General features: G+C 33.6%; 2 protein-coding genes across 2 annotated transcripts in view; one reads left to right on the forward strand and one right to left on the reverse strand.

Annotated features, from left to right (window-relative positions):
• Window positions 1-8,815: 8,815 nt before the first annotated feature.
• Window positions 8,816-79,878, reverse strand: LOC146996908 (LIM domain transcription factor LMO4-B-like). Its single transcript, XM_085819269.1, has 3 exons — window positions 79,777-79,878; window positions 52,975-53,211; window positions 8,816-13,911 (listed from the first exon to the last, which is right to left on the reverse strand). The coding sequence occupies exons 2-3, from the start codon at window positions 53,181-53,183 to the stop codon at window positions 13,641-13,643; spliced, it is 480 nt and encodes a 159-aa protein (XP_085675395.1). The 5' UTR covers window positions 53,184-53,211; window positions 79,777-79,878; the 3' UTR covers window positions 8,816-13,640.
• A 63,385-nt stretch (window positions 79,879-143,263) lies between these two features.
• The window catches only part of LOC118182368 (epithelial sodium channel subunit alpha-like), a 3,228-nt gene continuing 2,970 nt past the window's right edge, over window positions 143,264-143,521 (forward strand). Inside the window, exon 1 of the mRNA XM_035351705.2 lies at window positions 143,264-143,521. This exon is cut by the window's right edge and continues 2,970 nt beyond it. Within this exon, the coding sequence (XP_035207596.1) occupies window position 143,521 (1 nt within the window). The 5' untranslated portion in view covers window positions 143,264-143,520.

A 143,521-nucleotide genomic window follows, 5' to 3' on the forward strand; every position in this document is an offset into this window, starting at 1 on the left:
TCTTTCGGTTTCCAAAGCATTCCCAATTCGCAAGGTCATGTATAAAATGCATATCCATCTCTTTCTGATTACTGTACGTCGACACACCTTCTGAAATCCACAGTAGAAAGGACAATATGTATGAAAACTCGCGCTTTATGCTGTCCATTACAGCGCCGTCTAGCGGTTCACCGCTTGCGCTCCGCTATGTATTATATGGTGAAATTGCTTGATTAAATTGCTTTTCTATCCCCCCTTATATGGTGAAATTGTTTTTCTATCCCCCTTTAATTTTTGCCTATGAGTTTCGAAATACCCTGTATACATCATTAAAATATAATTTATTCTGCGTAGTGTCCTCTTAGTATGAATCGTGGTAGACCAGAATGGTTTAACACTAAAAAAAGGGACTTTTTTATATATGTATCTGTATTCAGTTGCCCATGAAATGCACAAATTGACATTAAATCTTAATAATCTCATTTCCAATGTAGTTTACAGAAATTTTTAGAAAGTATTCTTGGAGTCCTTCATCCCATCTGAGACGAAGGCATCTTTCTATAGACAAATAATCTTCGAGTTGTTTTGCCTTAATAAATTAACGTAATCTAAACTCATTCTAAGAGCGTTATAGAACTACTATGCTGAATTCCTTTTCAGTTATAAGAGATATTAGAACTGAGATCCTTTTCATGCCCTGTAGCTTAGCCATTTTTACCACAAATACTTCGAAGAGATCGTTAGCTATTTTTCATAGGTAAGTATGAAAAAAACTGTTATGGCTGGAATTCGAACCACTGATCTTCCAATTCCAGTAGACTTTAATGCCACACTTAGGGGGTTATGTGAAGATATTGAGAATGTGGATGAAGCCAAGTTGAATGAAAACAGTGATGGTTGCTTCTTTCAACAAGATAGATCTATCATCCTTTACTATACAGACCAGTTCTTAAAAATGTCTCACTCATGCAGAGACGATCTGCGACAGTATTTCAATCAAAGTTTCCCACTCAGGGAGAATACGACTTAAGGAGTGAAAAGGAAATGCATTACTGTAATGACAAACCCTATAAAGTATTTTCTCACTCCTTTCCACATGCTTTCGTGATGCAGTTTGAAGTATATTCGACGCGTATTCAAGATGTTCAGGGTTCGAGTCTCGGCTAGGGCGTTACCCATTTTTCACGCCTCCTTCTTTAAAAAAACCTAATGAATCTACAAGTGGCGCCCAAACAGGGACTGGAACCTTGGACCTCCCGAATTTGCGTCGAGTATGCTTCCAGTTACACCACAAAGGCAATGCCGAAAGCAGGAAGAAAATATCTTACAGCTCAATCTTTGAATTTAAACCCCATGTGATTGTTTCTTACTGAAATTTGTCAAGAATACTATCTTTGTCTTTTCACTGTTCCTAGTAATCTACAGGATTTTCACAACCAATGCTATAGGATTTGTCAATTATGATAGACTGATACGAGTGAGGGATAACGATTTAAAGCATAAATATCTATGATCCAAGGAAAGGTGGACTCATTTAGCATTCGTAGAACAACCGAACATGTTTCCCTAGCATAATAAAATTTTTGTCAGCTGCGTAATTTTCTTACTAAGAAGTTTTAAATAGCTTCAGGAAATTCTGAATAAAATTGTATTTACGACTGCGAAAATTTTGCAGAACAGATTTAATTTTGATTATGTGTTCGCAGTTCGTATTTCTGTCTGAAAATTATGTATTTTACGATAATTCTAAACTTAAACACTCCGCAGTGTAGTACAAGTGGCGAAGAAAGAAAGTTTCAAAGCGTTAGAGGCTTACATGTTTGTTTTTATACAAGCAAAAACACTATGCTCTTACATGGGAATGAAATTTTTACATGAAATATTTACACATATTTACTCCCATTCACAGTACGTCCTTTAATCCCCTTAAATATTAACACGAAATTTAAAGTCCTTTACATGTTAAATAGCTCTGTTGTATTATCTCCGCGGCTTTCATTCATACTTCTGGAGTTTTGCATGACAAAAGCTGAGCGGTTAAATGCTAATCAATAGGCAAGCACGGAATGAATGTTATACACCTTATGAATTATTAAATATCGCTGCCAAAGCACGACAGTTTTGAGCTCCCTTCACTCTGTATCTCTCAGATTGTTAATATTCTCCCTAGTTGCTCGGAAATGCAGTCCGTTTCTAGCATTGTTTCCCATGCTTTGGAGTTTGTTAAGCGTTTTCGTTTACTTTAGAACTTGTATCGAAGTATGCCGCGTCATTTTGAGCGGTAGTGTATTTGAAAGTATGAAATCCGCGCTTGTAGTTGGTCTTCCAGTTTATCAGATGTTTAATTTATTCCATTTCCTAACCAAAATGGCTTTGAATGAATCTTTTGTAGTTGAGAGAGTGTGTTTGCGAGATGAATTCCTGAAATAGGGTGAGTTTGCTTGGCCTGTCGCGACGGATATTGATTTTTCTCTGGGCTAAGCTCGTGCTGGCAAATTAAATTCATTCGACAGAAGAAAGTTTTGATGGATTTCTAATCAAAGTAATGGAAAATGTTGATTATTTCCAGTAAATGTCAAATATCTATGGCAGACTGAAAAATCTTTTTGGGAAATATTATACCTTCTTCACGAGAACTGCTATAGAATTATAAGATAAAAATTTAGAATTAAACCCAATTCTATTCTCCCCCCCCCCCGATAGATAGGTTTCCAGGAAAACCGTTATAAAAGAAAGAACGCGAAGCAAATTTCCGTATTTATGAAAGAACAGAAGGTTCTAGAAATAAAACTCAAATTCAAATTATTTGTTTCCAAATAAATCATACGAAGATCTTTAATTCAATATTGTTTTAATTTTCATTTATTTAAGCATATATCTGTTTCCTTTTATAATTTTACAAATATTCTCCAACTGCAAGACGATATATAAAATATGAAATTTGTTATCCAGGGATAAAAATTATTAACTTCATTTTTTTTTCTTTTTTTCTTTTTTTTTTTTTCAGTTTAACTATGTCAGGCTTGCAAAATCTATTTCAGCTGGGTTAATTTATCATATGATAAAAATTATTAATTGAGAATCTACAAAATTAAATAAAATTAAATAAAATTTCAATTAATCTTCAGTTGGGAATATAAAGCGATTGTAAGCGTCATTTGAGCATAATTGGCGACAAGTGTATCATTTCAGTAATGTACCAAACTACTATATTTTTGTGATTATAATTGTCGCCAAGCATAAATTTCGTCAAAAGCGTCCAACTTCTTACCCTCTACTGAAGATTATCATAACTTCTATTGAATTTTGTTATTAAATATCTAAATATTTTTAACTTTCATGATGAAATTAGAAATGAAGTCTAACATACATTATTAGGAAAGATATAATTAAAGAGATTTCAAAAGCTCAGCTTTGCTATTTTGTATTTTTCAGATTTAAAAATATTTCGAAAAACATAAAATTAAAATTGTGATGTCGATGTCTTACTGAAAATAACTCAAAGCTCGCGAAAGCGAGAAATTAGAAAATTTATTGGATTAATAACAAATAAACTATATAAGTGTAGGAGCTGATTATAGGAAGTTTCGATGGATATAGCTAGAAAATGTTAAACTTATTAAGGTCTAGGAATTAAAAGTTTGGAAATAGCACATTGAAGTAAGACCGGGTACTGTTGAACGATACGGAAAAATATTCTGCTGGCACAAATTGTCATTCCCTGTGCTAATTTCGAGCGTTATTCTTCTCTACACGAAAACGGAGCTCATCAACATACATTTTATATATATGGTTGCAAATAAAAAAGAGTTGTCACTCAAAGGAGATACAAGGAATGATTTCCAAATACTTCCTTTGGCCCACCAGCGGCTAAAAGGTAAGGTATTTGAACACTGGTTGTTCGGTCCGAGATTCGAATTCCACTAACGGGCTATCTGCATGGGCGCTTTCGTGGTTTTCCCCATGTGTAACCTGTTAATAAGAGCCAGTTTCCCTTAGAAAATACTCCTCTAAATAATAATAAATAGATACTTCCTTTAATCATCTGCACCGTTTCTTCCCACATTTCATTTATAAAAAGTATGTCGGCGAGCTTCGTCTTCGTGAATGATACATACTGCTTGGAATTCGTACAGACACTGATAATTTACGCAAGCAGGAAGCTTTTATCTTTTACTCTCCAGAGCCATATGGCAGAATTCGCCTGCTAGGTGGGCTGGAGGCCAGTGCTCAGAACTAACTAACTAACCCTCCAGAGCCAAGAATCTCCTCTGCATGCCATTTCGACACACACATTCTATTGCAAAATTTTTATTTCTGCCCCCTTTACCTGTCGTTCATTTTTGTGAAGTAAATTTGTATCACTCTAAATTTCTGAGTTCAGTTAAGTTCAGTATGTCATACAAACAAAACTGCTGCTTACAGCTTTCATTCAATGAATAGGCAGCATCTCGTTATAGTGAGAAACATTTATGTTATAAGCATTTATATTACAAAGATTTATAACTTCTAGAATGGTCAAAGCAGACAAAATGAAAATGTACATTGCTTAACACTGGCTTCTTGGCATCCTAGGGGGTATTAAATGTGTTGCTGGTCTCCTAAGTCTCCAGTGTTGAATATTTTGACTGTTTTCTTATATTGATGTTCGCCAAACTGAGATGTATGCCCCCCTCCCCCCGACATTTCGCCATCTCATTAAAAACTCATGAATGAATTATTGCAACTGTGCAACCTCATGCATATCAACGTACAGACCTGCAATCATATACAAGAAATAACAATTTTTATCTTTTCCTTGTCAGCGGAAATACTACATGTTTTAAGAAATAAATATGTTACAAAAGAAAGTAAAATTTACTTTTCTTTTTTGAAATATTCTCTAAATACAATTGGGTTTTAACCCTAGTAACCCAATATGCTTCTTCAGATAGCTACTAGATGTTTTGGAAAATTACCATCTTATGAAATGTGTTCATGTGTTTTATATTCGACAGTTTTCAGATATTTCCTAAATCTCGCGCCTCTACAAATTTATCCTTTTCTATCGGTTTGCAAATGTTTTTGTTAATTTTTGTCTCCTCTAAAGGTTTCTTGTTTCGTATGTGTTCACATCTATCCCAATATAAAACGAACTACTTAACAGAAAGAAATAGTGTTACACAGTTTTCCAACTATTTCGGTCATGTGATTGCATTTCGTTTGCTCAACACGATCAGTTAGTTATGAAAGAAATGTCATAAATCATAGATCAAGCATAATGTTTTAACAGGAAATTTTGTTTCAATCTACTAAAATTGATAAAGAAATATGTTAAATGTTAAAATTAATTTAAGGCGATGGAGACGGCTTACAAGTTATTCAGGAGATGCATACTGTTGCGTTCTACGGGTTCGTGGATTTGGAATAATTGATGACAATAGTTGATGGAGAATCAAAACACATTCGCCAGTATTACACAGGCAAGGTCCAAACACATGTTTACAAGCGTCGAAAAACTAGATAAACATACTGAAACAATCAGCAACACAATCTTCAATCTATAACGGGGAAGACAGCTTCATGGCAAAGCACTAAAGTACAGCTCCCGACTCGGTCGATTGCTGTCAAGCTAACTTCTGACCTCAAAACACTCCTCTCTCCCAAGACAGACAGGGTATATATAGCTTTAACCTACCTTCGAGAATATTCTTGAGAAAACCGCTAAAAATGTGTTCTAGAATGTTCTTGCTCCATCTATAACATATCATCAATTTTGTCGCCAAATAGCCAATTTATGGGCAGTTAGGCAATTTAAATATGACAACCCTGCCACCTTCTGGAAACCCTAAGCCGTAACCTTCGAGAGGGCCATGACACTCCTCGAACAAGTCAGAGATGAGTCATACTTTCCGTCCATCGTTTTTCCACCATTAGTTTTGTAACTACCACGAGGCGTGTGTACGTTCTTGTAAAGCTCTCTGTACGTTCTTCTAAAGCTCTTGTAAAATTCTTGCAAAGTTCTTGTAAAGCTCTGTCAATATAGTTTGTTGTTAAGTGCTGACTTTGTTAATATTGTAGCAATGCCTGACCATTGTTGTGTACCTAAGTGCAATTCTAATTATGCTGGAACTGAAAATTACGTGAGTGTGTAAAAATTTCGAACGGGTGAAGCAAAAAAGAAGCTTTGGTGCTGTAAGATTCCTCGCGCGAATTTCATACCATCTAAACGAAGTGTTGTTTGTGAAAAACATTTGCGCAAAGATATGATTGTGCGTGAAGATGTATTCACGGATAAAAATGGGGCGATTTTAAGAATTCCAAGAAAACGTTTAATGTTAAAAGACGATGCATATCCATGCATATTTAACGGCTGTGATGGAGAGTTAAATGTATCAACGAATGAACAACAAGCTTTAATATATAGCTGATTATTGTGTACATTCTTTGAAACTGCAGTGTGTAATCTGCAAAGAAAAAGTATTAAGTTTGGATAATTTATTGATTGAAGGGGGAGATTATAATAATCTTTCATTACCTCAAACAATAGAAACCAAAGATAAGTGCACGTATTTAGATATGGTAAGTAGATGTGGTCTTAAGAAACCGTTCATACTACGTAGTTTTTAATATTATAATCCATAGTTATTGCATATTTAGAAAACTCATATCAAAGAAATATGAGTAACAAATACTGTAAGAAAATTAATAAAACTGCATTTTACAATTAAGAAAATAAAAATACTTAATTCTTCTTAAATTTCTTTACTTTTCGTTCATTTGAAGCAGAAAACTTACTATCTTCTAATACTTTTGTATAATTGTTTAAACAAATGTTTGCAAATGTATTTAGCATTTTGATGACAATATTAAAGAAATCACAGTTGCAAGACTGACATATTTCATTACCAAGTAGCCCACAATTACTTATAAATATTTTATAACGAAATGGCATATTTAAAAGATAAGTTATATGTATTTGCTAAGATATACCCATAGTATAAATATGAATGTTTGAATTTAGAGTTTTTACCATTAAAGTATATTGATTTCATTGCTTAATTTTTATATATATTTGTGATAGCAGGAAAATTCATGATAAATGCGATAAAAAAAAGTTTCACTGTACGCTATTTCGTGAAGAGAGTCTTTAATGCATGTAGTATGCTACTGTGTATATTTAATTATTTTCTGTGCAGTGTATGCGAAAAAGTTTACTGATTTTAGAAAATGAATTTTTTTAATGAAATTATCATGATTATTTCAAAGAATAGAATATGTTAAGGTATGATAGAAAGAGCAGATGTTAAGAAACCACTATAAATAACAATAAATATGAACGTTTGATTATATGATTTTTGTTATTATATTTACGTATAACTTTAGCTTTGTTGCTTAATTTGATATATATGATAATACGGACGAAATAAATAAATAAATAAAAAAGATTTTGACATGCTGTTTAATGAAGAGCAGATTTTAACGCACATAGTAAATTTTTGTGTATATTATTGAAAGCTCTTCTATGTAATATTCGAAGAAAGATTAATTTAATTAAAAGAAAGATTAATTTAATTAAAAGAAAGATTAATTTAATTAAAAGAAAGACTAATTTAATTAAAAAAAGATTAATTTAAAAAAGTATATAAATGATAATCGTAATTCCTATTACCCTAAAATTTAGAAGCTAAAATATGCATATGCACCTGCATATGATTGAAAGAAATGGTGTTAAGAAACATCAGCATTACTACCAAATATTGTAATCCATAATTATTGCATTTTAATTATATAATATTTAAAAAACATTAAATTTTACATTAAGTGCAAATTGCAGTTCTGCTATTTTTCTCTTGGAATTTGTAAAATAGCTCTTTCAAATATGAATGTCGGAAGGCTTTTTTGTTATAAGATTTAGATATGTTTTTTTGTATGAAATATTTTTATCACATTTATTAGCTAATTTATATAGTATTTTATTTACATACGTTGGAGGTATAGAAGTTGATGGTTATAAATTTTGCTCTGAAACGCGAATAAATTAATACTTGAGCCTAGGTAAAATATTAATTATTATCTTAAGAACCCCTTTCCAATTTATCATGACAGTGACAATTTTCAATCAGCGTTTAAATTTTTGTAAAACGTTCGTTTGTTCTTCGGTTCTTTCAATTATATTTATGCACAAAGTTAATTGAAATACGTATCTGTAAAAGGCCTAAAAAGTGAAAATAATGTATATGAAGCCTCCTTTTTTTCAGCTATTTTAATTAACTAAACAACATGATAAAGTTATATTTCCGACGGAAATTTAAAAATCCAGATGACTTTCCGGCGATAACATCGGACGGAAAGCTCCGCCATGTTTATACAGTGTCATGGCCTTCTCCCTCTCGAAGGTCACGCCTCACTGCGTAACCGCTGGACAAAAAGCGTATCAGATCCAAAAATAGGGGATTTTAAATGCGTTTTTTAATCTTGAAAAAACCGTGTAAATTGAATTAGTATTATTTAGAACATCACGAAAAAATCTGAATCTTCAAGTAAAGACATTATGGCATGCTGTCATTCCCTTTATTCACATGACATGGAACTACTTGGCATAGAGTTTATTCCACGAAATTAAAATGAGTATATAAGGTAAACATTTTGAATCGATTTAGGAGATCTAGGCACCTATCACAGCACAGTAAAAGAGACTCAAGGTTTCAAGAACTTTCTGGTAAAGTTCTTGAAGCCTTGAGTCTCTTTTAAGTAGAAATGCTATTTCAAGTTCGGAATTTTTAATACGAATTATTTCACATTAAGAAAAAATTAAAAGAAAGTGATAATAAGCAGACCAACAACTTGGAAAGTTTACATTGTTTTATTTATAACACAAATTTATTTACATTATATACATATATAAAAATGCCCTTTCACAGAAATATTCAACATTTTGCAGTTTTCCGAATGGAATGTTCTTGTATTCAGGTTAAGTACTTTAGGGAAAAAAAAAAATGAGTTACTCAGTTTAGTACTCAAGTATTACGTCGTCGACCCTGAAACTGCTGCGAGGCAGGGCGATTTAGCATCAGTTGTTGATCAGCATGACGTCACAATACACTCATAACATCTGCCCTATGGCTTGATTTAATCTCGATTGATTTGCGATAAGCCAACGTTTGTTTTTGTAACCAGGATATAAATTAACTCTTATTGTTGTACCTTTTCTTTAATTAAAAAAATAGCGCTGTAGTATCATATTTCAGACTGAATTCCTGTTCATTGAGAGCTCGTTGTAGGGCCTAAAAAATAATAGAAATCGGCGAAAACTTTTTTTTTTTTTTTTTTTTTTTTTTACGAAGCAAAAAAACGAAGCAGGTGGATTACTTTCACAAACAGTGGCGATTTGGTAGACTGGGCAGCGAGACTGACGATGTTTTTTAATAAGAGTTAAAGACAGAAATGTGGTTCAGAATTCCGCATGAACGACTGGCGCGAATTTGGCGGGATCCCGCCAACTTTTATAGTTCGATTGTGGTCAGCTTTCACGGTTAACAGTCGAAGAGATAATATTTAACTATCAAAAATTCACTTTATATAGGATAAGAAATATAAATGTGAACTACATTTGCAGGAAAAGAAAAAGGGCTAAATTTTTTCTGGTTCATTCTTTTACATAGAAAACATATTTTACTTATATATTTAAAAAGGAATAGTTAAATCATCGATAAAATGTTAACAAGACAATGTTCTCCTTTTTAAGACGGTAGAGAGGTATAAAGAATTTTCGTCCTTTAACATAATATGAAATTATAATTTTATGAACATGATTAACTCTTTTAAGAAATGGAATTCTGACGAAATGTATAAATGAATTAGTATCACATGAATTGAATTTAATCTCATTCGTGGATATTGACACATTATGTTTCTTCTTCAGGCGAAACCAATAAATTACTTTTAAGACTTTTTTTATTTGAATTGTTACAATATACACGTAAAGTACCATTTTATATAGCAGTAGTCAAATAAAATATTTTTCATTCATACAGAGGCTATACATAAGACATAAAACTTTTGGTCAGCCATAAACTACATTTACAATATTCGTGTTCAATGGAAAGTGTATAATTTAATAAAAGTAATGCAGCCATATTAAAAACACATATTAGAAATGGTGAATTCTCTTTGATATTTCTAATAACAATAATTTTTTTATTACATTTTATATAAATAAAATAGTGAGAAGAAAGCATAATAACGTGTCCCTGCGCTTATCTGTAGTTAGAAATTGTGTTACCATAAACAAATATATTTTTTAATTCTCTGAATAGCTACTTTTCCTCCCACGTAGTTTTGAAAAAATATATATATACTGCAATCATAATGCATTGATGTAAAAATCTTAATCTTCAGACATTTTCTATATAACATCAAATGAAATTTGATGACAAAAGAATCAAAATTTGCATAAAAATTCTTTAGAAATTTAATATGTATATTTGGTAAAACTTCAAATGAGATAGTCAGAATCTGCGTAAAATTCATTCAGAAACTGAACACGTATGAAACAATAAAATATTAAAACTGAACATCTTCGATTATTGTTTCGGTTACTAGATACTCTTGGAGAAAGGCAGATACGAGTTTACTTTGATTGTCAGAAATAACTTTTTTTTATGATCAAAATACTAGCTGTGCTGATTATACTTTAAATAAAATCAACACCTTGCTTTAATCATTAAAGCAATTCTAATTTTGCTGTTAACAAAGAAAAATTAGAATTGTTTTAGCTTCAAATAAGGAAGACAAAAAATTTTTCGAATAAAATGAATAACAGCTCTTTTGGGCAATCTGGTTTTTGACTTGAATAAAAATCGATCTTTCCTTGTCTTCAAAATTGATATAAGTATCCTCATACTTACTGAAAGCATAGGAAGACCTGTAAATATTGAAATACACATTAGTTTGAAGAAAATACAGTTGCCATTAAAAATGAGCGATATTAGTTAAAATTATCTGCTAAATAACTATGCGTAATTCAAAAATAGTATAGAATATGAGTTTTCAACCACCTTCTGGCAAAATTTAGTAGCATTTTGAAGTTTCGGAAAGTAACCAAAAACGATGCTGCATGCCTATGTAACCAAAACGATGCTGCAGAGTTACTGGTTACGTGTATATATTTTCAGCCATGATATTAAAGTAATTTTGCTGCTTATTGTTTTGGCTGTGTGTGTCTCTGTATGAACAAAATCGTTTACAATTTTTTATGCAGTCCTTACGTATTGGTGCGTTTATAATTCTAACTGATGCAAATAATTCCGTTGCTTTATCGAAAGTTTCATCAAGTTTGTAATCTATGCTTCAAAATAAAGTCGTCAAATTATTAACGCTCTACTTATGTTAGTTGCTACTTATTGATTACGGTACTTACGTAACTTACGTACTTCGACCGTAAACGTTGCCTTCCATCGAACCCGAAAGTTGACTGGCCAAATTGCCCCAATCATTCCTAAGGAATTGCGATCTGCAGTTCTGTCTCCAACGCTTAGAACAAAATATTCACCAGTATCTCTGCACAGTCCATTAAATAGTCACTGCTGCGGAAGTATTCAATTCGCTTCGTTTCTGCGCTTCCTAGAAAGGCTTTTGTCGATTTCTACTGTTTTGTTACACGTCCCGACTTCACCGCAAGCTCTGTATAGAACGCTTTTTCCAGCAATCAACTACTGTTTCATCACCCATACCCAACTCATCTTTCCCCCCTTTAACAGATGTTAATTTTCTAGACTACTTGTAAAGGAATTTTCTAGACTACCTGTAAAGGTACGAGTGCATTCAAAAATGTGATACTTCAGCTCTCGAAGTCAATTTTTTCAAAATGCAATAAAGAAATGCTGCAACGACCGTTAGTTTATATTCTTGTTCACAAAAATAGAAAGCTGCTTATCGAAAATCAATCGATATTACATCAAAAGAAAGAATGTTACGAGTGTGTTGTGGCATTATTCTTATCCATAAATGGAGCTTAATAGCGCTGCTTGGTGAGAATTTCACAGTCGACGGGATAATACTTAAGTACCTTGATTAATTATATATATTTATGAAAGCACCCTGTTGCTGCAGTTAATTTGCAGCAACAGTTTGTATTTTTTTACAATTCTCAGTTGGATACTTTTATTCAATTCGGTATATATAATTGTTGTAAAATAGTATATTATTTGTTATTTATTCCTGTACTTCCTCTGTACTATATATTTGATTCATAATCAGTACACTTATTATCCCACGAAACATAACATCATTTTTCTAGAGCGAAACTAGAGTAAGAAGCTCTTTTCTATAAAAAAGGTGGTTTTAAGAACTTCGTTCAAGTCTGGTCATTTTCTTCAAAAAATAAATGTCGTTTTTCTTTTTTAGCTATATTAAATTGTTTTATATTGATAAAAAAGAGCATATATTTTGCAGGAACTTTTACAAAAGCGTGACAAAATACTGATTGAAAACAGACATTTCAAATATTCAAAAAATCTCAGTAATTTGTGGCTATGATCATAGGTATATGGGGTATTGAGTTTTAGTATATTCAAAATTCTTCCATTGAAATGAAAAATTAAATTTAATTTTCTAACGAGAAATTTAACTTCTAGGTACAACATATGCATTAAGTTATCGTAAATATCTGAAAAAAATAAGAGTGAATGCGAGGTAACTGCTAAACTGCTAAAAATGAAAAGTTTCCAATATCAATCGAAACATCTTTTATTTTTAATTGCAATAGCTAGACGTCGCAGTGTCTTTAGCATGTTTCTGTTTGAGAAAGTGATATCAGCTACTTATTGAAATTTTTAGACAAACTGATACTTATTTCATGCTTATCGGATTTAGAAATAAATTCAAATGTTAATTATATGTTAAAAATAAAACAGTTTTTTAAACCAAGAAATTTTATAATTTGTCACAAAAAAGTGAAACATACCTGTATAAGCCATATATAAGTCACAAAAAAGTGAAACATACCTGTTGTCCCAAGGTCCCATCTATTATGGCATTTTGAACTAATTTTTACGTTTATGCAATTCAATCTGACGTTCTTTTTCATAAAAGCACATTAAAAACAGCTGATATTTCACTTCAATTCAGTAATTTACCAGTTATGTTAGTTAGGTTTAACTAAAAGCATGTGATCTTAATAAGAAGCTGAAATTAAACATGTACGTAGAAACTTTATCTTTGCATATGTTCATATTCTAAAGGCTTTCAAAAGTTTGCAGTTCATTTTTATACCAATGCAACACGTCATTATTACTTTTCTATCTTTTAGAATAATTTCGCATTAGAGCAGATAAAAGTATTAATTATAAATGAGACTTAAAATAAAATTCAAGCGTAAAAATTTATTTCGAAATAATTAAGAATTATATATTAGAGTTTGCCATGACGCTGTACTCTGTCATAAACAATGGCAGAGTCACCTGATTAAGACAGCACACGCTAGCTTAATCAGATGAATTAATTTGCCATTTCAGCCAACAATGATATTCGCTTTTAAAACTCGGACATTTTTCTTTTGAATTAAGTAATTGGCAAAGTAAGTCCCACTTACATACAGTTGATGCGAAAAACATGTTCCGATAAATGTGCTTTGGTTTATAATCGGATGTTAACAAAAGTTAGCTGTAAAATGAAACTCGTCACGTCTTGACTGTTGATGACACTCTTGTGCTTTTTGGAGATCTTCGTTGAGTCAAAGGAACATTTCTTCTCAACAGTCGTAAACATTCTCTATCGCAAAGAATACGACCCTCCCAGAACTGGTATTTGTCTCCTAGAGAAAGAGGACCATGGCATCGGGAGCAAATGAAACACTTTAAGTGGTACGCCAAACCTTGGATCTTCATCACCATCTCATTTGCTGGTATTGTTTCTCGACAAGCATGACATTCACCATCTCTGCCAAAGAGTCTGAAATAAAAAAGTGTATACGAGTAAGTACTATATAGTATTGCACCCAAATGAGAGAAAAATGACACTTCGATATAGGGGTGGAAAAAGTAATGGTGGTGGTAGAGATGATGATATGTTGTTGCTTTTTTTTTGCAAGATTAGTTGTCATAATATGGGGACTTGGGCTAAACTTTTGAGGACTTGGGCTAAAGTAAATACAACCGATTTCAATCGAATTTACTGCTGTTCTTTGTTTAATTCCATCTCTCTGATATTTACAACCTGTTATTTATGACGCAATTGTTCCATATTCATACTAAAAAAAAAAAAAAAAAGCATAGCGTAGTTGCTAATGTAAAAAACCGATAAATTCTCACTCCCAAACGGAAGGTTTCTCCGCTGCGCGGCTATACCATTTTAAAAGAACGCTAAATTCACAATTTTATTTTGTAATGATTATAAATAATTCCATGTAAAATGTATTGCTGTTTAATTAGGTATTTTAAGTATTAGTTTCTTTGGCTGATTTCATTTTATAAATTTCTTACGCTTTTGTGGTGAGAAAATCCTGAGCAGGGAAGGAAAGCTTTCATCAAGTACTTTTAGATAAGATGAAAATGAAACTGATAATTAATAATATATATGCTATTGTGTGGATAGACATAGTAATGTATCATATATTGAGGTAAAATAAACTCAATCATTGGTTGAATCTTCATAAAATGTTTTTAAAATGTTTACAGTAGATTAAGACAATTCAGATCAAATAAAATTAAATAAGAAAACTTACACTGAAAATCACTAGATGTGCAGAAATAAAATTTGAACAGCGTAAGCATTGTTAATTCAGCGAATTAACATTTTACTTGGTATTTATCTCCAGTAAAGTTTAAAAATTAAAAACCGAGAGATTCAGTGATCTGCCGGGGTGAACGGAAGACGTGATGAAAAATTGTCATATCTCCCGGTCAAGTCTCCCGGTAAAACCGAGATAATATACGTATACGTGACTGAATTTCGCAAATTAAATTTCTTTCGGATAATATTATGCAGCAAATATATTTTTTTTAGAGCGGAACACAAATTCAATCCAAAAAATGCACTTTCACAATGAAATTCAATAATTTAATTTTTACTTTGATGAATAAATGAAATAAAGTAAAAATAATATTTACCAAGAAATAAGTTTAATCTGAGCTTACGAATCTCGGTGCTGCATTGATCTGGACATGCGCAAAACTACTTATATATGTTACGTTTTGTGTATTAATTTTATTTATTAAACTCGCATTTACGAATCACAAAATATTTTAAAAGAGCATATATCTAGAATTTTTGACAGATATTCTTTCATGCTGCAGATAAAAATGCTCTGTTCTGTACAATGCCAAGTGCACATGTTCGAGTAGAAGACTATATTATTAAAAATTCGATGACTCTACGTACCGTAAATTTTTCTCAACGCCAGAAACACACAAATTCATGCAGATTCTTTATTACTTAATTTCTTTAAAAATTACGCAGGGCGATAATATTTCGTGGCAACAATTTGAAAAATGTTACAGCCTTTTATAGTGATTCAATGCAAAATCCCGTTTCGTGATTAATAGCTCGTTTGGGCTACTCTGCTGAAATTTTCTTATTGTATCATTTTTCGCATTGTTTATTTTAAGACATTTTTTATTTGTAAAAAATATTTCTTGCCAAAGAAATTTATTACCATAGCAGAAGGATTTACACGCTCATGTATAGAACAGCATATTTTTCATTAAAAAAAAATTCATTTCGAATGAGTCACCGTACACTCAAGTAATGGCTTAACGAAAATAATATATTAGTTACTTAGAACATTAACGTTGCTTTCTGGTTTATACTATCTGTGTAAGCTAGATTTTTTGTATATGTATTACTTTTTAGTTTAACATAATTTACAGATTTCAATGAATATTTTTTGTTATCTTTGCTAAAGAAAAAGGCAGAAGGTTACCCTTTAAGATCAACATTTTGGAGGGAAGATAGTTACTCAAAATGGTGATCACCCGAAATGGCCACCCAAAATTATGTTTACCAAGGCTAAAGAAAGCTACTGTAAAGGCTACTTCTTTATTATAGAGGCTACTTCTTTATTATGGCGGCTTCCGCAATTTAATCGTTAATCAACCGAGATGTTATCAGGGTCAATGTTCCTTCTAACCTTCTTCGGGAACATGCAAGGACCTGACTCAGAACAGAGAGCTTACTAAAGCTATGTTCAAAACTGTGGGAAGTAAACAGGATACACAAGAAGGGTATACAAGACCCTTTATTCTTCTCTATTTACAATGACTTCCGTACTTCGGAATACACCGACCCGCTACTTGGGGTCAAAACGTAAAAGTATAAAAATAAAACTAAACTCTAATTTAACTTAGAATAATAATTAGAATAATAAACGTGGAAGATTGGCCTTATAATAACAGGAAGCGTATGTAGTACAGAGAACTGTGAACACTACAATACGTTTAAATTTATCAAGAGGATTAAAACCTCTGGCCTGGAAGGCAACAAGCAACTGCGTAACTTCTAAAGTAAGCGGCCTGCGTCGACTCACTGCTTCCTCTCTCTCGCTTGGCAAAAAGCCACAACTTAAATACTTGGCGTTCGCCAGACAAACTTTGCATAAAAACCTTAACGCTTATAATTCTGGCCGGAAGTAGAAATTAGAAGTGATAGTAAAGATTTAAAATAAAATAAACGTTAGTAAAACTTAAGATCCTTACATACTTCCCGCCAGAGTTAATTAGTTTGAAACTGAGGTCTAAAACGACCTTGTTGAAAACTTTTAGCTCTAGAATCTAACGCGAGGCCAATCTTTTACAAATATTTTTCGCTAGAAACTAGAAATTTAAAAGAAAGAAAATTTTTTTTTACAATAGCAGCTCCCAGGATACACACTTTTTTTTCATCTGTACTGCATCTAAACAGGAGCTTTTATTCAATTCTGGTTCCTTCCAGAGATCTGGAAGGAAAACTAGTTTAATGAAATGTTACACAATGAAATGGCAAGTAACATATATAATTATACTTCTCTTAACATTCTTATTTCATTCATGACTATTTTAATTATCTCTCCCCGTGCTCTCTGACATGTGTTGTAAAAGAACACCAAACACGAATGTGTTTCTGTCTACGTGTTCCACACTTCCTCCTACAATCAAAACACTAACGTGTTAAAATTCAACATAACAAGACCTCTTAACACACCCTAATTTCAACTCTAAACCCTGAGGTACTATTCTGAAAGTGTCTAACTCTAAAGTGTAGCGTCAGAGAGCCTAACTACATCATTCAACCTTTAACACATATTCGCCATGCTTTAGTCTTTTTACAGTCACACGAATAAAAAAAAAATTTAACATTCACTTTTACCATATCACGGTATTTCTTAACATTTAAAATAATAGTTCACATTGTATATAAGAACATATCAACATGCCGTTAATTTTACACATTTAAAAGCATACATTAGTAGTACATTGTTAACTTCTATTCTTTTCAAAGCAAGTGCCAATTTTTTCTACATTGAAATACTACATTTCAAAAAGTCTTTCAGACTAAAACTTCTTTCTTGCTAGCATGTTTTAAATAAAATTTATACAATAACTTTTTACAATATTTAAGTCTTTACACAACGCTATTATACATCAACTTTAGTTTTACGCGAGTAATTGAAAAACATAATACCCAAAATCGGTAACAACTCATTTCTCGCCCTTTTGGCGATAAAGGTAGACCTCGCATGAGGTAAAACTTCTTGAAATCTGCCACTTGCAGTAAGAATGAAAGATTAACTTAAGTTTGCAAAGTAACATAAATTTTTACTTATCTTTGTGATATTCGGACATCCTTTTCTGGGCCCAGTCTTTAAACGTATTGCAGACAGTTGTTTGATTTATCCTCCTTCTTGTACGGGTTCGCCCTTCAGTGCCTTCCTCTGGAAGCTTCCTTTTTTCACCAGTTCGGTCACCCTTGAATACCTTCTTTTTCTCCTCTGCTTGTGGTCTTGGCCGTTTGATGGCAGCGGGTCTTGGCGGAACCGGGAACCATCTTTCGTGTTCCTGCTTGGACATCGCTGCTGGCCGTTCAAATTTTCCTTGTAACTTTTCCTCCACCGCTGATGGCCCTTCCGCAGTTCGGTGACATTTGCTGCGGAGAGTCCTGTCGGATGAGTAGATCTTACGTTTTAGAGCCGGGTTATAGTTGCCGTCATTTCTCCTGGTTCTCTTCACATACGTCGTCCTTCTCCCTTCTTCATTCTGGGGGTGTTCGTGAACTCTCTTTTCTGGACGGTGGAACGGCTTCTTTTTCTTGCTCCCTTCAATTTTTCCGCGGGGAAATTTTCTTTTCACTTGCTCCTGCCTCTTACTGGCTTGCCCTTGTACTTGTCGTTTTTCCACCTCTGGAGCTTGTGCCTGCGGTGTCTGCCGTGCCGGATCCTGCAAAAGATCTGAAAATATTTGCATTTTATTACGATCGAAGTAGGGTTTGATTTGATCAATGTTTGCGGAGCAGGTTTCACCATTTCTGGCTTTTAACACTACTACAGCGTGAGTTATTTTTTCTATAACATATGGTCCTTCAAATCGTGGAAAAAATTTGGCAGTCTCATCTTCTGGTGCTGAAGAAAGTGAATGCTTAATTTTTAAAACTTCATCCCCTACTTTATAAGTTACTCCCCGTCGTTTCAAATCATAATAGAGTCTCTGTTTTCTATGTGCTACTTCCGTATTCTTCTTTGCTTCCTTAATTAGTTTTTCTATATCACCCATTTTATATTCTGGGGCTCTTTGTTGCACATAAAATAACTTATCTAACAACATTATAATCTTTCTGCTTACAAATAACTCAGCAGGAGTTTTGCCCGTTATATCATGTTTTGCGGTCCTAAGGGCGAAAGCAAAGTCATTGACATAGTTATCCCAGCTTTTATGAAAATTTTTAACATAACTACGGATAATTTTCACTATATTTCTATTGACCCGTTCCGCTATATTTGATTGCAGCCGATACGGAACCATTTTTAAATGACGTATGCCCAGTTTTTGGCACATGTCTTCAAATATATTACTTACAAATTGAGGACCATTATCCGATATAACTTTTAGGGGCGCCCCGTATTTTAAAATATACTTATTTAAAATAGAATCAGTAACTAATCTCGCGGAGGCTCGTTTTAAGGGAACAATTTCGGTCCATTTACTAAAATGATCAACCATAACAAGGAGATAGCGACTTTTATTTAACTGACTTTTTGGGAAAGGGCCCAATAAATCGATGCCAATTATTTCATTTGGAAATTCGGATTTAATACTATTTAGGAACCCGGCCGGGCGGAAATTAATATAATTAACGGCTTGACATGTTGGGCAGGACTGGACATACGCCCTTGTTAACTTTCGCAGTTCAGGAAAGTAGACTGCCTCGCGTACGCGTTGGATAGTTTTTCGAATACCAGCATGAGAAGCTAAAGGGCTGTCATGGAGCTCCTGCAGGATATTTAATCTAAGACTAGCTGGGATAACAGGTCGAAATTCGTTGTTGGAATTCGTAGTTTTTGTATAAAATAATAGACCATCTATTAGTTCGTAATGGGCCGCCCTATTTCTTATCGCCACAATACCTTGGTGGCTAAAATTTTCAGGATCCTTCAAATACTCATAAATGCTTCCAAACTCAGGATCCTTACCCAGTTCGGTTATTACAGTTTCTCGGGAATTTATTGTACATGCTGTAAGCATTGCCACCTTTACGGTATTACCTTGTTCGTCTATTTTAATTCTTGATAGGGGATCTGCTACGATATTTTCCTTTCCGGGGGCATGCTTGATTACAAGATTATATTCTTGCAGCTTGAGTGCCCCTCTTATTAACCTTGGGGATAAGTTTTTCCCTGAGTACAATCTAGTTACCGCCGCATGATCAGAGTACACTGTTATCGGCGCCTTTCCAAAATAGACTCGGAACTTTTGCACTGCTAACAGAACTGCAAGTGCCTCTCTCTCGGTCGCGGAATAGTTTCTTTGTGTTTGATTTAAAGTTCGGCTAAAACATGCCACGGGCTGCTGATTTTGCGAAAGTACCGCTCCTACCTCATAATCCGAAGCATCCGCTGAAATTTCTAAATTCTCATCCTTTTCAGGAAATTTCAACACAGGGGCTTGCGTTAATGCTTGTTTTAATTTTTCGAAAGCACTATTGGCTTCGGCCGTCCACGAGAATCTTGCCTTTTTCCTTTTTAATTTTAACAATGGTTCAGCAATAGCTGCAAAATTTTTTATAAAGGACCTATAATATGAACAAAGTCCTAGAAAAGAAGAGAGCTTCTTCGCCGTGGTTGGAGTCGGATACTTTTGTACAGCAATTATTTTTGATTCGTCTGTCTCGATTCTTTTTTGAGATATTTTGTAACCTAAATATTTTAATTCAGGGGCTGCAAATTTGCACTTTTCGACATTAACTTTTAGACCGGCGTCATTTAATAAAGAAAAGACCTGTCTTAAATCCTGTACATGTTGGTCGAGATTATCACTAGTAATAATGATATCGTCTAAATAGATAAATGTGGACTTTCCAAGAACAGGTCTTAACACAATGTCCATGCATCGCTGAAATGTTGCCGGGGACCCTGAAAGGCCAAACGGCATACGCAAAAATGCATAAGTGCCAGACTTGGTTATAAAAGCAGTCTTAGGCACGTCCTCAGGCCTAACCCCTATTTGAAAATAACCAGTCGTTAAGTCTAAAGTCGTCATAAATTTGGTTGATTTTATGTTCCTTAGAATTTCTTCAATGATCGGTAACGGATATACCGGATATTTAGTTATGGAGTTTAATTTACGGTAGTCAATTGCGAATCTCCACCTTTTTGGATGTGTCAAAGGATAGTCATTATTTTTCTTACATAAAACCACCGGTCTAACATAACTACTTGAGATGGGCGTTATGATCTTTTTACGTAGCATATCGGTGATATGCCATTCTATACTTTTTTTCCTTATTCTTATCATACCGGTATTGTTTTTGGCGAACTGGCATTGCATCTCCGGTGTCAATACTATGGTTAGTAACCTGAGTAAATCCTGGAATATCACTAAATAACGAAGCAAATTCACTTACCACTTGTCGGATTCTTCCTTGCTCGTCATTAGGGTGGTGGTCAAGTTTTTACATCGGCAGTTCAGCCTTTTCAGTACGAACTGGTTTCATTGTCAGCTTAAGGGACGCTTCATTAAAATCCAATGTTGCTTGTGGGTCTGAAAGAAAATCTATCCCTAAGATTATATGTGCTTGCAGATTCTTTACTATAAAAAACATCACCTTTACTTGTTCGTCCTTGATACGGACATATAGCGGTACTTTACCTATACACTTACATAGTTCTCCTTGCGCCGCTAACACTGTCGTATTATCCGAATTATATATGCGGTATTTACGAAAATACTTCCTAAAAAAATCTTCTGCCACACAGGAACACTGCGCGCCTGTATCCAGGAGTGCGGTGGCTGGGAAATTATTCACCAACACTTCAATCTTCGGAAGAGTCAAATTTTTCACCATTACTGTATTTAACTTGAAGGAAGAGAGGTTTTCGTGGCCTTCGGATTTCCGCACCCTCTCGTCAGCAGAAATCCGTTTTAGTTTAAATTATTTTTCATTTCCGTGCTTTCCTTCTTTTTCCACTGGCTTTGAGACTTTTTTCCTGGATTGCTATTGAACTGTCGACGTTCGCCGGCTGTTTTTGAATGCTCGGGTTTCCTTGCCCACTGATTCGCTTTGCTTCCGTAGCCGTGTGCTTGAGTTTGCAGTAGTCTTGGCGTACCAAATTGGTTTCGCTGTTGATATTGGCGTCTTCTTTCTATGTCCGCCGTTCTTCTACTTTCAAACTGGATTGCTAGCTCAAATAACGTTTCCAGTGTAGTCGGATTTCTTAATTCAATAAAGTCTTGCACTTAGGGCAGTAACCTCGGCAACATCACTTGAATTATTTCAGGATCCGGACGGTTTCCATACAAGAGTTTGAAGACGTGAATTTTTCTTAAAATAAAGCTTGAGAGGTTTTCGATTCTTTGTTGATATATACTAAAAAGTTCCGTTTCTAATTTCGCACGATCCCTTACAACAGGGAAGGCTTTTAGTAGGGCAGTCTTGAAATTTTCGTAAGTATAGGTGGGACTTCCTGCTTGACCCAAGAGACTTCTGCCTATACATTTGAGCCAGTTAAGCGCTTGGCCCCTCAAAGCGCTGGTAGCTAAGGTAACTTTTTGAAATTCGTGCACGGGGTAGAGCATGACGTGGTCATCCAATTTTTCCAAAAAACTGGTTACCGGTGAGTTTCCATTAAATGTTGCTTCTGGTTTCATCGAAGCGCGCATGGTCTGGACGATGTAACCAAATTCTTCCAGGGCGGCAGCTGGCATTTCTGGATTTTGAGCCGCTTCTGCAATAAGCACCGGTTCTTCTTGAAACTCGGCCATGGTTATTCTTCTTGTTTGGGCGCCACTATCAGGTTCAATGTTCCGTCTTACTTTCTTTGGGAACATGCAAGGACCTGACTCGGAACAGAGAGCTTACTAAAGCTCAATAACTGTGGGAAGTAGACAGGATACACAAGAAGGGTATACAAAACCCTTTATTTTTCTCTCTTTACAATAATTTCCGTACTTCGGAATACACCGACCCGCTACTTGGGGTCAAAACGTAAAAGTATAAAAATAAAACTAAAGTCTAATTTAAATTTAGAATAATAAACGTGGAAGATTGGCCTTATAATAACAGGAAGCGTATGTAGTACAGAGAACTGTGAACACTACAATACGTTTAAATTTATCAAGAGGATTAAAACCTCTGGCCTGGAAGGCAACAAGCAACTGCGTAACTTCTAAAGTAAGCGGCCTGCGTCGACTCACTGCTTCCTCTCTCTCGCTTGGCAAAAAGCCACAACTTAAATACTTGGCGTTCGCCAGACAAACTTTGCATAAAAACCTTAACGCTTATAATTCTGGCCGGAAGTAGAAAATAAGAAGTGATAGTAAAGATTTAAACTAAAATAAACGTTAGTAAAACTTAAGATCCTTACAATGTAACATGTAGCGAGGTATAAAAACACGTGGCGAGATTTCGATGAGATATCTTGGTTGATTAGCGATTCAATCTTGGAGGCTGCTATAGAAAGGAAGTATCCTATGAAGCTTCCTAAACGCCTCAACTTGAAAAATACTCTGACAGAAATACTTGTTTGAAAACAGACATTATCTTGTTATTAAAAGAGTTGAACAGCACTGCATTAGCAAGCACTCAAGTTTCAAGGATTTAGTTTCGTCATCAATGAAAATTTAGTGATTACAAGAATTTAGTGATCATGTCATATCACGTCATAAAAATTTATCTGACCTGTTATACAAGTAACTGTGAAAAGAAATCGGTTTTATTCATGAGCAGGTCACACATCTACTGTTGTCCACTGCAAGTGATATTACTTCGCAATGTTCATTGACAGGTGAGAGCAGGTCCGGACACCCGGACGGCTTACATAGACTAGTCGGGTATTGTCCGGATCCCAATGTTCATTTAAAATGAAATTTCTCTGCAAGACCCACGAAAAGAACTCAGATTTTGCATAAAGCCTTTGTATATGAAATAGTCTCTATCCAGCTCTAGCCGACATTATCCTTCCAGTTGGTATAAAATGCACAATTAATTTCACTTGCTGCTAACTAGCTGGAGTAAAGTATTACTGAGGTAGGTTCAACACTGTATCCCAATTTAGAAATTTTTAACATTGAATGAATTTTCAACAACAGTTTTTACCATATAGCATTACAGATTATTTGTTTGAGACATTTTCAATGCCTGTCCACTTATTTTCATACAGATGGACTGGAAAGAACGTTAAAAACCTCTAATATTAAAAACATAGCATGCTAGACCTTTCTTGGCAAATTAGTATTATACACACAGGGAGCCGTTTCGGTATCGATGCGGTAAAAGGAAAAAGAACACAATTGCCTTTATCCTATTATGCAAAGTTTAAATTGAAAAACAACGAGCGCCTCTTACATCTGCAGTAAACATTTTAAAACTGCAGGTGTAAGAGTAACAACACTGCAGATGTAGGATTAGGATTAGGAACGGGGGACGTGGGCACCATCCCTTTACCGTTATGGTTAATTGGTTTAGCGCCACGTCCTCCAATATCCAGAGCAAGGCCAGAATAAGGCCACACGTGAGACTCGCACCAGACGCCCAGACCCAGCACCCTATTCATCCGGGTAGCAGTCCAACCGACCAAAGTGCTCCCGAGGAATACTCTAAGCCAAAATGCCAGGTCCAGTGTTAATTTGTTTCCAGGAATAAAAAGTACAGTGCCAAACAAAGGCAGAATCTTTACATAGGTTAACATACAATTACATAGTTGATCACAATAAGATTATAGAATTATGACATTAAAGATACCTGGTTATCCGCCAAACAGTAGGTCTATTACAATAACATACATATGCAAAATTTGTTTAATAGTAGTAACAATTTGTGCGGCTACTCGTATTTGACAAATTACCTTTTAAATATAAACCTTACAATTGCACTTATATATGTCATGTTGTTTAGATATATATTACAAAATACAAATATGCAGACATTGAAAATGAGTTATAACAATTAATACATTATTTTGCAAATTAAGGGCTATTCACTTACTGTTTGAAATACATATTACTGTTTGAAATTTAAATCATACATGATGCTGCAAGGATACAATACATATACTTAACTTACCATTACATATACACAAACACATACACATGTAAACTCCTGTTAAGAGTATTAACAATTTGTACAGATTATGGGCTACACGTGTTTGGCGTATTACCTGTTTTTAAAAATAAGTTTTACAATTACACTTAATTATGTCATACAAAATGGTGAAAGATTACGAAATACAAATTGCAATTATTGATAATGAGTAGCAGCAGTTTTATACATTATTCTGCTGATTATGAGCTACTCATTTTTACATGTTACCGTTTTAAGTTTAAATCCTTCAAGTACATTCATGCATTGTAAATTCAAAACGCACAAAATGCTACATAGAAATATTACAATTACTTAATCAGTCATTGCATATACATATACCAAATCATATGTTAACTTTTTACTAAGTATAGGGACAATTTGTACAGATAATGGGCAATTCGTATTTGACATTTTACCTTACAGGCAAAAATCTTACAAGGACACTAATTTGTGTCATACAAATTAATTAAGAAAATATTATACAAATATGTAAACATTGATAATGAATAACGACGTAATCAGTCATTGCTTATACATATACCAATACATATGTTAATGCTAAGTAGAGCAAGAGAGTGCTTTGTGATACTTTATAGCACCACCGCCACATGGCAATTTTACATTATAATGACTGAAAATACGAAATACTACTCATATATACCGCACACATTGAAATGGTTTTTTGTAATTGGGATAAGACGATGTGCTTACTCATAAATTTTCAAACGTTTTGACAGATGCAATTATTTATATATTTGAATGCTATATTATACAGAGCTTTTACATTAATTGAGTATATATATATACTTAATTTTAACATGTATTTGCATAGAAACATTGGACATACGGAAACATAGAACATTGGCTATACACAAAAATTGCACGTTAAATCTTTATAAAACATGATACTTAATCATTACCTCTTAATATAATGCGCAAGGTTATTCATGCACCATACCAGTTACTACTTAAAAGGAACATAATATTCAAGCAAAACATAGTTGAAATATTGATACACATATTATTCTCAATTGTAACATTAGTATCCTAAAAGAAAAACACTTATTTTTGTTTCATTATATTACTGCTAATAGAAATTGTTACTGTTAAATAATACTGTACCATAAAATACTACATAATTATATTACGCAATTAGAACTTAATATCGCATAACTTAAATACATTACATTCATTGCACATTACAATTATTCTTTTGAACTCAATTAGAACATAATAGCTATGCAAATATTCAATTAAACATAGAACATAGCTATAACATAGCTATGCAAATATTCAATTAAACATAGAACAACTTAATATCTAAAATTGTTCAATTAAAACATACTGCCTCTTAATAGCTTTGCATACACTGGACTGATATGCTGTTTCGTAATTCCATTACTACATAAGAAAATTGTTAACAATAAAGCTACTTTATATTTATACATACTGATATTGCTTTACAGTGTTAAAAGTGCTTTAACGTTGTTCCGAGTATACATCCATTGTCAAATGAAACATGATACTGCATAGGTATATTATATACATATAGTATGGAGCTTTTACTAAATATATTTGCATCACATTAGTTTACATAGTACCTTAGTACGTATTAGAATGCATGGCTTGGCATTACAATTGTATATAATATATACTTAAGTTTTTATATTGTCCATGCATGGGCACGTATATGTAGCATACTGTTCCTTATCGATTATACATATATATATATAAGGTGCATATAATTGCAAGACTGCATAGTTCATGCTTTAATGTTCGATCATAAAGCATGTATCATATATTGACATCCCATGTAAATGTTGCAGCTACATATAATACATATAATCAGTTGCTGTACTGACCCGTTAAGCACTCTGGCATAGATCAGTACCCAGTGAGGAGAGCTTTGACATTATAACACAAATTTTACGAACCAGATGCCTTTGCTTTATTAGATATTTACAATAGGCTTGTGTATTAGTAGATGGAATTAAGAGATGTTGTCCAGCAGTGAGCTGGCAGCTGGTAACATAGTGTTCGGGTGTGCCTTGTAAGCCACAAACACACATATCTGAGTTACTGATTCTATGTCGCGCGAAAAAGGTCGGAAAAGGACCATGGCCACTTATGTATCTAATCAACAAAGGGTTGCCTATATTTCTGTCTGGGTCGACATATGCAATGTGGTATGCTGTTCTTCGTCCAGTAGGACTGGAGTCCCACTCTTGTTGCCACTTCGATATGGCACGTAGTCTGGTAATTCTCTTGAGATGGGAATATGGCCATGGTATGGTAAGATTGAGAACATTTGAGTTGACAGCTGCTTCCTTAGCCATCTTATCAGCAAGCTCATTACCAGCATTGCCGACATGGGCCTTAACCCATTTGAAATAATAATTTTTTCTTTGATGATCCCTAAGAGTGCGCTGAATGTCTTGGATAATGGTAGATCGATGGTCGAACGCTTTAACACTTTCAACCTTATTTTATAACATTTAATACATTTAGAAAATATACTCTAACATTTTTAACAAAGAATTTGTAGAGCGATTAGATATTTATCGGAACAAGAAATGTGCAAAATGAACAATGTCCTCGTCGGGATTCGAATTCCAGACTTCCCGATTGCCAGCATTATTTCCAATTGCATCACAAAGGGCTGCGACAAGAAAGGAGAAAAATCCTGTGCAAATTCACCTATTATATACCTTTCATAAATATACTAAGCTGTATATAATATTAAAATCTATATACTATATAAAACCTATGCATTTTTAATGAAAATTACTTTACGATACACTCGAACTAATGTTTAAGTAATTCTCTTTCAGAGGTTTTTTTTCCCATGATTTTTAAGATAAAAGAGTACAAGAAGATAAAAGGAACATTAATTTTAAGATAAAAGGAACATTAATTTCGGGTCATTTTGTTCCACAACATTAGCTGGTTTATTAAGGTTTCTGAAATATAATTATGGATTCCTTTGTCAAACACATCGTCATCTGAATAAATAAAATAAAATAATTTGATTTGCGATGCATACTGTGTCGTTGTATAGTTTTATTTTCTTCCTTGTCCTCCTCATCAGTAAAAACAATTAGTATCAAGAACTTATTCATCGGAGTTATGATCCATGTCATCATCTTTGCTATAATCACTATCCAAATCTGAACAAAGATCATAGTCATCATTCTCATGATGACCCTATTCTTTTCCTGGAGTGTTTTGTTTGTTTCAATCAATCTCTTGTATATATTATTTTAACTAATTTAGTTTCTTCTCTCTATTTTTTACTTTATTTTAATTGAATCATAATTTTTTACATCTTCATTTCATTCTGTGCACATTATTTAAATAATTAAATAAATAATTAAATTTAAATAATTAAATTAAAATAAATAAAATAAAATAATAAAATTAATAAAATTTGTAAATTTGTAAATTAACTTCTTCCTCATGTCTTCGCAAATGTAAATCAAATTCTTGTTACCGACAATTCTATTTTCAGGAAGTCATGTTTCACTTTATTTATATGCAAAAAAATTTAAATCTTTCCATTTCTTTTCACGAAGGAGAATTTTAATATATTTTTATTGAAATATTTTCTTTCTCTATAAAATATGATTATATTTATAATGCTCGCAAATAAATAGTATTTTTAAAATACGAATTTTGCATTTAAGAAGAAATATTCGTCAAATTTCTGGATATTATAGTAAACAGTTATGTTCCATGTAGCTTGTATTTTATAATATTTTAACTTTACAGCCAATTTTCTTTCCATTAGGCTTAATCAGGTCTTTCTTTTTATTAAGCTTAATTGGCTGAACAAGTGGAGAATGTGATAACTTTTAAATACATTAGTTTATAATTGAAAACAGCTTTCTTCTATTGTTTCTAAGATCTAGTGAAAGCAAGTAAAAGGCGAAAAGTCTTTCCCTGGATTTGTAGCGAGATTAAGGAATTAATTTATTCAGATTATTTTGTAAACCAGCTGAAGAATTAAAACAGGACGTTTTGTTTGAAGAATTTCGTCTTTTTTAGATCAAGAATTATTCAAAAATATACAAAGAGAAATAGCGATTGGAACAGCTTATAAAATAGAGAGGTAATAGCTTTCATCCTTATTTTCTGACTCCCGCTTACGTTCAGAAAAAATAATAAAAGCTGCAGGGAAAGAAATTTGCTAACCTTTCCGTCTTTTGTATTCGGAAACTCATAATAACGTTCTTTATTGAATACTGGCTGCAATTTCATCGAACAAAAGTGATTTCCCATCGAACATCGTGCATCTTTTTAAAAGAAAAGTAATTTATTTTTACTTTTTTTTTCTTTTTTTACTATTTTATTCCACTGCAGCGATTTGATTTTTAAAGCTGATGGGCGGGAAAAAGTTTCTAATATAGCACATTGAGACTTTTAAACATCCGCCAAACGACTTTTTAAAAGCGGCCGCTTTCGGAGCAAATATTTCTCACCGCCGCGGTGGCAGCAGCAGAAGCAAAGCGGTGCAGATTAACGCGCGTGCCGAGACTTGTAAATTAATATTTGGCACTTGCTAACAGTCGGCGGGGGTTTTCCAATTTCCCCTTCTAATTACGACACCTCGCGTGCTTTAGCCCATGAGCCGGATTTTATTTGCTTTCAATTTGTTGCAAACGCGTCCCCCAAATGCTTTTTTTATTATTTTCGGATTTCCAGCGCGAGCGAGAAGAAGCGCGGGCGACTTTTAATCATCTCCGCAGAGGAGATTGGTTCAGGACGATGTTTAATTTGAAGCCGGTGGATGATTGAAAGCTGCTTCTTGCAGTGAGTGGAAGTATGAGCTTCCATTGTGAGCGACGCAATAAACGCTCGCCTCGTAATTTCGGGGCTCTATTGAACTTTCGATCAGTTTTCGCTCCCTCCCCGTCCGAGAATTCTCGCGTGTCAAATTGTTAGGTTTTTTCCTTCCCCCCACTTCTTTTCCATTTCATTTTAGTTTTTTCCCTTTTTACTTTCTTTTTTGCTGTTGTTTGCAGGGTGTAATACGACTGCAAATGAAAATTAGCTCTTCCAACATGGCAACCAGATTTTCTTTCGAACGGGATTGCGAATGAGAAAATATTTTTATATAAAATTGTTTATCTTGCCGCAAAACGGGTAACACATCAATGTTATGAAATGAATGAAAAATGGATGAAAAAAAACCGTTAAAAGATGTTTAATTTTGTATTAGATAATTGCTTTTGTTTCTATACTCGAATTGAGTCTAAAATTTATTTAAAAGCAAAATTCAGAATCTGCTTTTAAACCTTAACAAGTTTTATATTTTATAGGATCCGTTCTGAGAACAGTTTATTTAAAATTTTGGTCGCAAAAAGATTTGAAATACGGATTACAACAGTGCTTCTCGATGGTTTTTGTTCCGTTTTCGCCTTTTCAACATATATGTTAAAATATCCTTCTCTTTCCCTAACTTTTATGATTCTTGTGTTATATTTCAAATGAGTTTAAACACTTTACTTTTTTTATAAAGATGCATAGAAATTTGGCATTTATTATATTTCATTTACATATTTATTGATATGCATATTGATTATTGCTTAACGATTGCATATTATTTACATATGCATTAATATATAAATTGTTATTATGAATATAAGTAATAAGAAAACTTTTATTAACTTCACTGGGTACTTATGTGATAACCTTTTCAGCCCTTTTGGATAACGTAATAATTTTAGTCGCACAGCAGTAGTTAACTGACATTTTATAAAGGAGATGTTAGGTGCCCATGTCAGATGTTTTAATATCAAAAATTCATTTATCCGAATTTCTGTAACCGATTCAATAAAGGAAGAGAAATATAACGAAGAGTGTCTAAAAGAAAAACAGTATCTCTAACATTTTCAGTAAACTTTGTTTACACGTCTTCATTTTTTATTAGGTAAATACGAAGAGGAGATTTTGACACATTTATTTTCTTTCAAGAATTAAGGGGAAAATACAAGATTTCATTGAAATTTTTTCATATGTATTTTAACCAGTTAATCTGTTTTTTAACCGTTTTATTATTGCTTCGCAGTTTTAAAAGCAAGTTTATATCGTTCTTACGTATTACCTCATCGACTTCGAAACTGTCGCCAAGCAGCATAACATCGTGCTAGTTATGGATAAGCGTGACGTCATAGTATATCCAAAACACCTGTGATTTCGTTTGACGTAACCGCGACTGATTCTCGATAAGCCACCTTTTGTTTTTGCGAACGAAGGTACAAAATGCAGCGGATTATTTTTAATGTTATAGGATCCTATCTTTCAAACACGTTCTTTATTAACGGGCATGATATGGTCAACTAAATATGGCTGATAAAATTTAAATAATACATTATAATAATTACTTGTGCCAAGTTTGTCTAGCATTCTAAAGAGGATATCTGGAGAGTCTAACAAAGTAGCAGAAATCGCCGAAAACCTTTTACGAAGCGCAGAAATGAAGTAAATTGAATACTGATTGTTTATTAAGTAAAGAGACGTCAGTTCCATCATATTCCGCAGAAACAATTGGCGCAACTTTGGGGAGATCTCCGCGAACTTTCATTGTTCGTTGTGTTGCCAGGTTTTAAGGTCGATGGGATAATGCGTAAGTACCGTTCATATTACTTCTCTTAAGCAGTATTCACTTACATAGAAAGGATGTTTTCTGGTATTTCGTATGTAAATGTTATAAAGCAAATTACTTGTTTACATCTTTATAATAATTTATTTACGTGAATTTAGAGAGGGATAATGATGCCTAATATCAATGAATTCCACCTTCTGTAAAAATGAACGCTACCTTCATTGATATTAAATAATTTTAAAAGTTAGTGTTGCTCTCCTCTACATCTATCAAACTATGAAAGCAGAACAGACATAATGGCTTTTCAAAAGGCATATTGGTTAGCCTATATTTAAGGGTGCCCCTTGGATTATCGCCAACTTGTTGTTTCATTTATGGTAACCTGAGTAGTTAACTGTTATGGAAACCGTATTATGACGTAATTGGTTGCGTGACTGCGGTGAATTTGACTGATGATAAAAGATTTGTAAGGGCTTGTTTGTGTGTTGGATGTTTGTTAGAAAGTACGTTGCTTATTTTGTGGTTTAGACGGTAAAATGGCTGAATGTGGTAAGATTAATTTGAATTTTCTGTACAATTTGGAACGAATGGGAAATAAAACATTGATTGACTGGTGTGTAAAAGAAGGTTTATTTAGTAACCATTATAAGTGTCCTGTTTGTACGAAGGAAATGCGTATGGTCGAACGTAAAGATCGTTCAGATGGCTTTGAATGTGTTTGTCACAAGAAAGGTTCAGATGGTTACCATATAAAGTGTTTGATTAGAAAGGGAACATGGTTTGAGAAAAATCGTTTAAGTATTTCTCTTATTTTTGTGAATTCATGTAGAGACGCCAGTATACATATTCTAGTTCAGATAATTTTAGGAAATTTAGGGATGCTGTCAAGGAGTTTTGTGTGCCACAGACTGAAGATGGAGGAATTTCTAAATAAGGATATGTCCTTTGTGTAGTGCTTAGATGTTATAAGATGGATTTCCTTTTTTATGTTATTTCATTGTTTAATTTAAAACGAAATTTATTGAGATTATATGTTTTTTGTTTGACTTTATTGTAGAACTGAGTGCTCCTTTGACTTTTTAAGGGAAAATAGATCGATGTGTACATGGTTTCTGAGTTTATGCAAGTCTTTGATTTGTTATTTTGGCTTTGTGTAGCGGCAATTTTTGCGCCAAAAATCGCCCTGACTTACAGTCTTCCATAAAGGCTGCGAAATTAAAGCTGTTTTATTTTAAAAGTAAAATGCGTATTCCAAATATATTAGATAGTTCAAGAGGAAAATAAAAATAAAATTATATTAAAAGACGCATTTAATAGTTCATGTTGATTACGTTATAGTGTTGAGTATGCCGAACAGAGATACTGAGCTACCAATATATGATAGTAGTACGCCTTAGGTACACATGGAAACATAAGAAATAGCTCAAAGACATAGCAGCATCCTTGGAGTAGAGCACCAAGAACAATAAATGTTGAAAGATTTTTCCTGGGAGAAGGAGTGAAACCTATTTCAGGTTCACAGTCGGACGAAAATCTAGTACTGTGGTGTGTATACGAGACATATACTTGTGCATGAATAGATCGACAGGAAGAAGAGGAGTGTGATCAAGTTGGAGAATTCAAAAGTCATCGAAAACATTTTATAGAATCTAATTTAACATGTAGCACGTATGAAAAATTAGCGAACAGCAATTTGGTGACGTAAAGTAATACAGCGCGACGTGAGAATGCAAATATTACGTATAGATTTATCAGACGCAAAAAAGTTGGTATAATTGAATGATTCTTAAATGTTAGAATATATGAAATGCTATTGAAATTTCAGTATTTTGCATTTTTCATAAAAATTAACTTTTAAAGTATCATATAGTTCTTATTCCTATAAAATAAATTGATGATTTAACAATAGTATTATGCGCACGAAAATATGATGGGTATTTTTATAATTTACTAACGGAACACATTTCAACACATGCAGTGTCTGCTGTTATTCGGCAAGTTCGAGATGGATTTTAATCAAAGAAGCTCCAGTACTCTAGATTAAAACTGGCTTTGTAAAATAATGACCAGTAACTAATTAATTTTAAGTAATCAGAGATACAGTAAGAAACTAATTCTTTAGAAAGCGACATTCAGCATATAGTTTTGAACATGATTTGATTAAAATAATATTAAAACGGGCATAGATTTTTTTTCAACTTTTTTTCTGGTAAATGTCTACAGAAGTTTTCCTTTTCTTCCTGCAAGTCACATATAAGTTTCTTCAGATGATATGGCAAAAACTGCCCAATGAAATCATGTCATTAAATTCGAACTCTTCAAATTCGCCCATTAGTTCAAAAGCTTGCGTACCAATTTAGAATGCACAGCGGCCAGCCTAGCTCTTTTCACTTTCATCTCCGTTGTCTTCTTTCGATATTATACTGACTGCTATCAAGTCACTGAATCAAAAAAATGTCTTGGTCTGATGAAATTTATGTATGTGTTTTTCTTTAGCTACTTTTATGTCGAAAACCGTAAGATCACCTAAATAAGGACCAATGATATTACTTCTCTATCAGGCTGAACAATTAATTTTTTTTATCTAATCATGAAATAGAGTTAAGATTTGACTTCATTCAAAGTCTTAGTTACTAGATTAATTGAACTAAAATTACGAATTTCCATTCACAAATTCAAACTTTTCACCTTCAGATATTAAGGCTGAGGACATTCTTAAGCGATGATGCATGAATCTTACAAAGGGATAATTTGTACTCGAATCATCGGGAGTTCAGGACATTATATTCACTTAGGGAAAAAATTCAATCCGTTAGTTATTCTTAAAATGCTGTTACGTATGCAACTAAAATGTTTCTTTTTATCAAAATTAATTCTTGAATTTAACGACTTAATATCATAAATCAATTTAAATCTACTTTACACGGCTTTATTAATTTAACTAACTAATTTCTTTGTTTTGTGTAGAAATCTGAAATTAATTTTTGACCTCCATCTACCAACCCGAATGCTTTCAAACTCTTCATGCATGCATAAATAAAATATTCCTCCGGAATATTTTCAAAATTAAGTAGAGATATTTTTATTTGTAACGAATTTTTCTTTCAGAGCTCTGATAGTTATCAAGATATTCGTAGCAGAATCTTGAAACTTTATACCAACGTATAGAGAAAAAATAGACTTTAAAAAAAGAAAGGCCTTTTTTTCATTCTAAATTTCTAATATAATTTTCAGAATTTCGGCAAGTTTTCAAAAATTATTTGATCTTTTTTACTGACATTCATATGCTAAATAACAGAGATGGGTTTTTAAATCAAAATATTTAATTATTTGTTGTTCGCACGTTCATTATTTTAAGCGAGGAGGTATTATTTTTAAGTTATCCATCCCCTCATTATTTTAAATGATGATGAAAATTTATTTCTAAACCAAAGAGAAATTAAAATGAATTCATTGTAATCTTACTCCTCATTGGAAAGGATAATTTTACTAATTTCAAAGGCAATGATTTTATTTTGTCGTATTTCTGTATTGTGTAGAATATAACGTATAAAATAAAATCTTTTTATAATATTTTAATATTCTTCATCATTCATAGCTAAAATAAAATTATAATGCTCCCATATAAATGTAGTATTAAGACATTAAGAAAATTTTAAAGAATGATGGAAGTGACAGTATAGAAATGAAATACGTAAGAATAATTGCATGCAATTTGTTTAAGTTTTTCTTTGACAATTTTGTTTTAAAATCTGCCAGTATTAGCAGCTTCAATATGTTTTAAGATATTGTGACAGCTAAAAATTATTTTTTTAATTTTCAGTGAATTTATTAAGCTATACGATATGTATATTTATAAATTTCGTTTTAAATGCCACCTCGCTTATTATATACTTTTATAATCAATATCCAGAGTGATGTACTATCGAGATTCTATTGTAATTGTTTCAGAATTTTCATAGGTAATTTCAGCCAACATAAACATGAAGCAGAACTTTAGGAAGAGTAACACTGCATGTTTACTAATAAACAAAAATTATTTTAGAAAATAATAAGTACGAGAAAATATTATGCTGTTATTAAATATTCGTCATGAAGCGCTATGAAAAAAAATCAAGGGTACTGAGCATAAGCGATGCACCCAACAGAGAATAATAATAGTAAAAGATTAGCAATAAAGAAGCAAGGAATATATAAATGTGGTTAACCAATCCCACTTTTAAAGCACCCGGAAAATTTGGTATTTTTAAAAAGGGCTCCTCATTTTGAATGTTCCTATTACCATATATATTGGAGAGGAAAAATTTGCGGATGAGAAATGATAAAAACTCTAGAAAGATGAAACTCACTAAGCTGCTACAAAATAAAAAGAGTGCCGCTTTAATTTCCTTTTATTAAGTGTCAACGGGAGAGATGTGGCCTGATAGACACAAGCGTTATTGGCCCCTACTCCCACTTCTACATCAGGGTTGCCACAATCAACGGAGCCGTGGACGAAGCCAATGTTGCACTTGGCGGTATTCCTTCCAACTGTGTTTACCACACAACGGATGGATGATAAAATATTGGTTCAACTGCAAATTTATGGCTTCTTCATTTTCGCTAGAAAAAATTACGCTGGAGTGGATAGTGTGTGATTTTTATTTTTGAAGTCTGGAACAAAAGTTCAAATATCCGAATTAATTGAGATGAAATCTTATCGCTATTTAGAACAAATGGAATACTGGACTGTTCCTTTTTTTTCATTGGTGACACGTGTATTTATTTAAACGCTTATTTTTATCGTACTTTATTATTTCAACTAAGGTTACTATAAAAAAAGTATAAAAAGCTTTAAATAAAAGTGAAATAAAAGGAAAGTATTTCTACAAAATTAAGAAAAGAAATTTTTCCATTCTAGTAAGTGTAAAACAATGAAACTAATATTTATATTAAAACAAAACACATAATATAACATAGATTATTTTTGCAACAAAAGTCTTTTTCCTTCTTATTTAAGAAAGGAAACCTAATGCTACTTTTCAGACTGTATTTTTATTGGATTTGAAAGCTTTTAACAGCTTTGTATGAAAATTTTATTGTTAACAGTAAAGAATTAAAAGTTAAATGTGGAAAGAAGATGGCTGCCTAATTCAAAGATCAAACGGCATATGGTCTGGCAAATACGGTCATTTCATGTGACATAAAATCTTTAACTTATCATCCATTTAGCCTTAAAGATTAATAGCTTTCAGAAAGCTTTACTTAACATAGATCTTTAATTTAATTTTCAAATTAAAATTATACTTTCCTTAATAAATTAAGCTTAATCGTACTCTCTAGTGGTTGAATAGATAAAAGGCCACTGAATACAGATTGTTCGACGGGTTGAACTCTAACGAATGACTGGCTGTGTAGGTGTTTTCGCCTTGTGTTTGAGAAGGTAAGTTATTAAGTTGTCTTTAAAAACTTCTTCACAGTGGCATTCTTCCTCTCAAGCCCTTGCCAGCTTGTTCCATGAGAGGAGCAACTAATAACGGTAACATCATAACGTAAGACCGGCTAATGATGAGTTATGCTCTGTATTTGAAAAGTATATTTTTAATTTTACACAGGTTTCTTTAAAAATTGAACTAATTCATTAAATGAACACATAAATATGGGGTTTTAATTGAGATTTATGGAACCAGATTCACTTCGGCTGCCAAATAACTTCTCCAGGTTGTTATTTTGAAATACATATAAGCTGTTTAATGATGTCAAAACTATTCTGTCATTGGAAAGTTATACCGAAATTTATATAAATATATTTTTTAAAACATAATTGTGAATACTTCCCGAAGGGAAAAAATCAGTTTTCTCCGTAGTGGCGAAGTTGTGACGAAAGCCATTAGAATGCAGTTTTGTAATATTTTTAACGGCTGCTGTGAAACCCTTTTGTTTCAGAAATATCTGGTTGAGATGCTTTGATTGAGAAAAACAAAAAGAATATTTAAAAGACAGAAAGTGGTAAATAGTTTGAAAAAAAGTCTGTTCAAAATTAAATCAGCTGAAGAGGTCATATTTCGTTCACAGAAAACAGGCTAATTCAAAAAGCAAAATACGAGTACTATAATCGTTAAGATTTACAGGGAAACCTAGGTTCTCGTTCTTGAAGACTGTTCGTCTTTCGGAAAGTTTGTAAACTGAAATTATCTTTCCCGCAGGAATTAATGTAAAATGGATAAATCTGGTTTTGGATCTCAGGTGATAACTTCTTTAAACTTATAAAAGTACCTTGATTACAAGTTAATAATTAAAAAAAACCAACGGAAATCATTAAATCTAAGGCAAAAAAGATAAACACAATATTAAAAAAATAAAAGCATGATTTAATTTTATTATATCTGTATCAAGGGAAAGAACGGCTTATGAGGAATGTAATGATGTTATCAGTTAACTGTTATCTTAGGGCATCTTCTTTCATCTTTGTCTCTAGTGTCATTCTGCTTGAAATTCAGTGGGCCTCTGTTTCACTCACAATTTGTCCCATGTAATTTCTCGTTGTCTACATTTCAAAATGTTTATAAAATAAATGTAACACTGTCAAGGAAAATGCGTTGCTGTAGTTTGCTACTTTGTTTTTATCACAGCGATTTCGTTACGTGAAAACTTTACGTCTTGCCTCATTTTGCAACAATTTCAGCCGTCAAAGAACTAAAATCATCGTTTCTTTCCTACTCTTCTTCTGATGACATTTTCTTCATAACTGCCTTTCGTTTGCTGTTTGTTTTTAAAACTGTTGTAGTTCTTTCTTATTGAACTCAATTTTATGGTCCTGTAGTAACTCCTTTACCTGTTCATAGTTAATTTTTAGCCCAAGCCTAGAGACACACTATTGCAGATTAAAAATATCTTAAGTGTGCAACACAAAATGCTATAATTTCTTCCAGCCTGAATTCCTGGTCCTGTAAAGTGACTTGTTGTCAGACTTTGTGAATGAGATTCAAGCATTGGAAAATATTTAATGATGTTTTCAGAAATCCCTTACTGTTAATTATGTGGCACTCAGTACTTCAAAAATACCTCTCAAAATTATAAGTTGCCAACTTGAGTGTTCATAATTCAAGACACTATTCGTCATATGGAGCTTTTTCTGTGTAGATAATTAGTTCGGGAAAAAAGGCATTTTTGATCCAAGGCGGATTTTATTTAGATTATATGTTCGTGAAACTAATTATTCGTGATGTGACGCGTTCGTAATTCGAGATTTCAGTGCAATTCGAATTTTATTATAGCAGAACATTAACTGGTCAAATGATGAGAAAACTCGTCATATATGAGCTCTTGCCCAATTTTCATGGATGGCAATTTATATTAAAATGTTTGTACAAAATCTTTGCGGCCAAGGATTTACTGTAACATTTCGAGTGGAAATCCACAGAAATCTATCAGATTCAAAATAGTAGGGAAATAACTAGCACGCAATTAATTAATTTTGCATATTTTTCTTTATTTTGTATGTTTTGAAATTGAGAGTTACATTATGTCGGCATTACCCCAAAGCCACGTATCTACAATCTCAAGAAAATTGTATTTAAAAATTTGACATGCACTTGGTTTTGATGAAAATCGAACCATAGTTTCTGCGCAATAATTCTGACATATTCAATTTAGAATATGTGTTTATTTCTTTTAACATAATGTAAAATACAATTAAAAAAACGCAGAAAATGTATATAAATGTAAACAGTAAAAGGCTCAGCTCTGTGTAAAACATATACATTGTATACATTCTAATTTCGTCGTAAAAGATCAAAGCCTTTGCTAACCTATGTGCTTAAAATACCGAAACGCCTAAAATTTCTTTCGAGATTTAGAGCAATTTCCTGCCCTCCCCGTCAATTAACGCACAAAGAGGTGCGAAGATTTCAAATGACATCCTTTCTACTTCCTAACAAATAAGCTTTCATTATCCCTTTAGGACAAGCTGTCTGCAATAAACTGATTTAATGCACTTGGGGAAATTGCACCTGCTATTGCATACCTTACACAGAGGGAAGAAAACAAGATCGCAATCTCGGCGGTTTTGGCCGGTTGTGGTCGTTTGAATGAAACACAGTCTCGGGAGGTTTTGCCTTGAAAAGTTTAAAAGAACAGCGTTTTGATGCATTACATTGTACGCACACAATTTCTTCAGTAGCATATTTTTCATTTTAGGGAAAAATAGTTACGCATCGAAATTATTGATTTGAGTGGAAGGTGACCCAATTTTTATATAATGAAATACTGATGTGAGTATAATCTCCCTTCGATGAAGTGAAATAAAATCTGATAAGGACCGTGATCAAAACAAGTATTTGCCGATTCTACGAAGAATTGAAAAAATTTGCTTTAGTAGCCGTGCCTAGCAGGTCATTATCTGTCTCCACTGAAGTGAAATAAATAATTATATGATGAAGTGAAACGTAGAGACAGTGAGATGTTCTCTATATAATTTGACCTTTCCTTTGAAGATGGCCTGATCAAGGTGACTGGCTTAAAAATTCAAAGACAGCTATCTTCATTATTCAATGATCTATTAATTTTGCAAAAGTAGCAAAGTTACAACGGCAGCCAAAATATTTTTACTAAACATTCAAATGGTTAGATATTCGTAAATATTAGAGCAGTTCGTTAAATTCCGATTGGAAGTTTTGATTTCATAAATGTCTTTCTTCAGAAGAGAGCAGTGGAGCTAGATAATGACCTGTTACGTTTAGCTATTGAAGCAAATTTATCAATTCATCATAGAATCGTTAAGCACTTGCAGTCCTCACGGTCTGTCATGTGAAAGCATTTTCAGCATATCAGGGAAAGACTATAAATGAAAATATCGAGCAAGTTTGCAAATGAAAAAAGAACCATTGTTCCATCTCATTGTTACTGGAGATAAGAAATCATTTAACTATATTAACATCCTAGGGAAATATTTTGAAATGGGGTTTCACTTCATACGAACTTTCGGAGGATCTAACAAAAAGTTCGTTTACGATTTATAAAATCATTGGAAGCATCTCAGGAGGCACTAATCGCAAATGCAACATGTGCGACTCTGGAAATCCACCTGTATGCACTACATGCAAAACTAAATTTTTGATTTTTGCCAGATGCGAGTTAAACCAGAACATCACCCCTGAAGAAACTTTGCATTCTGCATTGGTCAATAGAAAAGGTGTTATCTTGCACCGTGACTATGATAAATTGCATGCTGAGTGAATGTCCCATCAGAAGATTAAAAAATTAGACTGAAATGTCTTGTCCCACATGCTCTGTTAACCAGACATAGCTCTGAAGATTACCATTTCTGCAAAAAATATCATTTCGAAATATTGATCAGGTCGAATTAAAACTTATGTGTTTTTCATACTTTCAACAACTTTCCTTTTTTACGAAAAGAATATTTGGTTCCAAAATGGCGAGCGTGATTGAAAATGGTGATGATTGTGACTGATTAAATATTTACTTTTCTATGACTTGTCACTCCGAAATGATATTATTTTCTCTTCGACCTTTATTTATCGATGCTGCAAAAAAGAAGGAGGACTTCAAGTCACTTTGGAAATTGATATTTACTCATATTCTGGAAGTCTAAAAAAATCCGAAAAATAACTCAAAGTTCTGATTTAGATTTTAGCAAAAAAATCCGAAAAATAACTCAAAGTTCTGATTTAGATTTTAGCACAGAATGTGTTTACAACGCATTTTCAAGTAAATTTTATTGAAGAGTAAGTGTTAAATTTAAATAGGAAAATAATCTAGGAGCTGAAACCGAAACTATTATATTTGAGTTCTAGATAAGAAATAATTTCCCGTTTAACTGATATAGCTTCAAAAACAGAGCATTAGATTTTACCAATACTAGTGCTTGTAGGAGGGTACCTTAACATATTTAAAAAATATTAAGGTGCGCATGTAAGATGACAATGGCTTTCCAAAAGGCATTTTAAGGTTAAAAAAAACTATATTACATTCAGATCATTATGGCGATTCATATGTACACACAGCACAATTACATTATTCATCCTAAAGTAGTATCAATCCAAAAGTGAAAGTATCAAAAGTACTCAAAAGTGAAGTGGACAGAAAAGTAGAGAACGTAAAATTAAAATATTTTTATTACTTTGTCAAGTATTTAATTTTTTTAATGGTAACCAGAAGTATTCATAGATAACAGTAATTTTGTTAAATGCCCGCCAGGACTCAAAAGATTTAGATATTATGTCCTTAACAAAGCTTACCTAAATTTAAAATTTTAGTCCGAATTTACTCCAAAAGCCGATAAGTTTCCTAAAATGGAGAGCCTATCGCGCATCACAGTTACCATGGCGACCCATGATGAGACAACCGAGTCAACAGCTGATGCTTTTCGACTATTACAACGACAGAAACTGGCAACATGTGGCACACGGAGGAAAAGCAACTTAAAGAGGAACCCTAAAAATGCGGAAAGCGTTTCCCTCGAAAAACGCCTCTCCCTTCTTGTCTTCTATCGGTCCCCGAAGGGTGCGAGGCTTTTCATTTAGCGAAATCGATCAACGACTGCGTCCGCTTAAGTGTTTATGGGGCCGTTTTTGACATCAAACTGAAAAAGAAAGACCGAAAAAATAAATTCGGTAATGGTTTCTGAAACAATTTTTCAGCGCGCTGTGTCCATTGGGTGTGTTTTTTCATTTACATTGTAATTTCGTGTTTGAGAAATAAATGAAGGCGCTTCTGCATACCTTTGGGGAATACAATAGTTCCATAAACATGTTTACCTATTTTATTTTTCCTATCCACAGTACCTTAAGTTATAAAAACTTGCACTATTTCATCATAGCATAAGCAGCAAATTGGAACATTAAGACTTCTTAACTAATGTGAGAAAAGAATAGAATTTGACCAAATTAAGTCTTAAATAAAAAATGTTTAAAACTCAGTTCATCCTTCCAACTAACCAGCTGAGTGAATAAATAATCTGTATTTTATTCATAATATCAGTTCTATAGCCCTTTTACAAACTTGTACATGTGAAAAGTGAAACATTGAAAGTACTTTTATAATGAAATAATGTTTATATGTTTCATGTGTAAATGCATTAAGACAGTAATGTATTTGCACGTATAATTAATATTACTCAGAACCTAAGATATTTAGTGTGTTTAAGACATTTTTAATTTATCAATTTGACTAGATATTACGTATAATTTAACAGTTTTTTTTAATTTGGTCTTGCAATGATTTCTTTAATTAAAACTGCATTATAGAAGATGCGATTACTGCTGAAAAGTTACTAACTATTGAAATATCTGTAAGATAGTGTGTAAAATAGCTTCAGATTATGAAAAACAAGGTTAAAATCCAAGCCACTGCAAGATGACTTCAATCATGAGAGTTGGAAATGTCGAAATGGAAAGAAGTATAATTTTAAATACACCGAAGTCTCAGTTATTGCAATAAATATTTCTGGTATAACTATTTATGAAAAAGAATAATTATTAAAATGAGATTATTTATGCTAATCAAAGCATTTAATCTAATGTTTAAGACGTTTAATCTAAATATTGTGACAATAATAGCATAAATCTTAAATTTGAGAACATAATATTTTACCGAACTATATTTAGTCACTTCTATTTCCGTTGGTTTCCACCAGAATGCGCATCTAAGAAAGAGCTCCTGAAGTTAAGGGAAAGCTTTCTGCAGTGACTACTGACTGCCTCCGAAATATTACCGCTCAGCTCATAAATTTGCCTGAATAAGCTTTTAGACTTTGGTAGCCTATAACTGGCATTATTCGAGGGGCATGAGACAAAACTAACAGTTGACCTTGCCGTGCGAATTACATATTTTAATTATGTTTTATCTTGTTTTATGTTCAACTAATCCCGCAAGAAGGGGAGACTTGTTCCGTAAGAGTAGTGTTAGTTATTAAGAGGAAGTTCTAATCAGAAGATTTATTTTAAACCTTTTTTTGAGTTTAGTGCTACTGCATGGGAAGAGTACGGCGGAGAGATAAGACGCTTGACTGTCTACACGAAACCAGAATTTAGCTCTGAATTAAGTTTCATATAAAGTTACCTAATTTACTAAGAATCTTCTTCAGACAGAAGATGTTAAAATATCCGCTTTGAATTTAAGTGAAATCTTAATTTTATGTTTTAAAATTTGAATAAAAAGCGGGACTTAAATTGGAACTAATAAGATAACTGACTAACGTAGTACTTATTCCTTATGCTCAGACGTAAGCAGAATTCTAACTGTATTATGCACTAAAGAAATAGACTTTGTGCTTTTATTTCAAAATTTCATTTAATCAGTCATTAATTTAATTAATTAATTTAAAATAAAATTAGTATGAGAAAAATTGAAAATGAGGAAAAAATTAAAAAGCTTTCAGATTTTATATCGCTCAAAGGGGCGTTTTTGCATTTACAGACACATAAAAAGTTTTAGAGCACTTAGGCTGACGCCCCTGTGGTCTAAAAATATTCAAGAACAGCATATCTTAAGAATTTCCGATAGACAGTCTAGTGCCCTGGAAATAAAAATGTTTTATTCCGTACAGTGTTGCCACTGCTCGCTTTGAAATCACTTAGTTTTCTTTTAATCGAAAATCAAAGTTTTACAAAATATGAAATAGATAATAAAATAAATTCGAAATCCAAAATTCGGTTTCCAGGTGCCCATATTCAGGTGGAGGACTACGTTATTAATAATTCGATGGCTCTAAATACTCTTGTTGTTTCAAAATACGAGAAACATACATACATTTATGCAGATTCTTCATTATTTAATTATTTTAAATATAATGCAGGGCGATAATATTTGATGGCAAAAATCAGAAAAGTGATTCTACGCTTTTAGTGATTCGAAACAAAATGCTGTTTCAAGACTAATAGCCCTTCTGCTCAACGCTCCTTTGGGCTAATAAACACACGGGCTGAAAAAGATAAAGTATGCATAAGACTACTGAAATAAATTTTGACCTATTACAGGTATGGCTGATAAGTTTGTAGAGACATTAGGATTTTTTGAAGCAAAAGACTTGAAAAATAAGCTATGTCCTTACCGGGACTCGAACCACGGACCTCTCGAATACGCGCCGAGCGTGCTGACCACTACACCACGAAGGCATGCTAAGGAGGCGGGGCAATACCTTATATACTTCCTCTTTTAAAGGGTGACTGGGGATTAGGGAACCCAGTCGCCAAATCTTGATGGTGGAGAATCATTATCCACCACCAAATTTTAGTTCGGGCGCCACTGTAGAGACATTAAGATTTTTTGAAGAAGAAGACACGAAAAATGAGCATTGCCCTCGCCGGGATTCGAACCACGGACATTTCGAATACGCGCTAGCGTGCTGACCAATACGCCACGAAGATATGCTAAGAAGGCGGGAGAAATATCTTATAAGTTTATTGTGGGCTGCTGGCTGATCGCGAAACAGTTTTTGACAGACATTTTTATGATTATTTAACACATGTGTATGAACTGATTACCATTTAATAATCGAATCTGTGACTGGTCAGGGATTCAAATCAAATCTGGTAAGGGGTCAGCAAATAGGCTGGCTGTTCTTGTGGTTTTCGTAATACATAAAATAAACATGAAATAATTTACCTTATAAAGTCCTCTATGAAGACATTTCCGTCTTTGTAGAAATAAACCTTCGCACACTTTGCCATACTCAAATAAGCAAACATATAATTTCTCTAAAGTAAAAAACACTAACACTTAAAAAAATATTTTAAGCTATTCAGTTAATCATATACAGGTATTTTTAGAAAATGTGTGCATAATTTTCTTTTGCTTAACCAATTTTTTAACGAAACACATTTTTTTTCTCACTCATTAATAACTTCTTAGTTGTTAGATATCCTAAACACGGTTTTTTCAAATGCTTTTCTAAAATTATGTTGTATCATTGGGGGATAAGTTGCATCTTATTTACTTTACTATATAAAGTTTTAAAAATATATTTATGACTTGAATATTTCTTGGCCTATACTTTTAAAAACTTCACTTTTAAGAGTGATGCATATTATTATACGACAGGCGAAGTCACAGTGCAGCTCGAGAGTTGCATGCGGTTTTCGCTGGTGAATGGTGTGGCTGATATGCAAATAAAATATATGTATGAAATATAGTGAACTAAAATTTCTCAATACCCAAAAGAAAGTTATGAATTTTTTTATTTTTTTGCAAAATAATCAGACGTTTCTCACCATTTGAAACCTGTTTCGCTGCCTTTTAAATGATATAAACATAGCTTTGTGGCTTTTGAAAAAATCTAGTTGCAACACTTGAATTTTTCCGCATTTCAACATACGGCTTTTTTGATATGAAGTGTGGCCACCGGTGTTATAATACAAGAGCAATTTTATTTATAATACATCTTAATATTATTTTATTTTTCCTTAATATTCCTTATTATTATTTTGACAGGGAACTTCAGTCTAAAATTTAAATATTTGATAAGCAGTCGAAAGTTAATTTTATAGATATAAAGCAGAACCTCGAAGCAAACATACTATATACATCTTTGCTATTTTAATCGCTTGAGAATTAATTGTAATACCTTTGTCATTACTTTGCTAAAAAATGTGAGCTCGAATTTGTTTATAATGTTCCCAGTTTAAACGAATTTAATTGAATTTTCCATGATTTTTAAATTCAAAATGACATTTATACTTCTTCTGTGTTACAAACTAATTTTCTAAGCCATCGACTGGACGCTATTATCTTTTTTTATTGTAATGTTCCCTTATGTTAATCTAACCAGTTATTATGATTTATATCTTTGCTCTCAGTTCTTCTTTCTGTTTTCCTACCAGAATGCAAATCATATTAAGAGTTTTGAATGTGAGGATTTAGGATGTAAGACACAGCGTGTTTCTGCCTTTCAAGGTCACGTTACCAAGTTTCGCTAGCTCAGATAAGATTGTAATCTTCGGCTTTGCATTATAATTGCTGACATTTAAATTGCTACGTCGGTGAGAAGTTTGAGCCAACATCGCGTTAAATAAATTGTGCAATCCTCGACTACTAGATTTGGATCTGACTGTTACATTTAAGTTAATCTAACCAAAAGTGATTGGCTGACTCTGTTAACCATGAGCCTTGCATTTTATATTCAAAAACCTGAATTAATAATAAATTATTTTGTAACCTTCTCAAGTCTTTTTCATTATCACCAGACGAGAAGTAATTCGCTCCAAGTCAGTTAATATATATTTGAATATTTAAAATTCATTTTATGAGCATTCATATGGCTTCTTTTGAAAGTTGTTTCACTTCATTTAATAACAAAGCTCTACTTAGAAAATGCGATATTGGTTTGTCAACTTTAATAATATGTTTTCTCCTTTTTTTTGTACTTTACATTTTAGTTATGTTTAGATAATAGCAATACTATCAGTATAATCAGAAAAATCATTAACATCTAAAATGTCAATTTACTGAGAACCTCAGTCACCACTAAGCTTTGTAATGCTAATAAATTATTTATTAATTTCATAAATTTCTTTCATAAATAAATTCTCTTTTAATTTGATTTATTTCAACTAGTATGTTACACGTGTCCAGACCTTTTAAAATTCGAAAGTATTATTGGATTTAGTTTTTAAACTAGAAGCTTTGTTCTATGATCAGTCGTTCAAGAGGTTTAATCGTGATATTTTGAAACAGGCTGTGTCATGATTACATTTGAAAGTACATTCTTATAACCTGAAGTAATGAGATTTCCAATAACTTGCTCGTTTTGTAGAGGTAAACTAGCATGAAAACTTCTGTAACATTATAGTCCAACTAAATATTAAAAACATCCTCTAATTTATTTTCAATTCATTGACAAAAGTTTAGAACTGGGACTTCTTTAGTTACATAAAACATATTTCACTTGGGATTCTCTTCAATAATAGGTTTTCGAACGCTTCGTCAATGGGATTTCATGAATGTTATTAATTAAAAAATACTTTTGTCTACATTTTAATTAGCATATCATTTGTGTTGAGTAAAAATCCATAAAAATAAAATTTACTCTTTATTTTCTTTTGAAGACATATTATTTTCTTTATAATTAATCTTAGTAGGTATTTACCGGCCAGCTAGACAGTATAGGGGTTAGGGGAGCCTATTGTGGTACCGAAGGGCTCAAGTTCGAATCCCGAACGGGATGTTTGTAAATGTATAGTGTCCGTGTGGCATGGAGGCACTCTAAATATGCGGTGAACCGGAAGTCTTCTCGAGAGGTTGCTGGTTTGGGAAAGAGGTGTTGTATGTAGGGTAAGAGACCCTCAGACCCGTTCCCCTGCGGAGTGCCCTCCATCAGAAGTGGAAGCGGAACTGAGCGAAGTCATACTATCGCCTGTAGGGTGCTCGAGGCTGTTCTAACGACAGGCACAATCTTGCATTCCTCGCCCAGATGAATTTCGTGGGCTTCGTTCTCGTATTATTGTCAGAAAAGTGAGCTAAGTCACATATGTTTTTCTCAGCTAGCGGAACAGCATGTTTTTGATTTATTAATAAAAATCATATTTCACCATGATCTCTATTCTCACCCCTGGGATATGAAAGTATTCTGCCTTACTGATAACGCAATTGATGAATAATTTGTTAAATACATTTATAGCAAATTAATAATGTATGCATGGGCCATTCATAAAAGTTCGGTTTACTTGTACAATCACCATACCAGTTATTTATAGTCTTTTCGTTGTCTAAGAGTTTCTAGCAACAAGATAGCATTTCTTTGTTTCAAAAACTAATTCCTTCTGCATTATTTGTCAATGATACTACGAAGTTATTCATTTCCAACTAATCAAAATATCTTTGTTTACATTTCGTCTCCTCGTCGCTAATGAATTTCTCAGCCCTTAATTTATCATGACGCGTACGTATATATGCGTGGAAATATTGGAAGGCAAGAGCGATTGAGAAAATTCAAGGCAAGAGAACACATATATATACTAACTGAAGGCCATAAGATAGGCAAATATTCAAATAACCTGGATATTGTTTTCATTCTGTGAGCTAAATAACTATTTCCTGCAATATCATTTGAAAGATTTTAGTTTTTCTTTTATTTTAATTTAGTGATTAAATATATATTTGAAAGCCAATCTAAGATGTGTTTGGGAATTTCTGCAAATTTAAAAAATAATTAGGAATATTTTCAATGTTTACCAAATATTTAGGATTATATCCTAGAATAATAAAGATTCGGTTATTTCAAATTTTTAAGACATTACTTTTAAAATAATCTGTAAGAAAGCAATCTTAAGGCGATTAAGAGTGTGAAAATATATGCAAATTGAGAAATTCGGAAAGTAGTATAGACGTCATTAATCGACCTGTGGGCTCCAGAAGCAAATTGGACGCACACTTAATATTCAGTGAGATACCGATTAGCCATGATTACTGTCATTTATATCGACAAAAGATTAAACCATTAAAAAATTTAAATATTTCTAGAAAACGCAATTTATTAACAAAATTAAACTAGAAAATTACTTCCACCCCTCTACCTAAGAACAAGTTATCAATTCCATTTTAATCAAAATAAAACAACGAAATTCATCTTCATCTAGGTAAGTTATGGATTTAAATATATAATGTTTCTTTTCATTTTTTGCATGATATAACAGCATAAAGAAATTTTTTTTATTTACATAAAGAAAACATATAACCTATATTTATTTAACTAAAAATAAGCTATCATTTTTACTGATTTAAAACGATAACATTAGCAATTTAACAGACATTGTAAAATTTTTATTATTATAAGTTTTATAAGTTGATCGACTTTAGGAGGAAGAACTTGTTATGACAGAATGTGAACGGATTCAATGAGTAAATATAGAACAGAAGATTTGCACACATTATATAATGGCTTTTCAGTTAATGTTCATAAGCTAAATACTTACTGAATACACAGTCTAAATCACATGTTGCATTCGCTCATGTAATTAAAGGTTTTTAAAATATTTACTGCATTGTATTACCTATTTTTAATGTTTAAATTGCAGAAAAAATTGAAATACCTAAATAAATCTCGAAGAAGCTTAAATTTATTTAAGAAGCTAACTTAAAGATTAACTTTAAGAACAGATGGTCTAAATGATTGGAATTCAGGTAGCTGAAGGTACTGAATTAGGATCTTACTGTGTATTAGTTTAAAGAGATAAGGGTTTTTATTTTTTTATATTAACCTCTACTGATAATATTTTTAATGTAACAATAATACTTTTAACATATATTTTGGCCAGTTATTCAACAGATATTTAAATTCACGGCATATTGAGATATAAAATAAGTTTGGAATTTATATAAATTATACTCAGACATTTATTTTTATTTATTTATTTTGTAGTTAAAAATGATTATACTATTACTCCCCTCACTCGGAAATATTATTTTAAATTTTCCCTACATGCTTGTTTTTCCGCATTCAATAAATGCATGCAAAGAAACATGCTTTACAGTCAAGATCTTAACAGGATTTTCAAGGAAATTTGTGTCTAGCCTTCTTAATTTTATGTTATATTTAAATAATATATGTAATATTTTGGCAGTCGGGCACACGAATGAAGCTTGGCATGTATTGATGACACAGAAGAAGTTAGCTGTTTTGATTCCACATCTTTATTCAATTCAAATGGCAAATCATTATTCTTTTAGATTCTCCAAGATTACATACGCGATAGTAATTTAGACTAAATAGGATTAACTTTAAATTTACTGCGTCATACTTTTCAATCAAAGAAAGACAGACGGGAAGAGCGACAGCAAGGGTCTTATAGCGGCAGGAGGAGGAAAGCAGTCTGATGGAAAATGGCGCGAACTCTACGTTTATAGTAGCGATTACATAACATGCTAGAATGTTCTCGAAAGTACTGGTCTAGGGGGAAGATCCTGAAATTGCGGAAATTTAATTAGAGGTTGCCTGTTCGCGTAAAGCAAAGCCATTATGTTTTTTTATATTATATATATATATATATATATATATATCAAGGAGGGGTGTCGAACTCGCAGCCCGTGGACCGTATGCAGCCCAAAGCTTAGAATCAGAGTGGCCCAAGAAGCGAGAGTGAAGCGTAAAAGAATTATCAAGACCCCACTCCGAAGATATTACATTTTGCTGTTGCGAATTGGGATTCGAGGCTGGTTTTCAGCAAGGACGCATTTGTTATTTGACGCTATTAGATGGGACGGAAAAAAGTGCGTGTGGTAAGGACAACATAGCGATATTAAGAAAAGACATCATATCTCAGCAAAAGTTTTCTACAAAGTTAAAACTCAAATAAAATCTAATATGAAGGTTGTTATGTAGTCGCAAATTTAATCACCAAAAATCAAAACCCTTTTATGATGGCGAGTGGAATGCAAAATGTGGAAGCTATAATTTGCCCTGATAAGGCAATATTTCTAAAATCAGTTTGTCTCACGAAACTATTGCTAGGCGAATTAATAAAATAGGGACTTTATTGAAGGATTTGAAAAGTAAAGTTTATAGTTTTAAATTTTATTCTCTGATGATGGATGAAAATATTGATGCGACTCGGTTTGCCATTTTTATGAGAGGTATTAAAGACGAATGTATTGCAACTGAAGAATTGTCTTCTTTAGTATCATTAAAAGAATATTAGTACCATTATTAAGATATTTATATGAAGCAGTGAAAAATAAAGAGATTTCTGTCTCTTGCCCATCTATCTGTTCTAGTTATAAATGGTGCCTCACATATGCTAAGTCAAATAGAAGAACTTATAAAATTAATAAAGGACGATGATGCCATTGCTGCCGGAAACTCTCTTTTGATGAAGTTCCTTTCATAATATATCAAGAACTTATGCAGAAAAGTTTTTAAAATGGATCATGTTATGCAAAATCGTCGTAATGAGTGTGAATTTTATAAAGAATCAGGGACTGAAACCTTGCCAGTTATAGAAATTTCTCAAAAGTACGGATACCGAATATGGTGACATATATTTTATAGAAATAAGGTGGCTCATTGGAGGCCCAACGATGAAAAGATTTTATAACGTCCTTAATGAAATAAAATCGTTTTTGATATTGAAAGTAAAATTTATGATAGAAATTTTAAATGCCAAACAGATTTGCAGATTTACCATTTTTGGTATATCTGACTGCTTTTTTTATATGACTTAAACAAGTACAGAGTTTCAAACCATAAAGTGTTTCAAATGAAACTGAAATTACGGCAAGCCCAAATAAGTGTTAACAATTATTTACATTTCAATAAGTTGGACAAACAAAATACTAAAAATAAGAAAAAATACGCAGCCTTAATTTTTGATTTGATACAAGAATTTAAAAATAGATTTCAAGATTTTGGGGAAAATAATTGAAATTTTTGTATTTTTGTGACTCTATTTACAGCCGATATACATATGCTGCCAGCAAATTTCAAATATAATGCATATCTGACATTCAAATTAAAGGAAAAATTTTCATTACTGTCTTTATTGGACTTTTATAAACTATACCTACCCAGAGATAAATATGCCTTGCTGAACAGTCATGTGATATTCGTGTCACCATTATTTGGTAGCATGTACATTTGTGAACAAATATTTTCAAGTGTGAAACATACTAAGACTTCCGATGAATTGCAACTGTTTCAATCGAACTATCGTTGATGCATTCAACGATAGTTTGATTGAAATCATTGTTTCAAAATCGAGGTCATATTAATTTTATGATTTATTCTTTTCTTCTTAGTTAAAAATAAAATTTATAATGAAAAATCAAATACAGCATCAAAACAGTTGTGTGTTCTGTCATTACACTAGCAAAGCCATTAATTTATAAAGTTTAAATTACTTAAATACGTATTAACGTTTCTTTCCTCACCAGCAATGGTTACTGTTAGGCCCGTCAAATGAATCACTCATTCACCTAAAAGTTTTCTAGATATGAGCTTTCTTACATATAGTACACATTGAGCAAATCTGATTATATATATGATTCTGAATGAACCTATATTCTGAATAATATATTCCTATATTCTGAATACCTATATATACCTATATTCTGAATAATATATTCCTATATTCTGAATACCTATATATACCTATATTCTGAATAATATATTCTGAACCTATATTCTGAATGATCCTGAATATATATATATATAAAGAAGTAAAGTTATATATCACATTATCGCGTAGAAGATTAATAGAATTGTGTGAATAGTAAGTAGTTTCCTTTCGTTATAATATTATATTTTCATTATAGTATTATATCAAATCAGGTACAGTCTTATGCTTTTCAATTTAGTTCAATATAAAAAATAGCCAGTAAAAATCTGTCACGACTATCTTGCTAATTAAAGCTAATAACCCTATTAGAAAAAATTAAATTATAATTTCAAAAAATAGAAATAAATTTAATGCCAAGAAATTTATGTCCACAGACTTGAAATGTAAAATTATTAAAAAAGTATTTGCTCAAAAATACAACAAAAATTGCAAAAATAAGTTAAAATGCTTGTAAATTTTTAAACAGGTGGTTTAAATTTACTGCTTCAAAGTTTAATATTCTCTTTAAGAAGCTCCATACTGGCTTAAAATTTATTCAACGTGAAATATTTCATATTGTCTTCTAAAACGCCTTTATCAGATAACAATATCACCACCTACCTCAAGTAGTCGTCTCTACAGAGTATTAGACCAGCTCTAGTATAGCAGGAGCTTCCGGCATCGGCTAATGCAACCCTACATATACTGCACTTCAGGCATGCAGTATGCCAGTATCTATCTAGTGCATACAGCAGATATTTATCTCGTATTGTATTCCCACAATCCCAGCAATATTGGGCGAGGGACTTCTTCCGATAGTGGTTTTCCATCGAATTTAGGACTTATTTCATTGATAATCTGAAATAAGAGAAAGTACATTATATGCAAGAGAAATAATTAAAAACATTAATTTCAGATAATTTTTAATTATTATTTAGCAAGAGTCAAATATATATAATTAAAATTAAGTAAGGCGGCATAGGTAAACCGAGTTTTTAATGAATGTATAAGGGCATTTTATCTGATGATTTCTATCTATGCCTGAGTTTCCAAGTTTCAAGTAAGTAACATTTGAGTATATATTGCTTGCTATCTTTCGAAAGGGTTAATTATTGTACTTTTGCATAATACTCTACGTATATTCCATAATTATTTTCAAATTTGAGTTAAATATGGCGACTTTATAAGTATAAATTTTTCATTTCTTAACAAAAGACTTTTTCCAGTACATTTTAAGAAACATATATGATACATGGAACAACTTTTAATACTTAAAAGCTTTTTAAGAGATTAAGAGATAAAAAATATTATGCTAATCTGAACAAAATGTGCTTCAATAGTATTTAGGAATACTCTATTCTTGTCAGAGTCAGAATATCTTCTTATAGTCTGTTACTTTAAAATAGGAACTTCAAGGTAATTTTCCACCTCCTGATTTGAACATGGAAATACAGCTAAAGAAAAAGGTTGGGACACTCATAAAAATTTTTTCCCCTAATTGTTATTGCCGTTTAGCGTATTTTGCTTTTGGAAAATATGGAAAGGAAGGTTGACTTAGAGGACACGGAGAAAGTATTGTATGAGATACTTTCTCCGTGTCTTCTAAGTCAACCTTCGAAGAAAGTATGTGCGGGATGGCGACATGAGTTACGATAGCTAGATGGCATTAAAGTGCCTATTTTAAAATAACAGATTATAAAAGAATAACAGACACAAAGTGTTATTTTGGGGACAATATATACGACGTATCAGATAGGACATGGAAATTCTAGTTATATACACGCACGCAAATTGATGTAACAGACAGACACAAAATAAATATTTCTTAGTATTATTATGTTTTACTTTGCTATATTATCTGATATATTTTTAAACTCGGTTCAGGCTGGAAAGTTGTTATGGTAAAGTAACCAGACTTAAGGTATTATTAAAATTAAAAGCTTTTCTAGTAAATTTTTCTAAAATTATTTCTAATTATTTCTGAAAAGATCTAAAAATTAAAAGAACCGTAATTATATATTAAATTAAAAATTTTAATTTCTCAATCGTTGTACTAGGAATCTATAAATATTCTCTCCGATTTTAACAATTTATTACTCAAAAACGTGTGCAGGAAAACTTACAAAATACAAATGAAGAGAAAGAACAGCTAAAACAATTTACTGCATATTACAACAAATCAATACACTTCTCCGCATTTAGACTATTGATGAACCTTGATAGACGGAATATAAGTTTATTAACGAAGACTATCTTGTTTACAAGCATCATCGTATCATTTGAGCAGACACTGAGAACATAAATCAAAACAACATTTCTCACTATTTATATTTTGAACTGCATACAATCTTTGAACACTTGAAGTTCAAAGAGTTTCTGAAGAATATTTCATCCAGATGATTTTTAAATGATGAGTTTCCCGTTGACAAGCTGTGTAGAATTTTATTCAATATATAGCTCCGGTGTGGATTCAAAACTTTAAGATCTCGATTTTCATATGATCTAGGCATCAAAGCAATCATATGAAGAGTCAACAAGCCGTAAAATGCTAAATTTGGAAAAGAATAACTTACATTATAAAGGATGAATAAATTATAAAATTTATCTTACTTTATCTTGAGCAGACATGCGGCATAAGTTTCCAAAAATAACGTTAGAATGATTCTTAAAAATATATTTAAGAAGTAAACAATAGTCATCAGGTTTAGTTTGGAAATGCTGCTTTAGAGTATGGGTCTGTTTATGTTCAGAAATTGTTAGTAGTTAAAAATATTGGTCAAATGGATAACATCAAACTTAATACGACAATTTTTATAAAAATTCTGTATAAGTCACACTAGTATTGAGAAAGTGTTTAATATAGCTAATTTACCGATTCTTATAAACAAATTGAAAATAAAACATTGAAAGTAAATCTGTTACATTACTATTTCTTTCGAAGAAGGGGAAAGATTAATATGATATTTATCATAAAAATATGGATATGACTAAGGCGAAATTTACGAATGAAGATTGAATTTAACTAATTGTAAGCAAAATACGCTTCGAAATTTTAAAATTCAAACCACAGTAATTATAATTTTGTACAATCGTTCTTTTTGGTACGGTATTGATGATATATCTGTTATCAATAAGGCTTAACGTACACGGCGGGGAAAAAACTTTCTATATCTTCCGTTCTACTGGGCCGATTGACGAAATTTATTTTCATGTCTCGAAAGCGCAATTTAGGATATAAATTAGATTTATATATAACAATGCTCTAACATAGGTATTTTGACACAAAATCGGACTTTGCTTGAAATGACATGCCAATTTTTTCCATATTTCGATTCCCATAAATCCGGTGAAAGGATCCGGGTTCGTCTTGGATACAGTGCGAGGGTAGATGAAACTGCAGAGACTGTTAGCAGAAATTACGTTATGAAATTATTGGAACAACCGATACTCATTTTTGTTTTAGCCAGTTGGGGAAGTACAAAAGATCATCATAGCAACCACCGCACTGAGATGTTACAAAGGCATCGGTAAATTTTGTTCGGTGCACCACGCAATGATAACTTTTAAGTTAGAAATATTAAAATCGCCCTAGTAAAAGCATTTCCCTTGGTGAAAGATAGGGCCAAATTGGAAGCAGAACTGTTAAGTAGATACAAGATTAAGGTCAAGGAAATGACGGAATTTATGTTGAGGAAAATACAGCTGGAAAATTTGTTGTATAACGAAGATACCTGATGCGGAATCGCCTAGGTTGTTACCCTAATTTCAGGACTTCTTCTGAATTCAGAAATCCTAGCACGCTCGAGAAGTTATTTGAGTTCGCAGCAGGCGGCAGGTGTTGCTCGTAGTAGGACGGTGGCAGATGACAAAGAACAGAGGCTCCTGTTGGCTACTAAAGGTTAGCAGGAATTGTCTCCACCCACCTGTCAGGAATTTATTATTAGTCCAAAGGGTCAATTTGCCCAGAAGGACTGTTATTTTGTTTTGGCATTTTGCGTTGAAATGTTGGTTCACTTTTCAAATTGTTGTTACCAAATTTTAGAGCCTTGTATTATATTTAAAGAAATTAAATAGTGAAGAATATGCATAAATGTATGTATGTTTCTCGCATTGTAATAAAACAACGGTACTTAGAGCCATCAAAGTTTGAACGTACATTTTTATCCGAATATGGGCATCTAGAAGCCAATACTTGGAATTTGTTTTATTATCCATTTCATATTTTGTAAAACCTTAACTAACGAATTTTTGATTAACAAATAAACGATTTCAAAGCGAACAATGGCAACACTGTGCGGGGAAAAAAATATTATCTCCAGCGCGCGAGACGGTGATCGGAAATTTCAAAGATATGCTCATTTTAAAATTATTTTGCGATATTGCTGCTTAACTGAGTTTTCTGGTTTAAATGCAAAGAACTTGATATTTAATAAATAAAGGTAACCCACACAAAAAGAAAAAACGTTTAAAAAATGCCCCTTTGGGCGTAATGTAAAATCTGAAAGCTTTCAGAATTATATATATATATATATATATATATATATATATATATAATTTATTTCGTAAACAGTATTGATTAAATTGATTATATTATCTCCTAAGTTTAATTAAAGTAGAATTATTTTAAAAGTGTGCATCCATACTGGTAAGTTATATTTTGAAAGATGTTTTGAAGTAATTTAAAGCAAAACGTTAATAATGTTTTAACGGGGACTGGAGTTAAATCATCATGAAGAATAATATTTCAATTGTAAAAGGAAAATTAAAACATGTAATTATTGTCATTGATCTGAAATTAGTTGACTTTTCAAGGGGAACAAACCAACTCCCGTTCAATGAACAATAATTGATAAAAATGCGTAAATATGAAAGTGTTTCGTCTTTACTCGAGTTATAAGTTAAAGCCAAACCGGCAATTCTAGTCAGGCCAAATATTTCCGCGAATAGTTGCTACTCAAAGAACTTATTCTCATGAAGCATTTTAGTCAATTCAATTTGGAGTAAAAATCAATTACTGTAGAGAAATCCTGTAAAACTCGAGTAACCGCCCCCGACACTATCATCTTTATGCATTTGAGTACTATATTATTTGTAGAAATTAAACATTGGAAATTGTCATTATGAAATCGAATTCAAAGTAAAGTTGAAATAAACATAGAAGATTATAAAAAAGATAAATAATGCAAACTTTGTAAAAACAAATCAGAGATAACATAAAAATAATATAAAAATAATATAGAAAATAATATAAATAAGATCAGTGAATGTACATGAAGATATAAAGGCCAGAAAGGTATTTAGTAACTTACATTCTTTCTAGTGGGGGAGTTGGCAAAGTGTTCTCTTCGTGCCTGACTCAGAAGCGTAGGATGTCCGAAAATTCTTAGCGGCAGTAGGGGCTTTGAATAATATCAGTCGGTAAGACTTGTGTGAAGTAATTTATGGTAGTCGGTGGAACTTGGAATTCTTGAGGGATGTATTTTGTGGAGTTCTTATCTGAGAGAGACCGTCTGTTAAGATTTTTTTGAAAATACTAGTGAATGGAATAGTATTTTCAAAAAAATCTTAACAGACGGTCTCTCTCAGATAAGAACTCCACAAAATACATCCCTCAAGAATTCCAAGTTCCACCCACTACCATAAATTACTTCACACAAGTCTTACCGACTGATATTATTCAAAGCCCCTACTGCCGCTAAGAATTTTCGGACACCCTACACTTCTGAGTCAGACACGAAGAGAACACTTTGCCAACTCCCCCACTAGAAAGAATGTAAGTTACTTAATACCTTTCTGGCCTTTATATCTTCATGTACATTCACTGATCTTATTTATATTATTTTCTATATTATTTTTATATTATTTTTATGTTATCTTTGATTTGTTTTTACAAAGTTTGCATTATTTATCTTTTTTATAATCTTCTATGTTTATTTCAACTTTACTTTGAATTCGATTTCATAATGACAATTTCCAATGTTTAATTTCTACAAATAATATAGTACTCAAATGCATAAAGATGATAGTGTCGGGGGCGGTTACTCGAGTTTTACAGGATTTCTCTACAGTAATTGATTTTTACTCCAAATTGAATTGACTAAAATGCTTCATGAGAATAAGTTCTTTGAGTAGCAACTATTCGCGGAAATATTTGGGCTGACTAGAATTGCCGGTTTGGCTTTAACTTATAACTCGAGTAAAGACGAAACACTTTCATATTTACGCATTTTTATCAATTATTGTTCATTGAACGGGAGTTGGTTTGTTCCCCTTGAAAAGTCAACTAATTTCCGATCAATGACAATAATTACATGTTTTAATTTTCCTTTTACAATTGAAATATTATTCTTCGTGATGATTTAACTCCAGTCCCCGTTAAAACATTATTAACGTTTTGCTTTCAAATTACTTCAAAACATCTTTCAAAATATAACTTACCAGTATGGATGCACACTTTTAAAATAATTCTACTTTAATTAAACTTAGGAGATAATATAATCAATTAATCAATACTGTTTAGGAAATAAATTATTATTAACTAACTTTGCAGCAATTGCGCAAGTAATAATAACTTGTATTCGCACTAAATGGATTTAAGTTCATACAACATTATATATATATATATATATATATATATAATAAAAAAATAATTTTGACATGGCCCGACGAGATACGCTATATAGATGATTATACTTTCCTAGTACATAATGAAACAGTTTGGTCTTAGAGAAGTTAAGCTTGTTTTATAACTAAGCATGCAACTTTAGAGCCTAATATCTAAAATGACACTAATTGAACTAAAATTAATACTAAAATTAAACTAAAATTAAAAATGAATTAAAAATAAGTACACACAAATTATAAATTTACAATCAGTAAAATTAATGGGAGCAGAGTAAGAGGACAGCAGAAAGTACGCGTGCATCAGGATGTAGCTAGAGGTCAAATAAATATCTTCGTAGATCTTTACGGAAGGAAGGCCAAGGTTGAACGGCGGTAAACAGTTTGAAAACAGAAATGAGTAGTAGTCGCCAAGATAAATTTCAAAAGGAAAAACTGGGGAAAGAAAGAAAGAAGAATTTAAACAATTAAAAAAAGGGGGTACTGAAATGCAGGAGAAAATTTTCCATCTCGGGATTCACTTAAATACAGTAATAATAAAATATTTGTTCCTGTCAGTAATACAAGTGCCTGTAAACTATGTACGTGAAGACGCTTGATTAGATACAAGGACGCAAAGTAGACTTTTGGCTGAAAGTTTTTTTCGTAGAAATTTTAAGTGGTACAGAATGTTTTGAGATTGAATGAAAATAGTTATTGCCGTCAAAGACAAACTGTGTGCATGAATAGGGAAAGTCACATTAAACGTTCAAATAAGAAATGAACATCAAAAAGTGGTTTTCTTCATTGTGAAAAATCTGCAGCCTCTAGTAATTTTGGGAATGCATTTTTTAAAGGCGACAGGGACGAAAATCAGTCTTCAGGAAGCACGGTACAACTGGAGATGAACCAGCTGGATCAAATACAAGTGCAGCCATCGGCTCTGGAGTTAACACAGTTGAAACAAAAAGGAAAGGTCGAAGCTGAAACAGTTGGTAAGGAATTTTGCTGATTTGTCTGCTAAAAGAACCAACGTTGAGCGAATTATAAAACACAGCATAGACACAGAAAATAGGCCCCCGTCGAGGAACGCCTTATCGCTATGATTGAGCTAAGAAAGAAATAATTGAAAAACACATCTAAGAAATGTCAAATAATAAAATCATAATTCCCAAAAGTAGCCCTTAAACTAGCCCGGTAGCACTATGCCGCAAGTAAAATAATCTCCCACCGATGGACAATAAAGCATAGCATTTTGCAATTGATTATCGAAAAAAGGACAGTATAACTGATTTTCTCTTCCATTCATTGCTAATAATCGAAGAAATCATACGGCAAATTATACACAGAGCAATTATGTGGCTATAGAAAGGAAAATTTCAGCAATTGTAATTTTCATAGACAGAGAGATATCTCGCTTTTCATTCTAAGTAGGGTTTGCAGGACCTATTAAACTTACATAGAGTAGAAAGCAATACAAATCTGCAAAATCTTGCGTAATGGAATAAATGCTATTCTGCGTTCAGGAAGTTCATGTAAAATCAACTTAAAATAATTGATTTCGAATGTTAAACACTGTTAAGTTTGCTTTTTGTAGATGAAATGTACGAAGTAACATTATCTAGGATAACGTAGTTCATATTTGTAGTACAAACGGCGTTAAAACATCTTTCAGTCATTTGAAGTGACGTCACGTGTTGAGCAAGACTTCAGTATATTTCACCAGAAACGGATCACACCCATGCTACAACTACTACACTTTTCAACTTTCTCACCCTCTGAATCTGTTGTTCCAAGGATACACTTGAGGATGGTTGCTGTACTTCCTTATTAAGAGGGTTTTTCTAGGGTTATCATTTTCAGATAATTCTGGTTATTCAAATTGATACCACAGTGAATCTATGAACAATACTTAAAGAGGAATTCTACCGGTGCATTGAGAAATATCGAAATACTGGGAAAAAGTAACCCCGATGAATGTTATTTAGAAGGTGACTAGCAAATTTTCATATTTCAAATAGAACTTTCTACAAGGATTTTCATCGAATCTTCAGGTATTTAGTATAGTGCGACACTCTGTACATATGTACATTGTATGATTATGTTTGAAATGCAAAATGTATGTCATTGAATTATATGAAAATAGGGTTTTGCACATCTTCTTACGAAGGGACTTATTCTGCATTTGAAATCCTATTTTCACACGATTTTCCTACTTACATCTAACGTGGATAATATACGCGTTTGATCTGAGCTGCTACGTATGTTTTCTCGGTTTATTTGAGTAAAATATAAAATAAGATACATATAATTCCTATTTTCCAGAATGTAGCTCAATTTTCTTCCAAACATTGCAAGCGCATTTAATACAACGCTTCTCTAATAAAAAGCTATTGCTTTAAAATAAGCTCTGTATCTAAAATATAAAAGTTTCTTCCACTTCTGCGATTAAATTTTATTCAAACACGACCATTTTCATGGGAGATCTTTTTATTTAATAATTTGCAAAAATAATAACTGCTTCTTTGGAGGAATGTATGCAACTAGATCACGTGGAAAATAACGTAGGACATCCGTTTCAAAAATTAAATTGCTGATATATTTCTGACTCTTTAAATTACGAAATAATACCTAAACATGAATCTTTTGGAATAAAATAAAAAAAGGAAATGGATCTTTGGGAAAAAAACACATTAAAAAGTAAAGAATTCAAAAATGGGAAATAGATGTCTTTTTACTGTATTAAAATTATAAATGTAAATGCGAGAAATTCTATACAATATTGAAACCCACACACATATTTAATATTTAATATTAAATAATATCAAAAGTTTCTTTGGCATAGCTTTAATATCAATAAGATATTTAATTTCTTTAATAAAAACATTTCTCAAACCTTGAACCTTTTAAATAATATCTACGCCTCGGGAATCCCTACGCAAAAATTATTATGTAACATTATTAGTATATTTCGTTTTTTTTTTTTCACTTAAAGTACATTTTTTACCTTCTTAAACTCTTAAACAGGTTATTAAAATATGTTGTATTTTCTTTATGTTCATAGAGAAACGTAGTATATTTTTTAACGTAGTTTATCTGGTAAGTTTAAACGTATTAAGCTAGTGTAAGCGAAAATAACTTATACTATTCTCAAGTTTATCAAAAATGTTAAAATCGAAAATCAAACTAGTCATTCAAAAAACCTCAAACAGAGATTTTCATTACTCAAAGTCTCAGAAAATTTTAATTTCATATTTATAAGTACAAGTAATTTCTTTTTTGAAAAATTACATGTTATTAGTAAATATGTTTTATTATTAAACTATCAGTTTCAACCTCTAAATCGTTTGTTTCTCTTTGAAAAAGTAAGCTGAATCCTGAAAAATTAAAGTTTTTATTTATTCATTTTTCTTTAAGACATAGGTATTAATTTGCAAACATTTTGAAAAGAAGAGAAACATTTTATACAAGTACAGTTTAATATTCGTTTTTTATTTTAATTTTAGGATTTATTATTTTATTTATTCATAATAATATATCATTTCATATTTATTATTTTATTTATTCACAGTATTAAAGAAGCTGTGATCTAGATATATCGGAAAACCTTATTTAACGCGATTAATTAATGCATCAACTAATGCGTGTTAAGTGAAATCACTTTAATGGGATTTAAGAAAAAATACGAATAATCAGAATTCTTTCCCGAATTAGCGCAAACTTCAGGGTAAACATTTATAAATAAAGAGATTGAAAGATTTTTAGGACTGATCAACTTGATAAACCTGACAGACTTGATAATTCAAAATCAGATGATTCTACGAGTCCTACGAATTTTTCTTTTTTAAAAATCCCTCTTCCACTCTGAATAAACTTTTTATGGGTTTTTATGAACGATTCAAGCATATGAAATGGACTGTGTCATCTCCTTTAACCAGGATTCACTTAGATTCTTATACCTAACTTCAGTGTAAAACTAAATTTATGAATTTAAAAGAGAATAATTTTCTCATTCGGTAAAATAAAATTCATATTTCTCAACGAGTAGACTTTCATTTCTTATTGAAATTACTAAGAAATATCATTATTCATCGATATCTGATGATCATAAGACCAACTTGTTTGGTTTGGTGGGTCAGGCTGTGCCCACTTCTGGTATCATGTATAAAAACTCATGTTAATAAATAATATTGAAGTCTGATCTAAATTGGCTTTCAAGATGAATAATATGTTAACATTTTATTAAAAGCTCCCAGTTACACATAATAAATGTTTTCCTTTTGTTCTTTTCATTTCTAAAACTAGTTTATAGCCGCAGCCTGGGAAAAAATTGTTTGACACAATATAAAAATTTGAGTTAACTGATTAATCACTTGTACAAAACGGGAAATAATGTCATTTTACTCACTTTCTTTGACTGATAATCACATACACTGAATTTGCTTTAAATAAGGTTTTCATGTGTCTCTCTTGTATGAATTAAATCTATAACATTTATTTCCCTTTCATTATTATTATTTCAATATTAACATTTCAATTACAAGTCTGTCAGCCAATTGAGAAAGACACATTAAAAAAATCGTAATTCTATCCGGATTATGGAGAATTTCACCAAATAATATCTACAGTCTCAAAAATTGAGATTATTTCAAACAAAATTTAAGAAACATTTTATAAAAGCGAAAAATGAAGCACAAAAAGTTGTGCAGTAATTTATACAATTGTCGAACTTTTGTAAGTTATTATTACACCCTATTACTATTAAATTAAAAGTGTAACCAGTTCTTTAATATAAATTCTGCCGTTAATATATACTATGTTGGACTAACAGTAGCAATGAAGGTGCCCTCTGGTGAGTAGCCAGAAAAATAATTAAGTAAAAGCCAAGTGATGAACCTTTTAGGTTGTATCAGACTCTTGCTCTGTAATATTCTTAAAACTAAATGTGATGTCCATGTGTAAGTTAAACTTTTTAATAATCATTGTTACACTATAAAGGATTCTTTTATGACCCCATCTAACACACGACCCCCCTTACAACTGGAGAGACAGACTTCAGTAAAAGCCAAGTGATGAGCCTTGTTATGTTGCATCAGACTGTTATGTTATGTTGCATCAGACTCTTGTTCTGTAATATTCTTAAAATTAAATAAGATATCAATGTGCAACTTAAATCTGTTAATAAATTATTGTTACACTATAAAGCAGGGTTTCTTAAACTTTTCTCAGTTGCGACCCCCTTTTGTCACTGAGAGATGTTTCGCGATCCCCCAGGACTCCATAATATTTACAAAAATTTTGTGTGACTCCCTAAGTATTGCGCAAATCTGACACACGCGTGAGTGAAACTGTTAATTCTTTCACTTGTTAAGTTTCACAGTTTAAGGTCGTTGACTTTAATTTCTAATTTTAAGACATAGAACAATGGGAAAATTTTAAATATGTAACAAACGAAATGACACCGTCATGTGCAAAGCAAGAAAAATGAACGTTTATACTTATAAAAAGAATGCGTCGAAACATTTTCGGTTTTTTTTTTTTTTTTTGTCTGTATTGCTTTATCTTTAGCTATTTTCAGATATACTATGTAAAAATATTTGGTAATTGTAAAATTATTATAATAAGTTAAAGAAATATCAAAAGTGCTAAAATTTTTGGCGACCCCCTTGGGGGTCACGACCCACAGTTTAAGAAACCCTGCTATAAAGGACTCTTTAATGACCCCATGTAAAACGACTCCCCTTACTAAAGTAGTTTATGCATTTATTTTTTTAAAAAGTCAAAATCGAATCCATTGTCATGAGAATAAGGAATTAGCGAAATATTGAGAGTTTAATAATGAATTAAAACGACCTAGAACCTGAGAAACAATATGGAATTGGAAAACTGGAAACAAGAAAGACACTGACAACTGGCCTGTAAAGGCCTACAAATTTCCAAACGTGTCAAGACTCTCGAAACGCTTTAATGACATTGGTAATGTATGCAGACAATCAGATCAAGGTCGAGACCGTGACACAGCAGATTCTCAGGACCATTATTTAGCAACTATTATTAAAGAAATATACTAATGACGTCAGCCCAGATTGCAAGGGAGTTTGCTGTAGTTGCAGCAGCTTGATTATTCAGATACATAATGAATAAAAAGCTGCATAAAAGAGGAATGTAGGCAAGAAAATCCATGATCAGAATCCGTGTAGCTCGAGCTGCGAAAAGTGTTTGGCAGCAGTGGTGCCGATTTCATCGAATGGAATCTTCGATGGAGCGAAGTTCCATCGAATTCTTCGATGGAGCGAAGTTCGTTTTACTGATGATTCTCGTTTCTATTCGGAAGCTATTCCAGATATATTATAATATGGAAGAAATAAAATGCAGGTAATAAAAACATCGGTTTAAAGGTGGCGTTAATGGGCGGATATCATTTTGAATATTGAATTGTACATTTTTACCAGTCCAACTATTATAGAGATTAGGTTCTTTATTTTCATGCCAAGTTGTTTAAGGGTTCAATTAATAATAATTTTCGCCTGATGGATTATGATAATGCTAGTTCTTATTGCTTTGCACTAATAACCGATTCCTTTTGAAGGCAAAGCAGCTCAGCGAATGTTCCCATCCTAATGATCATTCGCTGTTCACATCCTACGGTTGCATTTTCTCCTGATTTAAATCCCAAAAGAACATGCGCCGAGCATACTAGGATGTGAACATTCATCATTGTAGCCTCTATTTAGAATTTACTAGGAGCTTCAAGGCGTTTCTTTATTGTGGCGACATTTTGTACCAGAAGAATTTCTGGACAATCTAATACGCAACATGTAATACCGATGTAAAACTGACTTCAGTACACCTTATTAAAGATTTATAAATAAGCGTAAAAAGATGCAGTACCAACTTTACATTAATATTTCCTATATTCTTATTTCAATTTAGGTTTAACAGAAATAGATAATTCTTTATTTTAAAGATATGTAAGATATGAAAAATAATGATCTTGTCCAAATTTCACGTTCTTAACTGCAATAGGTTCAAGCTACATGCTTTAATTTTTCCACCAGTGGATTTGTGCAAAGTTTTTGTTGGTTTTCTGAAACCTGCAAACTTATTGACACCCATTTGCAGTTTTTATTTTGGTTAAACGAGTACGAAAGTGAAAAATTCACTTTCGTATGAAAAACTATTTTCACTTTCGTATTGTTGCATAATACGAAATTTTCGTTGTGTATGCATAATAAGCAATTATATGTTTTATATAATTTCTTTTTTGGCATTTGTTATTTGAAATGATATCGTTTATATGAAACCAATCAATTAGTACATTATATGTTTTGATCGTACTGCTGGTTTATGAGAACTTTTCTTCTGCGATTAATGTGCCTGTATCTTCCTGCATTTTTCATAATCATTGTTTTCAAAACAATCCAACCCATACATTGGTATGAGGCAGATTAATTGCATTGCGGTGGAGGGCAAAAGCAGTATCTTAATATCACTGTCTTGAAGCTCCTCTGCATCAGGGTGAGTTGTTGCATTATCTAGCATCATAACAGCTTTTATGAGTAGATTATATTCTTTCAAAAACTTCTCTGTTGAAGAGATGTACCAGTCGTTGAAAATTTAACGAACCAGTTAAGGAACCAGTCCTTGAAAATTTTACTGATAATCTATGCGCTTTTCTAACTACACTATTTGTCAGGAAAACCATTTTTTGAAATTGGTTTAAAGAGTCTAGTTTTCTAGGATTTTCCAATAATTACAAGGTTCGTTTTGGGGTTTGCTGTAGCATTATTCTATGTTAAAATTCTCAGACTTTTTCTTGCTATAGTTATAGCCAGGAGTTTCCGCTTCTGTTCTGTTCGCAACACTCTTACTAAGTAAGATTCTATAATTCAGGCTTGACTCATCACAATTAAATATCTGATCATCCATTATTCTTTCAATTACAATTAATTCCTGGAGTTTTTTCATAATTGTTCCCATTTCTTCAAATTCGTTGATAGGGTTTCACCACAAACAATTAACTGAGCGATACCGTAGCATTTGTTCCATCGGTCGAGCCAACCGACACTTGCTGTGTATTCCGAGTCTCCATCATTGAAATTATTATGAAAATGCAAAGCCTTTTGCTGTAAAACAGGCCCCAAAATAGGCACACCTTTGCCCCAGAACTGTGTAAATCAAATATACAAAGCTTTAGTCACCTTTTTGTAGTCACATGTTTTTTTTCATAAGTTTTCTTTTTTTTTTTTAATGCACATCCCGTAACTTTTGATGCACACTATTTTCCCATTTCTATTCGTTTCCAGTTCCAGTCTCCTAATGTTACCATTCAAAGCAAAGTCGTTAGCTACCTTCTGCAATGCATCTCCTTGTCTAGTCTCTTGATTACTTTAAGTTTTTGTTCGCTGGATACAATTTTGTATCTTTTTGTTGCCATTCTTCTTGCATTTACTCAAATTTAAACAGTGTTTGTCAAATTGGACACACTATATCCGATCACATAGGCATGAACAGTAACAAACGATAAACCGATGCACTGCATGACAATACATGAATCATAGTGTAGAAGAGAGGCGTCATGTGGCAGAGTCGGAAGCATAACTTGCAGTTCTTTTGCCGACTCATGCTTTTTTCTAATAGTATGTCGAGTAATGCTTAATGTCGGATAAGCGAGAGAGTACTGTGTGTATAAATTGAAATAAAAATAGCATTTTCCGTTTGAAATTAATAGTGCACTCAAATGCATTTTGCAATTAAATTTTCTGGAGCTGAGAAGTATTGTTTGCATGTAAAATTAAATTTCATGTGTTGATGCATCTTTGGTGGTCGTGTGTGCTTAATACATGATATAATTAAAGAAAATAAGAATAGACAATCTCCTATAACAAAAGAATATATTAAATACTAAATTACAATTTAAATTACATTGCAGAGATCAACACAGAGCTCGGAACACAGTTCATGCTACCTTCGCGTACAGTTGTGTGACGAGAAGTCTGAGTGAGTAAAGATGTCGCTTTGCTGCTCCGATTAAGAACTGGATTTTACACGTGGCGCCATCTCATGAATAGAAGTTGAAGTATCTGTCGGAACGCCACAGTACTCCCCCCGAAGTACCATCGGTACGTTATAAGTACTTTGGGTTAAATTTAACTTTTCTTCCAGATCTGGTAGTTTTAGGTTGCTCTTTAACGGGATGTAAGCTTTCTTCCGGGAGTGATGTTGATGAGGAAGTTGTTGGATCTTGCATTAGAAATGCTGGTTTGAGACGATCGATTCCAATCACTGATTGTTTGCCACTGCAGATGATGGTGAAATGTTTCGGTGTTCGTTTGACAACTTTGAATGGACCATCATATGAAGGTGTTAAAGTTGGCTTAATTGCATCGTTGCGCACGAATACGTGCGAAGATGTCTCAAGCGCAGGATGTACAAAATAGCTTGGCTGGTTATGCGAAGATGCTGGGGTTGGCGAGATATTGCTCATGGTCTCACGTAAACGTTGAAGGAATGTTGGAGGGTCGATAACTGGAATAGATTCTGGGTGAAAGAATTCACCTGGAAGACGGAGGGTTGCACCATATAACATTTCAGCACAAGTGCTACCAATGTCTTCTTTGAATGCTGTGCGAAGACCAAGCAAGACTAGGGGTAAGGCTTCTGTCCAGTGTGTGCTACTGTGGCACTTCAGACCTTGTTTGAGAGATCGGTGAAAGCGTTCCACCATCCCATTTCCAGATGGGTGGTATGGTGTTGTGCGAATATGGCGAATGCCAAAAAGAGAGGTGAGGGATGCGAACAAGTGACATTGAAATTGTCGGCCTTGGTCAGTAGTGATGGTGGTAGGCATGCCAAATCTTGAAAGCCACTGGGAGATGAATGCTCGAGCTACAGTTTCAGCGGATATATTTTCAATAGGAATGGCTTCAGGCCATCTTGTGTACCGATCAATACAAGTGAGGAGGTAAGTGTAACCATTTGAAGGAGGCAATGGGCCAACCAAGTCTAAGTGTACATGATCAAAGCGTCTTGCTGGAAGGTTAAATTGTTGAATGGGACTGTGAGTGTGACGGGATACTTTACACCGTTGACATCTAATACATGAACGAGTCCATTCCGTGATGTCTTGATTCATCGCTGGCCAGACAAATCTGTCTGCGATCAGCTTTTTGGTGGCACGGATTCCAGGATGTGCCAAATTGTGCAAGGCATTAAACACTTCACGTCTAAAATTGACAGGAATATAGGGACGTATTCTATTGTTCTCTATGTCACAGTAAATTTTAAGCGTTGGACCAATGTGCAGCGGTTGTAACTGAAGGGAGGTTTGTGGATTTGAGATTAGGTTCTTGAGTTCCTCATCATGCAATTGAGCTTTTGCAATTTCAGAGAAATCTGGGGTAGTGAGGTTGATATTGTTTACCCGAGACAAGGCATCAGCGACACAATTATCAGTACCAGAGACATATCTGATATCTGTACTAAACTGGGCGATGAAATCCAGATGTCGAAGCTGACGAGGAGAGCATGAGTCAGAGTTTTTTCTAAGAGCGAAGGTTAATGGTCGATGATTGGTGAAAATGATGAAGTCGTGTCCTTCCAAGTTGTGCCGGAAGTATTTAACAGCACAGTACACAGCAAGTAGCTCTCTGTCATATGTGCTGTATTTCCTTTCTACAGTAGTGAGTTTTCTGGAAAAGAATGCCATTGGGGAAAGTCCTTTAATGGTATGGGCTTGAAGCACTGCTCCTATGGCCGTGTCAGATGCATCTACCATTATAGAGAGCTGATCACTAGGTGAGTGATAAGAAAGTGTGGCTGCATTTGCCAGATCGTGTTTGCATTGCACGAATGCTGCAGATGCAGATTCAGTCCAAGGGACAGCTCGTTGATCGTTTTTTTTTTGCTATTTTTCAGAAACTCATGTAGGCAGGCTTGTGTTTTTGCGGCATTTGGCAGAAAGCGTCGGTAGAAATTTAACATTGCTAGAAAACGCTTCAGTTCAGAGATGGTTTTGGGCTGGGGTAGGTCGTTAATTGCTTTGACTCTTTCCGGTAAAGGTTTGACTCCATTCTGGGTGATAAGACATCCAAGAAAGGAAACTGAGGTTTGACCAAGTACACATTTGGATGGATTTAGTTTTAATCCATGATCTTTAAGGCGAGTGAAAATCTGACGCAGATGTTGAAAATGTTGTTCCGCATCTGTAGATGCAACCAGGATATCATCAAAATATGGGATGCAGAAATCGAGGCCAGACAGTACTTGGTGTATTAAACGCTGAAATGTTTGGCCAGCATTTCGAAGGCCAAATGGCATATATAAGTACTCAAAGAGACCAAATGGTGTAGTCACTGCGGTCTTGGGCACATCTTCAGCATGCACTGGGATCTGATGATATGCTCTGGCAAGATCGAGGGTAGAAAATATGTTTGTTCCATGAAAAAGATGGGTACAGTCTTGGATATGTGGGACTGGATATCTGTCAGGGACTGTGACGGCATTAAGTCGACGATAATCTCCACAAGGCCGCCAGTCACCATTAGACTTTTTAACCATGTGAAGTGGACTGGCCCATGGACTTTTAGATGGGCGAATGGTTCCCTGTGCTAGCATGAATTCAAATTCTTTGCGAGCAGCTTTTAGCATCTCTGGAGAAAGACGACGAGGCTTGGAAAATACAGGTGGGCCATGTGTTTCAATGTGATGATACACTTCTGGCTGATGAGTATGCTGCCCTGATTTGGATGGGTTTAAAATGTCAGGGAATTCTGCTAATAACCGATGAAACCGTGTGCTGCCCGATAAAACACTTATGTTGGTAGGTACATTCGATATGTGAGAAGCTTGGCCCTGTGATGTCAGCTGAGTTGTAGCATCAATTAAGCAATTATTCTTGACATCCACTAGAAGGTGAAAATGTGTCAAGAAGTCGACACCAATAATTGCTTGAGTTACATCCGCAATAATAAAAGGCCAGTTGAAAGTCCGGCGCAAGTTTAAATCAAGTGTCAATAGTTTGGTGCCGTAGGTTGCAATTTGGGTACCATTGGCTGCATACAGTACAAGTTTATTAAGTTGGTGAGCATTTGTTTTAGTTCTCGGGAGCACTGATATGTCAGCTCCAGTATCTACTAGAAAACATAACTGAGTTGAACGATCAGCCAGTACTATTCTGTCGATGTGGCGGACATTCTGTTGGCCAGCAGAAGACCGCCCATTTAGTTTTCCGCTTGTTCAAAAGTGCATGGAGGGGCACACTTGCGAGCTTGAGAGTCAAAATTCATATGATAAAAACATATGCCACTTGTGGGTTCTTTGTACTGCGTTCGAGTATTAAGACGAGATGGACTCCTGCTTCGGGCACGAAATTTATTACGTGGGCCCTGATTTGATCGATTGTATCTCCGTGAAGCATGAAGACTTGTAGAGAGTTCAGATACTTTTTTGGTCAATTCAGCTACTTTTTGTTCGAGGGATGAACTGGAAGGTGCAGCATTAGCAGCACTGACATAAGCTGGAGTAACAAGTTCATTAATTTTGTCAGCCATTGCTGCTAAACAGGTTAGATCTTCATTGGAAGCAGCAAGAATTATTTGTATGTTATTAGGGAGACGCGAAAGCCATAGTGACTTCAACAAGTCGTCACTAAAATGGCTTCCTGCCAGATCACGCATTCGTGACAGCAAGTATGAAGGTCGCTGATCTCCAAGTTCAAGTCCTTGTAGTAAAGTACGTATTTTTGAAGATTCACTTTCTGAATAGATTTCAATGAGCCGCTGTTTCAGTTTGGAGTATTTATCACAATCAGGTGGTTTGAGAATTAAGTCATGCACTGAATTCAGAATATCAGACTCAATTGCTGCAACTACATGGTTGAATTTTGTAGAATCCTCACTAATGCGAGCGATAGAAAATTGTGCTTCGATCTGAGCGAACCACAATGAAGGATTATTTTTCCAGAAAGGCGGTGGCTTCACCGCAACGCGTGTGATTTGTGGCTCTGGTGGAATATCGTCGGGCATACTGATAGATAATTTTCACTTTAATTAATAAACACTTATCAGCACAAATATTGTAGCATGAAGATACACTATTCATATTTTACCATGATAACAATAAATATTTTAACCATGCATAAAAAATTTACGTAATGATACACACACAAATAATACAGGGTCAGCAATTACACACACAAATAATATTTTACCGAAATGCATTTGAAAAGAAACCCTTATTTGAGAAAAAAAAATGATGCGTTCATTTTGTACTGCGCACACACAAAATCACCACTTCACACTGCTAAGGCACTTTCGAAGGAAAAAAGGAAATCATTCCTGTAGCACATGGGAAAAAAATTCACTACTTTCGAACACTGAGGGAAGAATTTTGCCGTAGCACGTTGCACAAAAGTTACTGATGTAGCACATTTAGCGAAAATCACTGTTGTAGCACATTTGTCACAAAAGTTGAATGATCAAAGAATTATTGCACGACTGGCGAAGTCAGCGGAACGGAACAGATCACATTGATGATTTGCTGAAGCTCCTTGCGATGATATGCACGACTTTGAAAAAAACACAAGCAATATATATCCATACTTCTAGAAATAATTGAAGGGGTACGTTGTAGCATACGTTTAATGTCCATATTCGTTGTTATTTTTAGTCAGTTCTTCAGAATGCCTTGGATGCACGTGGCTTAGGGTCGTTGAAAATCCAGTGTCAGTAGCGTGCTCAGTCAAAAGGTCACCACTTTTGGTGGTCGTGTGTGCTTAATACATGATATAATTAAAGAAAATAAGAATAGACAATCTCCTATAACAAAAGAATATATTAAATACTAAATTACAATTTAAATTACATTGCAGAGATCAACACAGAGCTCGGAACACAGTTCATGCTACCTTCGCGTACAGTTGTGTGACGAGAAGTCTGAGTGAGTAAAGATGTCGCTTTGCTGCTCCGATTAAGAACTGGATTTTACACGTGGCGCCATCTCATGAATAGAAGTTGAAGTATCTGTCGGAACGCCACACATCTATTAAAAGCTTTGCATGTTATATTTAAGACTAAATATTCAATCTAAGAATATTTTATGAAATTTCGAATAAAAATTATGACATTCACAAATTACGTTCGTTGACGTCCAGGAAAATAATATTGAAACAAAACATCTGAAATGATTCAGGTTTTAACGGTCGCTTAGAAGGGTTTATTAAGGCTTTTAACGCTCTTGCTGAACTCGCTGTCTACCAGTATGCTGTAGCTCTTACTCCTGCTAGCCCATTTCTTTTTATATTTTTAGCTTTATTATTAAGCACCATTTTCTTCGCTCTTACGCCATATTTCAGTGTAATTTCAACAGTAAAATTACAAAAATTTTAAAAGCAGCGTATATTTAGAATTCTCAATGTAGTTTTCTTAGTAAGATGGCTTGCAAAACTTTTTTTGTTTCATTATTATTAATATTTGGTGTGTAAAATTTATTAATTAAATATCATGTTCTTCATACTTACGCCACATAAACTTCAATTCAACATCAAATCACAATTGACAGTTGACGGGAGACAGACAGTGTCATTCTACCAAGAGGTTAGGTGGTTCTGTCTCTCGTCCCTGCATATCTGGCATTGGAAAATACATTAAATAAAACTGTAAGCTACTGTAGCCGTTGTGCCTAAATATGTAATTACATAATTTACAGAATTATTACACTATTTCAGATACTGAGATTACTTTACAGCAGAATAAACACTTACAATAGTACACATTGCAAATGCACTTCACAAAGACTGAGACCATATCTTGTTAAAAAATCTTGTTAATTGCGGTAAAGCTATGATGTGTTTGCTGTCTACTTTTGGGATGTAGTAGTATAGGCAGTAGCCTTGTTCACATTCATCCCACTCTGTTTGCCATGTGATCTTTGCATTGCGTTTCAGTTGATTCTTCAAGTATGAGCATGGCCGAAATGCTGGTTGGGGATAATAAATACATCCAGATGTTGCTTCCTTGGCTAATCTATCAGTAATTTCAATGGAGAGCATGATATTACGATGCTGATGCCTCCGTAAGTCTGTCTGGATTTGCGCAACTATAGCGGATATGTAGTGATGGTTGAGTACTGACAGAAATATTGACATGCTGTCTATGTGGATGATTATGTCCTGTAGGTTTCGCTGAGTAATGTACAGGATAGCTCTGAAAATAGCCACTGCTTCTGCCGGAAAAACGGTGTTATTATCGGTTAAGTCACTGCTTCCATAGATGTAAAGTTTTTTTCCATACTGAAGAACTAGTGCGCTGCCAACTTTGCCTTTCATACGTGAACCATCCGCGTATGTAAACGCACGGAGTGTTGTTGCTGGGGATATTAATGACGGTGCGGATAAAACTAATGTGATGCAAATATATTTAGCAAAAGTTCCATATTACATGTATATAATATACCTATGCAGTATCATGTTTCATTTGACAATGGATGTATACTCGGAACAACGTTAAAGCACTTTTAACACTGTAAAGCAATATCAGTATGTATAAATATAAAGTAGCTTTATTGTTAACAATTTTCTTATGTAGTAATGGAATTACGAAACAGCATATCAGTCCAGTGTATGCAAAGCTATTAAGAGGCACTATGTTTTAATTGAACAATTTTAGATATTAAGTTGTTCTATGTTTAATTGAATATTTGCATAGCTATGTAATATTATGTTCTAATTGAGTTCAAAAGAATAATTGTAATGTGCAATGAATGTAATGTATTTAAGTTATGCGGTATTACGTTCTAATTGCGTAATATAATTATGTAGTATTTTATGGTATAGTATTATTTAACAGTAACAATTTCTATTAGCAGTAATATAATGAAACAAAAGTAAGTGATTTGCTTTTAGGAAGCTAATGTTGCAATTGAGAATAATATGTGTATCAATATTTCAACTATGGTTTACTTGAGTATTATGTTCCTTTTAAGTAGTAACTGGTAAATGGTGCATGAATAAACTTGCGCATTATATTAAGAGCTAATGAATAAGTATCATGTTTTATAAAGATTTAACGTGCAATTTTTGTGTATAACCAATGTTCTACGTTTTCGTATGTCCAATGTTTCTATGCAAATTTATGTTAAAATTAAGTATATATGTATACTCAATTAATGTAAAAAGTCTGTATGGCATAGCATGCAAATATATAAATAATTGTATAAGTATCTGTCAAAAGGTTTGAAAATCTATGAGTAAGCCCATCGTCTTAGCCAAATTACAAAAGACGATTTCAATGTGTACGGTATATATGAGTGGTATTTCGTATTTTCAGTCATTATAATGTAGTATTGCCATGTGGCGGTGGTGCTATGAAGTATTACAAAGCACTCTTTTGCTCTACTTAGCAAAACGTTAACATATTTGTATAATATTTTCTTAATTAATTTGTATGACACAAATTAGTGTTCTTGTAAGATTTTTACCTGTAAGGTAAAATGTCAAATATGAATAGCCCATTATCTGTATAAATTGTGCCTATACTTATCAAAAAGTTAACATATGACTGATAAAGTAATTGCAATATATCTATGTAGCATTTTGTGCGTTTTGAATTTACAAAGCATGAATGTACTTGAAGGATTTAAACTTAAAACGATAACCTGTAAAAGTGAGTAGCCCATAATCAGCAGAATAATGTATAAAACTGCTATCATGTTGATTTAATTTTCGTATCACAGGTTGAGGATCACAGAGCCGAAATAGATATTTATGTGTTAAAAAGAATAAAAAAGAAGTATCGCTTCCAGGACATTGGAAAAAAAAATGTTGATATAACTTTGGTGAGTTCTTAAAAATGTTTACGGAATAGTAAGGTAAACTGGTAAATTTTGTTTAAAAGTTAATCTTATTTATGCTTTTGTTCGCTAACGTTTCTAATATAAAATTACCTTCGACTAGGAATTTCAAATCTCTTGAACCATGGCAATTACATTATAAGCATGACAGTAATATTTTCCCCCTAAATCTTAAAATTTGCTTGTTCCATTTATTTCTCCAAAATCGTAACTGATTAAAAATAATAATTTTATTTTATAATCGTCTTTTACAAGAAAAAGTAAAAAATATCGGAAAAAGTAAAATCTTAGATTTATGGAAATCGTTTCTAAGAATGGTGATAAAATGCTTTCGACTATTTTTCAGTACTGAAAGACTTACTTCAGAACTGATAAATAATAATACACTGCGTTACAAATGATCAGAAGTTTTATATTTCCAAAAATAAAGCAAAATATTTTAAGCTCGTTAAATGGAAACTGAAAGATTTTTTTAAACATATGTGTATTTATTTATTTTACGCTAACTATTTTCCCCAGAAAAAAAATATTGATCTTCTTTACTTTTAAGCAAGAAAATCATGAAACAATATCGGATATTTATTATTTTATCAAATAAAAACTAAAATTATTAACATAAAATTTGTTTGGGGGTTTATTTTTAGCTTTCAAATTATGCCTTAATCTTTTTGTCACGAATTAAAAAAAAATTGTATCATTTTCAGCCTAAGGTTTCTCCAGCCATCTTGTATTACTCATTTCAGCTGTTACTTTAAAAAAATGTTTTATTTTTTAAAATTTATATTCCAGTTCTTAACAAATATGTTCAAGAAGGTTTAAATATGAACACTGATGAAGCAGTTTGAACACTTCAGGAATATTAGCAGTAACATGTTTCATACTATTGTCTTAGTAGAACTCTAATCCTTGTAATGATGACTTCAAATTCCATTTTTAAACATCAGTAAGTTTGTGCTCGCTTATTATAACATCAATAAGCTTTAGATATTGGTTTTGAGCAGTTCCATATATACATCTATCATAACAATTCCATGGTCATTTTTACCGTTAGAATTCAGTTTTGGGAATTCTTCTTAGTGTTAAAAACTAATTTATTAATCAGAGATATTAAATCAGCTTTTCTCATTAAATATTATCTTATTTCGATACTCAAAATTATTATTTATCGTATTTTGAAAAAGGATGCTTGAAAGGCCTTTACTTGAAAGGTCACCTCTCCTGCATCGATAAACCTAATGACTTTACAACCTATATGTATCTAAAATTTATTCGAATAGTAAATACTGAAACTTAGACTTCAATTATTTTCCTAATATATTATATTATCTCTAGTTTAAGACTTACAAAATGAATATCTTCAATATATTCTTTGCAATAATATAATTTCTTCAAAAAGTGTTAATCAGATTGATTCAGATTTATTTTTTATATTTTTATTACTAATATGTTGGTGTGTATTTAATTATGGCAAAGCACGCTAGGGCTATCTGCCTGAGGGGAGGGATGCCTTTCGTGGAGGACTTTCTAAGGGAAACTGGCTCGTATACACGTTACACATGGGGAAAACCACGAAAACGCCCATGCAGCCAGCCCGTTCGCGGGATTCGAACCTCGGACCGAACTACCAGTGTTCAGCGTCTTTACCGCTCGGCCGCTGGTGGGCTTTTTATTACTAATGTTTTATGGGTTTACTTTATTTATAAAATATCTCGTTCTTGGCGCTCACGCTACAGAAAATTCGATTCAACAGCAAAATCACAAAATATTTTAAAACAGCGTATCGTTCGAATTTCTGATAGACAGTTTCGCGCGCTGGAGATAAAAATGTTTCATTCCGTACAGTGTGGCCACTGCTCGCTTTTAAATCTTTGAGTTTGTTAATCAAAACTTTATGAAAGTTTTACAGAACATGAAATAAATAATAAAACAAATTCGAAATTTAAAATTCGGGCTTCATGGTGCCCACGTTAGGGTGGAAAACTACATTATTCAAAATTTGATGGCTCTAGGTACTGTTGTTTATCCCTGTGCGAGAAATATATATACATTCATGCCAATTCTTCATTATTTTACTTCTTTAAATGTAATACAGCGCGATAATATTTGATGGCAACAATTTAAAAAGTGATACGCCTTTTATCGCGATTCAACGCAAAATGCTGTTTCGAGACAAATATCCCATTCGGGACTAATAATTGTTTTTAATTTGTACATTCCCTTTTGGGCTAATAATTGTTTGTAATTTGTTTATTGTTTTAATTATTTGTAAATTGTTTTAAATAAAGATTAACCTTTGTTTAACCTTTATTTAAAATTATTTATGAACTTATTTAATTTCAATTAAGATTATCGCCAAGTCTCAAAATATATATATACAACTTTAAAGTTGGATTCATTCTCTATTTTTTAAATCTCACATTCATTCCCATGCAATTTGTACTGTAGCGAGTTTCATGCATTCGCTTATTCGATTCGTTAGAGAATCGATTATCAGTTTCGAAATAATACGTCTAATAGCAACAATAAATATTTTTCATAGATTAAAGACCGAATGGAAAAGATCGCTGAATTCTGGTAGTTTCAACCCAATTTCTTTACCTAGTGAACGGATTGGGCTGTCTGGATAGTATGTTTTCTTAGAAAGTTCTTTACAAAAGCATTCCATCCAGGAGATAGTTAAGACTCGTGTTCTTTGCCGCAATGGATTGAACGGTGCTGACATATTTCCCTTTGACCGTGCAGGTAGCGCGATTTAAGCCAGTTATGGATGATCGTGTCCTATAGAATTTTGCAGTAAAGACTGGCGAAAGTTGTCGAAATTTTCGCCAACGTTCGATTGGATAATACGTAAGTATCGATTAAACAAATAAATATATTCCAAAAATCAGTGTTTTTTCTGTTAAAGGTTTCTGTTTCTAGCACATAACTATCTTATATCATCCTTAGCTATATATAAATTTAGAAAATAAAACCATGAAATCAGGCGTTTTAATTCTTGAAATATTGTAAAAGTCAAATAATAGCTAAAAACAGGAATTTTTTAAAAATGTTATTTTATAATACGTGTTATTATTTAAATGCATTAATGTACGCATGTGTAATTTAACTTGATGCAGTTGAACCTATATATAAATACATACGGTCGTAGCTTTTATATGTTATGTATTATGTTTTGAAATTGTTTTAGTCATAAAAACTGAAAGGAATAAAATTAGTTTCTAAAATTCGTTATTAAATGTTCAAATACAATTTTTTCCTTTTATTTTGATTCAAGGTTTCATTTAGCAATCAGTACATTACAAATTTGACTTTGGTGCAAACTGCTACGATATGAGAAGAAAGAAATATAATAGAAAATAAAATTAGTTAACAGATAATAAAATCTTCTAAGTTTGTTCCTATTTCTCAACCAAGCAAGATTTATTGCTTTCGAACTCAGACACTTATAACGTTCGTATGGTTTTTCAAGATGTTGCCAAAAATAAACTTGAATAAATTATATACACTCATTTTAAGAAATTTCCCAATATTTTCATTTTAGAGCAGTTTTATTTGATCATTTTATGACTCGTAACAAATAATGTATTGAGTTACTAAGTTCTTTTTATATTTTAGAAACAAATTTCCGAAACGTTTTCTCAAAATTGTAAATATAATACAACAAAAAAAGTAATTTCTAATCTTGGAAAATATTTTTTTAAAATACTGTATAATTAATTTAAAAATTATATTTCCATGCCTTTTCTTAAACTTATATTATATTATTTAATTCTATACTTATTAGAGAAAATTAATATTCTCCCAAATTTTCCATTTGTTAAAATGCAAAACTGAAACATGTTATTACGGTTAACATTTTCTTGAATAAATAATTTTAAAACTCTTTTTAAAAGGAGGAAAACTAAATTGAGGCGAGAAAAAAGTACATCACTCGAATGGAGGAATAAAATTCGAAGAAATCTCCCACATACGCACCTTAATAGAATTCCAATCCCTGACGTTCGCGTCAAACTTATTGGATATTTGGAAGCAGAGAATATTGGCTTAGCTCGCCTGGCTACCAACATTAGTTCTGACTCATCTAACATTCGGCTTTCATTTAGGCGGACTCCCGCGCGCCATCTGTCAGAAGATAAAGGAAACTTTCAAGATAAAATTCTTTTCGAACTTCATGATCATTCGAAGTAGCAGTTCTTGTCTGAAATTAGAAATCTGATAAAATGCTGATGAAACAAAATGATGTTTAAATGCAATTAAATTAACAGTGAAATAATTTGCATTATAAAACGCGATTAGAGTGGTTCGTATTTCTTTTCAAACGCTTGCATTTTTTAAATTCGCTTGCAAAAATCTTGTATTAAATAGTGAGACACAGACTTCACATTTTTATTTAATATATTATCTTTTTTCTCTTTTAACATTACGTGTTGCAAAATTAATAACATAAAATAATTTATTCAAGAAATGTTAATCAGTTACTCTTATAATATTTCAGCCACTCGAAAGTTTTGTGGAGATGTTTTAAAAGATTATATTTCTTGTATAACATTATAAGGTATTTCTCCCACTTTCTTAGCATGCCTTCGTAGTGTAGTGGTCAGCACTCTGGGCACGTATTCCAGAGGTTCGTAGTTCGATTTCTGACGAAGGCATTGTTCATTTTTCACTTCTTCCAAAAAATGCCTAATGTCCGTACAGTGGCACCCGAACTCAAAGGGTGGTGGATGATGCTTCTCCACACCCACGATTTGGCGATTGGGTCCCCTAAAAACACCAGTCGCCCTTTAAAAGGGGGAGTATATAAGGTAGTTTTACAGCCTTCTTAGCATGCCTTCGTAGTGTAGTGGTCAGCACGCTGGGCGCGTATTCCAGAGGTCTGTGGTTCGATTCCTGGTGAAGACGACTGCTCATTTTTCATCTCATCGGCTTTGAAAAAGACACCTAATGTCTCTACAACATTTTCGTTTAAATAAAAATATATCACTAAAAGTACCCTATTCATTTGGAAATTATTACATGTTTAGCAAAATATATTAACACCTCCACATCTGAAGTGAACATGGCAAGAGGCTACAAAATAACGATATGTTCTAATAGAAATTTAGTTACTTATCATCTTAAAAATGGTAAAATATTCGAAATATCCGAAAAATCCTTGATGTAAAGCATTCACCTATCTTCGATGTTATAAGAATATAAAAATTGCGGTGAAAAATTTACAGATGTCTTGACCATCTGACGAAAAATCAAACACCATGAAAAAATTAGTGTTGTAAAATTTGTAGCGGGTTGAGAATGACAATTTGCAATAAAAAGTAACCCTGAAAATGTTAGATGTTAGAAGAGTCATTGGAGCGCATAAGATACAATAGGCGATCAGCAAGATCAGCATGGATGCAATGAGAAAAGAAGCAAACGGTATTTTCCTTGTTTCTTCCGTTAAAATTTTTTTCAACAGGAAAACAAGGAAAATACATTTGGCATTTACAAACTCCATAGTAAACAAAGATTTATCGTAATGGCACAATATTATACTTGTATATGGGTCAAAATTTAATATATTTCGGCCAGAGTCTAAAATGCGCCGGAACCGGCTCTGGTACTTCTCAGTTTTTGAGATAAATCTTAATTCTGGCCGGAGCGCCCCGGAGCCTTTAAATAGGAGGGCTTCAGCACTTTTATCTAACTGATGAAGCACAACTTCAGAAGAATATTCATTGGCTCTGGAAAATTTTATTTTAGTAATCAGCCTGCTTTAACAAACGATTTTAACTGGATGTATGCTGTCCTTCTCTGGGAAACTAGCTCTTTGGTGGTCAAAAATAGATCCCCCATCCACATGTGAAAGGCCTTTTTCTCCAGGAAGTGCAATGAATTTTTGAGAGCGGGTTTTTAGCTCCCGAAAATGATAGAAGTGGAACTTTGGAACAATGAAATTAAATACGGGGGACGAAAATGTCACTTGCACAGAATCTTACTTTTGTCCTCAGTTTACAACTTGGACTTTGGAGAACAATGTGGAGAACATTTTTTTTTTATCTCTGTCACATTCTGCCTGATAGCTAGCCTTATATCGGCAGGGTCGTGTTCAGAAAGTGTTGGGTACTCACGTACTATCGCAACCATCTCTGGCAACCATAAGCATAACCATTCTTCCAGCAACTATCCTCATAAGAATCGTTTCAGTCACGCAACACCGCCATTTTCGTATGCGTTCTATTATATTGTATTCCAAGTTCCAACGGTTTTCGTACACAAATCGTGGTATTTTTTGCCTTAAACTTAGTTTTAAAATATGAGCTTGTGGAATTCACCAGCAATGGAAGAAACTACGGTAAAATTTCGGCAGTAATACAGAATTTCGCTGAAAATTTTCTAAAGGGAATAATGAGGAAATGCGTTTTCTAAATAGCCGCTGTTGTCGAAGATTACACGAAGCCGAGTCTCTGCAATTCTCTGATGTTTTTTTAAATGAAAACAGATCGCTGTGTACTTCGGGAGAAAAATAACGAAAAAAAATTACAGAAAGCTTCGAAGAAGAATTTAAGGGTTTTATTTTTTTAATGTATGACATAATCCTTATTTAATAATTCAAATTTGTGTTTTAAATTACTTAAATATGGATTATTTTCTCCTATTGATATTGTTTACCAAACTTACTATAAATATCGATATCGATAATTTGGGAATATTTTTATGCTCCAAAATAGTTGTGATAATACGTGTAAGTATCACGTGTTGCACTCTTCTTTCATTGTTTTCATTGAAACTGTTGTCATCAAATGTTAGAGTCCTGCATTATATTTGAAAAAATTAAAAATGAAAAATCTGCATAAATGTATGTATATTTCTCGCATTGTGATAAAACAACGGTACATAGAGCCATCCAATTTTGAATGACTTAATCCTACTGAGAATATGGACAAGTGGAGCCCAAATTTCAAATTTGGAAATTGTTTTATGATCGATTTCATATTTTGTAAAACTTTAACGAATTTTTGAGTAACAAATTTAACGATTTGAAAGCGAGTAATGGCAACAATCTACGTGTGGAAAAAACCTTTTTGTCTCCAGCGCACGGAAATGTGTACCGGAACTTCTAAAGATAGGGCTCATTTTAAAATTATTTTGCAACATTGCTATTGAAGTGAATTTTATGGTTTAAGTGCGAAGAACATGATATTTAATAAATAAAGCTAACACACAAAACGTTAAAACAACGTCCATTTTGGACGTAATTTAAAATCTCAAACCTTTATGATTTTTTTTAATTGGTGTGCTGGAAAATGAATGATCTTTATTTTTGTCATCTTTAGAAATATTGTATTATACTGTTTATTCGTAGCTTAAATTTAACCGGAGCATGACTAAGTTATTTCTTAGTTTTTCTTATTAAACTGTAACCCAACGTCAGCCCCAAATCAGACGCGATCAGGTATTCTATTTTGTTGTTTAATTATTCATAATACATTTAGTAATTTATTAAATTTCTCTATATTTCGTTATGTTTTATTAAATTTTAATTTAATTTAATTATTAGCCCAAAGGGCGTTAGCCCAGAAGAGCACACAAAATTTAGTTTTGGCATTTTGCTTCGAAAACTTTAAATGTCCGTTTCACTTTTCAAATTGTTGCCACCAAATATTATCGCCCTATGAAATTCAAAGAAATTAGATAATGAAGAGTCAGCATAAATGTATGTATGTTTCTCGCATTGTGATAAAACAACGATATCTAGAGCTATCAAATTTTGAATAATGTAATCCTCCACCGAATATGGGCATCTGGAAGCCCCAATTTGGAATTCGGAATTTATTTTATTATCTATTTCATATTTTGTCAGACGTTAAAGAATTTTTGAATAACAAACTCAAAGATTTCAAAGCGAGCAAAGATAACAAACACTGTACGGAGGAAAAAACATTTTTATCTCCAGCACGCGAGACTGTGTATCGGAAATTCTAAAGATGTGCTCTTTTAAATGTTTTAAGATATTGTTCTTGAATTGAATTTTAGAGTTTAAGAGCGAAGAACATGATATTTAATAAGTAAAGGTTAGACACAAAACGTTGAGAAAAATAGTCTCTTTGGGAGTAATATAAAATCTGAAAGCTTTCAGACATTTTTTTTTAAATATAAGAAAAATGTATTCATTTCATAATATCGTACAAAGCAGATCAAACCATTTACTTGCAGATAACAATAATATCAAAGGCACAATCAGTATATAAGTATAATAACCGAAAAATAAACGCACAATCAATGAATCTATTGCCTACTATATACCTACAGAAATGAAAACATAATGGTTTGGGGATGTTTTGCTTTCTCTCTGATGCGAAATTTTATTTTGTAGAATATAATGTGGGATCGATATAAATAAACAAATATTCTTAATGAAAACTTGAAAGCATATGCAGAAACACTTGAAATGCAAAACATACCTGTATTCAGGTTCCATCTAAATGACGATTCTAAGCATAAAGCGTTAAATCTTCGCTTGTTATTTTTATTTATACCGTTGTCCTGAAATTATCAACATTTCTGCCTGATTTTCGAACTTAAATCCCATCGAACGTGTATAGAATGAGTTTAAGACTAAGGAAACATGGTATTTCTTCTAAACCTATATTAAAAGCAATACCTACGAAGGAATGGGAAAAAATTAAACATTCTTATCAGGAAAATTAATTGAATTCATACCAAGCAGATCAAAAGTGTAATTTTAGCTAAACGTTATCCAACGAAATACTGAATGTCTCCCTATTTTCATTTTTTATTACATATAAACTGTTCGTTCAAAGTGTCCGAATACTTAACGATTTTCAGGAAGTTTTAATAAATTTATTTTATTAGCAAAAACATTGAATAACTTGTCTTAACAAGCAAGTTGTAAAAAAGATGATCAACATTTCTAAATTTTTCTCCAGTTTTAGACTTAAAACTCATACGAGCGGAAAATTCGTCCCTAAATACGAGCATTGACTAGAGTAATGAGCAATGAGCCAGGCTGTTGGTATTCGTGGCGCCATTACTCGATCCGTCTCGACTAGAGGACTACCCTCCTCAGATCACGCAGTGTTCTTTGATCTACGTGTTTGTGCGCTTATGAGTTAAGTGCTTTTTATATTTAATGTGAAAATAATTATTTCATGATGCCTCCCAAGAAGATTGTTGCCTCAGATAGTGCTGGGAACAAAAATAAGGAAGTCATGGCCGTTGGAATTAAGAAAGACATCATAGATAAGCATAGGCGTGCTGTAAGAGTGATGGAATTGGCAAAGACTTACGGCCGTTCGACATCGTTCGACTGCACTATTCTGAAGAAGAAGGAAGAAGTTTAGAAACTTGATGTAGCCAAAGGAGTTACCGTTATTTCCAAGCACCGTCGAAAACTCCTAGAAGATGATGAGAAGCTGCTGTTGGTGTGGATTAACGAGAAGCAGTTAAAAGGCGATTCGGTGGTGTAGGAAGCTATCATTTGTACTACGGCTAAGAATCTGTACTTGGACTTTCTCCTAAAAACATCGGGTACGTCGACTGAAAAGGAGATAGTAATGAGACTTTTCGGGGTACGGAAAGAATTAACTGGATTTCCATTATTTTCAATGGGGAAGTTTGTTTCTAGATACGAGAAATTCGTTATACGAGCTCAATGCTGGAACGAATTAAACTCGTATCTCGAGGTTTCACTGTATTAAAATTAAAGCGTCTGAGCTGACTATTTGTTCTGCGTATTTTAGCTCAAAACTAATATGGCTGTAAAATTATAAAAAAATTCATGAATTTTCACGATTAAGAAACCATTAAATTTTTTGTGTAGTAAGAATTCGAATAGTAACTCATGGATTTGGCATAATCCTGGTATTGAAAGTAGAGGAACAAAATTTGAGGAATTTACTAGTGCGAATCACTTGTTTCTGATTAATGAAAATCGCAAACCTCCTTTCAGTACCACGCGTGGCTCGAATTATATTGACATTGCACTTTGTAGCTTAGTTACTTCCGTACATTTTAGGGTTGCTACATAACTGAGGCAGATTCTTTTTCTAAGCCTGAAATGGTTATTTTTACACTTGCTTTATGTCTTTCGAATATATCCTCTTCTTCGAGTATTTTTAATTTTAAAAACAGTGAACTGGTTCTTATTTACGGAACTTAGTAACGGAGAACTGCGTGACTTGAATATTTCTTTCCATTTGGATTACGTTGAAATATGTTGTAGATACTCTTTCTATGGTGATTTTCAATTGTGCTTCATTATTAATTCCGACGAATAAAAATATGAAAATTGTTGTGTCTTGATGGTCTAAGGAGATTGATCATAATAGGAAACATATAAATGCTGTTAGGCATAGATTCCTGACAGAAAGAAACAGTATTCTTAAAGATATCTATAAAATTAAATATTTTGGATTGCGACATATATTATACAGCTAAATTAGCAGAAACCAAGCTTCATTCGCGGTAAAATTTTCGCTGTACTATTGGAAAAATATATATAAGTACGTATCAAGATGAATTCTGAGAAGACGATTGAGATTTTTGGAATTAAACTCCCGGATGACTGTGTTACTTCATCATTGAGTGATAATATTTCTGTTATTATGAATAAGTAATAATGTAGTGATGGTGAAATTCTCAAAGAATTATGCCTACCGAGTCAGAAGGGCTATATATTTCATATTGTTGCTGCGTGCGTACGGGCTCTTAATAGATTGAATGCACACAGAACCGATGATAGCTTGCTGTCTGTATTTGATTCTAAGAAACACTTTACAGTTCTGGATTTTTCCACAAAAATACTCGTACAGCTCTTCACAGTATCAGTGGTGGGCGCAGCCCGACCCACCTAACCAAACAAGTTGGTCTCATGGTCATGACAGGCCACGCCCATTTCAACAAAGGAAAAAATTGAAACATAAAATATCTAAATGAAAATATTATTTATGCTCTTCACAGCGTCACAGGGTACAGTCAGTAGCTATACTTCAGACTGCTAAAGAACATTAAACACAACGCAATGGAAAGCGCATCTAAAAGGCGAAGCTATCACAGATATCTAAATACTCCGAAGTCGCTCCGAGCTACAACTGTTGAGAAACTGATACTCTTCCGGGTCTTATATAGTTTTCTCCCGGCCGCCGGGAGATTTCTAACACCTTCCACTTCTCGAAATAACTAGAAGGCATATGAGGGCCGGATACCGTTACAGCTACGTATAGCATCAATTACAGTTATTCAATTATAATACCCATTATCCAATTACACCCATACAGGGACTGGGCCAAAATATTGCCAATTGGTCACTAATTTTGGCGACTTTTGGACTTTTCTCCCCAAATTTGGTTACAAAATTGTCGCCATCGCCAACTTGGCGGTATCTCGCCACCATTTACTGAATGTTAAATAGACAGCCGCTGTATTCTTTCTTTTGCGGTAGAGCTTGTCGTATTTAGATTTTCATGTTATATTATACCAAAAAGTAATAGTTTCACGTATAATTTCAATGAATGATAAAATTATATACATAAATACAAAATTTGAAACAATATAATGAGTGTCAGTTCTCTATTTCAAAAGTTCACAGTGTTATTAGAAATCTAAACAAGAACAAAGCATCTGGGCCAGACTCTCTTTCTAATGAAACTGTGTAGCAACTTCTTCGTGCGGTGGGTAATACGTTTTTGCACAGACATTTTAACCTTTGTTTATCATTAGAAGTCTTTCCAGCGCAATGGAGGAGAGCCCGGGTTGTTTTGAGCCTAAAATCTTTAGAAGGAGATGCATTAGCCTATTACATACTTTCAGAAAATGCCTTGAAGATGTCTTCATTAATAAAATAGATTGACATCTGAGACATATGAATATCGAAAAACATTTTTATACCGATTCTCAGTTCGAGTCTGTTACTCAAGTCTATTTTAAACCTCTTTCTTCGCTTTAATAATATTTTGCCGCATGGAAAGCGTATGAAATTTACAACAGCTCTTAATTTTCTATGTATCAAAAGTTCTATCAATAATGCTTGATGGCCATCTATATTACAAATTCTAAAAGATGCTGGTATACCACGTAATATTTATGACCCATTTAAAAATTTCTTTAAACACGAGAGCCGCTGAACTTTTGCTTGGCTTGAAAAATAACTTTTCTTGAAAAATAAGTCTTCTCTGAAAGCGTTGTCCTCAATGTTTTATATTCAGTCATTCTTTTCAGAATATGTTAATAAATGATCTTCCCAACCACCTCCACGATTGTTTAGAAGTTGAGTTTGCAGATGAATGACTTTTAATGTTTCGACAAAAACTTTTGACTAATATTTTTTTCTTTCAGAAATGCTGGAATTTCTCTTCGACTGGAAGATCTCTAATAAGCTTGTTTTTAACATTTTAAAAAGTAAAGCTATTGGTTCCAGTAGCTCTCTGATAAATAAAATATTACCCCTTTGATTCTCGATGATTCACCCGTGGTTTATGTACAAAATTTAAAGTAATTTATGGTATATTTGACAAAAAATGGCATAAAAAATGAACTGAATTCCTTTCTGCTATAAGTGAAAAAAAATAATTATTATCTTCACCAAATTGCGATTTTCATTTCCTATGGCTCTTGTGCTTAGAAACAATTTCTTGCTAAAAAGATTAACAAAAGAACTCTGAACAAAACTCAACAGATAACTCTTCTTCGTTACTTTTTACTTTATAAATGGCAACAGTAAGATTGGCCTGGCATTTATTCTTTTAAAGAACAGTCTGTGGTTTGCTATTTTAAGCCCCGCTCCCGAAGTGAATGCAAATTTTTTTCAAGCAGAACTTCTCTGTATTTATTTTGTCGTCAAGAGGATCAAGGATAATTGTACTGCCACCACAAAGTACTTGCTATGGGCTGATTCTCTTTCTTCTCTCTACATTTTTAACAGTATTAAGAGCAGCTAAAAACTAGTAACGGAAACTCTCTTAGATATAAGTTCATTTAGAAATAGGGAAATACTCGTTTTGCTTATGTGCATGATTATCATGGAATTATGGAAATAAAAGAGCTAATTTCTTAGCTAAAGATGCTTTAAATTTACCTGTAAACATCCATATAAGTATTCCAAAAACGTATTGGAAGTCTTTTTATTGTAAGAAGCTTCTATTTAAATGAAATGAGGAACATTTTATGTTGTAATACTGATTAACATGAATTAATTTTATCTTGTTATACTGATTAACATGAATTAATTTTATCTTGTTATACTGGGTACACCAAAATATTTCTTTCCTTCTATTAACAATAGACAACTTTACGATTCTTTCTTATTTGATACTTTTAAAGTATCTCAGTTTTTACCTGGTCATAGTAAATCTGCAAGGTATCTGTATCATTTCTATCTAAGATTGTAAGGATCTTAAGTTTTACTAACGTTTATTTTATTTTAAATCTTTACTATCACTTCTTATTTTCTACTTCCGGCCAGAATTTAAAGCGTTAACTTATTTATGCAAAATTTGTCTGGCGAACGCCAAGTACTTAAGTTGTGCTTTTTGCCAAGCGAGAGAGAGGAAGCAATTAGTCGAAGCAGGCCGCTTACCTTAGAAGTTTTACTCAGTTGCTGGTTGCCTTCCAGGCCAGAGGTTTAATCCTCTTGATAATTTTAAACGTATTGTAGTGTTAACAGTTCTCTGTACTACATACGGCTTCCTGTTAATATAAGGCCAATCTTCCACGTTTATTATTTCAAAGTTAAGTTAGAGTTTATTTATATTTTTATATTCTTACGTTTAGACCACAAGTTGTGGGTCTTTGTATTCCGAAGTACGGAAATTATTGTAAAGAGAGAAAAATAAAGGGTTTTGTATACCCTTCTTGTGTATCCTGTCTACTTCCCACAGTTATTGAACATAGCTTTAGTAAGCTCTCTGTTCCGAGTCAGGTCCTTGCATGTTCCCAAAGAAAGTAAGACGGAACCACTGAACCTGATAGTGGCGCCCAACGAAGAAGAATAACCATGGCCGAGTTTCAAGAAGAACCTGTGCTGCCTGCAAAAGTGGCTCAGAATCCAGAAATGCCAGCTGCCGCCCTGGAAGCATTTGGTTACATCGTCCAGACCATGCGCGCTTCGATGAAACCAGAAGCAACATTTAATGGAAACTCACCGGTAACCAGTTTTTTGGAAAAATTGGATGACCACTTCATGCTCTACCCCGTGCACGAATTTCAAAAAGTTACCTTAGCTACCAGCGCTTTGAGGGGCCGAGCGCTTAATTGGTTCAAATGTATAGGCAGAAATCTCTTGGGTCAAGCGGGAAGTCCCACCTATACTTACGAAAATTTCAAGACTGCCCTAGTAAAAGCCTTCCCTGTCGTAAGGGATCGTGCAAAATTAGAAACGGAAATTTTCAGCATATACCAGAAACGAATTGAAAATCTCTCAAGCTTTATTTTAAGAAAAATTCACGTCTTCAAACTCTTGTATGGAAACCGTCCGAATCCTGAGATAATTCAAGTGATTTTGCCGAGGTTACTGCCCCAAGTGCAAGACTTTATTGAATTAAGAAATCCGACTACACTGGAAAAGTTATTTGAACTAGCAATCCAGTTTGAAAGTAGAAGAACGGCGGACATTGAAAGAAGACGCCAATATCAACAGCGAAACCAATTTGGTGCGCCAAGACTACAGCAAACTCAAGCACACGGCTACGGAAGCAAAGCGAATCAGTGGGCAAGGAAAGCCGAGTATTCAAAAACAGCCGGCGAACGTCGACAGTTCAATAGCAATCCAGGAAAAAAGTCTCAAGGCCAGTGGAAAAAGAAGGAAAGCACGGAAATGAAAAATAATTTAAACGAAAACGGATTTCTGCTGACGGGAGAGTGCGGAAATCCGAAGGCCACGAAAATCCCTCTTCCTTCAAGTTAAATACAGTAATGGTTAAAAATCTGACTCTTCCGAAGATTGAAGTATTGGTGAATAATATCCCAGCCACCGCACTCCTAGATACAGGCGCGCAGTGTTCCTGTGTGGCAGAAGAATTTTTTAGGAAGTATTTTCGTAAATATCGTATATATAATTCGGATAATACGACAGTGTTAGCTGCGCAAGGAGAACTATGTAAGTGTATAGGTAAAGTACCGCTATATGTCCGTATCAAGGACGAACAAGTAAAGGTGATGTTTTTTATAGTAAAGAATCTGCAAGGACATATAATCTTAGGGATAGATTTTCTTTCAGACCCACAAGCAACATTGGATTTTAATGAAGCGTCCCTTAAGCTGACAATGAAACCAGTTCGTACTGAAAAGGCTGAACTGCCGATGTAAAAACTTGACCACCACCCTAATGACGAGCAAGGAAGAATCCGACAAGTGGTAAGTGAATTTGCTTCGTTATTTAGTGATATTCCAGGATTTACTCAGGTTACTAACCATAGTATTGACACCGGAGATGCAATGCCAGTTCGCCAAAAACAATACCGGTATGATAAGAATAAGGAAAAAATTATAGAATGGCATATCACCGATATGCTACGTAAAAAGATCATAACGCCCATCTCAAGTAGTTATGCTAGCCCGGTGGTTTTATGTAAGAAAAATAATGACTATCCTTTGACACATCCAAAAAGGTGGAGATTCGCAATCGATTACCGTAAATTAAACTCCATAACTAAATATCCGGTATATCCGTTACCTATTATTGAAGAAATTCTAAGGAACATAACATCCACCAAATATATGACGACTTTAGACTTAACGACTGGTTATTTTCAAATAGGGGTTAGGCCTGAGGACGTGCCTAAGACTGCTTTTATAACCAAATCTGGCACTTATGCATTTTTGCGTATGCCGTTTGGCCTTTCAGGGGCACCGGCAACATTTCAGCGATGTATGGACATTGTGTTAAGGCCTGTTCTTGGAAAGTCCACATTTATCTATTTAGACGACATCATTATTACTAGTGATAATCTCGACCAACATGTACAGGATTTAAGACAGGTGTTTTCTTTATTAAATGAGGCCGGTCTAAAAGTTAATGTCGAAAAGTGCAAATTTGCAGCCCCTGAATTAAAATATTTAGGTTACAAAATATCTCAGAAAGGAACTGAGACAGACGAATCAAAAATAATCGCTGTACAAAAGTATCCGACTCCAAACACGGCGAACAAGCTCTCTTCTTTTCTAGGACTTTGTTCATATTATAGGTCCTTTATAAAAGATTTTGCAGCTATTGCTGAACCATTGTTAAAATTAAAAAGGAAAAAGGCAAGATTCTCGTGGACGGCCGAAGCCAATAGTGCTTTCGAAAAATTAAAACAAGCATTAACGCAAGCCCCTGTGTTGAAATTTCCTGAAAAGGATGAGAATTTAGAAATTTCAGCGGATGCTTCGGATTTTCGGTAGGAGCGGTACTTTCGCAAAATCAGCAGCCCGTGGCATTTTTTAGCCGAACTTTAAATCAAACACAAAGAAACTATTCCGCGACCGAGAGAGAGAGGCACTTGCAGTTCTGTTAGCAGTGCCAAAGTTCCGAGTCTATTTTGGAAAGGCGCCAATAACAGTGTACTCTGATCATGCGGCGGTAACTAGATTGTACTCAGGGAAAAACTTATCCCCAAGGTTAATAAGATGGGCACTCAAGCTACAAGAATATAATCTGGTAATCAAGCATACCCCCGGAAAGGAAAATATCGTAGCAGATGCCCTATCCAGAATTAAAATACATGAAGAAGGTAATACTGTAAAGGTGGCAATGCTCACAGCATGTACAATAAATTTCCGAGAAACTGTAATAACCGAACTGGGTAAGGATCCTGAGTTTGGAAGCATTTATGAGTATTTAAAAAGGATCCTGAAAATTTTAGCCACCAAGATATTGTGGCGATAAGAAATAAGGTGGCCCATTACGAACTAATAAATGGTCTATTATTCTATACAAAACTACGAATTCCAACAACGAATTTCGACCTGTTATCCCAGCTAGTCTTAGATTAAATATACTGCAGTAGCTGCACGACTCCCTTTTAGCTTCTCATGGTGGTATTCGAAAAACCATCCAACGCGTACGCGAAGCAGTTTATTTTTCTGAGCTGCAAACGTTAACAAGGGCGTATGTCCAGTCCTGCCCAACAAGTCAATCAGTTAATTACGTTAATTTCCGTCCGCCGGGTTTCTAAATAGTATTAAATCAGAATTTCCAAATGAAATAATTGGCATCGAGTTATTGGGCCCTTTCCCGAAAAGTCAGTTAATAAAAGTCGGTATCTCCTTGTAATGGTTGATCATTTTATTAAATGGACCGAAATTGTTCCCTTAAAACGAGCCTCCGCTAAATTAGTTACTGATTCTATTTTAAATAAATATATTTTAAAATACGGGGCGCCCCTAAAAATTATATCGGATAATGGTCCTCAATTTGTAAGTAACATATTTGAAGACATGTGACAAAAACTGGGCATACGTCATTTAAAAATGGTCCCGTATCGGCCGCAATCAAATATAGCAGAACGGGTCAAAAGAAATATAGTGAAAATTATCCGTAGTTATGTCAAAAATTTTCATAAAATCTGGGATAACTATGTCAATGAATTTGCTTTCGCCCTTAGAACCGCAAAACATGATACGACGGGCAAAACTCCTGCTGAGTTATTTTTAGGCAGAAAGATTATAACGCCGTTAGATAAATTATTTTATGTTCAACAAAGAGCCCCAGAATTTAAAATGGGCGATATAGAAAAATTAATTTAAAAAGCAAAGAAGGCCACTGAAGTAGCACAAAGAAAACAGAAGCTGTATTATGATATGAAACGACGGGGAGTAACTTATAAAGTACGGGATGAAGTGTTAAAAATTAAGCACTCACTTTTCTTCAGCACCAGAAGATAAAACTGCCAAATTCTATCCACGATTTGAAGGACCATATGTCATAGAAAACGTAACTCAGGCTGTAGTGGTGTTAAAAGCGAGGAATGGTGAAACCTGCACCGCGAACGTTGACCAGATAAAACCATTTTATAATCGTAATACAATGCCAATATTTAAAGATCTTTTGCAGGATCCGGCACGGCAGACACGGCAGGCACAAGCTCCAGAGGTGAAACAACGACAAGTACAAGGGCAAGCCATTAAGAGGCAGGAGCAAGTGAAAAGAAAGTTTCCCCGCGGGAAAAGTGAAGGTAACAAGAAAAAGAAGCCGTTCCACCGTCCAGAAAAGAGAGCTCACGAATACCCCCAGAATGAAGAAGGGAGAAGGACGACATATGCAAAGAGAGTCAGGAGAAATGACGGCAACTATAACCCGGCTCTAAAACGGAAGATCTACTCATCCGACAGGACTCTCCGCAGCAAATTTCGGCGAACTGCGGGACGGCCACCAGCGGCGGAGGAAAAGTTACAAGGAAAATTTGAACGGCCAGCAACGAGGTTCAAGCAGGAACGCGAAAGAAGTTTCCCGGTTCAGCCAAGACCAGCTGCCATCAAACGGCCAAGACCACAGGCAGAGGCGAAAAAGAAGGTATTCAAGGGTGACCGAACTGGAGAAAAAAGAAAGCTTCTAGAGGAAGGCACTGAAGGGCGAGCCCGCACAAGAAGGAGGATAAATCAAACGACAATCTGCGCTACCTTCCAAGACTGGGCTCAGAAAAGAATGTCCGAATATCACAAAGATAAGTAAAATTTTATGTTACTTTGCAAACTTAAGTTAATCTTTCATTCTTACTGCATGTGGCAGATTTCAAGAAGTTTTACCTCATGCGAGATCTACCTTTATCGCCAAAAGGGCGAGAAATGAGTTGTTACCTATTTTGGTATTATGTTTTTCAATTACTCGCGCGTAAATCTAAAGTTGATGTATAATAGCGATGTGTAAATACTTAAATATTGTAAAAGTTATTGTATAATTTTTATTTAAAACATTCTGGCCTGAAAGAAGTTTTAGTCTGAAAGACTTTTTGAAATGTATTATTTCAATGTAGAAGAATTGGCACTTGCTTAGAAAAGAATAGAAGTTAACAATGTACTACTAATGTGTGTTTTCAAATGCATAAAATTAACGGCATGTTAATATGTTCTTATATACAATGTGAACTGTTATTTTAAATGTTAAGTAATACCGTGATATGGTAAAAGTGAAAGTAATGTTAAACATTTTTTTTTATTCGTGTGACTGTAAAAAGACCGAATCATGGTGAATATGTGTTAAAGGTTGAATGAATGTAGTTAGGCTCTCTGACGCTACACTTCAGAGTTAGCCACTTTCAGAATAGTACTTCAGGGTTTAGAGTTGAAGTTAGGGTGTGTTACGAGGTCTCGGTATGTTGAATTTTAACACGTTAGTGTTTTGATTATAGGAGGAAGTGTTGAACACGTATACATAAACACATTCGTGTTTGGTGTTCTTTTACAACACATGTCAGAGAGCACGGGGAGAGATAATTAAAATAATCATGAATGTAATATGAATGTTAAGAGAAATATAAATATGCATGTTACTTGCCATTTCATTGTGTAACATTTCATTAAACTAGTTTTCCTTCCAGATCTCTGGAAGGAACCTCCTTCCAGATCTCTGGAAGGAACCAGATTTGAACAAAAAGCTCCTGTTTAGATGCAGTACAGATGAAAAAATTGCGTGTCCTTGGAGCTGCTATTGTAAAAACAAATTTCTTTTTTTTTTTTTAAATTTCTAGTTTCTAGTCAGAAATGTTTGTAAAAGATTGGCCTCGCGTTATATTCTAGATCTAAAAGTTTTCAACAAGGTCGTTTTAGACCTCAGTTTCAAACTAATCAACTCTGGCGGGAAGTATGTAAGGATCTTAAGTTTTACTAACGTTTATTTTATTTTAAATCTTTACTATCACTTCTTATTTTCTACTTCCGGCCAGAATTAAAAGCGTTAACTTATTTATGCAAAATTTGTCTGGCGAACGCCAAGTACTTAAGTTGTGGCTTTTTGCCAAGCGAGAGAGAGGAAGCAGTTAGTCGAAGCAGGCCGCTTACCTTAGAAGTTTTACTCAGTTGCTGGTTGCCTTCCAGGCCAGAGGTTTAATCCTCTTGATAATTTTAAACGTATTGTAGTGTTAACAGTTCTCTGTACTACATACGGCTTCCTGTTAATATAAGGCCAATCTTCCACGTTTATTATTTCAAAGTTAAGTTAGAGTTTATTTATATTTTTATATTCTTACGTTTAGACCACAAGTTGTGGGTCTTTGTATTCCGAAGTACGGAAATTATTGTAAAGAGAGAAAAATAAAGGGTTTTGTATACCCTTCTTGTGTATCCTGTCTACTTCCCACAGTTATTGAACATAGCTTTAGCAAGCTCTCTGTTCCGAGTTAGGTCCTTGCATGTTCCCAAAGAAAGTAAGACGGAACAACTGAACCTGATTAGATCAAATAACTTTTGATCTTATCAGAGAGTGTTTGAGTCTCAAGATATAAAACATTTATTTTTTCCTGTCTGAATTTTGATGGATATTTGAAATCAAAATTGAAAAATAGAAGTGTCCGAAGACAAAAGTGAGTCTCTGCATGTGTTTGGGATTTGTAAATTCAGGTACAAAATCTTTCGAGAAGAAATGAAATTAAATGTAGCATGACAATTAATTTTTGCCCACGATAACTCTTATATAAAAATTCCAAAAATTTCTGTATTTAAGCTTTTTCCATTCCTGTAAAGTGTTGTTTAGATATTGAGTAAAACTTGACAGTTGGAAATGGTACTTCACTTGAAACTTACAACAGTTTTTAATGAATAACCGGAAGTGGTACTATACTTGAAGCCCATAAAAGTATTTAATGAAAACCTGTATTTAAATATAATACCAAATTTTTAATTTTAATACTTAACACTTTAAAATCAAAGAGAAAAACATATTAAATTCTGGCTAAAGTTTATTACTGAAAGCGATACTTTACTTGAAGCTCGGAACAGGTATTTGTGAAAAAATATATCAAGATACAATCCAAAATTCCTCAAAATTGATGTTTAAAACGTGTGTAATGCATATACGATCATGACAGTATATTCATATACCGACCATGATAGTATACGATGCATATACTATCATGATCGATAACAACATATTGCATTTTAACCTTTAACTCCTTTTTCAATTTTGAGATATCATTTTCCTTCTAAAAATAGCAAAGCAATAACGTTTCTAATATGATCTATACTTCCAGTAATTCTGAAAAGTAATACGTCATGTGACCTCTATTGCGCAGTCATACTTAGAATGCGATGAAATCTCAACCCAGCGTCTGTACATCAGTCTGTTGTTACTAATAATGCTTCAGTTCACATTATGCTCTAGCTACAAAAAGAGAACTAATTATGAACTTCAATTCCATAATGGCTTCTACTAACAGAAAAAGTAGATAATGCTGAAATTCATAATCGAGAAAACTTAGTGATAAGATCCTTGATATAAAATTGGAGGTTAATAGAGCCCAAATCGGTTTTGAAATATATTTTAAAAATTTTGAAATTAACAAATGTATTAAAAATTACACAAGAAATTCTCAAATTGTAGATGATAAATTGTAATGAAAATTCAAAACATTTGCAATTAAGGAAAATAGATCTTTAATATACTGATTCTAAAGTATTTATTCTGATTCTAAAATCCATTTTAGTAGTTCCATATAAAAATATTTCAAACAAACTGGTTAAAAAATGTTTCTTCCGGGGCCATAACCTTTCATTTAAATCTATATCTGAAGGAGCCAATTCATTTAGTCCACAGGCAAGAAGATTGGGCGAAAAGGTTACAATCTCTTTGTGAAAATATAACAAAAAGAATATTTTTAATTTAGAGAAAACTGGATTTTTTATATTATTTTCCCGAATAAAATCATTTATTTAAAAAAATGAGAAATAATCTCGGAGAAAAACATCAAGAGACTGGCTAACTGTAATATTGCGTTTCAGTGTGAGAGGAGAATTCATAAGATCCTTCATAATTGGAAAAACAAAGAAACCTTCGATGCTTTAAATATATTAATCTTTGCATAAGGCTTTGCATAGTATAAAAAGAAAATAAAAAATACTGGATAACTCTGACATGATATCATGTTGGCTTAGAACTTCCAACGCAAAAATATATAAGAAAGATTGACAATATTTCTTGTTTATGAGCTACGTTTGATCCTTTCGACTTGGCTTGAGAATACAGATATTGTATTTTATAAGACAGACACTAGTTCTAAATTCCATCCATTGGATCAAGGTATAATCTAAACTTTCAAACTTAATTACACAACATTTTTCTTGCTTTACATTTTATTCAAAGCATCCTTAGCTCGAAACTGCAAAAATTTGACTAAAAGTATTTTCGATGCTGTTCACTGAATTGCTTCGGGAATAGTTAAGTAAAACAAACATAAGTTAAAAATCTTCCTTCCGCTCTCCCGACCACTACCAGTGATCGACCGGTTCAAGACTGTTGAATACCGGTAGTTCATTCCGAATCCGAACCTAGGTGAACGGGCTGGTTGTATGGCTAATTTTCGAGCTCTTCCTTATATGCAATATATATGTAACGATTCCCGTATATTGTCCGTATATGTAACGAGCCAGTTTCCTAAGAAGTCCTCCAGGAAGACATCCCTCTCTTTAGACAGATAGCTCTTGTGAATTTTGACATATTAAGACAAGAGCTTACGCACAGAATAAATTTATGAAGACTTCACGAACTAGTGACGTGGAAGTTTCTGAAATCAAGAAAAAATTATGAAAATAATGAAGAATTTAAACATAATAAAATATGAAACTTTTAATAATATGCTTTTCAAATTAAGGAAATAATGGAAGAATAATTAAATTAAAAATTCATGTAAAACAACTTTTCGTTTTAAAGGCCAGACAGAGCAAATGGGATTTAATTATTTAAAATGAAATTTAAACGAGCTTAAAATTAATTTATTTCCGCAACATAAAAGCAAACTGTTGACTAATATATTTATTCATTTTGGTTATACACAACATGAATTTCAGAGGCTTTAAAGAGAGACTTACTGATCGCTTTAAATATATCTTGAATATCAATTATTATTCTTCATACCAATGTACATAAGATACTTAGTAGAAACCATTTTCAGCAATGCAAAATAGTGCTAAAATTTGCAGTTAAATGTTAAAAAATATGTCTTGAATATCAATTATTATTCTTTATATCATTGTATATAAGATGCTTATTAGAAATCACATTCAGCAATGTAAAATAATGCTAAAATTTACAACTAAAAGTTAAAAAAATATGTCTTGAATATCAATTATTATTCTTTTTATCATTGTGCGGCCAAGCGGTAAAGTCGCTGAACACTGGTAGTTCGGTCCGAGGTTCGAATCTCGCGAACGGGCTGGCTGCATGGGCGTTTTCATGGTTTTCCCCACGTGTAACGTATTAATACAAGCCAGTTTCCTTTAGAAAGTCCTCCACGAAGGCATCCCTACCTTTAGGCAGATAGCCCTCGAGGCTTTGCCCTAATCACACACACTTTTTATCATTGTAGATAAGATACTTACTAGAAACCACTTTCAGCAATGTAAAATAGTGCTAAAATTTACAGTTAAATGTTTTTTGAAATTTAACGTTCTCGATGCTCCTAAGTAAAAGATATTTTTTTTCAGTACAAAATTCATGTACAACAAGTTTCCACTATTGAGGAGGTTTCAGTTGCATAATTAAAAATTATTAAAAGTCAGAGACAGTTTTCGAAATAAATATGAAAAAGATATGATAAAGTAATTTTTTTTATTGAACGCAGCTGTGACCAAAATCTGTAAGCAATTCCGCAAGTTAAAAATCAATACGAGGGAAAATATGTCAAATTTCAATTAAATGCAAGTTTCAGTTTGCCTAACACATGTTATTAAAATATCTTGATATTGGAAAATGGATCAGCTATTATTCTTAAAGCTTTCCGCATTAATTAAAAATTATACTAGAATAAAGTTTTTGAAATTGCAAAAATGTCAGTTTGATGATTATTAAAGTATGTCAGAGATAAATTCGTTTCAAGAGTGTTAATTGTATTTTCTTTACTGATTAGCATGAAATATCAAAGAGTAAAGTTAAAACCACGGTACACCGCAAAATAGCTACAGAAGGCAACTTTTTCAAAGGTGATATAATCTTTAATACAAAAATTTCAGGAAGAGAAGTAAATCTGAAGACATTAAATATCACTCCGATCAAAAGGTATAAGGTATGATTCTATAAAACTTAAGACTTCTATGGAAAATAAGAAATTTGGAGAGCTGCATTTTTTAAATTTTCGACAAAAAAACTCATGAGTAACGAAAGCATCGTGAGCATGTGCATTTTATTGCTATAAAATCTCTGAGTTATTCTGCAGTAATATAAGTCATTTTTTTTACGTTCTAAAAGCTCCATGCAAGCTCTGCAAACTCTTAAGTAATATTCTTTCTGAGCAGTTGGGCTAGTTGATAGAGATTCATAACGAACAGCATACAGCTTTCGAAGCAAAAAAGCATCACATTTATTTTTTGATTGAATTTAAATGGTCTTTTCGGCCTTGCTTCACCTTTCAAATGCCATTATCTCGATTGTTGAGTCATTTTTTGTAACTGCAGCGTAGGTTCAAGTTTCGTCACACTTAAAAGTAGTTTCATCACTCTTATAAAAGCGCAGCTTAAAAGTACTCGCCCTTTCAATAAGCTGCTTCTGCGAATTTAGAATGCAAGCTTGTGGACAAAATTCTAGGTTTCGGAATAAATCGAGAAGTTTCACGCTGGAAGCCCAAATGATTCTTCAAAATTCTTCGATCGCATTGAAATGGTATGGAAACTTTCCGAATAATATGGAATGTCTGTAACTGCCTGTAGCTATTTCTAAGCATCAGATTTCTGACTTAACCGACGTGTGACTTATTAATTAAAGTGAATAGTCTACAAAGCATATTCGAATCATTGTCCTCCCTCTTTAAACATCTTGTACTATTTAAAACCTCTTGTTTTTGATAAATTGTTATCTTCAAAGTTTTTTTGCAACATTTGAAACGTTTTTGTAGCAGAAGTTTGATTTCCAAACTAAACTTTAATCCATGTTATTGTCAGTTACATTTGCCACTTAGTAAAAATCTTTAAAAATAGACTGACCATATTTTTGCAAGATAGTAGCCGAACAGAGAAATAGCACAAATGGGATGAGAATGAGTTATAACACAGAAAAATGACAAAAAGCATTTTATAGCATACATATGGTAAACATGCCAATTATTTTCAGTAACTTAACCCATAAAAACATTTAGGTACATTTAAAAGCGAACTACCTTTCGCCACTATTATATTAGGAATATTTCTTTGATTAAGTTATCTTGCATAGCGTTTAGGTCTTTTTCTACACTTTATCATTAACTTCTCATTCTTCATGACACAAAGTGCCAAAGTTTTAGCACAGTTTCGTTGTCTCGATGCTTCACTTAGGTTTCTCGTCTGGACTGTTGATAACACAAAATATTCTTTCAACAGGTGCTGTGTGTTCTGGAAATTTCTGTTAATTTCTGGAAATAATAAACTCTATACTAATTTATAATGTTTTGAAAATCACGTCGATTTTCTCTCCTTTTCTGGAAAATATGAGTTTTAAACAGCCAATAAATTGCATGATAAGTTTAATAATTCTTTGAATGCCCCAACTATCAAAACTAATCAAATAATCCAATATCAAATTTGTTCTGATATTCATAATATTGATATGAGATTAAAGATTTTCAATAATAACTCATGAATGTCATTTAAAGTATTACTAACATATTTATATGTTTTGTTAAAAACCGTGACAAAGTTGTCTTTTTATCAAATTTTATCAAAATGATGGAATAGGCGGATGTTTTTATCAAAGTGACGGAATAGACGCATAACGTAGGAAAAAAACGGTAATTTTCAGTTTAAAACGATGAATTAAAAGCGATTTTATTTGCAAATGATGAAATAAAATACTTCTTTTCTCCAGATATTGATAAAAATAACATTTTCTGAAAAAACATTTCGAGAGATTTTACGCTCGTGTTTGGCTTAATGAATCATTTATGATATTTTTAACTACTATATACCTCAAGAAAACACATTAAAATGTGAATATTTTTAGGTGTATTTAAAGAATAAAGTATTAGTAGGTGATGGAATACCTACCTAATAAATATATATTTCAATACTGCTTAAAGGAGAGTTCGCTTTTTTAAATTTTACTGGCTTAAACTTCCAAATGAGAATAAGATTCATTAGTGACTGAGTTTCCGAATGGAATTATCAAGATTAAATAAAAAATCTGTTTTATGATGGTAGAAAGTGAGAAGAAATTTTGGGTTATTTCTGGGAGCAGTAGGAGAAGGGAATGTGATGATAATGGAATTTAATAGTTCTAAAAATAAGAGAGATCTGCATTTAGGTCTTTTTAAATTTAAGTATGGATCTATTATGGTCTATTTAAATTTATGGTCTATTTAAATTTAAGTATGGATCTTTAATGTAACGACAAGATATAGCAAAAAAATTAAATGTTTGTAATAGTTAAATATACACTCCTGCTCAAAAAATAAGCAACAAAGGCAAAACAAGGAATAAAACAAAAACAATTTAATGGATAGGCGTGAAATTCATCCCACAGGTTGGTTGGCTGGACAACATAGCAAACTATTCAATTATTGCTAGAAAACATAGCTATACAACTTGCCAGACAACATAGCACACAAGAAAGCAAAGACATATACTATAAGCATATGTATTACGATCATCTCATCGCGAAAGACCAAATGGGTCAGAAGAATGTGCAATGGAAACATCTCGCTAATAACTGGTATGATACCCTCTAACTGAAATGCATGCTTGAGAACAGTGAGGCAAGCTGTCAATAGTGTCCTTGATTGCTTGTTGTGGCAGTGCGTCCATTCCTGTAGTAATGTATTTTCGAGCTCTTTGGAGGGTGCTAGTGGCACACTGTGATCTCCTATCCGTCGTCCCAACATGTCCCACACATGCTGTACGGGATTCAAGTCCGGTGATCCAGCAGGCTACGGCAGATGTGGAATGGTTTCACTCTCCAGATAACTCTGCACCACTCGGGCTGTAGCGGGCGGGCGTTATTGTCCATAAATATGGCATCGGTACCCTCTACTCTGGCATCTTTGTGCAGAACACAATCTGCGTACTTAAACGAGGAAACCCGGGCCGTCTTTTTTAAACTTCAGAGATTAAAAATAGGACTGGTCGTGTCGTGACCCTCAAAATTTAACCAGGAGGCACGGGCCTCTTTTTTAAATTTCAGAGATTGAATATAGGACTAGTCATGCAGGGACGCTCAAATTATAAAGACGCATTAAAAATGTGCTATCGTTCAATATTAGTAGAAATTCTTGCTTTATAGCAAAGCATAAATACGGGGTAGATCATAAATTATGAACAAGTTATAACAATTTTCGATCTTCCAATTTCGAAATTTTCCTTTCTAATGCCCATTCTAATGTGGCCAAATTTTGGATACCCAAAACGTATTTGTATATAGTGTTTCTCACTTGCGAAAGTTTCGAATTTCTGCATGTGTAGGTCCTGAAATCCTTTCAACATGGGTACGGGGACTGGTAGTATGTATCAATACGAATATCGGATTAACACTCATTTGATAATGGTTATTTAATATTCAATTATTAATGCTATTAATAACCAAATGTCGTAAAGATATGGTCTTGCCTTTTATGGTTGACACCTTCAAATCCATCATCTGTTTCTGTGTTTAGGTTTTGCTATTTGTAAAGATGTGTGAATGTAAGTTTTGCAAGATCTTACTTTCAAAACCACCATTCCGTCGTTCTATTTATATTTGGCTATTTTCTTATGCATAAAATGTTGATGTGATGAAACAAGAAAGCTAATTTTTTTAAATATTTTTTCCTTATAATTGTAAAAGAACTTCATATTTTAAAAAAATCACAATTAAATCTTTTTCGTCCAAAGACTTTTGGAATTGCGAAGCCTTTCATGGTATGAGTTATTAAGTCTTAGAATTTATTTTACAACGGTTAGCGTTTGTTTAGTGTGCCAAAAAAGGAAGTAATATATTATTAGGAGAATGCTCAACTCAGTATTTTCGACGACCTTGGTTGTCAGAACAGTTGGCACCCTATATAAATTAAAGATTAATAATTCAAAGCGAAGTAAAATAAAACCTTGGTGCATGAACTTTATTTGTCCTTATAGTTCGTTACCTGAAATATTGATAAACCGAAACAATTTTTCCCATAGAATTTAATATAACAGGAATTAATCCGTTTCCAGATCTCAAATGACTGCTCATGAAAAAGTACTTTAGCAAAAAAAGCAAAAAGTAAGTGAAAAAGTACTTTAGCAAAAGAAAATAAGTTCTCTCACACCCTTGAATTTTGTGCTCGTTTTTTTTCCCGTAAATTCCATTACTGCAGAATAATTTATTTACCAAAAACAAACAGCAAAAAACAATATACAAAGCAAGATATCAGTTTTGAATGGCTATGTTGTACTGATTATTTAAAAGCAACACTCCTTTTCTGAAAGAGTTACGCGTAAGTTATCACTTGCAGCAAAGCGATTTTTGACTTTTGTTTTTTTATGTAGAAAAGTGATGAAAATCCTATTTCACAGAGATAGATAGTGGCAAATATAAAAAGTGGAGAGAAGGCTATGTTTGTGTTTTTTATGAAGAAAATTATTCGTATCTAATTATTAAAAAATGTTGTAAAAGCTATGGGATTTCGATATTTAAGCTAAGATAGGTAATGCAAAAGTAAGATCTTTAATGTTAAAATAAAAGCTGCCTAGTCAAAGGACAGTTTCAGAATCCTTAAAATACTCAACCAATTGTAAACAAAATGATTAAAGCTGCTCTGAATCTTAAAAAGGCGAAAGGAAACATAATGTGCTTCGTTTTTCTCGACGACATATCGCTGAAAGTAGAATGCGCTACAGAATTCTCTATGAGAAGCAATTATTTAGACAAAAATGGAAAAATATTATCACAGTAGATGAGTGTTGGCTGTACTTAAATGCCTGCAATAAAAAGGGATCCATTTATTATCATCAAAGAGGATAAAAAATCTTAAAGAACGGTTCAAAGAATCTAAAAACGTTTTTCTAAGAAAATTGTTATTGTTGCTGGCTTTTCATATGACGGCAAATTAAAAATAATGAGAGTGGAGAAAAATGTTAAGATCTACTCCACGTATTGTCAAAAACATATTTTATACACAGTTTTCAAGTATGAAATACCTTCTCTTTACACACACTGTAATCAAAAGGACTGCATCAAGGCATAACAAGCAGCAGCACGTCAAAATCTACTTTTAATTTCCTGGAAAAAATGGAATAAGAAAAGGGTATCAGTGCCATATCCTTCACTCGTATCCCTACTAAATCTCCTGATCAAGTCCATAAGTTCAAAAATCCTGAAAGTCCATAAGTGCAGAAATCACAAGTGTATTTTTGCACTTATGGACTTTAATGCGTGTTGTTCAAACGTCGGCCTACAACCTCCTTAGACTTTGGAAAGCTGTTCGACAGCAATGGAATAAAATATCTCTTCCGATACTACAAAAGGCTTTTTGTCTTGGAAATTATGGTGCATAAAGATAGTGAAGAATAAAGGTTATTGTTGTGTAATTTGAAGCACCACTAGAGGGCGCTGTTGCTCGCATAGTTGAGAATAAAGTTTGTTCATGTTGAAGGCGGCGGCCTAAGAATACGCTCTGTATATAGTAATTAAAATATTGTTAAAAAATGTAAATGTGTTAAAATTAGTGAACTCACTGAACCACCATTATCTGACTTAGAAATGCACAAAATTATTAGATGGTGCATCGGTGTAAGGAATTAAGGCTTTGTGAAGATTTTAGGTATTCGATCCAAGTGTTTCGATTTCAATTTAACAATGGATATTTCATATTCAAGGGACAATGGAATTCCAAATGAAGGTAGAGAAATCTTAAATTAATTACTTAGTGATTAGTTTGTAGAAAATTAGTAAGTATTTATTATTGCTGTCGTGGGTGTATTTAAATTAAATAAAATGGAAGATAAGTTAGATAGGTTGAAACGTAAATGTTCCACATTGAGATCGTCTGTTACCAGGTTAATTAAAGTGATTGAAGATAAATTAAAAATTGAAGGGGAGGAAAATTCGATTAAAGAATTACGGAAATTGTTTGAATTATTAACCGAAAAGAAAAATAATTTGAGAGCGCTTGATGATGAAATACAAGAGTTAATTGATGTTAACTTAATTGAAGAAGATTATAGTATAAGCGAAGAATACAATGACAAATGTATAATTGCTTGTAGTCAAATTAAGCAGTTTCTAGGTGCGGTTACCGCAGTACCGCCAGCGAGGAATCCCCAAAGTTCTGATTTAAACCAGTCTAGTGGTAATGGAATTTTGCATGTAAGTTCCAGTTTTAGTGGGAGTAGTACGCTGATATTACCAAAATTAATAATGATTGATAAATTTTGGGGAGACTCCCAAACAATGGAATGAATTTTGGAATAGTTTCGAAAATTCGATACATAAAAACGAAACGCTTTCAAAAATACAAAAATTTGCATACTTAAAATCATTCTTAACGGGACAAGCTTTGAATGTTGTTTCAGGCTTTGAATTAACAGAAAGTAATTATGATAGTTGTGTAGCATCACTAAAGGACAGATATGGTCGTAAAGACCTGATCATTAAATTCATTCATGAATAAAATTCTCAATTTAGAAGCCGTTAAAAATTCCGCTAACGCAAAGGCTTTACGTAAATTATATGACGAATTAAAAGTTTCGATTCGTAATTTGGAAACTTTAGAAGTAACTTCTGGCTCATATGGACATTTATTAATTCCAATATTATTAAAATTAATTCCGGGCGATTTAGTTTTGGAATTTAATCGGCAAAGAGGATCGAAAGATAAAGTTTCGGAATTAACACAATTTATTAAAACAGAAATAGAATGCAGGGAAGTTTCAAATCTAGTATTAAATGAAAGGAAAAATCCTGTGCCTCCGCGAGTCGATCAATCAAAATATGAAACTAGAAAATATGTAAAAAATACACCCACGGCTGCATTTCATACTGCAGTTAATCGAAAATGCATCTTTTGTGATAATTTGCACGAGTCATTTAAATGCGAAGTGAATGTTTCTGATAAATTAAAGAAACTTAGATCCGAAAACCGCTGTTATTCTTGTTTTAAAAAATTTCATACATCAAAAAAGTATAGAAATAAAACTGAATGTAATAAATGTGGCGGTATGTATCACAATGAATCGATTTGTACTAATAAATCCCCTGTAAATAAAAAGTCGGAACAAGGTTATTCCGAAAATGAAACTGAATCACTGACTTTGAATTCTGAGGAAAGAAATAAAGTTCAAAACTTTAAATTGATTGCTTCTGTTTCTCAAGGTGATAATAATAATGACTGTAATGCCAGGGAGATATTATTACAAACTTGTACAGTTTATGCTTGTTCTAAGTATAAATCAAAATTAACTAGATTAATTCTTGATCAAGGCAGTCACAGATCCTTTATAACGAAAAAATTGGCCGACTATTTAAAACTTACTCCAATCCGTTATGAAAGACTTTCTGTTTATTCATTTGGTGCGACCAAGGCAATGAATCATTCCTATCCGGTCGTTGAAATCGAAATTGAGAACTGGAAAGAAAATAATAAAATAAAAATTGAATGTTTGATCTCGGATGTTATTTCGTCTGCACCCATCAGTGTGCCTAGTAAACAAATTGCAGACTTCATGGAGCATCTGGGTTTGCAGATCGCCGATTGCGCAAGAAAAAATAACATAGATGTTGAGATATTAATTGACGGGGATGAATTCTGAAATGTAGTTTATTCAGAAAGAATTAAAATATCTGAAGGGTTGTACGCAGTCAGTTCTGTGTTTGGTTGGGTTGCTGCAGGAATCGAGAAAAATAAAACAAATAAAACTTGTTCTGAAAATCTAGCGGTAATGACAAACACTGTTGTGTTGAAAGATTTAAGAGGTTTTTGGGAATTAGAGCATATGGGAATAAATGATTCTGATGATTATTCCGATATTGACTACGAAATAATAGACCAGTTTGAAAGAAATTTGCACTTTAAAAACGGAAGATATGAGGCAAATTTAATCTGGAAATACAGTCCGAATAATCTAGGAAATAATTTTAAGGTAGCTAAGAAACGATTCGCATACGTAAAACTCTGGGGATTTTTCAGATGGAATTGTAGAGGAATGCCCGAATAATGATACAAATTTGGGATATTTTATGCCGCACCGAGCAGTGATACAACCTAGTGAAACTACTAGGGTAAGAAGTGTGTACGGTGCTAGCTCAAGGACAGAGGACACGAATTCGTTAAATGACTGCCTTGAATCGGGACCTAATCTAAATTCAAATATACTAGACATTATGTTAAATTTTCGTAAGTTTAAGATAGCGTTTTGTGGAGACTTTGAAAAAGCCTTTTTGATGATAGGAATTGCTGAAGGTGATAGACAATTTCTAAAATTTCTTTGGTTTAATGAAAATAATGACTCCTTTAAGATTATGCGAATGCGTCGCGTAGCTTTCGGTTTGACTATATCTCCTTTCATTTTGGCCGCCACTATAAAATATCACATTCAAAAATATAAAGATAAAATGCCGGACAGTTTCCAAATGTTAAATTCTTCTGTCTATGTCGACGACCTATATTTTGGAGCAGGAACGGTTGAAGATGCATATCGGTTATCTGTAGATGCGGTTAACATATTTAAGGATGCTGGGATGAATTTTAGAAAATTAAGAACTAATTCTAAAGCATTAAACAATTTATGGGTCTCAAATGGGATTAAGGAATCAGATAACAAATTAACTAGTGAATCGAATTTCTTAGGCATGATTTGGAATTCCATTAAGGACAATATAAAGTTAAATTAAAAAAATTTAGTTGACTTTTCTACTGGAAACGATTTTGCTACAAAGAGAAAACTTTTGCAAAGCATCGCCCAAATATACGATCCATTTGGATTTATTGCACCCTTTATTATTCGGGCGAAAATTATTATGCAAGAAATCTGGTGTTCAGGTTCTGACTGGGATGAGGTCCTTCCTGCAGAGATTTATGACAAATTCAACATTTGGCGTGATGAACTTAGTGATTTAACTGAAATATCGATACAGCGAAATTTCTTTGATGACGATCCGATGAATATAAGCCTTCACCTATTTTCGGACGGTAGTCCTAAAGCATATGGGGCCATCGCATATTTCAGATATTGTACGAGTGATTCTGAAATTAAAACTTCCTTTATCATGTCAAAATGCAGAAATGCACCTTTAAGAGCAATCACTCTTCCTCGTTTAGAGTTAATGGAAGCACTCGTGGCTGCTCGAATGTATAAATATTTGAAAAAATTGTTTGGTGATTTAATTGAGGATGTTTATTTTTGGAGTGATTCCGAAATCGCCATTACTTGAATTAAAGGTTCGCCAAATAATTGGAAATCATTTATCGCCAATCGTCTTACAGAAATACAGGTTATATGCAACAAAAAAATGTGGAACCACTGCGAAAGAAAACAAAATCCTTCCGATTTACTGACTCGAGGAATTAGTGCTCAGTCACTAGTTAAGAATGATCTGTGGTGGCATGGGCCACACTGGTTACGTTTTCCTACTGAAAACTTTCCGAAACAAAAATTACAACCAAATTCAGAATTGTTGGAGTTAAGAAAAAATATTATTTTGACTGTACCTGTGATTAACAATGAATCCCCAATTTTGCATATAGAAAAATTCAGTTCTTTAGGAAAATTACTTCGAATTACTGCCTACGTATTTAGATTTATTGAGAGGCTTCGGAAATGGTCTACAGGGAATGGACCTTTAAGTGCTTTTGAGATTAAAGCAGCTGAACATTACTGGGTAAAAATTACGCAACGAGAATTGTATCAAGCGGAAATAATTAAGTTATCAAATAAAAAATCAATTATCGATTCTTCCATCTACTCCCTTAATCCAAGGCTTGATGAGGAGGGAATTCTTCGGTTGAAAGGTTGCATTCAATTTGCAGACTGTCACGAGAATTTAAAATATCCTATTCTATTACCCTCTAAGTGCAAGTTTACCGTGTTGATCATCATGGACTCGCATGAAAAGGTATTCCATTCTGGAGTTAATTCGACACTTATTCAGATCAGCGACAAATATTGGATCATTAAGGGAAGACAACGTGCTAAGACTATCATCAGCAAATGCGTGATATGCAGACGATATAGTGCTCGTCCTGGGGTACAGGATATCGCTCCACTTCCTCCAGACAGAATCCAAGAGTCGCCTCCATTTGCTGTGACCGGGTTGGACTTCGCCGGTCCATTTTTTACGAAAGACAGGCAAGGGAAAGTTTACATGCTGTTGTTAACGTGTGCGGTCACTCGTGCCTTACATATAGAGATAGTAACTGATCTCAGCACTGAAAGTTATTTGCTAGCTTTCCGAAGATTTTTAGCTCGCCAAGGACTGTGTACCACTGTGTACTCCGATAATGCCAAGACTTTTAAAAGAGCTGACAAAGAACTAAAACATATTTTCAAAACTTTGAGTGACTCATCTGTGAAAGAATTATTTTCTGCTAGAGGCATAATTGGAAATTTATTATTGAGAGGGGTCCATGGTGGGGAGGGTTTTGGGAGCGTATGGTACGAACCATAAAATCCAGCTTATGCAAAATTATTGGTCGATCATCCCTTACTGTGAAAGAGCTTGTAACAGTGCTCCTTGAAATCGAGGCAATGATTAATTGTAGACCAATTACCTACGTGTTTACCGATCCCAATGAACCTTCTCCACTAACACCTTCTCATTTTCTGATCGGTAGACGATTGCTATCTCTGCCTGCTAATAAAATAACATCAAATAAATTTGATTGGATCAAGAAATTTGATTATTAAACGATATAAATACCATCAAGATATTTTAAATCATTTTTGGAAGCGTTGGAGATCAGAGTATCTTTTTAATCTGAGATCTGCCAATATTTGTCCTCCACACTCTAACGCATTTCAGTTTAAAATCAACGATATTGTCTTGATTCATGACGATAAACATCCCAGAAATCTCTGGACAATAGGTAAAATTTTGGAGTTAATGCCAGGCAGAGATGATAAAATAAGATTGTAACAGATTTAAATAATATTAAAATCTTGTAGTTTAAATAACTTAAATAGATGAACATCAAGGTATTTCTGAATGGCAATATTTGAAACCAGACTCGAGTGCCACGTGCGACTCTCGCACGAAGAATATAATTTAATTTTAAATGATAGAATATGTTTTATCTCCTTGTTTGTATGTCGCCATTTTTGAGTGTTAAATAAAAGTTATTGCTGTGTTCCATCATTGGAGTTGCTTCATATTGCCAAAGAAGCATCACAGTCTTAATTATTTTGGAGGCACCGACCTAGATCGAATAATCGTGCGTATTTTTATTTTATTAGTTCATCACTGAACATAATATTAATGATACCAGATTATTACTTCCTGTTAATAATGAATTGCTTTATGTTATTAGTTCATCACTGAACGCAATATTAGCGATACCGGATTATTACTTCCTTTTAATATTGAATTGTCTTATTTTATTACTGTATTGGATATTATTTTTAATATTCATTTTAGTTGTCCAGACAGTAGATATATATATTGCTCTATGTTGTTATTCTTATTTTAGTCACCATTAATGTGGTAGAGAGAATGAACTTCATATAATTTAAATATTTCATTTTTGATGTATACGTATTTAACAGAGTACATTCAATTTCGTGATTCCTGACTGCATTAATTAATTAAAGTAATTAATTTGAGCTATTTTGAGGAAGTATAAAGAACACAGTGTTCGTTAATTTTAAACATAGAAACAATGTCTTACTTGGGAAGAGCTCGTAAGGAAGATTTGCAAAATCTCGCGGCTGAACTGGGAGTTCATGTGACTGCAGATTTGAAAATAGTCGATTTAAAACAGAAAATTGTTGAAAGTAGAGATTATGATGAGGTATTCGTCAAAAGAGTCTTAGACACAATAATAGAAGAACGGAAAGAGAGGGAGAAAAGAGAAAAAGAGAGGAAAGAGAAGAACGGAAAGAGAGGGAGGAAAGAGAAAGAGAAGAGCGGAGAAGGAACGAACTGTATGAATTAGAGAGATTAAGACTTGAAGCAGAGACAAAGTCTCAAAATACCGGACAGATCCGGCCGAAAACGGAGCTGCGTCACCTTATGCAGAAATTCGATGACAAGAAAGGAGATATCAGTCTATATTTGCTATTGTTTGAAAGGCAAGCAGAATGGGCTAAAATTGATAAAGAAGAATTTGTGTCTCATTTACTAGGACTACTTCCTCACGAAGTAACCCAGTTAATAGCTAGAGAACCCTCCGATAAAGCTAAAGACTATGAACACGTGAAAAATTTATTGTTAAGACGGTTTAAACTAAGCCCGGAAAAGTTTAGGCAGAAATTTATGAAACATCAAAAAAGTACCGAATCCACATGGGTGGATTTCAATTATGAAATAGAAAATTATTGCAAGGAATGGGTGACTGGTCTAGGAGTTAAGACTTTTGATCAGTTGCTAGATTTGATGGTGATTGACCGACTTAAACGTCGAGTTCGTGCTGAAATTCGAGATCATTTTCTTGATGAGTGGGTAGAGATGATTTCATCTAAAAAATTAGCTGAAAAACTTGATGCCTATGAAAACGTTTGCGGAAACTTTCAAAAAAGGCCTGTAGTGGATCGGCAGAAAGAAAGATATAATGCACTAACTCAAGGTAAATTGAGTTCAGATAATAAAGATAAAACTGAAAAAAAATTGTCATCAGGATTTAATTCGCAAAGCTGGTTTCATAGACCTAGAAGTCCACGTCCAGATGATAAATATGAAAAACGAAAAACGCCACAATGCTATCAGTGTGGGTCCTATCAACATTTAAGACCCCAATGTCCAAAACTTAAGAATAGTACTGAATCTCCTGCTAATCTTAAGAGAATTAGTGCAAAACCAGAGGATAAATTTCTATTACCTTATACTAGTATGGGTTACGTAAATGGTCATAAAATTCCTATATTAAGGGATTCAGGTGCTAGTATTGATATAGTTTGTCGCAAATACATCAGGCCGGAAATGCTGACAGGTGAAAATGTGTGGGTGCAACAGCCATTAGATTTGAATCCAATCTGTTTACCATTGGCTGAGATCGAACTACATTGCGATCTTGGGCGAGTAATAACTAAGGCTGCCATTATTAGAAATGAACTCGACAAGGGAAGGTATTTATTAGGCAATCGAACTTTTGCACTGTTGAATAAACAAAGAAAGGAACCTAATAGGCATCCTCACCAGGTTAATGCCGTCTCTACTAGAGCTCAAAGGAAAAGAAAAATAGCTGAAGAGCAGATCTTGGAACCGATGAAGAAAGAAAATAAAGCATCCAGAGATGTATTTGAAGAGGAAGTTAAATCACTGGAATTAAACGTGGAAGAAGTTCACGAAAATTTGAAAAACGATAAAGAAATTAATATTGAGAATCACTTTGCAATGCAGCGTTATCATCATCTTTCGGCTTTTGATTTAATATCAAAGCCGCTACTAATAGACGAAGAAAACAATTGTCGAAAGCAAATGACAATTGAATATTATCCGAAAGGCACAGATGAACTGAGGAAAGGCTTTGCTGTGAATTATAGCGGAGGAACTGGTCCACCATGGAAGAGATCTAGGCGCCGTCAAGAAAAGAAAAGAAGACTAATTTGGATACTGTCCATTTTATTCCTATTTAAATGTGGTGTAAAAATATTTGTTTAAAACTTTAAATTTTTGACCTGAAATTTGGAAACTTGAGAGAAGTTACCTTTGCTCTTTAAGCAAGTGAGCAAGCCGAGCTTATTAAACTGTCAAATTTTACAGAACTTTTCCCTTCGGTAAAAGTCTCTCCGTTGGGGCAGAGGTTGTAACAGATTTAAATAATATTAAAATCTTGTAGTTTAAATAACTTAAATAGATGAACATCAAGGTATTTCTGAATGGCACTATTTGAAACCAGACTCGAGTGCCACGTGCGACTCTCGCACGAAGAATGTAATTTAGTTTTAAATGATAGAATATGTTTTCTCTTCTTGTTTGTATGTCGCCATTTTTGAGTGTTAACTAAAAGTTATTGCTGTGTTCCATCATTGGAGTTGCTTCATATTGCCAAAGAAGCATCACAGTCATAATTTGTTCATGTTGAAGGCGGCGGCCTAAGAATACGCTCTGTATATAGTAATTAAAATATTGTTAAAAAATGTGAAAGTGTTAAAATTAGTGAACTCACTGAACCATCATTATCTGATTTAGAAATGCACAAAATTATTAGAGTTATCAAATAGAATATTCCTTTAATTACAATGAAAATCGTCTAAAAAATGTGCGAACAGCCTCTGTATATATTTTCTATGACATGTATTCACCCTATGCAAATCAATGCAAAATAATTACTTGGATGAAGCTCAAAGATCTTTTATCTCATATTAATGCAAATACTTCTCTCCATAATATTGCACATACCGAATACATGAGTCATGTCATGAGTATGTCCCTCAGTCATGAGACTCATGCAGTGACCTCAGTCCTCAACAACTATTTTCTCAACTTCTTGTTCCACTCTGCCTGATCATATTTTGCGAGCTATTAAAGAAAAAATTCGCCTTTTTAAGCGGTGGAAAGTTTAAAGAGACTCAATTACTAAACGTCAACTAAATGCTAAACGACCCGAAATTCGAAATTTCTTTTCTAAATATAGAATATCACTCTGATCAGTGGGATAAATTAATAAGTAATATGGAATTTCAACCACATACACTCTGGAAAATAGCTAAATCTCTCCGCTTTGACAAACGAAGTTTATTGGACCAATACTACATAGTAATTTGATTGTCCAGCCAGAATATGACATCGAAATATTTTTTTGTGGAAGTTATCGAAAGTTCCTCCACTCCTAATCTAAGCTTCAATGTATAGGAAGATCATAAGATTTTATCCTATCCAGAAATATCAACCAACATTTCTTTCCAACTTCTCCAATGTAAATTTCTCCCTTATTACAAATTCGCAGCGGTGGGGGCCATGATTTAATTTACATCAGAGTATTAAAGCAAATTAGAATGGAAAGATGCTAATGATACATGCTAAACATGCTACCACAACAATGGAAACATGCCATAATTATCCTCTTTCTAGAACACAGTAAAGTGACAGAACATGAATAGTGCTCTAGAATCTTTGAATCTTCAGAATGCTATACTAAACTTACTGCAGAATAAAATGTTTCGGACCATGGTCAATGCTCCTTGTTTTGTTAGAAATTCTGTTGTTCACCTCGACATTGATATACTAAACATTCTTGATTATATTTTAATGTATGCTCACTACTTCTTCAGTTATAGTCTAGGAAAATGTGACTTGTTTCATCGGTTTTCATGACTGAAAAGGCAGAAGGAAAGCGTAGCAGGCATAACCTCTAATCTGAAAACAACAGAAAAACAGAACGTGTGATTTGCTCTTTTTTCGGGCAATTGAGATTTAGAGTGACCGTTACTGCTTAGGGTACACTTAAATATCTTTTCTGTGTCCCAACTTCATTTAAACTTTATCCCAAATCTAACTTAATTTTCGCTATTTTCTCACAGGTGGTCACGCAGCAATTTCCATCGAAAATTAAGAAACTTATCTCTCTGAGGGAATAAAAAAAGCAACATGAAAAACGTTTTAATTCGGCAACCTAGAGATTTACGAGCAACAGGTTAAGAACTATGCAAGTTATAACGTGGTGCCATCTAGTAATCAAAGACTACATCCCAAGTTATTTCATTTCGTCGCAGAATATCGCTTTAATACGATTTTGTTTACGGGTCCATGAATTTATTTTCAAATCAACTTTTGTACTATAATAATTTATATTTAAAAACTGAATATGAACTTTTTTAAAATTATTTTCGTAATAAAAGATCAGTTAGTTATTAGGTACAGGGATTTATTAAAGTATTTTTGAAGTAAATATTTTGTGTCATATGTTTGAAATGAATGATTAGATAAATTGCTTATTCTTTCAAAGTAGTGGTGTTGTAAATAGAATAAAACTAAATTCAAAATATAATGTATGATTTGAGAAATTTATACCTGAAAAAGGAGTTGCCAAAAATTCATACAACAAAATACATAGATTGTGATTTCTATCAATACCAAAATTTAATTAGGATTTGGTTAATTAGGATTTGATCTATGAACTGGTAAACAATTTTTGAGAAATATATTCAAGCATATTTCAATTGCTTTCCAGAAGTTTAAATTTACGGCTGATAATTATTAGAAAAAATTAAAAATAAATATTCCTTTTTGATTTTATAGTTTATTCTTACTCGCAGTTAATAGTTGTAGTAGTCGTGTTTTAAATATATTACATGTTTAAAAAATAATATATAAACCATTATTTAATTATCATGAATTTGGCGCCCCTTCGATGCTGCGCCCGGGGATGCTTTCCCCGGGTGCAGCATCCAAGGGGCAGCATCCAAGAGTCCGAGCAGCATCCAAGGGGATATTTAATTCTTGATTATATTTTAATGTATGCTCACTACTTCTTCAGTTATAGTCTAGGAAAATGTGACTTGTTTCATCGGTTTTGATGATTGAAAAGCAGAGACGAAGCTAGGGTTTTCAGCGCCCGGGGACAACTGAAGATTTTGCGCCTCTTTCTCTGTGCCAAGAACGGAAAGCATTTCATTCTAAAATTTCGTAATATCAGTTTGGCGCCCCCTGAATGCTGCGCCCGGGAACAGATGTCCCCCCTTGCCCCACCCTAGCTACGCCACTGTTGAAAAGGCAGAAGGAAAGCGTAGCAGGCACAACCTCTAATTTAAAAACAACAGAAAAACAGAACGTGTGATTTGCTCTTTTTTCGGGCAATTGAAAAAATAAACTTACAAAATAGTACATCATCATAAATATATTTAAAATAATAATATATTTAAAATATTTAAATAATAATATATTTATAATTAATATATTTAAAATAATAATGCACATTTTGAGTGCTGTAAGAGTAGCATAGCAGTTTAAGCAACAAAGCAAATCAAGCAGAATATCATCTTAAGTTAATTTTATAAACTTACAAAATAGTACATCATCATAAATATATTTAAAATAAATTTAGTGATGCACCATTTATTTAATTATCATGAATTATGAAATAGTATATGCGTGAAATGTTCCCAATGTAGGCAAAGAAAAAGAAATATTTACAAAGAAATTGTACTAATTAATAAGAGAATTTCATACAGTACTGTTGTTGTAAGAAATTTCAAATGCATAACATTGCTGTAAGAGTAGCATAGCAGTTGAAGCAACAAAGCAAATCAAGCAGAATATCATCTTAAGTTAATTTTATAAACTTAAAAAATAGTCTATCATCATAAATATATTTAAAATAAATTTAGTGATGCACATTTTCAGAAGCTTCCACCTTTAAGGATGGTTAAAATACTCTCTTGTTTACATGCAAGTACTAAACTATAATGTACTTTAAAAGTACTAAACTTTAAACATGCTAAACTTTAAAAGTATTAAACTTTAAGTAGTAAACTTTTAAAGCGAAGAGTTGTGAATTTCATTAACTTTTATTGATACCGCGTCCAATATAGAATTTAAAAAATCTATTTTTTGATGCAAAATTTCATAGCTGTAATTTCTGAATGCCTCTACTTAAGCGATAGGGAGCAACTCAAAATGCCTTTTCAGCACTGGAATAATTTAAAAAAAAAAATTGTAAATAAAAAAGAAAAAAGGAGAAGTAGAAAAGAAAGGAAAAAAAAAAAAAAAAAAAACAGAAGTATAAAATTTTTGCTGTCAAATTGGAGGATTATTACAGCAGTGCTGCCATCTGTCGGTTAACGCGTGCAGTAGAAACAGAGAAGAAGCTAATTCTAAAACACAGATTGTCATAAGGCACTTCACTGGACCATGTACCTAAACCTTATAATTAAGTCTACATAGAGAAGCCATAACACATTAGATAACTCAGGCATTATATAAAAATAAACATATTTTGTAACGAACGAAGTGTACTCAATAGTGTTAAGGGTGTACTCAATAGTGTACTCAATAGTGTTAAGTTCATTTCTTTTATTCCGCAAACAATTAAATAGAAAATACATTAAACATTTTATGCAGAATGATCATTTATCATGATTTGATAAATGAAAAGAAAGATTTTCATCTTGAAACAACAAGAATTACGAAATAAAATTTTATATATTTTCCGAGCAAAGCTTATTTACAGCATATAATACATTATCAACCCGCAAAAAAATCACAGTACACACTTTTTCGGAAAAATTCGATTCTGTTATGTATAAAAATGGGCGTTACTCTGCGCTATATAAAAATCGGCTCGCACATTTTAAAAAGAAAATAATCACGAACTGCTAATATTGGAGCAAATGCTGCCATCTATAGATAGCTAAATGTATACTAGCTTCTCTCGGGCAAACTGATCACAAATGTCACGAAAACAAATGAAAATGGTAAGCTTTAAACACTGCTCAAATGTAGCTAGAGCATCGTAAGATAAAGTAAAATGTGACTCTAGAGCCCAGCTCGGCTTCAAACAGGAAAATTCTAACTTAATTAGGAAATTCTGGCAATGTTTGAGTTTTATAAAGAGCACAGCGAATATTGTTACATTTCCTAATTATTGTCAATAATCGGATTCATTGCTTGTTTCATAACTATACTCTAAAGGTCAATCAATCAATATTGAATCGACTGGCAGTAAATTCTTCACATTTTTCTTTCTTCTGAGTTATTTGTTTTTTACATTTAACGTGAAAATAATTACTTCGCGATGCCACCCAAGAAAATTGTTGCCTCAGATAGTGCTACAAATAAAAAGAAGGAAGCCATGGGCCGTTGAAATTAAAGAAATCGTAGATAAACATAAGCACGGTGTAAGCGTGACGGAATTGGTGAAGATTTACAGTCGTTCGACATCGACGATCTGCACTATTCTGAAGAAGGAAGAAATTAAGAAACTTGATGCGGCCAAATGAGTTACTGTTACTTCCAATCACCTTTCAAAACTCCTAAAAGATGTTGAGAAGCTGTTGTTGGGGTGGAGTAACGAGAAGCAGTCGAAAGGCGATTCGGTGTGGGAAGCTATCATAAAGGTAAACTACGATTATATTATTTACCAGTATTTATTTATTACAAAAAATTACTTTTATGTTGATATTTTTGGGGGTGCGGAACAGATTAACTGGATTTCCATTATTTTAAACGGGAAAGTTTGTTTCTAGATACGAGAAATTCGCTATAAGAGCTCAATGCTGGAACGAATTAAACTCGTATCTTGAGGTTCCACTGTAATTTTAACAAAGTGCCTAAACCACATATGATGTTTAATCGCTTTCAACAAATATGCCAAAATTCAAAACGCGCCGATTTATAAATTCACGTATATCATCGGAAATTTTGAATAGAAAACTCTAATTTTTTGCAGCTATATTTAGAAATACATCTACTTTAAGATGATGATAAAAATTTTATAGGTTACGATTCAAAATGTTTTTCGAAAAATGTATAAAAATTATTTAAAAATACAAATTTTAAAAATAAATCATAAAAAAATGGGCGAATTTTATTTGGAGTGAATATAAGTTTCGAAATGTGAAAGGAAGAATCAAATAAGTTTAATAAAAAATAGAAATTAATTAATATATACCATATTCAATTATAGCTATAATTTCCTAAAAACTATTCTCGCGATTTTTACGAAAGTTGGCAGTTTGGCATAATTTGAGTCATAGAAGCGACATATGGCAAAAAATTGGCATGTCGCTTAAAAAAAAAGTCCGATTTCCGTGTCAAAATCCCTATGTTAGAACAATGCTATATATAAATCTACTATGTATGTCGAGCTTTTGAGACATGAAAAACTCAATTTGGATTTCGTTAATCGGCCCAGTAGAACGGGAGATATACTCGTAGAACAGTTCCCTTTTTTTTTTTGCGCGGTGTATGTATTTTAATATGTGTTGTTTGTGTGCATGTATGTGTAAAATATAAAAATATGACAGAAATTTATTAGCTAATTAAACTTAATTGGAACAAACTGACAATAGACCTTTAAATTACAAATTTTCAGCCAAAGTACAATCTCTTCAGAGCATCTGCATTTCCCCTTCAGTTACCGCATTGCTGTAGACTCTTGCCCATTCGCTCTGCAGGATTAATTCAAAACGCTCTGAGATTATAAATGCTACTGCAACTATTGCGCACTTTCTTTTGCTGTCTACTCTGGCTAGCCAAAGGACGTCTCTAGTTTGGCTGCTCTTATTAATTAGTAAAAATGTAAAACATCGTAGTTAAAATTGTGGGCGCGGATTTCCCCCTAGTGTGCTGTGCCATACCATAGAGTAATCAACATGTAATAAAAATACGTTTGGATTATCAAGCGATTTTGTAATTCTTCAAAAGTTCCCCTCATCTTCTATTACGTAAATACTATTTCAGATATCTTACAATTTCAATCCATTCGCCACTGCAAAATATTTGGTGTCTTCCCTAGTCAAGTACTTTTCCAATGCCAAATTACCTGCAATGAATTATGCCAAATTACCTGCAACGAATTATGTTATCTATATAATATACTCACGCGTACACGGAGTATAGGGAACCTAAATTTTCTTAGCCTAGACGCTTAACAGCTTTGTACCAGCCCTATTCTTCTTTCCATGCTCTAAAATAATTGAAATGAGTTAACATTAAAATCTAGAAAGCAAATCAACCTTTTAAAGGATCTTGCCAGATTTATAGCATATGTAAATAATTAAAATTTATACATATCCATAGATTATTTAAATAAAGGATATCTAAATATGAATCACATATGTGCCAAAATTCTTACTTTCTGAGAACATCCTTCAACACTTTCTTAATCTCATCTGAGAAGATTATCTTTATTTTCACGGTTAGAGAATGAACAAGCTTAAAAAAATTATCATTAAAAAAATTATGTGCCGTTTAGAACATACTTTAGATTGCAATGTAATAACTTGAAGAGCTTTTCACAAATATTTAAAAACAATTAAAAATGATAAGATTGAAAAAAATTAAAATTTGACCTTGAGTACACATTTCTGTTGTCACCTGAAGCTAAGTAGGTACGATAGGTACGGTAGTGCCCTCTCCGGGACTCGAACTCTGAATCTCTTGAATACTCGTCGAGTATACTTCGAATTACACCACTAAAGAATTCTGAAAAAATACCTTATATACTCACCCTTTTAAAAGGCGACTGGGGATTAGGGGACCAAATCGCCAAATCCTGGTACTGAAGCAATGTCGTCCATCACCCTTTTAGTTCGGGCGTCACTTGTAGAGTCATTAGGTTATTTTGAAGCAGGAGAAATGAAAAATGAGCAATGGTATCGCCGGGACTCGAAACCTGGACCTCTCGAATACGTGTCGAAAATGCTTCCAGTTACACCACGAAGGCATACGGAATGAAGGGATAAATACCTTATAACTTGTACTGACAAAAGAAAAACTTAATTATTCATGGTGCAGTTGTATGATTTTGTTGTTAACATGATTGCTTGCGTTAGTGACTTGCAATAATTATTGCTCTTAAGTGAAGGGGTGCGGTTCCACGCTATTTTACTTGCCAAACCCTAGATTCGTAAGGTTAGAGTAACGATTTGTCATCCCATCTTACTTTCCAAGTACAGAAAATATAAACAAAAAGATTTTTATATAAAAACTATTTATTAACACCTCAAACATGACTATTATACAAAACTAATGCAATAAAAGTTTAATTTTGATGCTTGCGGGGAATGTCGAACAAACGTTCAAAAGTCAGAATTAAAGCTCTTATGTCCTAAATGTGTTCAAAACAAATCAGGCTTGCTGAAACTAAAGTAATTCAATCAATTCAAATAATAGGAGAGTGCAGATAGAGTAGCTGGTATATTAAGCGTAAGAATTCTGAACTTAAAAATACGCAAACTATTTTGCGTTCTGAAAAAAATTGACTAATGTAATAGCCAAAATAAAATGGTAATTGTGTTAATTAACGTAAAATGCTCTAAAGTGGCAATGCTTTAGGCATTTTAATTGTTTTAACACTTTTTGTGTTTCTCTAGGACAGCAAATTTGAAAACTTAAAAGAACAAGATCTAAAAAAGATTTCCTTTCCAAGTTATTTAATAACAATAGCCGAAAACTTGACAACCCACGGTATTAAAAGTTAATGAGTATACCAATACATTTTGAGATTATTTATTTCTTATTTACAAGTAAAATGCTTTGGGAAAAGATCTTCTCAGATCAATAACGTTCATTCAGGGCTTTTGAAAACAGGACGTATAAAACGGTTATCTGATAAATGTAACGCGAAAGAATTGAGTTATTTTTCTCTGTGTAATTGTGTGTGACGTTAGCGGTAAACTAATAATCACGTTTTACGCACACAAGGCTGTTTGCTCAATGATACAAAGCCCTGAAAAGTCATCACCGGATGATAAAAACGAACGCTATCACTCGTTATTATCCAATGATGACCAACGAGTTAAAAATTTTGAAATGAAATAATGCTGACAGTCTTACAAATGAAATGTACGATAAGTGACAAAATTCAGAAGTAAACATCGATGGATAAGCCCATTAGGAAACAAGAGATTTAAGTCGAGATATCGAAGGAAAACATCCTTAGGAAGGTGTAAATTTGTTTTAACTAAAAAAAAAAAAAAAAAAAAAAAAAAAAAAAAAAAAAAAACAGTTAAATTTTTAAACAAATATATGCAGTAAAATTACTCGATTATCCGACTTACCATTTTATCTGGCATACCATGAAAACCTAATTTATATATTATTATTATTTTTATTTTTGTGTTATACAGAGTTCTTAAGCAATAAGTTGCAATTAGCTCACAGTGCTTAACATTTCTGCACATTACCAACTCGCATACATTTATCATCTAACTGCGCAGCACCAGAATCTTACTCGCTTTCCATACGCTGCATACATAGCACGTGCATCAACTAATCCAATGCACCTCAGAGGGGTCATTCTGCGTGGCTATTTCAAATTAGTCCTAATTTTATTATGTGAGCTTTTTCCGTATAGATATTTTTTGTGCGAGGTTTTATCACGTGGGTCTTGTTGTCAGAAATTGTTTTCTCTGTTGTGCATATTTTATACAGTTGCATCATGTATAATAAGTGACAGCCAACTCGTGCATATGAAGCATTCCAAATGCTTTCTTCTGACAGTGATACACTTCTAAACGTAAAATGTACCTTTGCAGGTTTTCTTTCCTGTATTCAGCTAGCTCAGTAGCTTTTAAGGCATATACGGGAATGTGCCTTTTTACTTTTTTGTCCGAAGTAAAAAGGAAGTATTGTAACAGAGAAAATTTTCCGGCATCATATTTCAACTGAAATATCCATTTTGACTACTTCCGAAAACATTGGGCAGATTTTTTTTTGAGCGACATCTATACGTACAGACCGAATAAAGGACTCTTTTTTCCAAAATGGGTTGTAAAATGGATTCAAATGAGTTTTTTTTTCGTGACGTCTCTACGTACGTAACTAACTCAAGAACTCTTATTAGTAGAACCTTGAAATTTTGTATAAGGGACTGCTATAAAATACATTTGTGTACCTCTCTTTTTTATTGCAATCGGCAGTGCCAAATGTGTGATACCGGGTGATTCGTTACCAGTCGGGCAAACGTGCAGGGTGTGTAGGGGATATAGAGACGACTCGGAACCACATAGGAATACAGGGTCGCAAATGCCGTAGTTGCGAGCTATGGTGCAAAGAAGCAGAGAGAAAGAACAGAAATAGCAACACATTAATGGGAAAAACATTTTATTGAAAGGCTGTACTACAACAGGCGTTCGAAATTACGACCAGAAAACGTCTGCCAGGCCTGATAGCGGCGCTGCGTGGAATTCCTTACGTTCTAGAAGATTCTTGGCATATCACGTATCCTCCAGGCAGATACAAATATTCGAGCGAAGAAATCTTCAACTAAGAGAACGGGCGTCTGATACACCAAATTCTTCGTGTGACCCCACAAGAAGAAGTCCATGCATGGTTGGTCTAGTGATCTGGCAGACCAATGAACCGGGCCACCATGACCTATCCACAGCAGTCTAAATGCTAGGTTGAAGTATCGGGGAACGTCAATCGTGTAATGTGGAGGAGCCCCGTCATGCTGGTACCACATGGAGGGGCATAACGACGGAGGAACATGTGATGCGTCAATAGGTTTGGGTAGGACTTATTGCAAGAAGATCAGGTATGCCTACCATCCAGAGAACTGGGCAGATGATACTCTCCAATGAGGTGGTCTTTAAGAATGCCGGTTTAAACAATGACCGAAAAACGCTCTTGAGCTGCACTTGGTTGCTTAAAATGAGGTTTCTCCAAAACCCACACATGGACGTTATGCTGATTGAAGGCTCCCTCAAGTGTGAAGTATGCACTTTGTTGCAGGAACCATGTAACAAACGTCCTTCGAGTAGATAATCCTCACGCTGTAATAATTGGACGCGATGTAGATAGTATGCGCTCATTTGGTTTGCTGCGAGTATCCTCCAGACAAAGGATTGAGATAAACTTCCACTTGTTGGGCTATCGCTTGAGTACTCGTACTTGGATTGTCTTCTGCCAAACGTAAAACCGCCTCCTCATTGCCAGGTGTTCTTGTCGTTCGCTGTCGACTCATTGTAGCTCTCGTTGAACATCCAGTCTCACAGTAAATTTGTATTCTCATTTGCGAAAGGCGTGTGATGCGGAGCACGCCTGTTCGGATAACATTCCTGGTACAGCCACCGAGTGGCGTACCCGTTACCATCTGCTGGTCCATACGCGATCAACATGTCGACCAGCTCATCGTTCGAATACGCGTTCATCCTACTACTTCATGAAACGGATCGCAAATAATGACTTTCAGCAGGATCGCTGCTCACGCAACATTCCGTTCAGCGCCATTTACCGCAAGACAGTAGGTAGGAATCTTTCAAGAACGTAAGGAATTCCATGCAGCACCGCTGTCAGGTTTGCCGGTGTCGGTGGTCATTTCTGGTAGTGATTTTAAACACCTGCTGTAGTACAAGCTTTCAACAAAATATTTTTTGTCCCATTAATGTGTTGCTGTTTCTTTTCATTTTCTCTTCTTCTTTGCAACTTAGTTAGCAACCACGGCAATTGCGACCCCGCATTCCTGTGTGATTCCGAGTCCTCTCTGTACCCCCTACACAGTTTGAAAGTTTGTCGATCTGGTAGCGAATCACCCTGTGTATGTATTATATATATATATATATATATATATATATATATACATACATACCACCTGATATCTACTTCTAATAACAGAAGTGTTTTAATTGACGAATTTCAAAATTTTGTTTTAATTTCAAAATTTGCAGTGTTTCATGCCATTTTTAACTTGCTATGACGATCTGGTTATTTAAGTTAGAAGAATTCAAGGAAAAAAGTTTAAATGAAGTGCAACAAAAATGTATTAGTGTTTTAAATGAGGAAATTTGTCAGTGTCATATATAAAAAAAAATTAGTTTTGGAAAAATAACGAAATCTAATTTTTAATGCGGTCTCCCGGTTCCTATATTTATACTTAGGAAATTTTTATACCCGTTACGAAAGAGAAAATTGCAAGAAGTTAGGCTCCCGTCCGACAGAAATGGATCGGGATAAAAGGAAAAAAGTATAAATGCAGGAAAAAGAAGTGTTTTGTATGACGAAAATATTCATGTCTTCGCAATGTCAAAATTAAAATAAAATAATTTTGGACAAATAATGAAATCTTTTAATGCGGTTTCCCGATTCTTATGCTTATATTTGGAAAAGTGTTATACTCTTTATGAAAAAATAAGAACATAAGAAATTTGACTCAGGACAAAAGCTGACCGGGCGTTTAGTTTCAAAATTTCCAAATTTGACGTCATTTTCAACTTGTCTTCTGAAATTGGTTCATTAAGTTAGAATAATTCGAGGAAATAAGTTTAAACGGAATGCAGAAAATTATGTGTATAATTTAACAGGCAATGAAGTCATGTAGTGTCCATAACCGATCATTTTATTATTTTTCCGCGTTTTTAATTCCGAATGTACCAATTTCTTCTATCTGAGGATTTAATCAATATAAATGGCTCCCTATATAATTAAGGGAAGAAATAAAGAACATTTTAATGATGACATATTTACCTGATATTTGATACCGTGAAAGAACGAAATTTGGAGAACATTGACATTCTCTGATGAAAGTCAACATTCACATAATCCCTCGGTGTATGTCCGAAATATATGCATTTCATTTATCATGTTCTTGCTGTATATGCGTCTTTCGAAAATCAAATTATTTGCATAATTTTACTCTCTTGACTTTTGTACGATAAAATTAGTACAAATAAACCGTAAATTAGTAGTATATAAAGCGGAGACGGGAATATGCGAGTAAATATAATATTAATTTTTAATGAAATAAATTTACTAATGTAAACTTAAAAAGATAAAATTAAATATTGATTTCAAAGTGCAGCATTTATGTCTATCTTGTACCGCGTCATGTTTGTAATAAAATGTTGCCTTTTATTCCGCAAGTCTACTTGAATAACTCATTTTCAGAATTATCTGATATAATTAATCACAATTCAGTCCGCTTTCTGTCGTATAATCGAGAACTTCTGAAATTTATTATTAAACGACTACTTGGCTCTTATTGCATGGTTATCTTACTATGTTTTCAAAATGTCATTTTGCGTTTATACTATTCACAATACTGTTTTTGTTCGTTTTAATTTTGAAGTTAATTTTACATTTTGCTTGATATTTCATGATTTCAATTTCCTGTAAAGATCTTTTAGTTATTTAATGAAAGTATCGAAAATAATATTTCGATATAGCATATTATTAACAATAAAACATTTCCAAGCATTTGATCACTTACGGTGTGAGCAGTTTAAAGTAATGAAAAATATTGAAAACTGAGAACCGAGAACAACTGTGTTTCAAGTTTACAATTTAATATTCTTTTATGTTCTGGCAGACACTACAAAAATTTTAATTATACATGATCTAACTACACTGCCCTCCAAAAATAAGAAACAGTCTGATTTTGTGTCTAATTTGAGAAATAAATAAATAAATTGTAACCTTGAATTGAATAGAAACCATAGATTGTTCACTAAACACTGCTTTAATTAATGCGACATAGAACGTTTCTAAAGTTCAACATAAACATGAATTACAACAGAAAATTGCACTGTTGCCAGAGAACTCCAGCCTTGGAAAAACAGTATATAACAGATTTTTGAGGAAAAATGGGGTGGTAACGTTACAAAAATGGGTTCAAATAAATAATGTGTCTACGCTTAGTTGCAATACATTGGCGGCAGCTACATTCCATACTGTCAGTTAAGTTGTCTTTCTGTGAAATAAGAAGCAACGACCAGACACGAATTAATCCTTGTTCAAGCTCATCTAACGGCCTTGGAGGAAGACCTAAAGCAGCAACCTGCTTCCCAAGATAGTCCCAAAGATACCCGATCGGATTCGGGTCTGGGGATTGGGCTGACCACTCCATCCGCTTCATAAGGTGACCCTCAAAATATTCTTTAGCAACCCGAACCTGATGCGGTCGCACATTGTCGTCCATCAGAAGAAATCCAGGACCAATAGCAGCGGCATATGGGCGTACATACTGATCAAGGATCTCGTCTTGATATCCCACCGGTCAAAGTTCCTCCACGGAACACATGCAGGTCAGTGTTCCCAGAGAGATCCCAACCCAAACATTATTCCATCACCTCTGTAACTGTGTCTTTCCACAATGTGGGATTGGTTGTATCTTGTGCGTTGTTCTCTCCAGATCACCTGACGATCTGAATCACTTTCCAATGTGAACTTTGCACGCTGGGCCGGTATTCCAGAGGTCCGTGGTTCGATTCCCGGCGAAGGCGTTTGCTAATTTTTCGTCTCTCCAGCTTTTACAATTAACCTGATGTCTCTACATGATGAGCTTTGAAAAACATTCTGTTCCTAAACTTTTGGAGGGTAATATATACTACATATAGGAAATTTACAAGATATATTTATTAATTAAATTTTAATTCAAAAGTTTGTTTTCTTCGTTTAGAAATTTATTAAAATCTCAAGGGTTTGCCCGTACAACATAAATATTTAAATAACTCGCTAGTTATTTCTCATTTTAAGGCGAACCCTTTCACTGATTTTATGTTGTTTATATTTAATTGTAAATCAATATTTATTCAGGTGAGTATATGCATATGTTTGAAATCGTTATAACAAATACTGTTTTTTTATTTTTTTTAATATATAATTTGCTCTTTTAAAAGATGTGCTAGATATATCTCATTTTGATTAAATATTTTTGCGTTGATTTTATGTTGTTCATATTAAATGGTATTCAAAATCAGTGTTTATTCTAAGCAGTATACGCATGTGTTTGAAATTGTTACAGCAAATAATGTTTTTTAAATGCGTATTATATATGAATTTGTTCAGAAAGTGAGCTGTCCCTGTTAAATAAAATAAAAGAATGAAAAAAGATAAAATGTTGCAGATGTTAGTTAGCTGTATCAAATCTACATCTTTACTATTTTCAACATTAGACACTGATTAAATGTATCCTTGGGTTGTAAAGCTTCAAATGAGATGGAGTGATGAGATTCAAATGAAATAATTTCAATTTTCCATCGCAAGTGTTTGCACACTGGAGTGGGCGCATTAGATTCAATTTTCGTTTCTACTTATTAATAACATAAATCAGGTATTACTATTTTCAACTTTTGACATCTATAATCACTTGTTTCGACTAGTTTGAAATGAGAAATTCCTTTTTTAAGAAACCAGTGGAATTTCTGTACTTAAATCCTATGTTATAAAATTGCGTTTCTCAGCGCAATAAACAACTCTTTTAAAAAATAATTTCTGCTTTTTAACAACATTTTGCAACATTGCAAAACATTGCATTTTAGAAAATTTCGCTTTCTTTAGTAGCATCAAATGCACGAAATTTCTAAAACCTTAAGTGAATTATCACTACAGAGACTGTGAAAGGCTGTAAAGGATCATTTTATTTAACTCAAATAAAAGTTAACAGAAAGCATCGCTCGTGCTTATAGAATAACATTTGTGGCTTAAATCAAAGGTAACAAAATTAACTTGAATAAGTAAATGTAAGTTAATCCAACGGTTAACACAGATAAAGAAACACGCGAATTGGCTCTGACCTAAAGTGGGCGTGACAAGTCTAATGGCGAATATAACTCAACGCCGTAGAATACTATTCTCAAGATAATCAAATTAGCACCTTGGCCTTCAGCAGGCGGAACACGTTCTGATTCTATCCTCTAAAACCTTCCTTTAAATATATTATCTCCTTTCTACCTCATTTGAATTCACTCGAGCTAGAAATTTACATTCTGGCAGGAAAATGGGAAAAGAGGAGGACAGAAAAGCAGCAAATTAACATAAAATAACTAATTAGAAAAACTAAACGAAACCTTATAAAGTGTTAATAAAGTTTATACCAACAGCATGTTAATGAAATATATAATTAATAAATAAATCATTTATAATTAATAAAAGGCACTTCTAAAGCGATATAGTAAACGTCCTGATTACAAATTTTTAAAACTAATTTTTAAAAGTTATTTTTAAAACTAAATTTTTAAACTTAATTCTAATATGCATTATCATCTAATTAAAAGGGAAATATGACAAAGGTAAACTTTGCAGTCACACACGCTGCAGCCGCCTAAGGTATTTCTTATTTTATTTATTTATTTTTAAAACATAAAGACTCCCCGTGCACCACATATGATCAGGGACTTACAGAAGTTAGTTAACTAAAACATTAAAAGTTACATGCATAAACAAAACCAACAAAAGCAGAGAACAGCAGTCTGGACGAAAACAGATAAGTTTACTGGCCAAGTCACTCCAAACATTTTCAAATCGTTCTGTAAGCATAATCTAGGGCCATCAAGTGTAGGGCATGAGAAAATCAAATGTTCCACATCCTGACACTTTTTGAACATTAGCATATTTTTTTTATCTTAGATTAAAACGAAACAGGTAACTTACAAATTTACCGTGACCAAATAAAAACTGAGCCACTTTAAAATTTATACAGAGGAAAGACTCGGAATGCAGTCTATAGTAAATAGAAGGAAAGAACTTTTTGATGAACTCAGCATTACAAGATAAAATATATTTCTCATTCCACATGGCTAAAAGCTTCTTAAAATGAGAGGACTTCCAATAGCTCTTTGGAATGCTAATGTTGATATCAATGGGTAAATTTAAGGCATCTTTAGCTTAGAAATCAGCTCTTTCATTTCCATAGAAACCATGATGAACACGCACATAAGCAAAAATTTCTCTTTGCATATCTTTTTTAATTTGTCTATGCACTTTTATTCTACCAATGATACATTGATATTCTTTTATTTATCTTTTTACGTTCAAGCAGCAAGTATAAAATAAGTTCTCGAACTTTGAGAAAGTGCGTTTATTTCTTTTCGTGAAGCGCAGTCTTTTAATATTTTTTTGAAACGCATTTCTTATGAGAATTGTTTCTTAATCTATCATATGTAAACATAAAACTTAAATCGCATCAATTAATGATAGGTGTTTTTTAAAAAAAATATTTACTTTGAATGAGAACTTACTTCGCTCGCTCGAAAAATATTTACTTCGAATGCGAATAAGTTATTACATAGTGTGAATAGATAATTCTCTCTCCATAACAGCTATTACATTAATGTGAAATGATAAGTATTTAAAAAATGAAACAACAACTTTCGAAATACAGCACGCCTTGAAAGCAAAGAATACCTTCTGTTTGTAATCATGTATAAAAATAGCATATGCAGTTATCTGTATGTACAGAACGGAAAGCTAAAATTGTCACAAGAAACGCTTCCACAACGAAAAGAATATTAAAATAAATGATAGCACAGAAGCCCGATGAATTTTTTCTAACCAGTTAGTGTAAGATCCTAAGTTTTACTAACGCTTATTTTATTTTAAATCTTTACTATCACTTCTTATTTTCTACTTCCGGCCAGAATTAAAAGCTTTAACTTATTTATGCAAATTTGTCTTGCTAACGCCAAGTACTTATTTATTATCAAGTACTTATTTATTACTTAGAAGTTGTGGCTTTTTGCCAAGCAAGAGAGAGGAAGGAGCTATTAGAAACAGGCCGCTTGCCATAGTAGTTTTACTCGGTTGCTGGTTGCCTTCAAGGCCAGAGGTTTAATCCTCTTGATAATTTTAAACGTATCGTAGTGTTAGCAGTTCTCTGTACTACATACGGCTTTTTGTTAATATACGGCCAATCTTGGAGTTATGCACTTGTTTGATTAATCCAAAGTTAGTTTAGTTAGAGTTTAGTTAATATTTTTATATTCTTACGTTCAGACCATAGGTGGTTGGTCTCTGCATTCCGAAGTCCGGAAAACATTGTAAAGAGAGAAAAATAAAGGGTTTCGTATACCCTTCCTGTGCGTATTGTCTACTTCCCAAAATTATTGAACATAGCTTTAGTAAGCTCCCTGTTCCGAGTCAGGACAGTTAATGTTCCCTACGCAAGTAAGGAGGAACACAGAACCTGATAGTGGCGCCCGACGAAGAAGAATAACCATGGCCGAATTTCAAGAAGAACCTGTGCTGCCTGCAACAGCGGTTCAAAATCCAGAAATGCCAGCTGCCGCCCTGGAAGGATTTGGTTACATCGTCCAGACCATGCGCGCATCGATGAAACCAGAAGCAACATTTAATGGAAACTCACCCGTAACTAGTTTTTTGGAAAAATTGGATGACCACTTCATGCTGTATCCAGTACATGAGTTCCAGAAAGTCACCTTAGCTACCAGCGCTTTGAGGGGCCAAGCGCTTAATTGGTTCAAATGTATAGGCAGAAGCCTCTTGGGTCAAGCGGGAAGTCCCACCTATACTTACGAAAATTTTAAGACCGCCTTATTAAAAGCCTTCCCTGTCGTAAGAGATCGTACAAGATTAGAAGCGGAACTCTTCAGCATATACCAGAAACGAATTGAAAATCTCTCAAGCTTTATTTTAAGAAAAATTCACGTCTTCAAACTCTTGTATGGAAACCGTCCGGATCCTGAGATAATTCAAGTGATTTTGCCGAGGTTACTTCCCCAAGTACAACACTTTATTGAATTAAGGAATCCGACTACACTGGAAAAGTTATTTGAGCTAGCAATCCAGTTTGAAAGTAGAAGAACGGCGGACATTGAAAGAAGACTCCAGTATGAGCAACGAAGCCAATTTGGTGTGCCAAAAGCACATCAAAGGCAAGAACACAGCTACGGAAGCAAAGCGAATCAGTGGGCAAGGAAACCCGAGTATCCAAAAACAACCGGCGAACGTCGACAGTTCAATAGTAATCCAGGAAAAACGTCTGAAGGCCAGCGGAAAAAGAAGGAAGGCATGGACAGGAAAAAGCAAGATTTAAACGAAAACGGATTTCTGCTGACGGGAGGTTGCGGAAATCCGAAGGCCAAGAAAACCCCTCTTCCTTCAAGTTAAATACAGTGATGGTGAAAAATATGACTCTTCCAAAGATTGACGTGTTGGTGAATAACATCCCAGCCACCGCACTCCTGGATACAGGCGCGCAGTGTTTCTGTGTGGCAGAAGATTTCTTTAGGATGTATTTCCGTAAATACAGCATATATAATTCGGATAATACGACTATTGTAAATTAAACTCCATGACTAAATATCCGGTATATCCGTTACTTATTTTCGAAGAAATTCTAAGGAACATAACTTCTACCAAATACATGACTACTTTAGACTTAACGATTGGTTATTTTCAAATAGGGGTTAGACCGGAAGATGTGCCTAAGACTGCTCTTATAACCAAGTCTGGCACTTATGCATTTCTGCGTATGCCGTTTGGCATTTCAGGGGCACCGGCAACATTTCAGCGATGTATGGACATTGTGCTAAGACCTGTTCTTGGAAAGTCCACATTTACCTATTTAGACGATATCATTATTACTAGTGATAATCTGGACCAACATGTACATGATTTAAGATAGCTGTTTTCATTATTAAATGAGGCCGGTCTAAAAGTTAATGTCGAAAAGTGCAAATGTGCAGCCCCTGAATTAAAATACTTAGGTAACAAAATATCTCAGAAAGGAATCGAGACAGACGAATAAAAAATAATCGCTGTGCAAAAGTATCCGCCGCCAAATACGGCGAAGAAGCTCTCTTCTTTTCTAGGACTTTGTTCATATTATAGGTCCTTTATAAAAGATTTTGCAGCTATTGCTGAACCATTGTTAAAATCAAAAAGGAAAAAGGCAAGATTCTCGTGGACGGCCGAAGCCAATAGTGCGCTTGAAAAATTAAAGCAATCCCTGTTTTAAAATTTCCTGAGAACGATGAGAATTTAGAAATTTCAGCGGATGCTTCGGATTATGCGGTAGGAGCTGTACTTTCGCAGAATCAGCAGCCCGTGGCATTTTTTAGTAGAACTTTAAATGAAACTCAAAGAAATTAGTCCGCGACGGAGAGAGAGGCACTTGCAGTTCTGTTAGCAGTGCAAAAGTTCCGAGTCTATTTTGGAAGGGCGCCAATAACAGTGTATTCTGATCATGCGGCGGTAACTAGATTGTACTCAGGGAAAAACTTATCCCCAAGGTTAATAAGATGGGCACTGAAGTTACAAGAGTATAATCTGGTAATCAAGCACACCCCCGGAAAGGAAAATATCGTAGCAGATGCCCTATCCAGAATAAAAATAGATTAAGAAGGTGATACTGTAAAGGTGGCAATGCTCACAGCATGTACAATAAATTCCCGAGAAACTGTAATAACCGAACTGGGTAAGGATCCTGAGTTTAGAAACATTTATGAGTATTTAAAGGATCCTGAAAATTTTAGCCACCAAGATATTGTGGCGATAAGAAATAGGGCGGCCCATTACGAACTAATAGATGGTCTATTATTTTATACAAAAAGTACAAATTCCAACAACGAATTTCGACCTGTTATCCCAGCTAGTCTTAGATTAAATATCCTGCATGAGCTCCATGACAGCCCTTTAGCTTCTCATGCTGGTATTCGAAAAACTATCCAACGCGTACGCGAGGCAGTCTATTTTCCTGAACTGCAAAAGTTAACAAGGGCGTATGTCCAGTCCTGCCCAACATGTCAAGCAGTTAATTATATTAATTTCCGCCCGGCCGGGTTTCTAAATAGCATTAAATCCGAATTTCCAAATGAAATAATTGGCATCGATTTATTGGGCCCTTTCCCGAAAAGTCAGTTAAATAAAAGTCGGTATCTGCTTGTTATGGTTGATCATTTTATTAAGTGGACCGAAATCGTTCCCTTAAAACGAGCCTCCGCGAAATTAGTTACTGATTCTATTTTAAATAAATATATTTTAAAATACGGGGCGCCCCTAAAAGTTATATCGGATAATGGTCCTCAATTTGTAAGTAATATATTTGAAGACATGTGACAAAAACTGGGCATACGTCATTTAAAAATGGTCCCGTATTGGCCACAAACAAACATAGCGGAACGGGTCAATAGAAATATAGTGAAAATTATCCGTAGTTACGTTAAAAATTTTCATAAAAGCTGGGATAACTATGTCAATGAATTAGCTTTCGCCCTTAGAACCGCAAAACATGATACGACGGGCAAAACTCCTGCTGAGTTATTTTTAGGCAGAAAGATTATAACGCCGTTAGATAAGTTATTTTATGTTCAACAAAGAGCCCCAGAATTTAAAATGGGCGATATAGAAATATTAGTTAAAGAAGCAAAAAAGAACACTGAAGTAGCAAAGAGAAAACAGAAACTTTATTATGATATGAAACGACGGGGAGTAACTTATAAAGTAGGAGATGAAGTGTTAAAAATTAAGCATTCACTTTCTTCAGCACGAGAAGATAAAACTGCCAAGTTTTTTCCACTATTTGAAGGACCATATGTCATAGAATAAATAAATCGGGCTGTAGTGGTGTTAAAAGCCAGGAATGGTGAAACATGCTCCGCAAACATTGACCAGATAAAACCATTCTATAATCGTAATAAAATGCCAATATTTAAAGATCTTTTGCAGGATCCGGCACGGCAGGCACTGCAGGCACAAGCTCCAGAGGTGGAACAACGACAATCACAAGGGCAAGCCATTAGGAGCCAGGAGCAATTGAAAAGAAAGTTTCCCCGTTGGAAAATTGAAGGTAACAAGAAAAAGAAGCCGTTCCACCGACCAGAAAAGATAGAGCACGACCACCCCCAGAATGAAGAAGGGAGAAGTACGACGAATGCAAAGAGAGCGAGGAGAAATGACGGCTACTATAACCCGGCTCCAAAACGGAAGATCTACCCATCGGATAGGAGTCTACGCAGCAAATGTCGACGAATGGATAAAGGAAGACCAGCTGCAGATGCAAAGAAGCAAGAAAAATTTAAACAGCCAGCAATGAGATCCAAGCAGGAACGAGAGAGAGTTGTCCCGGTTCTGCCAAGACCAGCTGCCATCAAACGGCCGAGACCACAGGCAGAGGCTAAAAAGAATGTCTTCAAGGGTAAATAAACTGGAAGGAAAAGAAAGCTCATGGAGGAAGGAACTGAAGGGCGAACCCGCACAAGAAGGAAGATAAACCAAACCGTAGTCTTCGCTACCTTTCAGGACTGGGCAGAAAAAAGGATGTCCGAATATCACAAAGATAAGTAAAACTTTAAGTTACTTTGAAACCTTAAGTTAATTTTTCATTCTTACTGCAAGTGGCAGAATTCAAGACGTTTTACCTCATGTGAGGTCTACCTTTATCGCCAAAAGGGTGAGAAATGAGTTGTTACCTATTTTGGTATTATGTTTTTCAATGACTGGCGAGTAAATCTAAAATTAATGTATAATAGGAATGTGTAAATACTTGAATATTGTAAAAGCATTGATAATCTTTGAGAAAGGTACCTTAAGAAAATTGTAAAAAAAATTATTGTATAAAATTTTATTTAAAAGATTCTGGCAAGAAAGAAATTTTAGTCTGAAAGACTTTTGAAATGTAGTATTTCAATGTAGAAGAATTAGCACTTGCTTGGAAAAGAATAGAAATTAACAAACAATGTACTGCTAATGTATGTTTTAAAATGCGTAAAATTAACGGCATGTTAATATGTTCTTATAAACAATGTGAACTGTTATCTTAAAAGTTAAGAAATACTGTGATATGTTAAAAGTGAAAATATTAGAGTAATGCGAAAAATTTTAACTTATTGGTGTGACTGTAAAAAGAGCAAATTATTGTGAATATGTGTTAAAGGTTGAATGAATGTAGTTAGGCTCTCTGACGCTACACTTCAGAGTTAGCCACTTTTCAGAATAGTACCTCAGGGTTTAGAGATGAATATAAGGTGTGTTCTGAGGTCTTGTTATGTTGAATTTTAACACGTTAGTGTTTTGATTGCAGGCGGTAGTGTTGAACACTTGTACATAAACACGTTCGTGTTTGGTGTTTTCCTTCGCAACATATGTCAGAGAGCACGGGGAGATAATTAAATAACGTCATGCATAACGTGAAATAAGAATTTTAAAAGAGAAATATAGTAAGTATTCATGTTACTTGCCATTTAATTACTTAGTTACTAACCATTTTTAAATGACATATGCCCAGTTTTTGGCACATGTCTTCAAATATATTACTTACAAATTGAGGACCATTATCCGATATAACTTTTAGGGGCGCCCCGTATTTTAAAATATATTTATTTAAAATAGAATCAGTAACTAATTTCGCGGAGGCTCGTTTTAAGGGAACAATTTCGGTCCACTTAATAAAATGATCAACCATAACAAGGAGATACCGACTTTTATTAACTGACTTTTCGGGAAAGGGCCCAATAAATCGATGCCAATTATTTCATTTGGAAATTCTGATTTAATACTATTTAGAAACCCGTCGGACGGAAATTAACGTAATTAGCTGATTGACTTGTTGGGCAGGACTGGACATACGCCCTTGTTAACTTTTGCAGCTCAGAAAAATAAACTGCTTCGCGTACGCGTTGGATGGTTTTTCGAATACTACCATGAGAAGCTAAAGGGGAGTCGTGCAACGACTGCAGTATATTTAATCTAAGACTAGCTGGGATAACAGGTCGAAATTGGTTTTTGGAATTCGTTGTTTTTGTATAAAATAATAGACCATTTATTAGTTCGTAATGGGCCGCCCTATTTCTTATCGCCACAATATCTTGGTGGCTAAAATTTTCAGGATCTTTTAAATAATCATAAATATTTTTAAATTCCGGATCCTTAACCAGTTCGGTTATTACAGTTTCTCGGGAATGATCCTGTGAGCATTGCCACCTTTACAGTATTACCTTCTTCATCTATTTTTATTCTGGATAGGGCATCTGCTACGATATTTTCCTTTCCGGGGGTGTGTTAGAGTACAAAATTATGCTCTTGTAACTCGAGTGCCCATCTTATTAACCTTGGGGATAAGTGTTTCCCTGAGTACAATCTAGTTACCGCCGCATGATCAGAATACACCGTTACTGGCGCACTTCCAAAATAGACTCGGAACTTTTGCACTGCTAACAGAACTGCAAGTGCCTCTCTCTCCGTCGCGGACTAATTTCTTTGAGTTTCATTTAAAGTTCTACTAAAAAATGCCACGGGCTGCTGATTCTGCGAAAGTACAGCTCCTACCGCATAATCCGAAGCATCCGCTGAAATTTCTAAATTCTCATCGTTCTCAGGAAATTTTAAAACAGGGATTGCTTTAATTTTTCAAGCGCACTATTGGCTTCGGCCGTCCACGAGAATCTTGCCTTTTTCCTTTTTAATTTTAACATTGGTTCAGCAATAGCTGCAAAATCTTTTATAAAGGACCTATAATATGAACAAAGTCCTAGAAAAGAGGACAGCTTCTTCGCCGTATTTGGCGGCGAATACTTTTGCACAGCGGTTATTTTTGATTCGTCCGTCTCGATTCCTTTCTGAGATATTTTGTAACCTAAGTATTTTAATTCAGGGGCTGAAAATTTGCACTTTTCGACATTAACTTTTAGACCGGCCTCATTTAATAATGAAAACACCTCTCTTAAATCCTTTTCATGTTGGTCCAGATTATCACTAGTAATAATGATATCGTCTAAATAGATAAATGTGGTCTTTCCTAGAACAGACCTTAGAACAATGTCCATACATCGCTGAAATGTTGCCGGTGCCCCTGAAAGGCCAAACGGCATACGCAGGAATGCATAAGTGCCAGACTTGGTTATAAAAGCTGTCTTAGGCCCATCTTCTGGTTTAACACCTATTTGAAAATAACCAGTGGTTAAGTCAAACGTAGTCATGTATTTCGTAGATGTTATGTTCTTTAATATTTATTCAATAATAGGTAACGGATATACCGGATATTTAGTCATGGAGTTTAATTTACGATAGTCAATTGCAAAACGCCACCTTTTTGGATGTGTTACTGGATAGTCATTATTTTTCTTACATAACACAACCGGGCTAGCATAACTACTTGAGATGGGCGTTATGATCCTTTTATGTAACATATCTCGAATGTGCCACTCTATAATTTTTTCTTTATTCTTATCGTACCGATACGGCTTGTGGCGAACTGGCAGTGAATCTCCTGTGTCGATACTATGGTTAGTAACTTGAGTAAATCCGGGAATATCACTATATAATGCAGCAAATTCACTTACCACTTGGCGAATTTTTTGTTGCTCTCCCGTAGGTAGGTGGTCGAGGTTTAACGTTGGTGGTTCTGTTTCTTCTTCTCGAACTGGTTTCATCGTCAGCTTAAGGGACGCTTCGTTAAAATCCAGCGTTGCTTCTGCCTCTGAAAGAAAATCTATCCCTAAGATGACATGTGCTTGCAAATTCTTTACGATAAAATCATAATCTTTACTTGCTCGTCCTTGATACGAATGTATAACGGTAATTTACCTATGCACTTGCATCTTTCTCCATGCGCAGCTAACACTGTCGTATTATCCGAATTATATATGCGGTATTTACGGAAATACTTCCTAAAGAAATCTTCTGCCACACAGAAACACTGCGCGCCTGTATCCAGGAGTGCGGTGGCTGGGATATTGTTTACCAAAATGTCAATCTTTGGAAGAATCAAATTTTTCACAATAACTGTATTTAACTTGAAGGAAGAGGGGTTTTCTTGGCCTTCGGATTTCCGCACCCTCCCGTCAGCAGAAATCCGTTTTAATTTAAATCTTCTTTCTTCCTCTACATGCCTGCCTTCTTTTTCCGCTGGCCTTCACACCTTTTTCTGGCTTACTATTGAACTGTCGACGTTCGCCGGTTGTTTTTGGATACTCAGGTTTCCTTGCCCACTGATTCGACTTGCTTCCATAGCCGTGTTCTTGCCTTTGCTGTGGTGTTGGCACACGAAATTGGCTTCGTTGCTCATACTGGCGTCTTCTTTCAATGTCCGCCGTTCTTCTACTTTCAAAGTGGATTGCTAGCTCAAATAACTTTTCCAGTGTAGTCGGATTCCTTAATTCAATAAAGTCTTGTACTTGCGGAAGTAACCTAAGCAAAATTACTTGGATTATCTCAGGATCCGGACGGTTTCCATACAAGAGTTTAAAGACGGGAAGTTTTCTTAAAATAAAGCTGGAAAGATTTTCGATTCGTTGCTGGTATATGCTGAAGAGTTCCGCTTCAAATTTTTCACGATTTCTTACGACAATGAAGGCTTTTACTAAGGCAGTCTTGAAATTTTCGGAAGTATAGGTGGGACTTCCCGCTTGACCCAAAAGGTTTCTGCCTATACATTTGAACCAATTAAGCGCTTGGCCCCTCAAAGCGCTGGTAGCTAAGGTGCCTTTCTGGAACTCATGGCCTGGATACAGCATGAAGTGATCATCCAATCTTTCGAAAAAACTGGTTATCGGTGAGTTTCCATTAAACGTTGCTTCTGGTTTCATCGATGCGCGCATGGTCTGGACGATGTAACCAAATCCTTCGAGGGCGGCAGCTGGCATTTTTTGATTCTGAGCCGCTTCTGTAGGCACCACAGGTTCTTCTTGAAACTCGGCCATGGCTATCTTCTTCGTCGGGCGCCAGGACTTGTATTCCTCTTTACTTGCTTTGGAAACATGAATTGTCCTGACTCGGAACAGGGAGCTTACTCAAGCTATGTTCAAGAAATTGTGAAGTAGACAATACAAGCAGGAAGGGTATACGAAACCCTTTATTTTTCTATTTTTACAGGTATTTCCGGAACTTCGGAATACAGAGACCAACCACTTGTGGTCTGAACGTAAGAAAAAAAACTACTAACTAAAACTCTAATTAAAACTAACTTTGTATTAGTAAACAAGTGATTGGCCGTTATTTAACAAAGTCCATTAAGATTGGCCGTTATTTAACAAAGTCCGTATGTAGTACGCCGAGCTGCTAAAACTACGATACGTTTTGCAATTATCAAGAGGACTAAACCTCTGGCCTTGAAGGCAAACAGCAACCGAGTGAAAACTCGTAAAACGACAATGGCAAGCGGCCTGCTTCCAATAACTCCTTCCTCTCTCTTGCTTGGCAAAAAGCCACAACTTAAGTACTTGGCGTTAGCAAGACAATTTGCATAAATAAGTTAAAGCTTTTAATTCTGGCCGGAAGTAGAAAATAAGAAGTGATAGTAAAGATTTAAAATAAAATAAACGTTAGTAAAACTTAGGATCCTTACAAATTTATTAAAATTTAATAAATATTTTAATAAGTGAAAATATTGTTTGAATGGGACAGTTTAAGAATTTTATTTTATATTTGCAAAACTTTCCAACCACCACTGCCTTATTAGCATATACCTATTAGCATACAACCTTATTAGCATACACTGCCGAAAGTATGCTAATAAAATACTCCGATTTTTTGAAAATTCTGTAATTAGAAGTATATATTTATAATCGACATATAAGAAGTAATCGACATATAGAAGTCTGTAATTATCTATTTTGAGCAATGTACATAGTTCCTATCGCCTGTTCTTATGAAGGGCCTACGAGAGGTCGAGGAGTAAAATGGATGAATACTGGTAGTTCTTACCAGGGTTAAATTCCAGGTAAACGGGCTGGCTACATGGGCGTTTTTGTGGTTTTCCCTATGTGTAATGTGCATACGAGCCAGGTTCTCTTAGAAAATCCCCTACGAAGGCATCCCTCCCACTTACGAAGTACCCATCCTGTGCTTTGCTATAATCAATTAAACCAAACTAAACTGTTCATTTGGAGGATAATTATGCTTCTTTGTTTTTACTATAAAGTAAGAATTCAACATTTGATTAATGCTTGAAAGAATTTGAACTCTCGTGGTTCGGTTCCACACTAGAGCAGAGTAGACTTTTTTTCTATTTCTTACTTCGAAAAACTTCAGTGGTCACTGTGATGTGAACATCAATTAACTGAACTTCAAGAAATACTTATGCACAAATTTCTTAGCTTTTAACACAACAGCAGTCTTGACCGGGGAAATTTAAGATTCTTAAAAAATTAAAGAATGAATTTAGCAAAACAGTAGAAAATGAAATGAAGATCTAGATATAAGTTTATGAAATAGAAACTAAATATTTGTTGTTTATCTTAATGTAAGTTTAAATTTGCAGACTGAAAAATTATCAAAGTCATTTGAGTTTCATACTGCTCTTGTTGTAGAGAACTGTAAAGGTAAAGCTTGCTATAATAATGAAAAATAAGAATATATATATATTCTTTACACTTATCACACAAATAAAAGCACAAATCCACGAAATTAAGCTTAGGGTTAGAAAACGTTTATGCAATTTCTCTTATTTGTACAATAGTTTCATTTAATTATTTCTTGCGACAAAGCTCTCGAGAGTTTTATAACTTCTATGGAATGAATTTGTTGAGGAATGTTTTAAGTGTGTGTGTATGTGTGTATTTAATTATGGCAAAGCTCGCTAGGGCTATCTGCCTAAAGGGAGGGATGCCTTCGTGGAGGACTTTCTAAGGGAAACTGGCTCGTATACACGTTACACATGGGGAAAACCACGAAAACACCGATGCAGCCAGCCCGTTCGCGGGATTCGAACCTCGGACCGAACTACCAGTGTTCAGTGACTTTTTACCGCTCGGCCGCTGGTGGGCCCGGAATGTTTTAAGAGAAAGGATTTTATATTCATCCCCAAATGAAACAAAATACATATAACCCTAGACGACTAGCCTGTTCTGCAGCCGAGAATCAAATCCAAAAAATATTACCGAAAAGAAATTGTAAAATATTCAGTGATTTTATGCAATCGGCGACAGATGATTCTTGTTTACGTGACATTCTCTATCAAAGATATTTCAGACGGAACAACAAATTCTTAAATGCTTAGTTCATGTAAAATCAGATTTTCTTTCATTATTCAACGACTGAAAAAATAGATTTATATACTTAATTAATAGTTTTGAAATTAATTTGCATTCTTATTCCTTTCCTCACAGCATAAACACATTTATAAAGCGATTCAACGCTATGATCACACAGATAATAACTAAACGGATTTTAAAACGAAAAATAGCCTTGACGTATAATTTGACAGAAAGAAATATAAGTCAACGGAAATCGATCATCTGAAGCTCATTTTTTGCATCGACAAGTGAATCGATTTCAGTTTTAACCTTCTAAGATGTAAAATTGATTGCGTCTAATTTGTTCTATACCGGAAAGAACTGCTATTCGTACACTATCGTAGCTTACTTCTAATTTAAAACTTATTTCCTTTTATTGACATTTAAATGGCGACTCTGGAGACTATGTTTACTATGCTCCTATCAATATTTACATGAAGTGAATACGAATTATATCAGTGGCAATTTTTATCAGAAAAGCTAATACATTGGATGTGAGAATACAGCAAAACTGACAGTGTGTGGTATTTGTAGTTGTACTAAAACACGTAACGGTAATTTAAGCATAAATGGACAAAAATCAATATTCATTATTTAATGTAGGGGATATGAAGACAAGCATTAGGTTATGAAATATGAAAATAGTGTACTCTAAGCAATAACTTACGTAGAGAAGTTGCTAGTTATATTTTTGCTATGAAATTATTATCAACGTTTCTCTTCGCTTTGTAATTTTTATGCTTTTTTGTCATTAGGTAAAATAATCTCTAAAGCCATTCCGCAGCGCTGAGAGATATCTATGAAAAATTAATTGGGGGAAAAACAGGATACGCCTTCCATTACCTGATGAGTTGTCTTTAGGAATGAGAAGTCTTTAACACTCCATTTAAAGCGTACTTCCGTTTGCAGCGTACAACAAAAGTTATTAAGCTGTGCAGGTTTATAAAGTGTAAAGTAGAAACGTATAAGATAAGGCATACAATTCATCAGAAATCTTCTGCAAGTCTATTAAGAAATGGTAATGAAAAAGCTCATTAGCATTTAAATCGTCTTTTTTATCATAAGGTCTTGGAATTCATATTTCATATATGAACTGTTGATAAAAAAGATAATCTCTAAAATATATTCAATCCGAAAATTTACTTGAGCCAATTTATCATCTCTAACAGTTCTTAAATTA

This window comes from Stegodyphus dumicola, chromosome 6 (assembly GCF_044657685.1).
Source record: "Stegodyphus dumicola isolate Sdum_Otavi_A_Nest chromosome 6, ASM4465768v1".
Taxonomy (NCBI): domain Eukaryota; kingdom Metazoa; phylum Arthropoda; class Arachnida; order Araneae; family Eresidae; genus Stegodyphus; species Stegodyphus dumicola.

Bases quoted from the DNA above. Each gene is read 5' to 3' on its own strand.
- LOC146996908 (XM_085819269.1), bottom strand. From the start codon at position 53,183: ATGGAAAACCACTATCGGAAGAAGTCCCTCGCCCAATATTGCTGGGAT. The intron at 13,912-52,974 runs GTAGGTGGTGAT...TTTTTATTTCAG, and splicing joins TGTAGAGACGACTACTTGAG to ACTCTTTGGCAGAGATGGTG.